At 41.6% G+C, this 121,896-nt stretch overlaps 5 protein-coding genes and 1 pseudogene across 9 annotated transcripts; 1 reads left to right on the forward strand and 5 right to left on the reverse strand.

Annotated features, from left to right (window-relative positions):
• Nucleotides 1–23,856: 23,856 nt before the first annotated feature.
• Nucleotides 23,857–26,894, reverse strand: LOC120027294. 2 transcript variants are annotated; one of them, XR_005473278.1, is made up of 5 exons: nucleotides 26,523–26,894; nucleotides 26,154–26,219; nucleotides 25,213–25,335; nucleotides 24,882–25,071; nucleotides 23,857–24,723 (listed from the first exon to the last, which is right to left on the reverse strand). XR_005473278.1 is itself a non-coding variant. In XM_038972213.1 (5 exons), the coding sequence occupies exons 1-5, from the start codon at nucleotides 26,785–26,787 to the stop codon at nucleotides 24,671–24,673; spliced, it is 681 nt and encodes a 226-aa protein (XP_038828141.1). In that variant the 5' UTR covers nucleotides 26,788–26,894; the 3' UTR covers nucleotides 23,857–24,670. The 2 variants fall into 2 exon arrangements, 1 of the variants encoding a protein (XP_038828141.1); XM_038972213.1 differs by having other exon boundaries at nucleotides 24,882–25,055.
• Nucleotides 26,895–29,167: 2,273 nt separating this feature from the next.
• On the reverse strand, nucleotides 29,168–39,305 carry LOC120026814 (annotated as a pseudogene).
• Nucleotides 39,306–42,803: 3,498 nt separating this feature from the next.
• Nucleotides 42,804–63,253, reverse strand: LOC120027441 (GA-binding protein subunit beta-2-like). 2 transcript variants are annotated; one of them, XM_038972376.1, is made up of 8 exons: nucleotides 63,100–63,253; nucleotides 49,431–49,538; nucleotides 49,054–49,221; nucleotides 48,593–48,787; nucleotides 47,918–48,071; nucleotides 47,112–47,285; nucleotides 44,821–44,939; nucleotides 42,804–44,534 (listed from the first exon to the last, which is right to left on the reverse strand). In XM_038972376.1, exons 2-8 carry the CDS (start codon nucleotides 49,536–49,538, stop codon nucleotides 44,253–44,255), a joined length of 1,200 nt encoding a protein of 399 aa, XP_038828304.1. In that variant the 5' UTR covers nucleotides 63,100–63,253; the 3' UTR covers nucleotides 42,804–44,252. The 2 variants fall into 2 exon arrangements, with proteins under 2 accessions (XP_038828304.1, XP_038828305.1); XM_038972377.1 differs by lacking the exon at nucleotides 63,100–63,253 and adding an exon at nucleotides 62,887–62,981.
• An 8,121-nt stretch (nucleotides 63,254–71,374) lies between these two features.
• Nucleotides 71,375–77,288, reverse strand: LOC120027305 (protein AF1q-like). Of its 2 annotated transcripts, XM_038972226.1 has the most exons (3): nucleotides 77,163–77,275; nucleotides 72,061–72,274; nucleotides 71,375–71,911 (listed from the first exon to the last, which is right to left on the reverse strand). In XM_038972226.1, exon 3 carries the CDS (start codon nucleotides 71,903–71,905, stop codon nucleotides 71,630–71,632), a length of 276 nt encoding a protein of 91 aa, XP_038828154.1. In that variant the 5' UTR covers nucleotides 71,906–71,911; nucleotides 72,061–72,274; nucleotides 77,163–77,275; the 3' UTR covers nucleotides 71,375–71,629. The 2 variants fall into 2 exon arrangements, with proteins under 2 accessions (XP_038828154.1, XP_038828153.1); XM_038972225.1 differs by lacking the exon at nucleotides 72,061–72,274 and having other exon boundaries at nucleotides 77,163–77,288.
• A 550-nt stretch (nucleotides 77,289–77,838) lies between these two features.
• On the forward strand, nucleotides 77,839–102,698 carry LOC120026866 (CDC42 small effector protein 1-like). 2 transcript variants are annotated; one of them, XM_038971583.1, is made up of 5 exons: nucleotides 77,839–78,021; nucleotides 91,461–91,771; nucleotides 95,734–95,838; nucleotides 98,389–98,460; nucleotides 98,845–102,698. In XM_038971583.1, exons 2-4 carry the CDS (start codon nucleotides 91,589–91,591, stop codon nucleotides 98,455–98,457), a joined length of 357 nt encoding a protein of 118 aa, XP_038827511.1. In that variant the 5' UTR covers nucleotides 77,839–78,021; nucleotides 91,461–91,588; the 3' UTR covers nucleotides 98,458–98,460; nucleotides 98,845–102,698. The 2 variants fall into 2 exon arrangements, with proteins under 2 accessions (XP_038827511.1, XP_038827512.1); XM_038971584.1 differs by lacking the exon at nucleotides 77,839–78,021 and adding an exon at nucleotides 88,883–88,996.
• Nucleotides 102,699–107,439: 4,741 nt separating this feature from the next.
• LOC120026815 (bcl-2/adenovirus E1B 19 kDa-interacting protein 2-like protein) lies at nucleotides 107,440–120,822 on the reverse strand. The gene is made up of 7 exons (XM_038971530.1): nucleotides 120,576–120,822; nucleotides 120,044–120,250; nucleotides 119,738–119,840; nucleotides 119,521–119,652; nucleotides 108,390–108,476; nucleotides 108,016–108,114; nucleotides 107,440–107,741 (listed from the first exon to the last, which is right to left on the reverse strand). The coding sequence occupies exons 1-7, from the start codon at nucleotides 120,820–120,822 to the stop codon at nucleotides 107,717–107,719; spliced, it is 900 nt and encodes a 299-aa protein (XP_038827458.1). The 3' UTR covers nucleotides 107,440–107,716.
• Nucleotides 120,823–121,896: the final 1,074 nt, after the last annotated feature.

Here is a 121,896-nt window from a genome sequence, read left to right on the forward strand (position 1 = left end):
TGTGGTTCCCAATTAGAGGCAGCTGTTTATCGTTGCCTCTGATTGGGGTTCATATTTAGGTAGCTATTTCCCCACCTGTGTTTTGTGGGATATTGATTGTTTGTTAGTGTGGTCTTTGTAAGTTTTGTTATTTTGTTTTGTTAATTTCACTTAAATACATATGTGGAACTATACTCACGCTGCGCCTTGGTCCGCTCATTTCCAAGATCGTGACACCATTTTAGCATCATTACGGAGTAGAAGTAGATTTTAGGACATTACGGAGTAGAAAATGGTGGCTGTCTGTATATTGACAAGATTGCAAACATGACAGTCTCAGCCACACAGGCATGAAGTTGAATGGCATTAGTAACATATGGTGTGGTCTGTTTGGTAGTGTTCATATTTTACAGTAATATATATCTTTCATATCTAAAAGTAGCTTTGAGATGAAGTATTTGCGTAGTTGATAAAGATCCCATGGGAATTGTGTTGTGATCTTTGTGGAGCCTACTGGCCTGCAAAACAGATATATGGGAATGTACAGGTGCTATCTAGAACCTTAAAGGGTTCTTCAGCTGTCCCCATAGGATAACCCTTTGAAGAACCCTTTTTGGTTGCAGGTAGAAGAGTTCTACATGGAACCAAAAATTGGTTATCTTATGGGGACAGCCAAAGAACCCTTTTGGAACCCTTTTTTCAAAGATGAAAAACCTCACACATATCAACCTCTTAGATGTAAAGTCCCCTGTTTAAGGGACCTGCGTGGTTCTGGTACCGGTTCCGACCAAAACATTTTTGGGTACTTTTTCCCCCTTTTTCTCCCCAATTTCGTGATATCCAATTGGTAGTTACAGTCTTGTCCCATCGCTGCAACTCCTGTAAGGACTCGGGAGAGGCGAAGGTCGAGAGCCATGCGTCCCCCGAAACACGACACTGCCAAGCTGCGCTGCTTCTTGACACACTGCTCGCTTAATTAGGAAGCCAGCCGTACCAATATTTGTACTGTGTACTTGAGCTTGTGTCCTCAAAAGTGACTACACCTCAGCAATTTTTACCAGAAAGGTGAGATTTGAACCTTTCTTGGAGTATGCAGCATTACTAGTTATTGTGTATGGCCCTGTCATAATAAATAATTACTTTTGAGGATAACATAGATTACATTATAATTTACATTTAGTTACATTTAACAGTGTTAAGGAGCAAAGGGTTCAAATATTGAGGCTGTCACTCTGTCACACCATGGGGTTTTGAGGCAGCATTGACAAAATATCATTTGGAGAAAGAACTTTGATGGATTACCTGACAAGGAGCCCATAAGTGGCCTCTGAAAGGCAGACAGAGGCGAGAATGGCGCTGCCTTGGGTGACAAAGTGACAGAGAAGTAGAGTTATGAATAAATAGGCTGGGAACACAGAAGGGTATATTGCATTGGGGTAAGAGGTTACCAGATGAATAGATAGCAACAAAGACTGACGAGGATGGGGAACGTGGGGTCTGATCAACTGTGGGGGAAAGGAAGTGGTTGAAATGGAAAGAGACAGACAGTAGAGGGGAAAACAAACAGATAGACGTAGGGACAGTTTCACAGGGAGACACACAAACAGACTGATTAATAGAAACAGACAAATGTAAACGTGAACAGAGAAAGCTAAACAGAAACAAAGAGAAATCTAAAATACAAAAAGAGAAAATAACATAAACAGTGATAGAAAAAGACAAACATAGACTTACAAACAGACAAAACAGAGACAAGACAAACAGAGAGAGAGCCAGACGTAAACATAAATCTGCACAGGGCTGTTGGCCGTTTTGGAACACGCCCAGGTGCCCTGTGGCGCCTGCTTACGTCTACGGCTCCCTGGCGACCCCCTTCAACTCCCATTTCCCCATCACCATGACGCCACGGAGCGTGACCATGGATCAGAGACTCACTGGCCTCAGTGGAGCACCCCAGACCGCTGGCACTGGGGCCCCAGCTTTATCGCCAGTAACGTCTGCATGACAAAGCAGCCACACACTGGGGAGCACGGGGCACACTGGGGACTATGGGAAAGCTAGTAATCATAGCACGATTTATACACCCACCTGCCTATGCAATACCACCTGCTCATGATCCTGTTGCTCCCAGACAGTGGAACATTATGAAGCATACAAAAGGTCAGACTTCTGTTGCCTACTATTACGTAAGAAGCTAGATCTCTTTGGCATTTTGGTGATTAAACACTTTTATGTCAGGCGTGCTGCTTAATAATCTCTTGATTCAATGGTTACAGGTGGAGGATTAATAGTAATATTTGTCCAAATTATAATTTTTGCTTAAAAGCTAGCTATAATTTCAAATTTCTGCAATGAAATAGTACTGGTCATATTCTGGGATATATATGGATATATCCCCACAAATAAGATGTATCGCTGACAAGTTAACATTTTTCCCAAGCTTTGAGGGTAAATGTCCAGAAATAAAATTCTCTGCAATTGAATATACAGATGTAGGATGTTAATTTGAGGCAGTTTGCCACAGCAGGAAAATAATCCTGCATCAACAAGAAATGTGCATTATTATTTGGATTATAATTCATGGATATTGTTGTAGGGGTTAATACTTTTTCATAAGGGAAAATCAAGTCTGAAATATCTAAATTGAAATTACTAACTTTTTCAAGCCTTTTTCAACCTCACATACACTACAATTAAAAAATGTCCTGCAACAGGGTGATCAAATTACATATGTGATACATATATTTTTGGGATCTCCATCCATACCAATATACTTACATATATCAGGCATAGCTCAACACCCCTGTGATTATGTAATCACGTTCACAAGAACAGCTCTGTTGTCACTCACACTTTCCTACTTGTTTTTCTCCGTATTACGATCACAAACACCACACTGCATCGTAACACTGCACCCTTCACACCATGCTCAGAGACACACGCAGTGAATTTACTTGGTCCAGCCCTCGAGCTGAGAGGATGGCAGCCTCTTTTCTTCGGTCTTCACAGTAGACTAATGAGGTCTTAGTGCTAACCTCATGCCACTGTACGTGCCCTCTCACACAGCAGGGCTAGGTTATTCTGAAAGAGGGAGGCAAGGGGAATTTTATTTTTCAATCAATAAAATCGAGCGTCTCATGGCGCAGTTCGGGAGGAATAGCCCTAGCAGGGAGGAAGGAGAGGAGGAAAAACTGTTGAATTTCTTATATTTTCTTGTCAGTTGGAGGTTAACACCTGAAGTTGGTAAGAATAGTGCTTTTAAAGAACGACAACAAATGTGCAGTTTGTTACCTGAAACTCTTTTTGAAAACATTAAAGCTGATCATGAAATCATTTCAACAGGTTTTGAAAACGTTTTTGTTTTTTTAATGTTTTTAATTTGTACCTTTATTTAAGAAGGGAGTCACCATTGAGACCAGGGTCTATTTCACAAGGGAGCCCTGCATATAAAATGTCATAAGACAAAAACAGAAAACATAGAAAAAAAGAGAATGTATTTTTTCCACTTTCACAAGACAATAACTCCTTTGGTTTTCCACAGCCGCCAGCAGCGTCACTATCCCTCTACCTACCACACTGAGTTGACCTCCTCAGTGCTTGTGTGACGGGTGGTGAGGGTGAAGAAGGAGGGAGAGTTTATCAGTGACCCAACTTCGCCCAAGATGGATGAGGATTTCCTGAGCAGTACCCTGACTGCCTCTGAATCAGACCTGTCCTCATCCTCTTTTTTGACATTGGAGGCGAAGGCAGCCTTCATCTTTGTCCTCATCCTTTTCCTCGTCTTGGGCCTCCTGATCATACGCTGCTTCCGTATCTTGCTCGACCCTTACCGCAGCATGCCCTCCTCTACCTGGACTGACTACATGGAGAAGGACACCTTTGATTATCGTATTGCCTGAGGGGTCCTTCCTTATCAAAGGCTGCTGTACTGCATTGCCTGAGGTGCTGGTGACCAGAGCTGCTGCATTGCCAAAGAAACATCAAAGATAACTATCTAAGAGAGTTTCCACGTGTCCGGATTCAGCACATTGAAACACATCTTCTGATTCCTGAGTGTTATCTTGAGATATGGACTGACTATAGAATTGCCTGAGGAGTCCTACTATGAGGCAGGAACAATGGCAGTGGGAGGTTCTTCACCTCGGCCACAAGGGGATCACAGTGTTTCCTGAGCCCTTAAACATTTCCTCTCAGCCCTTAAACATTTCCGAGATACTGCAATGCCAGAGGGGTCCTTCACTGGTGCTATGAGGGAAGCTGGTGTTTTGCCCAAGGGACAGGCTACAGTAACTGAAATAGAAAAGCTGTTTTTCTCTTGAAGGAACAGGGGGAGCCTGTCCTCTCCTGCAGCAAGTGATATAACTATTCCAGTGACTGAGCACAGCTTGATCACATCACCTCCTAAACCTGACCTGGCATACTAAGAAGACCACCTTTTTGTACACAGCCCTTTCTGATTTGTGTTCTAAAATGTTGGTTTTAGTAAAGAGAGAGATCTTTAAAGATGTACTCAATGGCCTAGGTTTTAGGTTACTGTACTTAGTCAGTCAGTAACACACACACACACACACACACACACACACACACACACACACACACACACACACACACACACACACACACACACACACACACACACACACACACAGTCATACAGGCCCCCTGTACAAACACACTACACAAACAATTCTCCTACACAAAAACACCCACACAGACTCACAACACTCATGCACTCCACACTCATACATCCTCAGAAACATGCAAAGACCTACAATGACCATCACACTTTGTCCAATATCACACCCCAGGAGCCTTCAGACAAACGTGGGTTTATTCTGGCCACGTCAGGGGAACGAATGCTGCACTTTCCTCTCTGTGACGAGGGGTGGGAGTGTGTGTCGTTATCTCTCAAATTAGCCTGCAGTTTTCCTTTTTCTGGGAGTGCATTTCAGTTTAGCCACTGACGATGAGTCTCATTACTCTGGCTGTCACTGACAGTGCAGTGACAAGCCTTAATAAAATGATTTCCATGTCATTTCAACAAAATAATTCAATGTGATGACGTTGAATCAGCATGGAAAACTGGTTGAATTTGCAAAAAGTAATCAATATAAGGGAATTTTAGCCTAAATCCAATGACGGTGATTTTTTTGTTGTTGATTTCATGTTGAATTCACATTAGATGACAACTCCACCAAATGTAAATCAAAACTAGACGTTGAACTGACGTCTGTGCCCAGTGGGGCAACAATTCACTGAAACATGGCTATTACTACTATACAGATGTAGGATCTTAATTTGATCAGTCTTTTGTTGCTGAGAATTTACATGCACAGCAGGAAATGCAACCATTTAGTGTATTTAAGGTTTAAGAAGGCTTCTAAAGTTTATTGTTTCCATTTAGACATTTCTAACTTGATTTGGGCTAAAAATGTGTTTTATCAACCCTTACGAAAATGTCCATTAATTATAATCCACATAATAATTCACAATGTCCTGTTGCTGGAGGATGATTTTCCTTGCTGTAGCAAACTGACTAAAATTAAGATCCTACATATGTAGCATAAGGCTCCTGAAAGTTCTGAATCCTAACTTGAAATAAATTTGCGTAACTCATAGTTTCTGAACTGTGGACCTATCTCAATCGACTAAGAGTCAAGTAACCAAGTGGTATTATTGGTGCTGTATACTGGCACAGATGTCCACCGAATGCAGACTTTCTCTGTTTCTAATCCCTTTAATGCTCTTAGTCTGTCTCCTCCTCTTTGTTAGCTCTTTGCCTTACATAAAGCTTGTTTACATTTGACAAACTGGTGGTGGAACAGCCTGGGAGCCTATAGAGTCATAAGACATGTATTACCCTTTAAGATAGTTGCCCTTTGAGGGAGTTCTGCATGTATATTCTCTGATGAAAGTTTCCTATTATGATGAGCTGCTGCTCTACCTGCAAAGAGACTCAGATGATCCGTGTTGTTGGGGAAATTGGAAATGTGTGTTACTGTATGTGATTAAATTGGGCATTTTTTTGCAGATCCCAAACCATAGAACATGTTTGCTCCTCCTTTGATGTTCTAGTCCAGGGATGGGCAACTTTGATGTGGGTGGGAGCCACCATAAATCTGAAGTCATTATGAGGGGCCGCAGTGGCTCACAGGTCTGCATACCAACATCCATAACCGCACATGCAGTCAGAGACAGGCCCTAGACTTTTGGGGGCCCTGAGCAGAATGTTTTTGTTTTTTTGGGGTGAAATTCATCCGCAGGTGTGCAAAAGGACCAGTTCCCCATCCCTGCTCTAGACTGGCCGTTAGGCATGTCTCTGGATAACAGCGTCTTCTAAATGACTAAAATGTAAATGTTAACCAAGGGGTGGTTTTATTATTGAATTAGATCATAAGTCATTTGACATAAATATCCACACATGCTTTATTAGACAGCGATACTATGATCTGACATATTGACCACATATCTGTTTCATTGGAATGTCAAGAGGAGAGACGCAACTCAGTTGACTGTATTTTCCAAAAGGTTGTGGCATTTTTTTTGTTTTTGGATATGTCTATTTACAAGTCCTTATTGTTGTACTCGCTCATCGGCTTACTGCATTGGTGACAACAATTCACATTGATCACAAACAGGGCAGTGCATAAAATCTTTTTTTGTTTTGGCATTCAGTTGAACATGGGTAACTTCAAAAACATGACTTAAGTGAGAATATTGTGTTTACATTAGAAGTTTATTCCACTGTAACTCTGTTACTACATACACCGTCTCAATGCAAATGCTTTGATACAGATTCGGGATGGTGATCAAATTACATTAGAAACAAGCCTATATTCCATTTTAGACTTTATGTACAGAGTTCAAATTACGACGTGTTGAATTACTTGACATGACTAGAAAAGAAAGTATCTTTACAGTATATTTTGTTGTTATTGAGAGTTATTCTAATTGGATAAACCTGCTGTTTACGTACAATGGTCCAGCCTACTGTTTAATCTGTGATCTCTTTTACAAGTGTTTTTTTTTCTTGTTTGGTAAATAAATAAAGCTTCTTCTTGAATTGAGTAAGATTTATGTTGTCGCTCTCTGTTGCTCACTTCAGCACGGCCTCTCATATTGCCTTTTGATGCCAAACCCGGAGTTCAGCAAAGCATGCAAGCTAGCTAAATCTGAGTGAATAAATGTATTAAAGTCTCTGTCACATGGCAGAACAAACAATGCTGACCTTTTGGACTGCGGAAAGGTTGTCTGAATTATCGATCTATGAATCAAGCAGTAGTAGTACAATTGTTTGTCACAAAATTCTACTTTGCCTATTTAATTAAATGTTCATAGATCACTATCAGGAAATTAAATATGTTGTAGTATTGGGCCACTACAATGGGCAGCTCATCTATAGACCATTATGTAATCAAATACATCTCCAAATACTATCAAAATACAAACAATTCTACAAACAGGTCATTTCCATTATAGGACCTATATAATTACGTTTCTGCATACATGGAGGAGTCTAACTCTTGGCTTTGGCGCTGGTCAGATGCATCTTGGGAGTGTTGACGGCCATGTTAATTAAGCCCCAACAGACGGTTTGTGCGGCCAAGCAAAGAAAAACCCTGTGGTGATCCCTCACGCCTCAGCGCACGGCAAAATCACAGGGCGTCACCGCAAGCCGGCATGCAAAATCTGTCACCACACTGCAGTGCCAGCCTTATCTGGGGGGTAGTGATAGTGCCAATTTGTTTTCAGTCAGTGGCACTTATTTTTCTTGACAGACACACAGCTTTTCATTTCTGCCGCGTAGAGAATCGGCTGTGGACCGATTCAGTGCTGAACAAATTCAGTCACCGTGGAATTTGGAAGGCTTTGGTGCCCTGGGCTAGCTGGAGCAACTCTGCCAGCTGAACCTCACTGTTCCATATGAGTCCAAACTGTACTGTAGGGCTTAGGCCTTTAGGTCTTCAGATAGGTGACATTCTTTTATCAATATGTAATATATGTATTTCTCTCAAAATAAAAATCCTTTGCCATTAGAGTGGAGGTTTTAAGGTTTTCAGCATTATTGATTTTCGTGCACAGAAACATAATGAGTTCCTTGAGGCAATATTACATACCTGTTTTAATATTATTAAACCTTATGCTATTTAATGCTTACTTTTTGATTATGTTCGATTCATAGACATGCAAACTAATAAAAAACATTAAAAAGATTAGTTAGGTGAGTTAGTATTCGTATAATATTGTTTGGGCACCACTGGAATTCACTCACTTCACTATTTTGAAAGAAACTGCATAGTCCTTCCATACTCTGACTACAATTTTAGAAACTACTGATCCCAAGGCATATTATAAGTTCTGTAGGACGTTCCTGTAGTGCACCCTCTGTATTTATTCACCTTGTCCTTGCTTCCTCTCTCTTCTGGTGGGTGAAGAACACTCTAGTGAGCCCCACAATGCAATTACACTAAAAGGTCCTTCATAGTGAGGGAACAGTCTGCAATCACTTTGAAACAGTGTTGCACACCTACCACTTGTAATGTGAGGGTAATGAGCCCACAGTTAATGAAACACTCATGTAATTACTTAATGGAGGAGGATCGTGGGGAGGCGCAATCTGATGTTTCCCCAAACCTTTCCGGTGCGGTAAGAATATCCAGCAGTTTAGTCAGGAACGAAAGCGCCCCTTATGCATAATGAATGTGTAAAAGGCATCCATCTTAGAATCAGAAGATTCAATCAAGACAGGGGGATGGATTTCAGGTTCAAAGTTAGTTTGTGGTTTCCTATGATGAGCGTGTTTTTGGTTTTCAAGTTAATTCAAGTTCAACCTTTTATAAGTACACTATGTAGGACAGGACACAGACCATGCCTATGTCCTCTCCTAATTTGAACGATAATGATAACAAACAAACAAAAAAATTATAACAAACCCTACAATTCAATTCAGAGTTTGTAGGCAAATATTGTTGTAGATATGCAGAGTATTTAAGTGGTAAGGTTTGGCTGAAGAGAATATATAAAATGGTGGCAGTGTTGTCTAACGATGAAAGTGAGGCCACGCGACAGATATATAGTGTTTGCCGGAGCTCTTTGATTGACAAGTCCACTTTGCCCCCTCCCACCCCCTACTTCCCATATCACCACAACCTGCCTTCTGTTCTACCAATCCAGCGGTTCCCATGGAAACCAGACCCAAAATAGGACCTAGTGGTAACACCGTCTCCCACTTGCAACCTCTACTATTTATCAGGCATACGGACCGGGGAAGGGAGAAAAGAAAAGACCATGACCAAAAAATAGGACGAGAGTAAATCCATGGGAAAACTGTTAGCATACCTGTAAACATATTTACGTACGCTGATTTTCTCCATTTCAGATATGTTGAGTTTTTGTTTGCTCGGAATAATTTTCCAGTAGCAAGTAGGGCAACGTGGGGTAACTATCCCCCCTAAGAACAATGTCCAATTGCAGACACAAAAAATCATTGCTCCATTGTAGGGGAGGGGGGCAGTTGCCCCCAACACACTCACCTTAACTTTTACTGCTTTATTAAAAACTGATTACAATTTTATCTCTAAACAAGTGGATTATTTGTCTTTAGGCTCACCTAATGGTATATATTCACTACCGGTGAAAAGTTTTTTAGAACACCTACTCATTCAAGGGTTTTTCTTTATTTTTACTATTTTCTACATTGTAGAATAATAGTGAAGACATCAAAACTATAAAATAACACATATGGAATCATGTAGTAACCAAAAAAGTGTTAAACAAATCAAAATATATTTTATATTTGAGATTCTTCAAATAACCACCCTTTGCCTTGATGACAGCTTTGCAGACTCTTGGCATTCTCTCAACCAGCTTCATGAGGAAGTCACCTGGAATGCATTTCAATTAACAGGTGTGCCTTCTTAAAAGGTAATTTGTGGAATTTATTTCCTTATTAATACGTTTGAGCCAATCAGTTGTGTTGTGACAAGTTAGGAGTGGTATACAGATGACAGCTCTATTTGGTAAAAGACCAAGTCCATATTATGGCAAGAACAGCTCAAATAAGCAAAGAGAACCGACAGTCGATCGTTACTTTAAGACATGAAGGTCAGTCAATACGGAAAATTTCAAGAACTTTGAAGGTTTCTTCAAGTGCAGTCGCAAAAACCAACAAGCGCTATGATGAACTGGCTCTCAGGAGGACCACCACAGGAATGGAAGACCCAGAGTTACCTCTGCTGCAGAGGATAAGTTCATTAGAGTTGCCAGCTTCTGAAATTGCAGCCCAAATAAATGCTTCAACAAAGTTCAAGAAACAGACACATCTCAACATCAACTGTTCAGAGGAGACTGTGTGAATCAGGACTTCATGGTCAAATTGCTGCAAAGAAACCACTGCTAAAGGACACCAATAAGAAGAGACTTGCTTGGGCCAAGAAACACGAGCAATGGACATTAGACCGGTGGAAATGTGTCCTTTGTCTGGAGTCCAAATTGGAGATTTTTGGTTCCAACCATGTCTTTGTGAGACGCGGTGTGGGTGAACGGATGATCTCCGCATGTGTGGTTCCCACCGTAGGAGGAGGTGTGGGGGTTCTTTGCTGGTGACACTGTCTGTGATTTATTTAGAATTCAAGGCACACTTAACCAGCATGGCTACCATAGCATTCTGCAGCGATACGCCATCCCATCTGGTTTGGGCTTAGTGGGACTATCATTTATTTTCCAACAGGACAATGACCCAACACACCTCCAGGCTGTGTAAGGGCTATTTGACCAATAAGGAGAGTGATGGAGTGCTGCATCAGATGACCTGGCCTCCACAATCCCCCAACCACAACCTAATTGAGATGGTTTGGGATGAGTCAGACCGCAGAGTGAAGGAAAAGCAGCCAACAAGTGCTCAGCATATGTGGGAACTCCTTCAAGACTGTTGGAAAAGCATTCCAGGTGAAGCTGGTTGAGAGAATGCCAAGAGTAAAATATATTTTGATTTGTTTAACACTTTTCTGGTTACTACATGATTCCATATGTGTTATTTCATAGTTTTGATGTCTTCGCTATTATTCTACAATGTAGAAAATAGTAAAAAATAAGTAGGTGTTCTAAAACTTTTGACCGATGGTGTATATATAAAGTTTATAGATCTAACTTAATTAGTTTATATAACTGTTTCTAAAATGCGAAATATTAGATCAATTTACCTCAGAGTTGTTTTGTTAGAGTGACTTCAAATGTTTAGATGATACAGACAAAATGTTTAGTTGAGCAAGAGTAGTGTTGAATTTTTTGTTGTTGGGGGGCAGTTATGTGGGATTATGACATTGTTTCAGTATCTTACTTTCAACAACCTGACTGGTTGAAACACATACTTGGTTGCACTGACATGAGAGATATGAAAGCATCTAACTGACAGACAACACATGAAGCTCTTTCAAAAATGTTTTTAATTTGTGTAATACAACCTTTTGCTGGTAAACAAGTCAATCATTGCGATATCTTTGTTTCATTAAAGTCAGCCCATTCAAAATCCTACTCTGTGCAATAGCTTAGGGAGTCTGAAAACATTATAATTTCCAATTCATTAAGCCATTGAGATAACGACAGCCAGGCTAATTCAAACAAACCTTCCCTGGACATTTCAACCTTAAAAGCCTTCCCCCAAGTGACCTGTCCTCGAGCCAAACTGGCCTCAAGGCTAATTCTGGCAGCAATCGCTTTAGCACAACATACAAGACTATGAGCTCTAGAATTTCTTCTGCCATTTTTCTCTCCCGTCATTTTTTCTCACATCACAGTTTTTCCAAATTACTGAACCGCCTGCCAGTGTGAACCCTGAATCTAGGTATTGAAAGCCTTTATTTGTCTCAATGATAATCTCTCAGCTACATGGGTCCAACAGGCCATGTAGGTAACATAGGATCTGTCTCAAATCTGCTCAGCCACTGAGAACCAGTCAACATGTATGTCGCAATACTAACACGATAGGTTTCAAGCACTTTTCTTGTCTGGATTCCCCTTTGTCATTGTGAAACATTAGACGAGAATGTTTCCTGGACACTGTTCAAAAATGTTTCTGTATAGTAAGCAATGTTATTGAATACATTTTCTAAAATGTTTGAATGAAAATGTTCAAATTGTCATTGAATCGTGCATAATAAAACCACATGGCCAATGGAGATTCCACCTCCTATGTTTATCAAAAACATTATACAAGTCAAGTGCAGTGCAAGGTTGGCAATCTGCTTTTTTATTTTCTTTATTCTGCATGTGTTTGAATCCCAGCTTCATAGTTTGACTTGGTTTGAAAGCTGATCAAAAGACTCATCCATCTTGTGTCTATGTAGCTTTGCTCTGAGTCTGGTCATGTCTAGCAACCTAAAGGTGACGAGTTCAAATTTCATCATGGACATCTTTAGCATTTTAGCCAATGAGCAACTTTTCAACTATTTACTACTTTTTTATCTACTTTGCAACTACTTAGCATGTTAGCTAACCCTAACCCTAACCTTGACCCTTTGAGCTAACCCTAACCCTAACCTTGACCCTTTGAGCTAACCCTAACCCTAACCCTAACCCTAACCTTAACCCTTTGAGCTATAATAAACTGGTTACCAACGTAATTAGAGCAGTAAAAATACATGTTTTGTCATACCCATGGTGTACGGTCTGATATACCACGGCTTTCAGCCAATCAGAATTCAGGGCTCGAACCACCCATTTTATCATTCGTAACATAGAATATGAAATGGTTGATAGAAATCCACAAATTAATACATACCATATGATTGTTCGGTTGTTCCACTAAGCAATCTGATCTATAGCCATCATACATACATCAACATCACAGAAATGACAGGGACTCAGGTGTCCAGCCTTCATAATTTTCTCCTTAAACCATCCCATTTCATTTTATAATGCATTGCTGGAAAACTGCTACACACCCACTCCTGGTAAAGAAAAAGTTTCATTCTATTTTTCAATAGCAGAAATGTAACAACTTGCACCTACTTTGTATTCTCATTTTCTTCTACTTAAGAAACTCAAGATTTCCCTTGGTGAGTTTTGCTCTTGACCTTCTTGGAGTTGGATTCAAATGAGAATGTGTCCTTATCGGACCGCAGTTCCCGTCTCGACTGTCCTGGCATTCCAGGTCTCCAGGGACACACAAAGGGCTAATTACTTTCTTCCCATCGCCAAAAAACACTACCCTGATGGATCAATGAACTGCTCAACGTATTGCAAGACAATGCCTGCAGTAAGAATTATTTAAAGGAAAACTGCACCCCAAAAATATATTTTGGTATTTGTTTCATTAGTCCATTGTTGATTTTCTGGCCCATCATATGATGCAAAACACAGCATCACGTGATGCAAAGATTTGGGGGTGTAGTTTTCCTTTAAGGGAGATTTGTAAAAAAATATATAAATATATATATACAGTACCAGTCAAAAGTTTGGACACACCTATTCATTCAATACTTTTTCTTTATTTTTGCTATTTTCTACATTGTCGAATAATAGTGAAGACATCAAAACTATGAAATAACACGTATGGAATCATGTAGTAACCAAAAAAGTGTTAAACAAATCAAAATATATTTTATATTTGAGATTCTTTGAAGTAGCCACCCTTTGCTCGATGACAGCTTCACACAGCTTCACACTTTTCCAACAGTCTTGAAGGAGCTCCCACATATGCTGAGCACTTGTTGGCTGCTTTTCCTTCACTCTGCGGTCCAACTCTACCCAAACCATCTCAATTGGGTTGAGGTCGGGTGATTGTGGAGGCCAGGTCATCTGATGCAGCACTCCATCACTCTCTTTCTTGGTCAAATAGCCCTTACACAGCCTGGAGGTGTGTTGGGTAATTGTCCTGATGAAAGACAAATGATAGTCCCACTAAGCACAAACCAGATGGGATGGCGTATCGCTGCAGAATGCTGTGGTAGCCATGCTGATTAAGTGTTCCGTGAATTCTAAATAAATCACAGACAGTGTGACCAGCAAAGCACCCCCACACCATCACACCTCCTCCATGTGTCATGGTGGGAACCACACATGCGGGGATCATCCGTAACTCTAATGAACTTATCCTCTGCAGCAGCGGTAACTTAGGGTCTTCTTTTCCTTTGGTGGTCCTCATGAGAGCCAGTTTCATCATAGCTCTTGATGGTTTGCGACTGCACTTGAAGAAACTTTCAAAGGTCTTGAAATTTTCCGGATTGACTGACCTTCATGTCTTATAGTAATGATGGACTGTCGTTTCTCTTTGCTTATTTCAGCTGTTCTTGCCATAATATGGGCTTGGTCTTTTATCAAATAGGGCTATCTTATTTATAGTCCCCTACCTTGCACAACACAACTGATTGGCTCAAACGCATTAAGAAGGAAAGAAATTCCACAAATTAACTTTTAACAAGGCACACCTGTTAATTGAAATCCATTCCAGGTGACTACCTCATGAAGCTGGTTGAGAGAATGCCAAGAGTGTGCAAACTGTCATCAAGGCAACGGGTGGCTACTTTGAAGAATCTCAAATATGAAATATATATTTAACACTTTTTTGGTAACTACATGATTCCATATGTGATATTTCATAGTTTTGATGTCTTCACTATTATTCTACAATGTAGAAAATAGTAAAAATAAAGAAAAACTCTGGAATCTGTGTCCAAACTTTTGACTGGTACTGTATATTTATATTTAGTATATTTCTGTTCTATTTCTGTTATTTCTATTCAGATTATCTTCTGCTGCTTATTCTAATCTATAATTATCATTGCCAATAGTTAGAAAGGAGGATACCAGTGATTAGGGCCGGGATGATACCAGTATCACTATACTTGTTAGTATCATGGCAAGGAATCAAAACACGAAGCGGATTTAAATTCTATAGGAAAACAGCCCTAATGTTGGAAACAAGCATCATTATGTTGTCATCCAGAGTCACATGTATTTATTTTCCAAGCTATAGCACACAGTATTTTACATACAGAAGGTTTTTAAAGGGCCAAAGAGTTTGGTCTGCTTCCTGTTTTCATTTTTGCCATGAAAAAAATATTGCGATATTGGTATCGTCATGACCCTACCAGTAATACAGAAATGCCAACTGTGTCATGCTTAGTCACAGATTTTTTTTTAAAGTAGCCAAGTCATTGGAGGAAGAGTCCAGAGAGGAGTTCATAAGATGGGTTGAGTGGTTGAAGGTGGCGTGGATGAAATCTAAGAATGCTGCTCATCTGTCTTCATCACCTGCTGTCACCGTGGGGACGAGAAATGCTCTCTCACTCCTTACAGTCTGGCTGACAGTTCGATTTGGTCCCCCTCTCTCCCAATGCCACAAACCATTGGGGAGCTTGCCTCAAGGTGCTCTCGGCTCAAGAGGCCCCAGACTGGATCAATAACCGTCATCACTTTACTGAGGCAGGGGACTGAAAAGAGGAACCAAGGGGAAGATGACTCCTGATCACATTACTACCCCCCCCCCCTCCTCCTCCCCTGAGAGGGTAAGGTATTGTTACTGTGGTTGAGTGTCAGCAAAAATACTGATTTCGCCTCAGTCTCTACTATCCAACTCCTCAGGGGAATAAATGGTGTGAAAGCATTCATGACAGTTGAACAAAAGGGCAGCATTTATGTAAAGGCTGGGAAGGGATGGAGAAAAACAAATCTACTCCCACTATCTTGGATAGGCTATATTGTTGGATTAGAGCATATTACAGAGGTGCTCACATGTTACCGACTGATGCTAAGCACCATTCTCTTTCTTGGTCTTAGCCTTGTAGCCAACATACAGAATAAATTATATACTGTATGTATGAGGGTTGGGGTCAATTCCATTTCAATTCAGTCATAGGGCTCTATTTCCAGCTGGTGCTAACATGCTGACCACACCAGTCGTGTCACGTGAGCGTTGCAAAATAAATGTACACATACATGTTATTCAATCATTGCACCCACACTGCTCGCGGCGCCAACGAGCGTCTGTGTTGCCAAGCGCTAAAATAGAAGTCAGTTCTATTTGTGATGCTGAACCCGGTGCCAGTCCTGCCTTTCCCATCTCCTCATTGGTTTATAGAAGCAGATACCCACGTGCCATCTCCCCATTGTTTAAACCCACGTGGTTGATTGAAAGATGAACTGAGGTCGGTAGGGTCGGTCGTGGTAATACTATGAAAGTTAGATGCCAATCACCATATAAAGTCCAAAGAAGAAAAAGCCTGGAAGGAGGAGAGATGACTAGAAACGATTCGGTTGACCGTTTTATGTGTGGATTAATTGTCGGAGTAGAGGACCTTGTCCATTTCAGATAAAATAACAACATTTATATCCCAGGACAAATTAGCTAGCAACAGCAAGTTGCTAAATAGGACAAATTAGCTAGCAACTGCAAGATAGTTAGCTAAATTGCCATAAATCTTTAATGGTTTTCAACCTGTCCCCAAATTAATGTAATTGGTTCAGAGTTTGTTTCGATATTTCAACCTGCGGTGTCCTGATCACGTTTGGTGTGGGGGGACAAAATCAATTTGCGCACGGTGGCGCGCGTCGGGTCTGGGCATGGTGTAAGGCGCTGCTCTTGTCAAACTACACAGCCTATCCATCAGTGCAGCCTATCCAGCAGTGATGCACAGTGCCAATTTGTGCCGATGAACCTCGTGTTTAGAAACATTTTTTAAAAACTAATGTTTTTTCCCCATTTCGTTTCATTTGATTAAAAACCATGCATAATTTCATCTCCCCTTAAAAGGAAGGCTCTTTTTTATCCTGCCCAATGCATTTGCCAAACAGCCAAGTCGATCAATAAAGGGTTTTGCTCGTGAGACTGCCTTGGAATAGGTCTAAATATTCATCACCAAAACTTTATTAAAAGGACACGTTTGGACATTCTTTTAGCCAGCTCCTGTTATTGTTTTTGGATGTGCGTATAGCCCCCATCCATGCACGTGACCATTATGCTCATGGAACGAGTGATGCGATGATGTTGGTGACCCAGTGGCAATTGCTTGTTTTCTGTTTAATTTGATAAAAAACCAAGCCCTCCGTAGCCTACAATAACGAAGGCTGGTTCAACAGCAATGAGTATGTGTGTCTTCCTTTTTTTTATTAGCCATTAGCTAAGTCAATAAAGGGTTTTTCAATTATCTACTCGTAAGAGTGCCTTATATATTTTGGAGGTTTTTGCCCGCATTATTCAAATGAATCACAATTCCCATACCTGCATAGGCTCCTTCATTTAGCTTGTTCAAGTATTCATCCCAATTTCCAAAGAGCGCCTCTCGTCCGATTAGCCAAATACGCGCTCCTCCAAACGTATTTAAATTATTCAGTCCTATCATGCCACATCGACGGTAGATTTATATTTCTTATTGAAAACGTGCCTCGCACATACAATGAGCCTGAGTTATTTGTATTTCTGTAGAAGTGTAAATGTTGGCTATGTGATGAGTAAAGACATTAGGCCTAGGCTACATAGCCAGTTAGAACAACGTGAACTGGAAACATGCCAAACATACTGTATTTCGCAAAACTGGATGTATTTTGCTGTTACTATTATTTGATGCAGTATGCTATTTAAACATCATCAATGGTCTAGCACAATAATATTTAATGCCCTCCAGCCGAATTGGAGTTGATGACAATGCAAAGACTCAACAGCATACATAACTTGAGACAACCGCATGCTGCATATACTATGACAGTGATGCGTCATTTTCCAGGAAGTAGCCTTGTCATTTTTTTTCTTTTGTCGGCTTTTTGAATGGTCTTCAATGGGAAAAAACATAACACAATGGTCTTCAGCGCAAAATCTTAAAAGGCATCTGGCAGAAGAAAAGTAATCTACAAACACAAAGGATGTATGGGAAGTTGGGAATCTTGCCCAAATGTTAGAGGGATGCCACAGACTAATCTAGTCAAAGCTTCGTCACTGCTGTTCACTGGTTCCACTTCCACAGACATAAAGGGCTGGACTATGTAAAATACCGTTCCCTGTGCGATCAGCATACTTCGCTCTACAGTCCTCTTAGTGCTTCTACACCTGCATTGCTTGCTGTTTGGGGTTTAAGGCTGGGTTTCTTTACAGCACTTTGAGATATCAGCTGATGTAAGAAGGGCTTTATAAATATATTTGATTTGGATTTGATTTGATTTAGTTCCTACCGGTCATAAACCAGGATTACAAAATGAAACAGAAAAATCTAATTTCCACTATGGTTCAGGATATAAATGCAGCGAAGGCAGTTCACATGTGGTGATGGAAGGAGCTACAGTCCTGGCTACTCTGCAAAATATACAACATACAGTGGCAAGAAAAAGTATGTGAACCCTTTGGAAATACCTGAATCTCTGCATAAATTGGTCATAACATTTAATCTGATCTACATCTAGGTCACAACAATAGACAAACACTGTCTGCTTAAACTAATAACACACAAACAATGATACGTTTGGATGTCTTTATTGAACACACCATGTAAACATTCACAGTGCAGGGTGGGAAAAGTATGTCAACCCTTGATTTAATAACTGGTTGACCATCCTTTGGCAGCAATAATCTCCACCAAACGTTTTCTGTAGTTACGGATCAGACCTGCACAACGGTCAGGAGGAATTTTGGACCATTTCTCTTTACAAAACTGTTTCAGTTCAGTTATATTATTGGGTTGTCTGGTGTGAACCGCTCTCTTGAGGTCATGCCACAGCATCTCAATCGGGTTGAGGTCAGGACTCTGACTTGGCCACTCCAGAAGGCGTATTTTCTTCTGTTGAAGCCATTCTGTTGATTTACTTCTGTGTTTTGGTTCATTGTCCTGTTGCATCACCCAACTTCTGTTGAGCTTCAATTTAGCGGCCAGATAGCCTAACATTGTCATGCAAAATGTCTTGATAAACTTGGGAATTCATTTTTACGCCGATGATAGCAAGCTGTCCAGACCCTGAGGCAGCAAAACAGCCTCAAACCATGATGCTCCCTCCACCATACTTTACAGTTGGGAGGATGTTTTGATGTTGGTGTAAGTTAAAGTTCATTAGAGTCACCAGCCTCAGAAATTGCAGCCCAAATAAATGCTTCGCAGAGTTCAAGTAAAAGACGCATCTCAACATCAACTGTTCAGAGGAGACTGCGTGAATCAGGCCTTCATGGTCGAATTGCTGCAAAGAAAACACTACTAAAGGACACCAATAATAATAAGAGATTTGCTTGGGCCAAGAAACACGAGCAATGGACATTAGACTGGTGGAAATCTGTCCTTTGGTCTGATGAGTCCAAATTTGAGATTTCTGGTTCCAACCGCCGTGTCTTTGTGAGACGCAGAATAGGTGAACGGATGATCTCTGCATGTGTGGTTCCCACCGTGAAGCATGGAGGAGGAGGTGTGATGGTGCTTTGCTGGCGACACTGTCTGTGATTTATTTAGAATTCAAGGCACACTTAATCAGCAAGACTACCACAGCATTCTGCAGCGATACACCATCCCATCTGGTTTGCGCTTAGCGGGACTATCATTTGTTTTTGACCCAACACACCTCCAGGCTGTGTAAGGGCTATTTTACCAAAAAGGAGAGTGATGGAGTGCTGCATCAGATGACCTAGCCTCCACAATCACCCAACCTCATCCCAATTGAGATGGCTTGGGATGAGTTGGACCACAGATTGAAGGAAAAGCAGCCAACAAGTGCTCGGCATATGTGGGACCTCCTACAAGACTTTTGGAAAAGCATTCCAGGTGAAGCTGATTGAAAGAATGCCAAGTGTACAAAGCTGTCATCAAGGCAAAGGGTGGCTACTTTGAAGAATCTGAAATATAAAACATATTTTGATTTGTTTAACACTTTTTTGGTTACTACATGATTCCATATGTGTTATTTCATAGTTTTGATGTCTTCACTATTATTCTACAATGCCGAAAATACTAAAAATAAAGAAAAGCCCTAGAATAAGTAGGTGTGTCCAAACTTTTGACTGATACTGTATACTATGCAAAACTCCTTTAAAAAGGACAGCTTATGATAATAATTACAATTACATATACAGTGGCGAGACAAAGTATGTGAGCCCTTTGGAATTACCTGGATTTATGCATAAATTGGTCATCAAACTTGATCTGATCTTCATCTAAGTCACAATAATAGACAGACATAGTGTGCTTAAACTAACAACACTCAAATTATTGTATTTTTCTTGTCTATATTGAATATGTCATTTAAACATTCACAGTGCATGTTGGAAAAAGTATGTGAACCCCAAGGCCAATGACTTCTCCAAAAGCTAATTGGAGTCAGGAGTCAGATAACCTGGAGTCTAATCAATGAGACGAGATTGGAGATGTTTAGAGTTGCCTTGCCTTATAAAAACCACTTACAAAATTTGAGTTTGCTATTCACAAGAAGCATTGCCTGATGTGAACCATGCCTCAAACAAAAGAGATCTCAGTAGACGTAAGATTAAGAATTGTTGAGTTGCATAAAGCTGGAAAGGGTTACAAAAGTATCTCTAAAAGCCTTGATGTGCATCAGTCCACAGAAAGACAAATTGTCTATAAATGGAGAGAGTTCAGCACTCTTGCTACTCTACCTAGGAGTGGCCGCCTTGCAAAGATGACTGCAAGAGCACAGCGCAGAATGCTCAATGAGGTTAAGAAGAATCCTAGAGTGTCAGCTAAAGACTTACAGAAATCTCTGGAACATGCTAACATCTCTGTTGACGAGTCTTCGATACGTAAAACACTAAACAAGAATGGTGTTCATGGGAGGACACCGCGGAAGAAGCCACTGCTGTTCAAAAAAAACATGCACGTCTGAAGTTCGCAAAAGTGCACCTGGATGTTCCACAGCGCTACTGGCAAAATATTCTGTGGACAGATGAAACTACAGTTGAGTTGTTTGGAAGGAACACACAACACTATGTGTGGAGAAAAAAAGGCACAGCACACCAACATCAAAACATCATCCCAACTGTAAAGTATGGTGGAGGGAGCATCATGGTTTGAGGCTGTTTTGCTGCCTCAGGGTCTGGACAGCTTGCTATCATCGGCGTAAAAATGAATTCCCAAGTTTATCAAGACATTTTGCATGACAATGTTAGGCTATCTGGCCGCTAAATTGAAGCTCAACAGAAGTTGGGTGATGCAACAGGACAATGAACCAAAACACAGAAGTAAATCAACAGAATGGCTTCAACAGAATAAAATACGCCTTCTGGAGTGGATTAAGTGCTGATTGCTGATTAAGTGTGCCTTGAATTCTAAATAAATCACAGACAGTGTCGCCAGCAAAGCACCATCACACCTCCTCCTCCATGCTTCACGGTGGGAACCACACATGCAGAGATCATCCGTTCACCTATTCTGCGTCTCACAAAGACACGGCGGTTAGAACCAGAAATCTCAAATTTGGACTCATCAGACCAAATGACAGATTTCCACCAGTCTAATGTCCATTGCTCGTGTTTCTTGGCCCAAGCAAATCTCTTATTATTATTGGTGTCCTTTAGTAGTGTTTTCTTTGCAGCAATTCGACCATGAAGGCCTGATTCACGCAGTCTCCTCTGAACAGTTGATGTTGAGATGCGTCTTTTACTTGAACTCTGCGAAGCATTTATTTGGGCTGCAATTTCTGAGGCTGGTGACTCTAATGAACTTTAACTTACACCAACATCAAAACATCCTCCCAACTGTAAAGTATGGTGGAGGGAGCATCATGGTTTGAGGCTGTTTTGCTGCCTCAGGGTCTGGACAGCTTGCTATCATCGGCGTAAAAATGAATTCCCAAGTTTATCAAGACATTTTGCATGACAATGTTAGGCTATCTGGCCGCTAAATTGAAGCTCAACAGAAGTTGGGTGATGCAACAGGACAATGAACCAAAACACAGAAGTAAATCAACAGAATGGCTTCAACAGAAGAAAATACGCCTTCTGGAGTGGCCCAGTCAGAGTCCTGACCTCAACCCGATTGAGATGCTGTGGCATGACCTCAAGAGAGCGGTTCACACCAGACAACCCAATAATATAACTGAACTGAAACAGTTTTGTAAAGAGAAATGGTCCAAAATTCCTCCTGACCGTTGTGCAGGTCTGATCCGTAACTACAGAAAACGTTTGGTGGAGATTATTGCTGCCAAAGGATGGTCAACCAGTTATTAAATCAAGGGTTGACATACTTTTCCCACCCTGCACTGTGAATGTTTACATGGTGTGTTCAATAAAGACATCCAAACGTATCATTGTTTGTGTGTTATTAGTTTAAGCAGACAGTGTTTGTCTATTGTTGTGACCTAGATGTTGATCAGATTAAATTTTATGACCAATTTATGCAGAGATTCAGGTATTTCCAAAGGGTTCACATACTTTTTCTTGCCACTGTATGTTGTATATTTTGCAGAGTAGCCAGGACTGTAGCTCCTTCCATCACCACATGTGGACTGCCTTCGCTGCACTCGGAGCCATAGTGAGCCTACTAGAATTTAAAAAGCGCTCACATTGCCCTTAGTGAACAGTATTGAAGGCTTCTGCTGTCATCCTGGGGACCTGGACAAACGTCTAATACTGCAGTGAATCTGGTGTGAGCTGGCTGGAACAGCATACTGACAGAGGGTGTACCTGTATCGGTTGTAACTACTGATCATTCGCTATCAATTAGAAAAACAATGTGAGAAGAGTAACCTACTGTCCACCATGAGCTGGATTGCTGGTGTGTTTCAAAGGGTAAGTTTGTAACTATTCCACTAAGGTTAGAGTTGTCATTCACTGTCATATGTTTTTGTTTTTTATGTTTAGGTACAATGTGGACACTTCCTTGACAAATAATATTCTGGCACAGTAAAAGAATGGCAAAAAAATGCAAAGACTGTGGATGAGAACTGTTAGCATTCACCTTTGGCACTCCCATGGTACATGTGGGGGAGACATGCAGCAGTGGAGGCTACTGACGGGAGGACAGCTCATAATAATGGCTGGAACAGAGCAAATGGAATGGCAACAAACACATGTTAAGCATGTGTTGGATTTATTTGATACCACTACACCGCTCCAGCCATTACCACGAGCCGTCCTTCCAATTAAGGTTCCACCAACCTCCTGTGACATACAGGTACATGGACTTGACCCCCCCCCCTTTTTGCCCTCAGAACAGCCTCAATTCATTGTGGCATGGACTCCACAAGGTGTCGAAATCATTCCACAGGAATGCTGGTCCATGTTGACTCCAATGCTTCCCACAGTTGGCTGGACTTCCTTTGGGTGGTCGACTATTCTTGATACACACAGGAAACTGTTGAGTGTGAAAAACCCAGCACCATTGCAGTTCTTGACACACTTCTTGGCACCTACTTCTATACCCCATTAAATCTTTTGTCTTGCCCATTCACCCTCTGAATGGCACACATACACATTCCATGTCTCAATTGTCTCAAGGCTTAAAAATCCTTCTTTAACCTGTCTCCTCCCCTTTATCTACAATGATTGAAGTGGATATATCAAGTGACATGAATAAGGGATCATATCTTTCTGCTGGATTCACCTGGTCAGTAGGTGAGAGTAGGTGTTCTTAATGTTTTGTATACTCAATATATATGAGATTTAGAACGTACTACTATTACTGTCATGCTGTTAAATTTAAAGTTGTATGTTGACATTTGTGTCTTGAAAGGTGGTTTGAAGTTTACACAACTGTCCTAACCTGGTGAGAGGTTAGCATGTTTTGGGGGCATGATCTTTGTGCCTCTTTAGCTTTCTCACCAATCATTATTCATGATAAATTCATGATTATTCGTAATCATGGTAGCATCCACATGAATGTAAAAGTGTTCAGAAACATATTATATTCTTAATTACAACAAAAGTTACTCCAAAATGACACAATACATTATTTACCATACATTTTTATTGAGCACAACACAATCCGAAACACACCCAAAGCAAACTGCAATGGCACCCAACAAATTAGTAGAGTCACAAGCTTGATGTAGTCATTGCATGCTAGGAAAATGGGACCAAACACAAAACTTTTTACTAAATTGAATACACTATAAGTAAATTTGTCCAAATACTTATAACACCTTCAAATGGGGGGGACTAGATACAGTACATAAAGTGCATTAATTTCTAAACGGATATGTATGAAAATACCCTAAAATAAAAGGCGACATTCTCTATTGTCACCTCATTTAAAAGACCCCTCACATTTGATCTCAAATTCAAAATACTGGCGTATAGAGCCAAATTAAAAGTTTTAGCTTAACTATCCAAATAAATACGTATTCATGGACATTTATGTAGGGGTTGATACATTTTTTGAGGGGGCAAATTAAGTCTGACATTTTATTTGGAGTTGTTGAGAAAACATGTGGTAGCTTCTACAGACAAATTAGCCTAGTATTCTCTTTTCAGAAATAGGCTCTTGCTTTCCAAACTGTACGTTTTTACCGCAATTGCATTTTCAACCCTAGAAATAGAATCCATAGATCGTCCGTACCCATTCAAGTCAGGAGTTGCAGCCATCTTGAGTGTACCATACGTTTACCAGTCAAATTGCCAGTGTTAGAGGTTCCAACACCCTTCTATGGATTCTATTTCTATGGCCGCAATGCATAAAACTGCTCAAATCGCGGCTTTCTCGACTATGCAAGACAGGAGTAATTATATATGTATTTACATTTATCAGAGGGTGCTGCAGCACCTTCAGCACCCCTACTTCCTGCGGATATGGTTGTACCTCTGCATAAAACCATTCATTGTTTTCACTGTAAATATAGAAAACACAAAACAAAACATTAGTGTGTACTTTTCCATTTGATAAGGGGAAAACAACCTTATTTCACTGTAGGATGGGATCAATTGCAAGGTAGTACAATTGGGTAGTTTGTGTAAACAACATTTTTAAACAAAACATATAACTTACTTCTTCTCTGCTCACCCTCAGAGCTGTGTCTTCTTCTTCTTCTTTGATGGATTTTCCTCTTCAGAGACAGAGGAAGATGATGAGGACGAGTCCCTGCTGCAGTCCCCTGGTTGATTGCCCCTCGCTGCTGGAGTCTCCGCCTGATTCGAGCATGTAGCCTACTGCTGGTCGGACCTTACACACAGACTAACTATTTAAAGCAGCAAATGAAATAAGTAATGTAGCGTTTGAAATCATGATACTCCTAACAATACAGTCCACCTTTTAATCTTAGGACAGACTAATTCTCAACCGTAATTTAAATGTAAAAGTTCATTAAAAGATTATGCACCTCTTGGGGAAGCCAGCTGGCTTTGGAGGAAGACCTTGTCTTCCTTCAAGCTGGTTATGGTGTACAGCAGCACTTTGTTCTTGTCTTTTTCTGCCTGGAGCTCAGCTCTCAGCTTTGGATCAGCTGTGATACACATACACATTTTAAGTCAGGACTCCCGCCCATCAGACTGCTTCTCTCTCTCAAATCAAATGGAAGTGAGGCTATTATAGGCTCCCCATGCATTGCATAATCACAACTTGTCCGCTGGGATGTTTTAATGACCATCCCCCACTTTAAAAAGGGTTTTGAATGAAAACGGCAAAATCCCAGTTATTTTTCATGTTTTGCCTACATTTTGACACACTAGCATCAATATAAACAGATTATATTTGTAAAATGTGCAATCAAAATAGTTTAAAAAAAAATATAAGATCCTTTCAAACGATGCTCATGTTTTAATTGCTCACTGCCGACAGACAACTTCTTCCAGGTCGGATCACAACTTCCAAGTTATTTCCCTCCATCAAATTGACCATGCTGAATACAGCAGTAACTATAAAGTACCATTGGCTAATAGGCAATGTAATTACTAATATTCTTTATATTCACTGCAGTAACTCACAAAAAAAAGAACATTCAAATAAATAAATCATACTCTTGTTAAAACATTGTTTTGTCACCTAGCTAAATTCTCCGGCCATCATAGTATCATCTTAAAATCAGTAATGAAATTAGTTCCCATCAGAGCCATCATTTATTGATAGAGTTGGGACATTGTGGCTTCTGCATTATGATACATTTACATGACACCACAACATTCTATTGCAGCCTAAATATATGGCTCTGGTTCTCATGATCTGGCTTACCCCCTTCTATTACTCATTAAACTGAAAATAAAGTTCTTTGATTTTGAACATATAGGCTTCAATTAATTCTACAGCAATTTACCTAAGACTTACCACTCGTGCTATCAACAGGCTTGTCATCTTTTTGGCGTTTTCCGCTGCCTCTGGTGTTCATCGTGTCTGAAAAAAGAAAAAATGACATTACATTATTACTGTTATTAATAGAGACATTATTTTGAACTAGATGTAATTCAGTCTGGTAGCTGTTACTTACCTTGCTTGTTGGTAAGTTGGTAATTTCTTGTTAATTTGTTAGTCAAAGATTATCTATACACCTCTCAGGTAATGTCTAATTTGCCTCATTTTGCCTCGATTCTATAATTTCAAGTTTTGACTTTGTTCAATCATAAGCATGCATGCTTTTGCAGAATATTTAATGCAATCCTCTCATTGGGCATCTCCCTCCCTCTCCCCCTCCCTCACCGTCTCCCTCTGTCACGGTCTCTGTGCTGTGTGGAACTTCTAGGTCGCTGCTGCTTCTTGGCTGGGGGAACGAAGAGGTTCTGGAGTCGGCTGTACTGGCCCTCCGTAAGAACCCCTGGGTCCCTACTTGGCTCTCTTCAACAGGGGCATCTTCACTGGACAGGGAGATTAGCTTGGGGCATTTGTTTGGCATGTTAAGCTTCACAACATCATAAAAACACAAACTATCATCATGGAATGACAAATATATAATTGAAAAAGACATCCACCATACTCTCTTAGAAAAAAGGGCTCCAAAAGTGTTCTTTGGCCTTCCACATATGATAACCTTTTTTGGTTCCAGATAGAACCCTTTTGGGTTCCATGTAGAACCCTCGGTGGAAAGGGTTTTACATAGAACCAAAAGAGTTCTACCTGGAACCAAAAAGGGTTTTTCAAAGGGTTCTCCTATGGGGACAGCCAAAGCAACCTTTTAGGTTCTAGATAGCACCTTTTTTTCTAAGTGTGTATGAATAAGAAGGGAGGGGTGAGATGACTTCTACTCTGGCTATGTTCCCATTCTCTTTCTTTTTCCTGAAGTGTGCACTCGTTCACTCCCCCTTATGCATTTAAAAGCTTTGGATTGGTGCAAGCATGACTGGAAGGAGTTTCCCACCATATTCCTCACACCAGTCCATTCCTTTTAAATACATGAGTGGGAGTACACACTTTATGAGAAGGGATGAAAATTGAAATACAGCCAGAGTGTAAAGCGTAACACCCTGACTACACCGCTCGTGTCACGTACACAGGCATTGCAAAATAAATTTTGAAATCTATATTATTCAATTATTGCACCCACACTGCTTGCGCTCGTCAACGAAGTCAGTTCTATTTGTGACGCAGATCGCGCTGCAAGTCCTCCCTCTCCCATCTCCTCATTGGTTTATAGAAGCAGATACTCACGGGGCCATCTCCTCATTGGTTATACCCACGTGGGTGATTGAAAGACGAACTGTGTTGTTAGCAACAGCAAGCTAGCAACAGCAAGCTAGCTAAATAGGACAAATTAGCTAGCAAGTGCAAGCTAGCTAGCTAAATTGCCATAAATGTTTAATGCTTTTCGACCTGTCGCCAAATTAATGTAATTGCTTCAGAGTTTGTTTTGATATTTTAATCTGCGTGTCGTGATCGCGTTTGGTGTGGGGGGACAAAATAAATGTATGCACGATGGCGCACACACGCAGCCGGTTTGGGTTCCGTGTAAAGCAAAAGGTTTCGTAGAGTAACACTCATGCATTTATGTGGATTCTTTTTAAAGACTGTATTGCAGATGAATAGCTGAAGGCGGTCTGAGGAGAAGCCTGGTCTGTGCACTAACACTGTATCCTGGGAGAAGAGAGAGGGTTTCAAGTCACACTAATGTACAGTAGTGCATACACTTATGTAGAATATACACTAATATTCACACTAACATGCTGGCCACACCGCTTGCGTCGCACGCACGAGCGTTGCAAAATCAATTTTAACCAAGGCACATTTCACTCTGCGGTCCAACTCATCCCAAACCATCTCAATTGGGTTGATGTCAGGTGATTGTGGAGGCCAGGTGATTTGATACAGCACTCCATCACTCTCCTTGGTCAAATAGCCCTTACACAGCCTGGAGGTGTGTTTTGGGTCATGATCCTGTTGAAAAACAAATGATAGTCCCACTAAGCGCAAACCAAATGGGATGGCGTATCGCTGCAGAATGCTGTGGTAGCCATGCTGGTTAAATGTGCCTTGAATTCCAGCAAAGCACCATCACACCTCCTCCTCCATGCTTCACGGTAGGAACCACACATGCAGAGATAATCTGTTCACCTACTCTGCGTCTCACAAAGACACAGCGATTTGAACCAAAAATCTCAAATTTGGACTCATCAGACCAAAGGACAGATTTCCACCGGTCTAATGTCCATTGCTCGTGTTTCTTGGCCCAAGCAAGTCTCTTCTTATTGGTGTCCTTTAGTAGTGTTTTCTTTGCAGCAATTCGACCATGAAGGCATTTATTTGTCCTGCAATTTCTGAGGCTGGTAACTTTAATGAACTTATCCCCTGCAGCAGAGGTAACTTTGGGTCTTCCTTTCCTGTGGCGGTTCTCATGAGAGCCAGTTTCATCATAGCGCTTGATGGTTTCTGCAGATTGACTGACCTTCATGTCTTAAAGTAATGATGGACTGTCGTTTCTCCTTGCTTATTTGAGATGTTCTTGCCATAATATGGACTTAGTCTTTTACCAAAAAGGGCTATCTTCTGTATACCACCCCTACCTTGTCACAACTCAACTGATTTGGCTCAAACACATTAAGGAGGAAAGAAAATTTACTTTTAACAAGGCACACCTGTTAATTGGAATGCATTCCAGGTGACTACCTCATGAAGCTGGTTGAGAGAATGCCAAGAGGCAAAGGGTGGCTACTTTGAAGAATCTCAAATAGAAAATATATTGAAGAATCTCAAATAGAAAATATTTTTGGATTTGTTGCACACTTTTGTGGTTACTACATGATTTCATATGTGTTATTATATAGTTGTGATGTCTTCACTATTATTCTACAATGTAGAAAATAGTAAAAATAAAGAAAAACCCTGGAATGAGTAGGTGTGTCCAAACTTTTGACTGGTACTGTATGTCCTTGAACCAATTTATTTTCAAATCGCACAAAGAATAAGTTATAAGGGTAATTAAGTTGCTAATGGCAGTACCCCAGTCAGCCTTCAACTTGAGATACTCAATGAAAGCTAGCACTGAGCTAGCCTGCAACATCACTTCCTGGACTTGCTCAAACTGCGCATGTTATGTCTCCATGAGGCACCATCTTAACTGACTTCCTTGGCTTCAAATGCGCTATTGAGTCTTCACATAGGAATGAATGGTGTCAGGTGATCGATGTCTTTGTCCATTCATATACAGTCATTGGAATAAGATTATATGGACAGGGGGATCTGAATCTAAATCTGCACTGTTCTTCTAAGACACATACGGCCCCTGGACTGAGACAAACAGACAAGTGGTGATGAAGTATCTCAGGGAAGATAAGAGAAATGCAGTAGGGTTAGTGTATAGCGCATGTACCAATGGTAGGGGACCAAGTTCAAGTCAACTCCACTACAGTTTTGACATACAAAATGATACGTGATGAAAATATGTTAACACAATCATCAAAGTAACTGTCAGGTGAAAATCAAAATTTTAAAAGTGCATATTCTGTAAACTCATACCCAAATAATGTTGTTGACACATACTATACTCATATTTGAGGCCAAAGCATAAGTTAGAGGAAAAAAACACCTTTAACTTGTATCTCAAACAGACCGTTTCAGAAATGCTTGCTATTCCTTCATAGAACATCAGATCATGTTGGCTCATTGGCTGAGCTGGCAAATGACAGGTATATGACCACACCATTCTGCTGTTGTGTTACGCCCACACCATTCCAAAACAGAAAAGCTGCATTTTAACATAATAAACCATTTTAGAAGGAAAACTATTGCACTTAATTGTAATTTATAGGTCATTTTTCATAGAAATCTGAAAACACTGTATTGTTACTTAAAAAATGTATGGCACTTCTCAGCGACATTTCCATCCCATAAAATATTATCTATAGGTCCTGGTCAAAAGTTGTGCAATATATAGGGAATAGGTGCCATTTGGAATGCAACCACTCTCCCTCACCCGGCAGTCTCTCTTGATGGTCTCCCTCATCAGGCAGCCTCTCTTCTTGGTCTCCCTCGCCCGGCAGTCTCTCTTGATGGTCTCCCTCGCCCGGCAGCCTCTCTTGATGGTCTCCCTCGCCCGGCAGCCTCTCTTGATGGTCTCCCTCACCAGGCAGCCTCTCTTCTTGGTCTCCCTCGCCCGGCAGTCTCTCTTGATGGACTTGCTCGGCAGGCACTCTCTCTTGATGGACTTGCTCGCCAGGCACTCTCTCTTGATGGACTTGCTCGCCAGGCAGCCTCTCTTCTTGGCCTCCCTCACTAGGCAGTCTCTCTTGATGGTCTTGCTCGCCAGGCAGTCTCTCTTGATGGTCTTGCTCAGGGCATTGTAGTTGTCTGACTCCAGCAGCAGTCCATCAGGCAGGTCCTGGATGAAGTCCAGGTCTTTGAAGGTGGGCACGGCCTTGTCCCGCTCCTTAGCTGAGGCCCGTCTCTTATAGGTAGAACCCTTCAGGTCGTACTTGAAGTGCATGCACGCAGAGGCACGTTGTTCATGAAAGTGATGTAGATGTTCTTGCCCCCCGCCTGGACGCAGTACAGGCCATAGAACTTAGACAAGGTTCTCTTGTTCTGGTGTAGGTTCTAGAGAGGAGGAGAGGTGAAACGAGAGAAGGTGTAAGTATATCAATCAAATCCACTTTAGAACTTGTCTATTAGTGTAGAACAAAACATAGAGAATAAACCAGGAAGACATTGAGGCCAAAGCTTGAATTGAGTAACGAGATTAAAGCTTGAATTGAGTAACGTGCTTCTACACCTGCATTGCTTGCTGTTTGGGGTTTTAGGCTGGGTTTCTGTACAGCACTTCGAGATATTAGCTGATGTACGAAGGGCTATATAAAATAAACTTGATTGATTGATTGATTAACTTGGTAACTCAAAACACAGGATCAAAAACATGCACACACTAGCCCACAAACTCTCACTCTCTTACCACGAAGTAGCCAGGCAGTAGTTATTGTAAGAACTCAGCCTCTTTGTGATGCACAGTCTTAATGAGGAACTGATCATTGCTGGAGACAGAACTGAGATCCACTGGGTTCAGAGTTGGACAGCTCAATCAGTTCCTCATCACACAGAGAGTACTGAAACCAAAACAGTGATTAATTACACAGTATTTAAATAGACCATTCCACCACCTGCATTCACATTCCCATCAATGATTTATCCGTTGATATAATTTATACTCCACTGTTTTACTGTATTTGGAAAAAGCCACAGGATGATTTTTCAATACCGTCAATACTATTTCTTTGATGTTTTTCAATACATTTTGAATATTGTAGCTACTTTAAGCTAATACCTGCAGTCAACTTGAGCAATACGTTAGGAGATCAAGCAGATTGCGTTCTTGTAACGATTGTCGTCGGGAGAAGGAGAAGAGGACCAAGGTGCAGCGTGATAAGTGTCCATATTAACTTTTAATAAATACTAACACTTGAACAAAAACAACAAAGTGACAAACGAAGAGTTCTGCAAGGTGCAACCAACACTAAACAGAAAATAACTACCCACAAACACAGGTAGGAACAGGCTACCTAAGTATGGTTCTCAATCAGAGACAACGATTGACAGCTGCCTCTGATTGGGAACCATACCAGGCCAAACACATAGAAATACAAAACATAGAACAAAACATAGAATGCCCACCCCAACTCACGCCCTCTTCATTTCAACTGTCACATTATTTGACATTATGAAGCTTACAGTAGTTCCCCAGAATAGCTGAGCCAGTCAGGTGTTTGTTTGTAAATGGCACAATGGGAGAAAGCGAGCTGGTGAGTCCATGGCGTTCTATATCTATCAGCGAGTCTCTGTTGTGCAGTGCACATGAGGTGATGAAATTTCGCAATTCACTACTAAATGTTTGCCATCAGATATCTTATAAAGGCTTTCTGCCAGAAGTCAAAAAGCTCTGGATGAGTAATCTGTACAGCTGCCATTTTTTCCCTGTGCCTCCTACTAGCGTTTTTTTTTTTTTTCCCATCTGCTCCATGTATACATTCCAGAAAAGAATCCATCAAAATGTTGTTCCTTTGCACAATTTCTGTCGTTCACTTCCGCTTGTAAATGTGCACACTCAGTGAAAATGACATTCGGTAGCTACTAGTTATGCTTGTATAACTTCATGAGCAGGATTGGCCTGTCATTGCTATTAGTTTATGTTCATTTTCGCTCATTAGCATTTAACTAACAGCGTCCATGTGATTTTGTTATTAGTTTGTGCTAATTTTGTTAGCATTCTGGTAATAGAGGCCCAATGGGCTTTTCTTGTATTTTTAGAGCCCCCTTATGCGGGTAGTACCGTAAATCCCGGAATGAGAGAAAGACAGTATGACATATGAAAATCTGGATACCGGCCAAGCCCACATTCTACACTTGTTCAGAATGCAATATTGACATAAAAACATAATAGAAACCCATACAAGTTTGCTTCTGAGAATATCTCCCACTCCCTCTATACCTCCCTCTCCATCAACGAACCAACCAACCACATACGCACGCACGCACGCACCTGGGGAAAGAGATGCTCTCCACATCTTCAAAGTCCTTGAATAGTACATCTCTCTTTTGCCTCTGGCACAGGCTGCCTAATGTGTGGATGATGCCCAACTGGATGGCACCTTTCAGGGCAGATGAGGTGGTCTGGAGGAGGGCAGAGCAGAGAACTAGAGCGAGATGGAGGAGGTGAATACAGAGTAAAGATAAATAAAGAGAAGGTATTCAGCAAGTGCAAAATATAGTAATACCCAATCTAAAAGATAAATAACAATGGATCAAAGGGTACAGAGAGTGTGCAAACAGGCAGTTAAAATAAATTAAATTAAACAAGGAGAATTTATATGTACATATGTGAGGGATAAAATGTTGAGTGCAAGAAGATGTACAGTGCATATTTCATTACAAAATCACATTTGGCCAACATTTGGCCTCCCACAATGAATACAAAATTGTTTGTCGTATTTGGCCCACTGTTGGTCCACACAGGACTGGCCGAGGACTGGCCGAGGCAAAGCCAGCAGTGCCAAACAGTTGCTGCAAGTGGCCCGGAATTGTCTGCTATCTGGGCAGGTTGAGCATATGTATATATTAAATGGATACTTCAGGAATTATCTACTTCCCCAGTCAGATAAACTTGGGGATACCATCTTTATGTCTCTGTGTCCAATATGAAGGAAGTTAGAGGTAGTTTTGCGAGCCAATGCTAACTAGTGTTAGCGAAATGACAAAGTCTATGGGTATCTACTAGAATACCAGCAGAATACCATAGACTTCTACTAGAATACCATAGACTTCCAGTCATCGGGCTGACGTTAGTTAGCATTGGCTCATTAAATGAAATGTAACTTCCTTCATACTGGACATAGAGACATAAAAATGGTATCCACAAGTTCATCTAACTCTGGAGAAGTAGATAAAAGGCCTCATTGTCAAAATCCTGAAGTATCCCTTTAAACTCAGAGGAGGAGTGCTCTGAGTATGAAGGGCATGTCTGGGGTGCACACCCTATCAAATCGTAGCAAAATGCAACAGAAAACAAATGTTTTAATTCAACAAATTCAGGTAGGTCTCTCCCTATTCCGTCCCACTTGGTTCCTAGTGAACCAAGATCAAATCACATAAACATTCCTGTCAGAATGCTCTTGTTTGTACAACAAGTCTCTCTTAGGTTTAGGTCACACATGCTAAGGAAAACCCAAAGACACGTGGGAGTTGAAATACAACACATTTTTGATTTGCAGGAAGGGGAACTGCATTGAATGAAATTATTATTTTGAATGATCTATACCCTCTAATAATGTGATTGGATATCTGTGAAAGGCTATCTGCAGGTGCTGACTATTCGTGAAGCACTAGTTTCCCTGCGTAAAGTGAAGGGTAGGCTACTCAATCACCAATTTTGAAGTCTGTGTAAAAAGAGGGAACAGGTTAAAGCCATCAAATTATACAAATTCTCCCTATAAGATCAGGTGAAATTTGGTTAATAATGTGATTGGTTACCTGCATGTTTAACAATGCCAGGTCTCTCACCAGAATCCTCCCAGTACGGATGAGGTAGTTGACTGGTTTAGGCTTGGAGAAGAAGGAATATATTTACAGACATTTTCATCATGTTGTTTTATAGAAAACTAGTGACTTGATGTTAATGTTTAATATCCTCTAAAGACTAAAGAGTATCAGAATGGATAGACTCATGGAGATAGGAACACACGAGGGTCCAGACCAAGGGATTAAAGCCAGACAGGTCCACTGCCCAACCTCCTCATCCACATCCTAAGGAACAAGACACGATCAAATTAAGAGTCAGTTTGAATGATAGATTGTTATTGAACCAATCCTGCTAATGAAGCAGTATTATTATAGCATTGGTGCCAGTCTGTTTCAGCTCTCTGCCATCTCCTTATAGGATTGCCATGCCAATATCATATTGCCACGATTAAATTGGCAAGAGCAGAACAGACCGGTACCCAGACTATTGATAGGCCCTTTCTTACCTGAACAAGGTGATGTCTTCCTGGTCCAGGGTGGGCTCATGATCTTTATGAATAATTCAAGGATTATTTTCTTTAAGTAAACAGGTTGGTTTCAAAGCGCATGTTTGTTTGTTGTTATTAATAGCATTTGGGCTACATTGAACAAAGTATCACATCTCCTCTGGGCTTGCTAGGAATCATATCTATTCTACGTCCCAAATGACACCCTATTCCATATGTAGTGCACAAAGCCTTGGTCAAAGTAGTGTACTAAATAGGGAATAGGGTGTCATTTGGGATGAACTAAGTGTCCGTCCAGACTTAATATGTAATACTGCTGTCTGGACATTGTAAACTCTATAAACTTACTGTCCTCAACCTTGACACGGGCCACACTCCAAATCAAATCAAATGTATTTGTCACATACACATGGTTAGCAGATGTTAATATCTAATAAGTAATATAACCTAACAATTTCACAACAACTACCTTATACACACAAGTGTAAAGGAATGAATACGAATATGTACATAAAAATATATGAATGAGTGATGCCCAAACGACATAGGCAAGATGCAGTAGATGGTATAGAGTACAGTATATACATATGAGATGAGTAATGTAGGGTATGAAAACATTATATAAAGTGGCATTGTTTAAAGTGGCTAGTGATAAATTGATTACATACATTTTTCCATTATTAAAGTGGCTGGAGTTGAGTCAGTATGTTGGCAGCAGCCACTCAATGTTAGTGATGGCTGTTTAACAGTCTGATGGCCTTGAGATAGAAGCTGTTTTTCAGTCTCTTGGTCCCCGCTTTGATGCACCTGTACTGGCCTCATCTTCTGGATGATAGCGGAGTGAACAGGCAGTGGCTCGGGTGGTTGTTGTCCTTGATGATCTTTTTGGCCTTCCTGTGACATCGGGTGGTGTAGGTGTCCTGGAGGGCAGGTAGTTTGCACCCGGTGATGCGTTGTGCAGACCTCACTACCCTCTGGAGAGCCTTACGGTTATGGGCGGAGCAGCTGCCGTACCAGGCGGTGATACAGCCCGACAGGATGCTCTCGATTGTGCATCTGTAGAAGTTTGTGAGTGTTTTTGGTGACAAGCCGAATTTCTTCAGCCTCCTGAGGTTGAAGAGGCGCTGCTGCACCTTCTTCACCACGCTGTCTGTGTGGGTGGACCATTTTAATTTGTCCGTGATGTGTACGCCGAGGAACTTAAAACTTTCCACCCTCTCCACTACTGTCCCATCAATGTAGATAGGGGGCTGCTCCCTCTGCTGTTTCCTGAAGTCCACAATCATCTCCTTTGTTTTGTTGACATTGAGTGTGAGGTTATTTTCCTGACAGCACACTCTGATGGCCCTCACCTCCTCCCTGTAGGCCGTCTCGTCGTTGTTGGTAATCAAGCCTACCACTGTAATGTCGTCTGCAAACTTGATGATTGAGTTGGAGGCGTGCATGGCCACGCAGTCGTGGGTGAACAGGGAGTACAGGAGAGGGCTGAGAACGCACCTTTGTGGGGACCCAGTGTTGAGGATCAGCAGGGTGGAGATGTTGTTACCTACACTCACCACCTGGGGGCGGCCCGTCAGGAAGTCCAGGACCCAGTTGCACAGGGCGAGGTCGAGACCCAGGGTCTCGAGCTTAATGATGAGTTTGGAGGGTACTATTGTGTTAAATGCTGAGCTGTAATCGATGAACATCATTCTTACATAGGTATTCCTCTTGTCCAGATGGGTTAGGGAAGTGTGCAATGTGATGGCGATTGCGTCGTCTGTGGACCTGTTGGGGCGGTAAGCAAATTGGAGTGGGTCTAGAGTGTCAGGTAGGGTGGAGGTGATATGGTCCTTGACTAGTCTCTCAAAGCACTTCATGATGACGGAAGTGAGTGCTACAGGGCGGTAGTCATTTAGCTCAGTTACCTTAGCTTTCTTGGGAACAGGAACAATGGTGGCCCTCTTGAAGCATGAACAAAATACTGCATAGTTTCCTAGGAACGCGAAGCGAGGCGGCCATCTCTGTCGGCGCCGGAAGATCAATCCCCAAGGTGGCCTGTGGATCCTCGCCAACGCCGTGATATTTCCAATACAAGTAGACAGCTGAACCATTCGCAAGCATCAGACAAGCTGCACACAGAAGCGTCCGCTTGCAGATCAATCTCAGCGGGCTCGCTGTCAAAAAACTACTGAGCATAGCCCTACTCATTATCGCCCCTAATACTGCAGTAATTTTGACACTTATTTCTTAGAATTACAGGATTTTATAGGGAACCAACGTTATGCCTAATTATTCCATACGTTGTGGTTTGCTGTCACAATGGGATGAAAATATTTACCAAACTGATTCAAAAACACTAAACAGTGACATCAATTAAATTGAATTTCGGGCGTGATAGTTTATACAATTGTGAACTATGAAGCATGGTTGAGAGAATGGTAGCCTAACAGCAGAGACCTAACTATTTGTGGAACAATCTTTAAAATTCTTAAATGTGACCTTTTGGTGCCTCTAGACCTAGGGCAATTCAGAAAGCTGATGGAGGACCTTAACCGATTGTTAAAAAAAAAAAATGATGACTGTCTGTGTTTTCTTTCTTCTTTCAATTTGTGTGTGCATTTCTGTAATTCAGGGCTCATCTGTAAAAGAGACATTGTGCTCAGTATGACTCCCTGATAAATATAAAGCTTAAATCTGGCTCAAATCAACAAAGATATTTTACCTTACCCAGAGGCCAAATCTTAAGGGACTGGTACAGAAAGCATACAGATTACATCACATACATAATTATATACGAACTGACTAAATCGATTTGTCAATAAATTCAGGAACCCGCTCATCTGAAGGTGCTTGATGTCTTCTGTATCATACTATCACGTTTCAGGTAAGACCCAGATGCAGACAGTCAAAGTAACAAAAGTAATCCAGATAGGGTGCAAACAGGAGACAAAGGGCTGTGAGACATGGGTTTAATTCTGGAAACATGAAAAGTGGGATGTATACGGAGGGTACGAGGCAACAGAAGACGAACAGCAGAGGGGCTAATGACCTTGGAGATGGGGAAAGGGACGATAAACCAGGGGAAGAGTTTGCGGGATTCCACCCGGAGGAGCAGATCCCAGGTGGACAGCCATACCTTCTGCCCGAGACGATACCGGGGAGTCGTGGTCCGGTGGCGATCCACTTGTCGTCGATACCTGGAGGTGGTATTGAGAAGGGCTGACCGGGCTCTCTTCCAGGTACGACGACAGCAGCGGACAAACATCTGGGCCAAAGGTATGCCGACCTCTTCCTCCTGCTCAGGGAAGAGCGGGGGCTGATACCCCAGGGAACACTCAAAGGGCAATAGACCCGTGGCAGAGCAAGGAAGGGTGTTGCGGGCGTATTCGACCCATACTAGGTACTGGCTCTAGGTGGTGGGGTTGGCGGAGACCAGGCAGCACAGAGTCGTCTCCAGGTCTTGGTTGGCTTGCTCCGACTGGCCGTTGGACTGGGGGTGGAACCTAGAGAACAGGCTGGCCGACGACCCAATGAGTGTGCAGAACGCCTTCCAGAACCGTGACGACAACTGAGGACCCCGGTTGGAGACTATGTCCACTGGCAGTCCATGGATCCGGAAGACGTGCTACACCGTGAGCTGGGCCGTCTCTTTGGCTGAGGGTAGCTTGGGGAGAGGAATGAAGTGGGAGGCTTTGGAAAATCGATCCACTACAGTCAGGATGGCGGTGTTGCAATCAGGCAAGGGGAGACCCGTGACAAAGTAGAGAGCAGAACCGGTGAGGGACAGGCAGAGGTTGAAGGAGACCAGCTGGAGCTTGCCGGGGAGTCTTGTTCTGTGCACAGATCGTGCATGCGGCGATGAACGCGGAGATGTCAGGAACCATGGTAGGCCACAAAAAGCGTTGTCGCACAAAGGCCAGGGTCCGCCGGGAGCCCGGGTGGCAGGCAAGACTGGAGGAGTGGGCCCACTCCAGGACCGAGAAGCGGACCGCGTCAGGAACGAACATCCAGTTATCTGGGCCCCCCGGGGTTTGGCTGGGATCGCATGCTTCCCTATACCTCAGGTGAGATATTCCAGGTTCTTGTGGTCGGTCCACACAACGAACGGATGTTCCGCCCCCTTCCAGCCAGTGCCTCCACTCCAACGCCATCTTCACCATGAGAAGCTCACGATTCCCCACGTCTTAGTTCCTCTCCGTGGCATTGGGGCGGTGGGAGAAGAAGGCGCAGGGATGTAACTTGAGGTCCAGGGCAGAACGCTGGGACAGGATAACCCTCACTCCGACACAAACTGGTGGAACGCGTCAGGATGAACCAAGATGGGAGCTGTGGTGAAGCGGTATTTGAGATCGCGGAACGCCCGGTCAGCAGCTGGGGACTACGTGAACAGAACCTTGGGAGAGGTGAGTGCAGACAGGGAGGAAGCCAGGGTGCTGTAACCCCGGTTAAAGCGCCAATAAAAGTTGCCGAATACCAGGAAACATTGCAGCTACACCCTGGACGTAGACTGGGACTAATCCACCACCGCTCTCACCTTTCCGGGATCCATCTTTTTGGATTCCATGTAGGACCCTTTGTGGAAAAGGTCCTACATGGAATCCAAAAAGTTTCTCCTTGGAACAAAAAAGGGTTCCCTCATATGCGGAGAGCCGAAAAACCATTTTGGAACCCTTTTTTCTAAGAGTGTAGGCTATCCATCTCTCATACACTCTTACTTATGGAGTACAAGAAAATAGATGTGAGAACACAACACACTGTGATCCAAGATTATTTACAGACTAGAAAAAGTTTTGATTATCTGGTGGTCACAAGAAAAAGTAGAACTTCTGGGAACCACCATAGTACAGCTGAACAGCACAACTACATTGGTAAACCACTGCATAATGTCTATGTAGATGAAGATTACTCTATTGTCCACTGTCACAGAGAAATACAGTGAGACCAAAAGTATTGGGACAAATTCACTTATTTGTGTATTATGATAGTCAAAAGTTTAGAATTTGGTCCCATATTCCTAGCAAGATATGACTACAACAAGCTTGTGACTCTACACACTTGTTGGATGCATTTGCTGTTTGTTTTGGTTGTGTTTCAGATTATTTTGTGCCAAATAAAAATGAATGGTAAATAACATATTGTGTCATTTTAAGAACAGATAATAATAAGAATAGAAGACGTTTCTGGTCGTCGAACATCTCATTCCAAAATCATGGGAATTCAAGGTGCTATTAGGAGCAACATGGAGTCACATTAAATCCCTCACGTAGTCTCTTTGGGCGCGATCCAAACATGTTCAAATCAATTTCAACTTAATGTGCGGATAATAGGAGAATGAGCGATGCACAAGAGGAACACAATTATTTACACCTCTTCATTATCCAACGATGCCATTTCTGTACTGTAGCCCCTTAGGGAGAACATTTACATGAAGCCCAAGAGCCACAGAGGGAAATAAGTCCAACTCCTTCACGCGGGAATCATTTCATTTAGAAGATTTTGAAGTGAGGGTGAGATAGGGGAAAAAAAAACATGTGGACTTCTATATAGTTATGAAGGAGCTCTGCAACAACGTTCAATGGAGGTCCTGGAGAAAGCATCCATTGGTAGGGTAATGGGTTACGGCATTATTCACCATCTAGCTGTGTGTATGCATACATTATGCAGATAGTGTTCTCATCCTTTTAAAGGTAAACTCCACTTTTGGTATTTGTTTCATTAGTTCATTGTTTATATAGTGCCAAAATGTTTTGCATGTTTAGAAGTTTAAGATATCCAACTTTCCAAATACAGCCGGTATGATGCATTTTGCATCATATGATTCAAAACGCATCACACCGACAGTATTTCTGTATTTTGAAATGTATATATCTTGACAACTTGATTGCTGACATGCAAAACATTTTTGGGACTATATCAACAATGGACTAATGAAACAAATACCAAAATATCATTTTTGGGTGGAATTTTCCTTTAACACAGATGTGAACAGGGGTTACAGCAGCAGGCAGGAATTACCTACTACAATAGAAGCATCTATTACACAGGTTATTGTAGAGTAACCCACATGGTGTTACAAAAAAAAGCAGTTCTCATAAAAGAGTTAGCATTTATTTGATGCTTAAAAATAGTCCATACACTTCTCTTGAAATAGAAAAACAATTATACAAAACCATCCTACATTAATCATTACACAACTCCATTCTTGTGGCAAGATCATCGTTCCTTATCTTCTCAAAATTGTCAAGAGGAAAGTCCCTAATAGTGTTCTGTTTATTTAAAAATGGGGTCTGCTGTGATGTCTGTTATCACAAAAACACTGCTATACTGTATCCCAATAGAGAGATCTAGTAAGAATTCTGGATCAGGTATATTCTATTATAATATGCTTTGGTGAGATGCTTTATGATAAAAGTCAATGATTAAACATTTTGAGGCTTCACAAGAGGTAACTTCACTGCAGTGCCATGAGCAGCAGTGTAACATTGCAAATACAAAACAGCCGTTAAAGTGTAGTGCCACCTGCTGGTCAACATATGGAACAATGCATAAAACAGGAAATTGTACTGAGCCACGAGTTCTCCATCTCTGAGAAGACTGAGGTTATCCAACACACACGGTAAAGCACGTGGCAGATACCGGTTCTAACATTTTAAAGACAGTTTTCATCGTTTTTTAATCGAAGCAATCAAAGTACACACAGTCATTCATGGCTCGGTCAAGTAGCCGCAACTGTGAGAGCAGTAGCAAAACGACAGGTAAAGCTACAACAGTCAAATCATGGTAAATATGATTATTTCATCAAATTGGTGCATACTAAACATGTTCAACTATACAATCTGGCAAAGAGATGCTAAACGAAAGATGCGCTTATATATTTCATATATAGGCAGTTTACATCCCATAGCATTCAGATACTTAAAAAAATACAATTTTATATGTACATAAGAAAAAGGCTTGCGGAGAGCTTATAAAATATAACTATTAGTCATGAAGAATATTGACTTCTGAACAAAGGAAGAGACAAGTCTTTGTTTACAATGGGTGAGTGGAGAGCGCCATAGGCCAGAGGAACGGTATTCCAGCAAAACAGCAGGCCTAAAACAGCAGGCCTCTTCCTCCAATAACTTCAAAAGGGGCAGTAGAGGTATTGGGGCTGGTAAGTAAAGGGGTTATCTGAAGGGATTGTATTTCATCCACCCAGTTAGCCATGGTGAGAAATCAATTATACAAGATGCACGCTCCTCTCAAAAACTGACCAAGGATCAGAGTACATAAACATTTTAATGCTAAAAATGTGTGTACACACACACTTCCAAAAGTATGTGGACACCTGCTCGTCAAACAGCTCATTCCAAAAATCATGGGCATTAATATGGAGTTGGTCCCCCCCCTTTGCTACAAAGTTGGAAACACAGAATCATCTAGAATGTCACTGTATGCTGTAGCGTTAAGATTTCCCTTCACTGGAAGTAAGGGGCCTAGCCCGTCCGAGACTATTATTCCTCCTCCACCAAATTTGACAGTTGACACTATGCAGTCGGGCAGGTAGCGTCCTCCTGGCATCCGCCAAACCCAGACTGCCAAATCGTGAAGCGTGACTCATCACTCCAAAGAACGCATTTCCACTGCTCCAGTCCAAAGGCGGCGAGCTTTACACCACTCCAGCCAACGCTTGGCGATCCTAGGCTTGCTTGTGCGTGGCTGCACAGCCATGGAAACCCATTTCATGAAGCTCCCGACGAACAGTTCTTGTGCTGACGTTGCTTTCAGAGGTAGTTTGGAACTTGGTAGTGAGTGCTGCAAGAGAGGATAGGCGATTTTTACGCGCTACAGCACTCCCGTTCTATGAGCTTGTGTGGCCTACCACTTCACGGCTGAGCCATTGTTGCTCCTAGACATTTTCACTTCACAATAACAGGACTTACAGTTGACCGGAGCAGCTCTAGCAGGGCAGAAATGATGAACTGACTTGTTAAGTTGGCATCCTATGACATTGAAACGTTGAAAGCCACTGAGCTCTTCAGTAAGGCCATTCTACTGCCAATTTTTGTCTATGGAGACCGCATGTCTGTGTGCTCAATGTTATATCCTGTCAGCAACGGGTGTGGCTGAAGTAGCCAAATCCACTCATTTGAAGTGGTGTGCACATACTTTTGTACATAGTGTATCAACATCGTTAATTTTATGAGTTTGTTGTTTCAATAAAGAAAAAAAACTTTAGTGGGTCTAATGAAAAACGTACACCTGGGAAAAAGTATCTGATACACTATGGACATATCAGAACTTGAGATCCACAAGCATATCCTTAATTTCCATGGAAATCCCCCCCATGTCATCAATGCCTAATTTAGGCACAATTTTAAAATCAGGGTTGGCATCTCAAGTTTACATTTGGCCCTTACTGAATAGCGTGCAGAGATTACGTTCCATTCACCTGAGTGATAAATGTTAACCCAGACGATGTCCAAGGTATGTCCATCACATTCTCATTCAGTTTGGGAGAATACTAAAAAGTGTCACGGAACAGTGACTGTGATAGAAACAAGTGTCGGGACATGAGAAGCAGTAATTGTCAGAAGGACACAGTCACCTAATCTGACACCCTTATTCCTGTCCGTCTCTGGGGAGTGGGGCTACTAGTGATTAAAGCCACAGGGGCATTAAAACGATGGGAAGTTCGTCTTTGTATCAACATCAGCGGGAGGAGAGTTGTGGCTTGTGCAACAGTAAACCTACAATCACTACCGCACTATGGAAGTGGCCCCGACGACAACTAGAGGACAAAGCTTAACGTGGTGCCATGAAAGTCAAAACACTGCCATTCACAACTTTGAAAAAATTCATTATTACACTGTGAATGATGAGCCCAATACATGCTGAGAATGACTGTTGCCAACTACATGCGTTGTCATTTCTCATGTAAGAGGATTCTTTTTGAAATAGGAAATGGGCATGCTTAAGTACCAATCCCATTGCCCGTGGTGGGTGGTTGGATGGAAGACTGAGGCAGAGGGAGACTTTTGAGACCTGAAGGAGTTGAACAAAACAGTGTTCTCTCCACAGACCTGTCCTCTGGTTCTATGGATGGACGTGTCTAATAAACTTTGGATTTGCATCTTGGTCACCTTAGGACATGCTGTTGGAACCATGAAAAATCTATTTCCCCACACACACACCATAGATATCTGAGACAGAGTGCCCGAGACCCCGTTTTTCCCAGGGAGCATAGACATTCTTCAGCTAGGCAAGCTTACTGAGTCACAGGCTGAGCAGGTCCCGTTCCTGCTCCTCAATCAATATATTCAGCTCCTCGCGTCGCTATTTGTAAAAAATATAAACACAAATAAACACAAATTGAGGAAAATAAAACGGCAGAAAAAGTAAATATAGTACAAAAACAAAACATAGCAGGAAAATAATTAACAAAAGAGCTATGAAAACACCAACAGGCTGGCCTGTCGCGCGAGTCCACGTGTCCATTTCTCCTTCAGTCAGTGACATCAGTCTGACATTATGAGATGACCTCGGTGTGGGAGGGCGCCGAGTCCACCAGCGTCACCAGCTCCTCCGTCTTGATGATGATGTCTCCCTCCTGGAGCATCAACTCTTCCTGCACCTCGTCCTCATCACCCCCAACCACCTCCTCCTGCTCCGAGGTGCCGTTGGTATGGCTGTGTGACATTGCCTCTAGCTTCATGCGGTACTGCTCTGCTTCCTGCTCCTTGCACATCAGCTGCTGCCGGTACTCCTGGGCCTTCCGGTTGGCCTCCTGCAGCTGCCTCTGTAACTGCTCCTGGATAGAGGGATGGATAGATAGAATTAAGGAGACCGAAATGTCAGACTGCAGGTCACACACACTTGCACCCCACTTGTGCCAACTCCACAGTATCAAAGTACCAAAATAATCTAAGGGTTTCATATAATCTATGCAAAAACATTTTCACAGCAGATTCTAGAATCTCTAGAGCAATATTAAATAAAACTGGTTAAATCAGTTAAAATGGCAGAAGCATATCAGTTCAATGTATTGCACAAGAGGGGAAAAAAATGATCTAAGTAAGATGTGGTCCGCCCCTGACCGTGTCGCCAGACTCCATGTGGTTGGCCGAGGCCTCCAGTTTCCTCTTGCGGGAGGGCGGGGGCTGGGGTGCCTCATCAACCACCTCCTCTATCACCTGATTGGCTGGCATCGCCAACACTGCAAATCAACAGACAACGGTTCAGAGCCTGGAGGATCATACATCTCAAAAGTGACTATAGGTCATTAAAAATAGTGCATACGGAAAGTGTTCGGACCCCTAGACCTTTTCCACATTTTGTTACATTACAGCCTTATTCTAAAATGTATGCAATCATTTCCCCCCTCAATCTACACACAATACCCCATAATGACAAAGCAAAAATAGGTTTTTACAAATGTATATAAAAAAAAATGAAATATCACATTTACACAAGTATTCAGACCCTTTACTCAGTACTTTGTTGAAGCACCTTTGGCAGCGATTACAGCCTGCAGTCTTCTTGGGTATGACGCTACAAGCTTGGCACACCTGAATTTGGGGTCTCTCTCCCATTCTTCTCTGCAGATCCTCTCAAGCTCTGTCAGGTTGGATTGGGAGCGTTGCTGCACAGCTATTTTCAGGTCTCTCCAGAGATGTTCAAATCGGGTTCAAGTCCGAGCTCTGGCTGGGCAACTCAAGGACATTCAGAGACTTGTCCCGAAGCCACTCTTGCGTTGTCTTGGCTGTGTGCTTAGGGTCGTTATCCTGTTGGAAGGGGAACAGTCTCCCCAGTCTGAGGTCCTGAGCGCTCTGGAGCAGGTTCTCTCCGTACTTTGCTCCGTTCATCTTTCTCCTCGATCCTGACTAGTCTCCCAGTCCCTGCTGCTGAAAAGCACCCCCACAGCATGATGCTGCCACCACCATGCTTCACCATTCAGGCCAAATAGTTCAATCTTGGTTTCAACAGACCAGATCTTTTTTTTTTTTTAAACATGGTCTGAGAGTCCTTTAGGTGCCTTTTGGCAAACTCCAAGTGGGCTGTCATGTGCCTTTTACTGAGGAGTGGCTTCCGTCTGACCACTAACATGGAGTCCCTGACCAAGGCCCGTCCCGATTGCTCAGTTTGGCCGGGCGGCCAGCTCTAGGAAGAGTCTTGGCGGTTCCAAACTTCTTCTATTTAAGAATGATGGAGGCCACTGTGTTCTGTTTTGGTACCCTTCCCCAGATCTGTGCCTCGACACAATCCTGTCTCGGGGCTCTACAGACAATTTCTTCAACCTCATGGCTTGGTTTTTGCTCTGACATGCACTGTCAACTGTGGGACCTTATATAGACAGGTGTGTGCCTTCCCAAATTATGTTCAATCAATTGAATTTAGCACAGGTGGACTCCAATCAAGTTGTAGAAACATCTCAACGATGATCAATGGAAACAAGATGCACCTGAGCGCAATTTCGAGTCTCATAGCAAAGGGTCTGCATAAGGTACGTTTTTTATTAATTTATTTTTGTCATTATGGGGTATTGTGTGTAGATTGAATAAATAAAACATTTTCCTCATCAATTTTAGAATCAGGCTGTAACGTAACAAAATGTGGAACAGGGAAGGGGTCTGAATACTTTCCAATTGCACTGTACATTAATGATGAAGTAGAACACAAAGTTCTACCAAGCAACTTGCACAAAACAATCTGCCAGAAAGCTAAAAACTGTTGTCTACAAATACAAGATCCACATTGTCACAACAATAAGGTTTCTTGTAGGTTAAGTGGACATTCCACCATAACTTACTGACTACTTTAATGTTGCGCTCATAACCAAGTGAGAAGGGGGTAATTACCAGTTGAGAAATCATAAATACCAGTTGAACTCGTTGAGAAACACAGATAGGCTAATGGCCAACAAGCTGTGTCAACCATATTAATAGACTGCTATTTATAAATAATGTTTTGTTGTATTTAACAGCCGAAAATGCTGTTATCGAGGTAATTTCCTTAGTAGGTGACCTCAGAGGTCAGCATATGGGAGAAGTCGGAGCTCAGGGATGATGGATGAGTTTCCCACTAGTAATAGTAGTACCAGTTGGAGGTGCGATGGCGGATTTTCCCAAGTCATATGTGGTAAATACCACCTTCCCACTTGGTTATGAACGCAGCATTAGAACACCAAGTGCAGGTTTCCTAGACCCAGAGAAAGCCTACCCTTAGACTAAAAAGAGCTTTCAATTGAGATTCTCCACTGAGTGTGCTTTTAGTCCAGGAGTAGGATCTGGGAAACTGTTCCCAAATGGATAGGGGCTATGGGAAGTGGCTAAAGGCTGAAATGGAACAGGGTCACTGTTAAGTGACCAAAAGGGAGACGTTCTCTTACTCTGTTGTCCGTGCTGCATGGTGACAAAGAATGGCTGACCAAGCCCTCCAGTCTGCAGGTTGCCGTGTTGGTCGGTCACTATGGTGATAACCCTTTGACCTTGCTCGTTCACCATGTGCTGGATGCTGCCGGGGTCCAAAGAATTGGCTGCTATGGCTTCCTCAGATTCACCTGCTGTCAGACAAGGGGTCAAAGAGGGAGAGAGGAGGGAAAAGTTCAAGTTAACTGTCGACTGCAGCTCTTGTATTAGGAACTAGTTCATAAGCCCATATACACTGTAGTTTGTGGCAGTTAACTCAATATTCTCATTTAAATAAGCATTACATACAGTAACATGCTAAAGCTCAAAGGAATTCAAGCTGTGAGGAAGTATTTACATCTGAACGCTGAGAATTAATGTTTATTTTCTGCATGACCTTTTACTCCCACATATCGCATATTGTGGTGGTAGCTACCCGTTCGTGTGGGTCCATACAGCATCAGCAGATTTGATCAGCTTATAAGATCAGAGTGATAAAGGCCAGGCACTAGATTAGAGAAAACAAAGGAGTTTGGGGCATATTGCGCTGAGGCAGGGGGACCCTTGAACTCTTATGCAGTTATTAACTGGAGACACCAGTTTCCATAACATAAAAGCAGTAAGATGGACACATTTCAGCCACAAACCCTTTTGAAATGACTGGTCTTCTGGCAATAGTATGAACCCTAGCCCAGTCTGTGTGTATAAACCCAGTAGCTACCAGAGTTGGCCTTGGCAGCGTTGTTGAGGAGGTCGGCCAGGTTGACCACGCCCCCCTGGAGCCTACCAGAGTTGGCCTTGGCAGCGTTGTTGAGGAGGTCCGCCAGGTTGACCACGCCCCCCTGGAGCCCTGGGATGCCCTGGATGATAAACTGAGGCTGGGCCGAGCTCCCCGTCATGCCAGCCTCTGCGTTCATGTTCACCTGGTTCTGCATTCCTTCCTATAGACCACAGGTGTCAAACTCATTCCACGGGGGGCCGAGTGTCTGCGGGTTTTCGCTCCTCCCTTGTACTTGATTGATGAATTAACATCACTAATTAGTTAGGAACTCCCCACACCTGGTTGTCTAGGGCTTTATTGAAAGGAAAAACCAAAAACCTGCAGACACTAGGCCCTCCGTGGAATGAGTTTGACACCCCTGCTATAGACAAACACATTGTCAACACTATCAGAGCATATATACAACACCGCCACAGACAGGGGAGACCGTCAGGATAGAAATCATGAGAGTTCCTACAAACAAAGGAGAGGCAGTTGTGCATTGAAATAAGAAGTAATGCAAAAACGTCTGTATCTGGATAGTTATGTAAATGCATTGTAATCCTAAAGGAGCATACTGTCAAATAAGTTTAAAATAATGTATTTTTGGGAGAAGTGCCTTTAGGCCCTTTTTTTTGGAGTCCATAATAATATTGCATGGAGACCTTTCAATTAGACTCCACATGCAACTTAAGGTCTCACCTGTAGTAGGAGCATAAGGTCTGCATTCTGGATGTCTCCTGCGATGTCGAATGGCGTCTTATCGAATTTACTGAGAGCGTGAACATCTGCGCCATGTTTGACGAGCGTCTCTGCTACCCTTTGGTGGCCGTTCTGGGCGGCCCAGTGGAGAGCAGTCATCTTCAGCATGTCTTTGGCATTAATGTCTGCTCCACTCTGTAGAGTGACCCAGGAGAAATAAGGAGAGGGTAAGGCACCTGGCAGATTTTGATGTTTTTCTGCTTTCTTCACACATGTATCCACGTTTTCTAGTGCACTTAGATGTAAGACATTTTGGTCAGAGAAAGACTAGGTCTGCATCTGAAATTGGCATCTGGTCAAAAGCAGTGCACTATATTAGTAATAGGGTGCCAGGTCAGACCCAACCTAGATATCAGGCCTAAACACAGAATAAACAGCTAAAACCTTAGAGACGTGTGTACCCTGACTAATAGATCCACGATGACGTTGTGGCCCTCTGAAGCGGCCATATGCAGAGGGGTCCTGTCGACTTTGGTTCGGGCGTCCCTGCTGACACCTGCTCTGAGCAGCACCTCGGCGGTGGAATAGTGTCCGTGTTGGGCGGCCAGGTGCAACGGAGATGTGCCCAGCTGCTCAGAGTGCCAAAGAGTAAGAGGGACAGAGTCAAAACACCATACAGGTGAATTGGACTGGCACGTTTTTTACTTATGAACTTGCATATCTTGTTTTGCATTTAGATCACACAAACCAGCCAAAACCCTGGGGTGGGTAAAAGTAGTTAAACTGAAGCAGGTAATAAAAATTGCCCAGATAGAGAAGTTAAGAGAGGAATCATTACCCAGTCTGTGGTGAAGGGAGCCCCGTTGGCCATGAGTGTCCTGACTTCATCGTCCTGGCCTTTCCGTGCGGCCTCAAGTAGCCGCTTCCCCAAATCCACCAGCGACATCTGAGACAACACAATTATAAAGGTTGCAGTATTTGTCCCCATGTGATTGTACACGTATGCAACTGTTGCAGTATATTTTCCCTGATCTGGATTTTAACCTTTATTTGATGCTTTTTCATCAAACTGTACCCTTTTCTTTTTATGTCAGAAGGTCCAGCACCATCCTCAGACAACTGATTTCAATTTTGGTCCAATTCTCATTTCTGGAAAAGGCTTAAAATAAAGTTTAAATCCAGGTCATGTGACATGATTAACCAAAACACAGGGCCCTACTTGATAAAGTATGTACTTTTATGCCTGCTTTTGAAACTCAATAATTGGTTAGGGTTCTCTAGCTTAATCAAATGAGAGGACTCTGCCCTAGCAGATATTTACAAATGAACATAGCTAGATGTGTTTCAAATCATACTTCAGATCTTACATACATAAAGTTAAGTTATTAGTTATGTTAGATACATTTTGTTTAACAACAGCAGTCATCATGGAAGTATTCTAGTAGTAATGGAACTTACAACTTTGACTCCTCACATACTGCTGTTACTGTTTATCCTGCTGCCTATTCACTTTACCCCTACCTATAGGCAGACACACACAAAAGTATGTGGACACCCCTTCAAATTAGTGGATACTGCTATTTCAGCCACACCCATTGCTGACAGGTAGGGCTGGAGGATAAATACAGTGTAACGATAGAAAAACGTCTATAATTTATTTCATTGTGTCGCAAATCCCTCTTTACGGCAATATTTTTTATCAATTGGATGACGCTTTGCGTGGAAATTTGCAACACAAACAAACATGGAGAGTGAACGTGACACATAGCACAGAGACCGTGCCTAAGAGGGGCTACTTCAGTAGCATGGATATGGTTTGGATATGAAAAGTCTGACACGGACCAGAAAACCGTCCTCTGCAAAATATGCCGCAGGCCGGTCCCGACAACAGGCACAAACACCACTAACTTCATTTACCACCTATGCAAGAATCATGTGAAAGTACAGAGAGTCTACGGATGAGACCCCAAAAAAGTAGTGGAGTGTTCAAAACAAACCCGACTCAGACGTTGCAAGAGGCTTTTGCTCGCGGCACACCATATGGCAAAGAATCACGAAGATGGAAGGACAAAACAGCTTCCGTTACAACTTACATCTGCAAAGACATGGTCCCAAGTAGGTAGGACGTAGGACGGCGGACGTAGGACGGCGGACGTAGGACGGCGGACGTAGGACGGCGGACGTAGGACGGCGGACGTAGGACCGGCGGACGTAGGACGGCGGACGTAGGACGGCGGACGTAAAGGTAACGTAAAGGTAACGTAAAGGTAATGGCGGACTGAACGAAGTTATGTAGAGCACCTCAAGATAAAACATAATATTCGAAATATCTGCTAAATTAGACTAAAATATTAGCACTAAATAATCTGGTGGGTGATAACCTTCAATCTGGATAATAACACAAAACAAATCCTAAGATTAGAGACATTTATCGACAAATATTACGAAAACAAGCAACACCCAAACATGACGGAGAGTAAGACAGGGGAACCGATTCAAAAACGAAAACGTGACTCCTCAACCGATACGGATGATTTAATATTCTCACCACCGGCAATGGTAAAGGTCGAAACCGATCTGTTAAAATCAATAAATGACAAACTGGGTATACTTGAATTAGTTAGTAAAGATATAAAAGAGTTGAAGGCAAGCCTAGAGATGAGTGATGAAAAAGCTGCGACATTGGAGAAGGAAACACACGCGCTAAAAGGGACAGTCAATAAAATTGAAACCGAAATGAATGAAATTAAAAAGGAGAACACCGTTCTGAAGGAATGCTTACTAGACATACAAACTAGATCCATGAGAGAGAATTTGGTACTTACAGGTATCCAAGAGAAAGAAGGAGAGGTTCCTGAATCTGTAGTTAGAGAGTTCCTTTTTGCAGCGCTTCAGATTCCACGCGAAGTTATCGATAAGATCCAACTTGAACGTGTACACCGCCTCGGACAGAGAGGGCAGAGGTACGAACGCCCAATCGTTGCCAAATTTGCTTCATTTAAAGATAAAATAATGGTTAAAAGCCTGGGTAAAAGACTTGCTGGGACCAAAATTGGCATGAATGATCAGTTTCCGAAAGAAATTGCAGAACGGCGCAAAGTTCTGTATCCAATTTTCAAAGAAAATAGATTAAAAGCGAAACGAGTAGCTCTCGTCGTTGATAAACTATATATTGATAACCAGTTGTTCAGAGACACAAAGACTACTCCATGGTTATTTTAAAAATTACAAAGTTCTCATAGATGAGGAAAATAAACACAATTCAAGCCCGGTTATTGATTGTAACAATACAATACAAAATATAGCTTTTCTATAAATCTTCATATATAACTAATTGAACACAAGCACTATTTCTACATAGTGAAGATAAAAACTAAGTAAACAGAAGGCACAGTATGTGTGGATGGTGTGGTGTGTGTTTATTTTTATTTGTTATGTTTGGAAAGTTGAGTGAGTGAGTAATGAAATAGTTGCATATCCCAGAGCCAGTGTATTGCTGTGGGCCGGGTATGAGAGGGCTTTCAATGTTGTTCAGATGATGGATATACTTTTATAATGAATTATACGTCTTATTTATTTATTGTCCTATCATGGGGAACTACATTTTTAAAATAAATTATATCTAATTATTTATTATCCTATTTTAATGGTACGGTCCATGGCCCTATACCCTAGACACCCACATGAATGGCCCAGATACTAAGGAGAAGTCCCTAACTGTTTTATGTGCATGCTGTAAGCGGTCTGTATGCAGCCAAAATGAGGTCAGGGACCAAGAGCAGCACTGCCCCCTCAAGATTCTGAGCCTGCTTGGCAGGGTTGGTCCTGCAAAGCCAAAGCCCCCTAAAGGGAGAGCATAATAAACAAGGAAATTCTCAAAGCTGCTAATGAGAACCTTGACGACCTTGTACCTAGCCGGTGGGGATTCCGGTGGGGTGCCCCCACTCAGGCAGTGGCAGTGCTGGCAACACTAGCTGCAGTAACCCATGGGGAGGGGGTCACACTCGGACATTCAGAGAGGGGGTATATTATTGTGGCCCTGGTGGCACGAAATCAAGTCGGACTGCATGGAGATGCTTGGGAACATGGTCAAAATGGATGACCGTATTGTGGGTGTTTCAGGAAGAAGGTGTACATTTGACCTCCATCATTTAGGATGTGACAATGGTAAATAAATCTCTACATTTATGCTCATTTTTTGCGCGGTCTTGCAGGCCTTCTCATGCAGCTGCAACTGCAAGTACATTTGTAAATCATGATCCATCTTGAGTTGGGCTCTGGGATGGTGCAATTGTTGAGAGGGTGAGCTTATGGTTGTGTGGGGGTAAGGGCTGAATGTGTGTGGGTGTATGTGTGTATCCCACAACTGTTGCGAAGGAAGAAGTAAAAGATGTTAGGGACTATAGAGGATGATTCACAGCAATATGTAATAAAAATAGAGGTGAGGGCGATGGAAATGCATTTGGCAATGGATCTGCTTCGGTTCGGTGGATGGCGCTGTGTGCACTTTTCGAAGGATGGATCCCAGTCGGTCCGGGGCTGTGCGATGCGGGGGGTCGGGGGTGGTCTGCCGGTCATTGGGATGACAACCCAACTCGAGATGGGGGCTTTTGGCGGGTGGAATAGTGGGGACCAATTGGAGGTTTGCTTAGTGGAGATGCAAATGTCATGGTACAACTATATAGACACTCAATCATTATGTTACTTTTTAATAGGACGTTTACAAACATATATTTTGATAAAAATAATTGAAAGGTGTGTCTCATTATGGTAAGTGGTGAAATAAGTATAGCCAGTTACAATTGTAATGGCTTAGCAGATAATAAGAAAAGACGATCAGTATTTACCTGGCTAAAAGAGAAGGATTATAATATCTACTGTTTACAGGAAACCCATTCGACAGTTTTAGATGAAGTTTTGTGGAAAAAGAACTGGGGGGGCGAAATATATTTCTCCCATGGGCAAAGAAATTCAAAAGGGGTGATGGTTTTAATTAATAATAACTTTGATCCAAATGTGCAACTTGTCCAAACAGATCCTCAAGGTAGATGGATTATTTTAAATATGTTATTGGACAATAAACATATATGGCTTATTAACCTATACGGTCCGAATAATGATGATCCAAGCTTCTTTGACAATATATATAAGAATGTATCAACTCTACAAGCAACACTAGACTCTATTATTATAGTGGGAGATTTTAATACGGTCTTAAATACCTCTATGGACCGGAAAGGAAATCACACTACAAACTATCACCCTCAGGCACTTAAGGAAATCAGGAATGTCATGGATATATTGGAATTAGTGGATATATGGAGACTTAAATACCCTGACCTAGTGAGATATACATGGCGGAGGCTTAATCAAGCTAGTCGCCTTGACTACTTTCTTATATCATTCTCTCTGGCACCAAAAGTTAAAAAGTGTTTGATAGGGGACAGAATGCGGTCGGACCATCACATAATTGGCATATATATTACTCTTACAGAATTTCCACGTGGGCGAGGATATTGGAAATTTAATCAAAGCCTACTAGATGATAAATTGTTTAGAACTAGGACAGAAGAATTTATAACTGACTTTTTTAGACATAACATAGGTACAGCAGATCCCCATATTGTATGGGACACTTTTAAGTGTGCCTTTAGAGGCCATGTAATTCAGTACTCATCTATAAAACAAAAGCAATTTCGATCAAAAGAGTCCATATTAACAAAGGAAATTGAAGGACTAACAGTACAGTTAGATAACAATAAAAACGGTACCATAGAGGCACAGAATAAGTTAGAGGAAAAACAAAAAGAAATGGAGGAACTTATTCAAGAAAGATCCAGTGTAATATATTACAAAAATAAAGCGAACTGGATGGAATATGGGGAAAAATGCACCAAATTCTTTTTCAATCTTCAATATAGAAATGCTACCAAAAAAAACGTATTAAAACTTGTTACAAATGATGGAGTCACGCATGATTCACCAAATGATATTTTGAAAGAGGAAGTAAAGTACTTTAAGAATATATTTTCGTTTCAGGCTCCTCCATCTCCACTAACTGAAACTAATTGTATGGATTTTTTCCCTAATAATAATGTAAAAGTAACAGCTGTACAGAAAGACTCATGTGAAGGCCTAATTACAGAGGAGGAACTACTTGATGCAATTGGGGCCTTTAAGGATGGGAAAACTCCAGGACTGGATGGCATACCAGTGGAAGTATACAAACATTTTTTTGATATACTCAAAGGACCATTATTAGCTTGTTTTAACCACTCCTATATAAATGATAGATTATCAGACACGCAACAAGAAGGTGTGATATCATTATTACTGAAACAGGACCCAAGTGGTATATATAAAGATCCAGTCCATTTAAAAAATTGGAGACCTCTTACACTTCAGTGTTGTGATGCAAAAATCCTAGCAAAATGCTTGGCGCATAGAATAAAAAAAGTTTTGTCAGATATTATTCATCCTAATCAGACAGGTTTTTTACATGGACGATACATTGGAGATAATATAAGGCAAGTACTGGAAACAATAGAACACTATGAAATATCGGGGACACCAGGCCTGGTTTTCATAGCTGATTTTGAAAAGGCTTTTGATAAAGTACGACTGGAGTTTATATATAAATGCCTAGAATATTTCAATTTTGGGGAATCTCTTATAAAATGGGTAAAAATTATGTATAGTAACCCTAGGTGTAAAATAGTAAATAATGGCTACATCTCAGAAAGTTTTAAACTATCTAGAGGAGTAAAACAAGGTTGTCCACTATCGGCATATCTATTTATTATTGCCATCGAAATGTTAGCTGTTAAAATTAGATCAAACATTAATATTAAGGGATTAGAAATCCAGGGCCTAAAAACTAAGGTGTCATTGTACGCTGATGATTCATGTTTTCTTTTAAAACCACAACTAGAATCTCTCCACGGCCTCTTAGAGGATCTAGATACATTTGCTATCCTCTCTGGATTAAAACCAAATTATGATAAATGTACCATATTACGTATTGGATCACTAAAAAATACACATTTTACATTGCCATGTAGTTTACCAATTAAATGGTCTGACGGTGATGTGGACATACTCGGTATACAAATCCCAAAAGAAAGAAATGATCTCACTCCAATAAATTTTTATAGAAAGTTAGCAAAAATAGATAAGATCTTGCTACCATGGAAAGGAAAATACCTGTCTATTTGTGGGAAAATCACCCTGATTAACTCTTTAATCATATCACAGTTTACCTATTTGCTTATGGTTTTGCCTACACCTAGTGACCTGCTTTTTAAATTATATGAACAAAAAATATTCAATTTTATTTGGAACGGCAAGCCAGATAAAATTAAAAGGGCCTATTTATATAACGAATATGAATTCGGAGGGCAGAAATTATTAAATATTAAAGCATTAGACCTCTCACTAAAGGCATCAGTCATACAAAAGTTATACTTAAATCCAAACTGGTTCTCTAGTAGATTGGTACGAATGTCTCATCCTATGTTCAAGAAGGGCCTTTTTCCCTTTATTCAGATTACACCTGCTCACTTTCGGTTGCTTGAAAAGGAAATAATCTCCAAAATATCTTTATTTTTTAAGCAAGCCTTAGAAAGTTGGTTGCAATTTCAGTTTAATCCACCTGAAAGGACGGAACAAATAGTACAACAAATCTTGTGGTTAAATTCAAATATAGTAATTGATAAAAAAACTGTATTTATCGAAGAAATGTTTAAAAAAGGTATAATTTTTGTGAATGATATCATAAATAGGACTGGTGGAGTAATGTCACACATGCAGCTAACACAGACATATGGAAATGTCTGCTCTACCCAAAATTACAACCAATTAATTGCAGCATTACCACAAAAATGGAAGAGGCAGGTGGAAGGGGATAAAAGTAAGGAACTTGTATGTCGGCCTTATATTAAAGAACATAAATGGTTAAAGAAAAGTGTGATAAATAAAAACATATACCAATTTCATTTAAGGATCAAAAAACTTACAGCTGTGCCATATAAATTGCAAAATAGTTGGGAAGAGATTTTCGATGTACCCATTCCATGGCACATGGTGTATGAATTGATACGCAAAACAACGCCGGATTCAAAACTTCGAATTTTTCAATTTAAATTATTGTACAAAATTCTTGCAACTAATAGAATGTTATATATATGGGGGATACAATCTTCCCAGCTCTGTAGATTCTGCTGTGAGGAGGCAGAGTCATTAGACCATTTATTTTGGTATTGTCCGCATGTAGCTCGTTTTTGGTCACAGGTCCAGGAATGGTTGAAGAATTGCAACATTTGCGTAGAACTAACGCTACAGATAGCAATACTGGGGGATTTGAAAAGCCATAGTCAATCAATCAATAATATAATAATTATTTTAGCAAAAATGTTTATTTTTAATTTACAATCCGTGGAAGCTATGAGAATAGGAAGATTCAAATCTTTTGTGAAGCATCACAGCACAGTTGAAAAATATATGGCAAATAAAAATCCGAAATGGATGATGTTGGAAGATAGATGGGAAAGGTTGAGTGGAGCTGAAGGGTGGGACTAATAACAAGATAAACAATGTAGGGCATACGGGATCTGTGAAATGTGTATAGGTGCGGAGCTATTGTGAAATAGCACAGTTACAAGTGGAAATCAAACTGGATGGACAACAGAAATAGAGGAAGGACTAAGAACAAACAAGAGAGAACTATTATAAAGTAGACTGTGTCTGTAAAATGTGTATAAGATGTATAAATTGAAGGTAAAAACAGAAATGTTTATCAGTTTACTCCAATTCGGGGATCGGTGGTAGGGTTTGCGGGGAATAATAATAAAGGTATACTCTTTAAAAAAGTATGTATGTCTATGTAGGTATGTGTATGTATATATGTGTATATGTATGCATACGTGAATGGATATATATATTTACCCAAAAAAATATGGGGGATTGGAAATGATGCAGACAATTACATTGGAAGCAACATTCTTTCCGCAATATTAAGCTGATCCACCCCCAAAAAAAAAAAAATAATAATAATAATAATAATAATAAAAAAAAAAAAGACATGGTCCCAATTTACACGGTTGAGAAACGGGGGGTTGAGTTGGTACCAACACTCGACCCAAACTGATATGAGACTTGTTTTAATGCCAAAATAACATGCAAAACAGGCAAACCCAAAAAAATAAATGTATGTTAGGCCTATATTTATTGTTTGCAACTATAGTTGAAGTGTTTCTATTTACCTTTTTAGATTTGATGCATACATTTTATATTTTGTTACCTGCTTAATAAAAAATGTGTACAAAGGTTCTAAATAAAAGGAGAAATAATCAAATATGAGTAAGTACCTTTTTGTTGAATATAATTCAAAATGTAATAAGAAATAGGCCTTTACATGTAATTTTATATAAACAATTAATTTAATTTACAGAAAATGTGCTATAATCGTGATATGTATCGTAATCGGGATATGAAATGACCTATATGGGGATATGAGATTTTGGCCATATCGCCCAGCCCTACTGACAGGTGTATAAATTCAAGCACACCGCCATGCAATTTCCATAGACAACATTGGCAGTAGAATGGCCTTACTGAAGAGCTCAGTGACTTTCAATGTGGCACCGTCATAGGATGCCACCTTTCCAACAAGTCAGTGTGTCAAATTCCTGCCCTGCTAGAGCTACCCTGGTCAACTGTAAGTGCTGTTATTGTGAAGTGGAAACGTCTAGGAGCAACAACAGCTCAGCTGCAAAGTGGTAGGCCACACAAGCTTACAGAGTGTTGTAGTGCGTAGAAATAGTCTGTCCTCAGTTACAACACTCAAAACCAAGTTCGAAACTATCTCTGGAAGCAACATCAGCACAAGAACTGTTCGTCTGGAGCTTCATGAAATGGGGTTCCGTGGCCGAGCACAAGCCTAAGATCACCATGCACAATGCCAAACATCGGCTGGAGTGGTGTAAAGCTCGCCGCCATTGGACTCTGAACGTGTTCTCTGGATTGATTAATCACGCTTCACCATATGGCAGTCCGAAGTACAAATTTGGGTTTGGCGGATGCCAGGTGAACGCTACCTGCCCCAATGTTTGTTTGTGTTGCAAAACTGTAAAGTTTGGTGGAGGAGGAATAATGATCTGGGCTGTTTTTCATGGTTCGGGCTAGGCCCCTCTTAACGCTATAGCATACAATGGCATTCTAGACGATTCTGTGCATCCAACTTTGTGTTAACAGTTTGGGGAAGGCCCCTTCCTGTTTCAGCATGACAATGCCCCAGTGCACAAAGGGAGGTCCATACAGAAATGGTTTGTCGAGATCGGTGTGGAAGAACTTGACTGGCCTGCACAGAGCCCTGACCTCAACCCCATCGAACACCTTTGGGATGAATTGGAACAATGCGAGCCAGGCCTAATCACCCAACATCAGTGTCTGACCTCACTAATGCTTGTGGCTGAATGGAAGCAAGTTCCTGCAGCAATGTTCCAACATCTAGTGGAAAGCCTTCCCAGAAGAGTGGAGGCTGGTATAGCAGCAAAGGGTGTACAAAGTCCATATTAATGCCCATGATTTTGGAATGAGATGTTCGACGAGCAGGTGTCCATATACTTTTGGTCATGTAGCGTTCATTTATCAACTGGGCGGTGTGAGCCCCAAATGGATTACAGGCAACAGTCGCACTGAGCTAAAGGGTAGAGCTGCCGCTTTCAAGGTGCGGGACTCTAACCCGGAAGCTTATAAGGAATCCTGCTATGCCCTCCGACGAACCATCAAACAGGCAAAGCGTCAATACAGGGCTAAGATTGAATCGTATTACACCGGCTCCGACACTCGACTTATGTGGCGGGGCTTGCAAACTATTACAGACTACAAAGGGAAGCACAGCCGCGAGCTGCCCAGTGACACGAGCCTACCAGGCGAGCTAAATCACTCCTATGCTCGCTTCGAGGCAAGCAACACTGAGGCATGCATGAGAGCATCAGCTGTTCTGGACGACTATGTGATCACGCTCTCCATGGCCGACGTGAGTAAGACCTTTAAACAGGTCAACATTCACAAGGCTGCGGGGCCAGACGGATTACCAGGACGTGTGCTCCGGGCATGTGCTAACCAACTGGAAGGTGCCTTGACTGACAATTTCAACATGTCCCTGATTGAGTCTGTATTACCAACATGTTTCAAGCAGACCACCAGTCCCTGTGCCCAAGAACACGAAGGCAACCTGCCTAAATGACTACAGACCCGTAGCACTCACGTCCATAGCCATGAAGATCTTTGAAAGGCTGGTAATGGCTCACAACACCATTATCCCAGAAACCCTAGACCCACTCCAATTTACATACCGCCCAAACAGATCTACAGATGATGCAATCTCTATTGCACTTCACAATGCCCTTTCCCACCTGGACAAAAGGAACACCTACGTGAGAATGCTATTCATTGACTACAGCTCAGCGTTCAACACCATAGTACCCTCAAAGCTCATCACTAAGCTAAGGATCCTGGGACTAAACACCTCCCTCTGCAACTGGATCCTGGACTTCCTGATGAGCCGCCCCCAGGTGGTGAGGGTAGGTAGCAACACATCTGCCACGCTGATCCTCAACACTGGAGCCCCTCAGGGGTGCATGCTCAGTCCCCTCCTGTACTCCCTGTTCACCCACAACTGCATGGTCAGGCACGACTCCAACACCATCATTAAGTTTCAGACAACACAACAGCCTGATCACCGACAATGACGAAACAGCCTATAGGGAGAAGGTCAGAGACCTGGCCGGGTGGTGCCAAATAACAACCTATCCCTCAACGTAACCAAGACTAAGGAGATGATTGTGGACTACAGGAAAAGGAGGACCGAGCACGGCCCCATTCTCATCGACGGGGCTGTAGTGGAGCAGGTTGAGAGCTTCAAGTTCCTTGGTGTCAACATTACCAACAAACTAGAATGGTACAAACACACCAAGACAGTCATGAAGAGGGCACGACAAAGCCAATTCCACTTTAGGAAACTAAAAAGATTTGGCATGGGTCCTCATATCCTCAAAAGGTTATACAGCTGCAACATCGAGCGCATCCTGACTGGTTGCATCATTGCCTGGTACGGCAATTGCTCGGCCTCCGACCGCAAGGCACTACAGAGGGTAGTGCATACGGCCTAGTACATCACTGGGGATAAGCTGCCTGCCATCCATGACCTCTACACCAGGCGGTGTCAGAGGAATGCCCTAAAAATTGTCAAAGACCCCAGTCATAGACTTCTGTTTACTACCACATGGCAAGCGGTACCGGAGTGCCAAGTCTGGGGCAAAAAGGCTTCTCAACAGTTTTTACCCCCAAGCCATAAGACTCCTGAAATGCTAATCAAATGGCTACCCGGAGTATTTGCATTGTGTTTCCCCCCAACCCCTCTTTTACGCTGCTGCTACTCTCTGTTTATCATATATGCATAGTCACTTTAACTATACATTCATGTACATACTACCTCAATTGGCCCGACCAACCAGTGCCGCCGCACATTGGCTAACCGTGCTATCTGCATTGTGTCCTGCCACCCACCACCCCCTCTTTTACGCTACTGCTACTCTCCGTTTATCTTATATGCATAGTCACTTTAACCATATCTACATGTACATACTACCTCAAATCAGCCCGACTAACCGGTGCCTGTATATAGCCTCGCTACTGTTTTTGTCACTCTTTTTTACTGTTGTTTTTATTTTTTTACTTACCTATTGTTCACCTAATACCTTTTTTGCACTGTTGGTTAGAGCCTGTAAGTAAGCATTTCACTGTAAGCTCTACACCTGTTGTATTCGGCACAAGTGACAAATAAACTTTGATTTGAATGCTGATTGTCTGAAAGCTGTGGTATGACCATTTATTTTTACTGTTCCAATTAAGTTTGTAAACAGTTTATAATAGCAATAAGGCACCTTGGGGGTTTGTGGTAAATTGTCAATATACCACGGCTAAGGGCTGTATCCAGGCACTCAGCGTTGCCTGGCTCGGGTATAAGAAAAGCCATATACCACACCCCCTTGTGCATTATTGCTTAAATCTACCTCAATTTACCTCGTACCCCTGACCATGTGCATTTCTCTCTCTGCATTGTTGGGAAGGCCCCATAAGCATTTCACTGTTAGCGTACACCTGTTGTTTACGAAGCATGTGACAAATACAAAATTTGATTTGATTTACAATTTAGCGTTTAATTAATGTAAGAAATCAATAGTGAAAGACGCCCTTTCGTTCTGTGGAGTGCTTGTGTGAAACGACTCCGGAGACAACACAGGTTTGTTTATATTACTACTGCATAGACTCGTGCAATACATGCGAATAAGTCTAGCCATTCCCGATACATGCTTATCAGACGTTCCATTTGAGCATAACACAATGAATGTTGTAAAGTACTGAAGTCAGTTATGCTACATATAACATACATCACTCAAAACCCTTTATCAGTCATTGCTGACATAAACGAAGGTAGTTATCCGTAACGTCCAACGGGTAATAGGCTAACTCTACATTTGAAAAACGTTATGATCTGTGGCATGCATGGGCCAACAATGACCCAGCACAAAGTAATATGTTAGTAAAATATGAATAGCAGATGTGCACTTTTTTTGTTGTCGTTACATAGTAGTTTGCTGATTGGTTATCGGTGACAAATTATTGTTACAATCATGAGAGCCCACTGACATGAGGCTCTCTTCATTGCAAAAGCGTGATGATGATGCCATCCTTGATGGAGAAGACGAGTAGCCATCTTATGCGCCTCGGTGGTGAAAACGAACAAGAGGCGGCCATGTGTCACATTATGCGTTAAATCTTTCACCCACATTATTTAACAACCACCAACAAAGACATTTAAATACATGACAGGAAACACTGATATTAAGTTGTTGTTTTTCCGGGGGAAGTCAGTAGAGAAATTCCTATTTTACACGAAGAGAAAAAACTACTTCCACATCCGGTTAACGGCATTCTTTCTCGTATGCCTCAAATGGTTTCGCGCAATCTCAAATTTGAACGTTCGATTTATTTATAATTGCTTGTTTGTCAAAGACGTGAGACGCAATCACCTTTATGTACGAGTATTTCTACCATCTATGAGCCTGATGGCGCCAGGTTTGTTATCTAACCAACCATGTTGCTAGCTAACTAAAGTTAGCAAGTAATAACTACATCTACATTAGCTACAGTAACGTTAGTTACCAACGTTAATGACACTTTAAAAAGTATGAACATGCACTTTTAAGAAATGGGAAAGTTCTACAAACTTTGTGCGCGTGATGGATGGATTTTCTCACAATGTGCCAACTTCGAAACTACCACGTTACTGAGGTACTCGGTCTCGTTGCCAGCCAGACTTAAGATGTGCTCCACATAGTTAGCTAATGCCTGGCTAACTTTAATAACAGCAAACGTTAGCTAGCTAGCTAGCTGCAGGCGGAATCCCGAATGGAAGCAAGTTAACGTTGTGTAGTTCTTACCTTGATAAGGCTTCAAATGAATGCTCTTAGGCTGCGGACATAAGTTCCTATACCAAATTATTTTCTCCTCACCTTAGTGAATGAAAATAAATATTATTTTTGTATTTGAACGGATACAAAGATGGCGGCTACTCGACACCGGAGGTGGAAACCAAGCCTTTTGAACCCTCTTGTGGGCGGGCGCATGACTTGGAAAAAGTAGCAAGCCCAGATGTGAAATCAGCCTTTCATCCTTCAATGCCCACATGAAGCTGGTTGAGAGAATGCCAAGCGTGTGCAAAGCTGTCATCAAGGCAAAGGGTGGCTACTTTGAAGAATCTCAAATAACAAATATATGTTGATTTGTTTAACACTTTTTTGGTTACTACATGATTCCATGTGTTATTTCATAGTTTTGATGTCTTTACTATTATTCTACAAAGTAGAAAAAAGTACAAATAAAGAAAAACCCTTGAATGAGTAGATTTATCCAAACCTTTGACTGGTACTGTATATATTCAGTGGCGATTTTATCATGTAAATATTGGTGGGGCAAAAAAAATATATATATTGGGGATGCAACAGCAGTCCCAACACCTTACCGCTTCTATCCCTGGCTATCAGTGGAGCCTTATTTGCAGCAAAACAATTAATTCAGCCTCATTTACTGCCTTTAAAAAAAACATAGCTGATATGGCAGACTTGTTAAAACCAATGTGGTTTCTACTGACAATTGAGATGTACTAACTATGGAATAAGGGGACGACAAGCGGATAAGAGGCAATCCATAATTTTGATTAAGACATTAATGAGCGAGCTAGGACGGATGTAGTCAATATAACTATTTGTTTAGCACTTTTGAAATGTACAGCAACAGAATTCAGAACATGGGCCGTTCTTACAGTGTTCTTCCTGTACACCAAGTCAGAATCGTAGGATAATTAAAGGGGGCATATAAGCAGACAATGAAAGCCCTTACAATATTCAATGATTACATTTCTCTAAAACAGGTTATTTTATTTAACTAGGCAAGTCAGTTAAGAACAAATTCTTATTTTCAATGACGGCCTAGGCACAGTGGGTGCCTTGTTCAGGGGCAGAATGACAGATTTTTACCTTGTCAGCTCGGGGATTCAATCTTGCAGGCTTTCGGTTATTAGTCCAAAGCTCTAACCACTAGGCTACCTGCCACCCCCCATTATAGGCTACATGTGCACCACCAAGTCAACAGTAGGTGAAATTAAGAGGGGAACGTAGACCAAATTATTGGGGGGAGGTACATGGGCTACTAACAGCTTACTACACAACATACACATAGAATTGCTTTCTTAGCTACAGTATACATATCTCCCTGGCATATTACATAATTTATGCAGCAGCATACAGGACATTTTTGGACTCACCTTGTTGTGCTCATTTGACAGAAAGGTGGCGCAACAGTCTTGTGGGCATATTTTGTCATCAAACTTTTATCAAAGTCTGGCATTCTCTGGATGTATGCATTCAAGACATCTGGGAACTCTGGGGGAAAAACAAGGTCGAATCATGATGACGTCAGTGATCTTCAGGTCGTAGTTCTAAAAAGGCCAGAGTTCCCCACTTACAATTCCGAGTTGGATGACCGTTAAAAATGTATTTACCCAGTCGGAGCTTGTTTCTTCCTGAGTTCCCAGTTGTCTTGAACTCACTGAAGTCAGATTTCCCAGTTCTGAGTTAACAGTTGTTTTGAGCGCGGCAGAAATCCTGTTGGATTGACAGCATGGCCAATGTTGAAAGTTTATCATTTTAAACTTGGAAAAGAGACCCTTAAACCCGAGAATTGGGACCACACTCCCACTCCACTGAATAGCAGGCAAGTGATTGCTTTGCCATGCTAGCAGATATCCACTAATTCCTTACAAACCACTCATTGTTGAATTTGTGATTTCCAAGTTGTGTAATGTTTATGTGGAATGGCAGATGAGCACCGATACGTTTTATCTCTAATTTCTCTTCATATGACAAAGATTAAAAAGAATTTGCCAGTAGATTGTTGACTTGATTCATGAGGAGGACTGCTATCTAAGATTTTGAAAGTATGATGTTGACATCCGTCCAATCAAAGCTACTGTAGATATAAAGGGATTTGACGTCATTTTATCTGTGGCCAATGACCTTGAGCCTTTTTGGATGGACACTTCTAATGTAACTCTATGGCAGCACCCAAGGGGCGTAATTTTTTTGTTGCTCTAACCTTAGATTTGGCAGTGACATAGTGTCCCCATGAGTGACAGAACACTTTGTTAATCACAATGCAAATGGAGAACATTACCAACCCCTCCATATTTTCCGCTGGCTGCCCCACCACCACAGAAAACACTAAGCTAGGCTAAAACACCTGCATTTTGGAACTGCCTTACACAAGAAAGCAAAAAAGAGACCATGTTTGTTTGGAGGCTTTATTGACTCAAAGATTATAATTTTTTACATTGTTTGCCCACTGACATGTGACATCAAAAATAACATCTAAACAGGCACCCCCCCCCCTCCAAAAAGAATTTGGCTAAAAATGTGGGGCTCAAAACACAGCGTTTCTAAAGTCAGAGGCACAACATTGCGAGACCTCTGAGAGCGCTTGCGAAACAGGCCGGGTTTGGGGTTAATGAAGTCATCAAGAGAAGTGAAAATGTCTTCCTTTTTAGTTGTTCATTTTCTCGAAATCAAAAGGCACAACCTAGATTCAAGAAAATCTCTTAAGTAGTTCTAGAGAAGCAGTTTAAGCCTATCTTCAATCTGTACTGTCTTTGGTTACAATTCTTTCTGTTTGGGAGTGTCCCCACGCTTCACTATACCATTTTTCCCTCCAGACAATTTATGATGTAGCACACTGTGTTCAGCCAAAGACACATGTCGCGTTCAGAACAACTAGGAACTTGGAAAAATACTAGGTCAAATCATGACGTCAGTAGTTTTCAGGCCGGAATGGAGTTGTATGACTGTTCAAATCGATTTTTCCCAGTCGGAGCTCATTTTTTCTCTAGATGTTTTGAAAGCTCGGAACTCGGACATTTCCGAGCTCCCTGAACAAGGCAACACTTGTAGGCATGACGTCACAGCGACGTTGGCTAGCTAAGCTCATATGGCTTGAAACACAACGTTGGGTCTAATGCCGCGTTCAAAACAACTGGGAACTCGGAACTGGAAAACTCTGAAATCTGACTTTCGACTTCAGTGCATTCAAAACAACTTGCAACTCGGGATAAAAATGACCTCGACTGGTAAAAATCAATTTGAATAGTCATCCAACGTGGAATTCCAACTCGGGAACTCTGACCTCTTTCCAGAGCTCTGACTTTACGACCTGAAGATCACTGATGTCATTATTTGACCTCATATTTTTCTGAGTTCCCAGTTGTTTTGAATTTGGCACAATGGTCGTCTTGCGCCGAACTGAGAATGTGCAGGCCGTCAACTCAAACGTTTCAGAAAATATATTTAAACGTGTCAGTTTGTCACTTTCACGAGGTTGGAGTAATAACATGTTCAAGTACTTAAGACATTGGCTTGAATCTAGGTTGTGCCTTTAGATTTCGAGAAAATGAACAACTAATGAATCATGTTTTACTATAATTTTTTAAATATCTCATTGACTTCTCAAACCTTGGCCTGGTCTGTTTGACAAGCATTCCCGGAAGTCTTGCGCCTCTGGGTTTAGAAACTGGTGTACTGACACTTGCCTAGGTAGGCCTGTCAAGCTCCACCAAAAGGGTTAACCTTTATTGGAGCGGTGGTTAGCAGGTCTTGCCTACCTACGCGCTAGGAGACTCGGGTTCGAGACCTGCAAGGAATGTTGCCATTCGCAATAATTGCTACAGTAAAAATGCTGTATTCATTTATTGTAGAAAGGCAGTAAACCATTGCAATTAACTAAATGCTGGTATTACTATATCTACGGTTATAGAGTAACTACTGTGGATTTGAACTATGTAAAATCAACTAATAAAAACGGTTTCAACATTTTACCTATGTCTGTCAGTGTAAGTGAACAGGCTACAATGAATACTAATGTACACTGCACCTAAAGTTGAAGTCAGAAGTTTACATACACTTAGGTTGGAGTCATTAAAACTCGTTTTTCAACCACTCCACAAATTTCTTGTTAACAAACTATAGTTTTGGCAAGTCGGTTAGGACATCTACTTTGTGCATGACACAACACATTTTTCCAACAATTGTTTACTGATAAATTATTTCACTTATAATTCACTGTATCACAATTCCAGTGGGTCAGAAGTTTACATACACTCAGTTGACTGTGCCGTTAAACAGCTTGGAGAATTCCAGAAAATGATGTCATGGCTTTAGAAGCTTCTGACAGGCTAATTGACATAATTTGAGTCAATTGGAGGTGTACCTGTGGATGTATTTCAAGGCCTACCTTCAAACTCAGTGCCTCTTTGCTTGACATCATAGGAAAATCAAAAGAAATCAGCCAAGATCTCAGAAAAAATATTGTAGACCTCCACAAGTATGGTTCCTCCTGACTCAGTTACACCAGCTCTGTCAGGAGGAATGGGCCAAAATTCACCCAAATTATTGTGGGAAGCTTGTGGAAGGCTACCCGAAACATTTGACCCAAGTTAAACAATTTGAAGGCAATGCTACCAAATACTAAGTGTTCTGACCCACTGGGAATGTGATGAAAGAAATAAAAGCTGAAATCATTCTCTCTACTATTATTCTGACATTTCACATTCTTAAAATAGTGGTTATCCTAACTGGCCTAAGACAAGGAATTTTTACTACGATTAAATATCAGCAATTGTGAAAAACTGAGTTTAAATATATTTGGCTAAGGTGTATGTAAACTTCCAACGTCAACTGTAGGTATTTTAATGAATGTGTAATGGTCCCATGTACTGTCATAGGCAGAGCTTTTAATTCACATAGTCTACTATTGTATGAAACCTGTAGCGTTGTTGTATACCAAATGCCGCAAAGGAAGTGGTTTCGTATTATTCCAATGAGAATCCTGAAAAAGCTAGTAGTTATCCAGTAAACCATATATTTTACTGGGTGTCTGAAGGACAAAACAGGAGTCCATAACCTACTCTGGCAGTTGGAGGTGTTCAAGAAGCCTCTAAAAGATTGACCTATTTAAGACCTTCTGTTTCCAAACGGTCAATTTTAGGCATTATAAGGTGCATGGTCGTTTTTACACTGAAGCCGGTTTGATGAGACAACCTCGCCTATGACATGTTTTTGTAAGTGTAATGTGAAATGAAACCTTAACTTCTCAATTTATTTCAAAAGGTGTAAATATTGTTTAATACTTATGTACGTACAGTGCATTCGGAAAGTATTCAGACCCCTTGACTTTATCCAAATTTTGTTACGTTACAGCCTTATTCTAAAATGGATTAAATCGTTTTTTCCCCCTCAATCTACACACAATACTCCATAATGACAAAGCAAAAACATGTTTGTAGAATTTTTTTCAAATGTATAAAAAAAAAAAATGGAAATATCACATTTACATAAGTACTTTGTTGAAGCACCTTTGGCAGAGATTACAGCCTCAAATCTTCTTGGGTATGACGATACAAACTTGGCACACCTGTATTTGTGGAGTTTATCCTATTCTTCTCTGCATATCCTCTCAACCTCTGTCAGGTTGGATGGGGAGCGTCGCTGTACAGCTATTTTCAGGTCTCTCCAGAGATGTTCGATCAGGTTCAAGTCCGGGCCACTCAAGGACATTCAGAGACTTGTCCCGAAACCACTCCTGCGTTGTTTTAGCTGTGTGCTTAGGGTTGATGTCCTGTTGGAAAGTGAACCTTCTCCCCAGTCTGAGGTCCTGAGCGTTCTGGAGCAGATTTTCATCAAGGATCTCTCTGTACTTTGCTTCGTTCATCTTTCCCTCGATCCTGACTAGTCTACCAGTCCCTGCCGCTGAAAAACATCCCCACAGCATGATGCTGACCCCATGCTTCACCGTAGGGATGGTGCCAGGTTTGCTCGAAAGGTGACACTTGGCATTCAGGCCGAAGAGTTCAATCTTGGTTTCATCAGACCAAAGAATCTTGTTTCTCATGGTCTGAGAGTCTTTAGGTGCCTTTTGGCAAACTCCAAGAGGGCTGTCATGTGCCTTTTACTGAGGGGTGGCTTATGTCTGGCCATTCTACCATAAAGGCCTAATTGGTGGAGTGCTGCAGAGATGGTTGTCCTTCTCCACAGAGGAACTCTGTCACAGTCACTATCGGGTTCTTTGTCACCTCCCTGACCAAGGCCCGTTTCCCCCGATTGCTCAGTTTGGCCAGAAGGCCAGCTCTAGGAAGAGTTTTGGTGATTCCATACTTCTTCCATTTAAGAATGGAGGCCACTGTGTTCTTGGGGACCTTCAATGCAGCAGACATTTTTTTGTACCCTTCCCCAGCTCTGTGCCTCGACACAATCCTGTCTCGGCGCTCTACGGACAATTCCTTCGACCTCATGGCTTGGTTTTTCCTCTGACATGCACTGTCAAGTGTGGGACCTCATTTAGACAGGTGTGTGCCTTTCCAAATCATGTCCAATCAATTGAATTTACCACAGGTGGACTCCAATCAAGTTGTAGAAACATCTGAAGCATGATCAATGGAAACAGGATGCACCTGATCTCAATTGAGAGTCTCATAGCAAAGTGTCTGAATACTTATGTAAATAAGCCTGTTTTCACTTTGTCATTATGGGGTATTGTGTGTAGAGGATTTTTATTTTATTTAATACATTTTAGAATAAGGCTGTATAACAAAATGTGGAAAAAGTCAAGGGGTCTGAATACTTTCCAAATGCACTGTATCTCCTCAAAACATGCTGCATGTTCTAGTCCTTTAGTTTGAGATTATTTCTCACAGTAAACAAAGTGGATTGTTATGCACAGGATATCTTAATCTCCATTTTTTTCAGAAAAGTCAGACCAAGTACGATGAGTCACATTTGGGAATTTACTGCTCATTGCACAAGTTAGCTTTATGATTAAAAGTATCCTAAATTAGAATGTGTACTACCTTACTTTCAAGACCATGTGCAACATCAGTCTGACACAATTAAAAACATTCCTTTCCCTTCTTTCATTAAACATTTCAATCCATTCTTTCCTTGACATTCAGACAGTACAGTGGTCTATGCAGAAAGTAAAGAAAACAGTTGACCAGCTCTGCATTGGAATCCCTAACATTTATCCTCAGTCATTGCACTCTGTTGAGGCCTACTTAGGGCAGACTAAAAGCAGCATACTTAATTAATTGGGTGGGTTTGAGCCAGTCAGTTCAGTGTCTGAAACAAATCAAGGCAATCAATACAAAGTGCAAAAGACAGTCATGCTTGTGGCTCCCTAAGAGCTTTTAAAATATCTGTTCTGTGTGGAGGTGCTTTACTTTCTACTACTTATAAATAACTACTTATAAATACAATATGCGGACACTCTCCAAGGCTCGGGTTGGCACTACCCTTCAAGCCTGTTTTAGGTGAGGCTAAAAATGAGACAGCACTTTGCATTTGTTAAAAAATGTGATGTAGCATACTCAAGTTCTCTCACAAATTATGAATGTGTAAGTCCTTAATGTGAGACAGGAGCCTTGCAGTCAGTGTGCAATTTAACTATTTATAATAATTTAAAGGCTCACCTTATTGCCATTTATACTTAGTTATGTTTGTTGAAATTAGTGATCAAGTCATGTAGAGAAAACCTAAGCAGAACTCCCTAGAATGTCATTCACAGTGCCAGTCACCTGCAAGTTAAAACATTTACCCCTCATCCTTTCAGTATTATTTGGAGGTTATCCTCTACGGGATCGGTGTCCCCTCCACAGGACGGTTGAGCTAAGTAGGCTAATGTGATTAGCATGAGGTTGTAAGTAACAAAAAAAATACCAGGACATAGACATATCTTATATGGGCAGAAAGCTTAAATTCTTGTTAATCTAACTGGCCTGTCCATTTTACAGTAGCTATTACAGTGAAAATACCATGCTATTGTTTGAGCAGAGTCCACAATTATAAACTTGATTAGGCACCAATTAGGCACATTTTGGCAGTCTTGATACAACATTTTGAACAGATATGCGATGGTTCATTGGATCAGTCTAAAACTTTGCACATACACCGCTGCCATCTAGTGGCCAAAATCTAAATTGTGCGTGCACTGGAATAATGCATTATGGCCTTTCCCTTGCATTTCAAAGATAATACAAGGGAAAAAAAAATTGTACCATCTTTTACCAGATCTAATGTGCTATATTCTCCTACATTAATTTCACATTTCCACAAACTTTAAAGTGTTTCCTTTCAAATGGCATCAAGAATATGCATATCCTTGCTTCAGGTCAGGCAGTTAGATTTGGGTATGTCATTTTAGGCAAAAATTGAAAAAAAGGGTCGGATCCTAAACAAAAATGCACAGTACAGACTAATACAGATTCAGTACTTCTTCTTGTGACCAGAAACTTAAAATCCATGGTTATCCAGATGGGGTCAGTGTGAGGAGAGGGATGGGGATGGGGTCAGTGGGAGGCTAAGATGGGGATGGTTCTCACAGAAGCAGTTTGAAGTCGAGGAGGTCGATGCTGGGGATAGGCTCTCTCCAGTAGTTGAAGGTGGTGTACTCTGACAATTCAGCCTCCTGTGCCTCTTGCTGCTTCCTTGGCTTGGCTAAGGCAGCATTCTGTTTCTTGGTGGCCTTCTTGCTCTTCTTGGTTGGCTTGCTGTTGGTCACACCCAGGTCTTCCAGCTCGGACAGGTCCGGGGCTGAGATGGGCTGTCTCCAGTAGAGGAAGGAGTCATACTCACTGTTTGATTTCACCAGCATTTTTACCTGAATGTAAAAGAGGAATGAGGGCAAATTAAAATGCGATTTGGGATCCTAGTTTAAAATAGATTAGACATACATACTGCTCTAATCTTACTGTATATGTGGTCACTATTTGATTCAAGTACTATGTCTCTATAATTTCAAATGGCTACCTGATATTTTTTTCTTTATTCCAAAGGGCCCCTGTACTGTAGATGTCATGGTTAGGAGAACGTTTTGTCTTGACTGGCTTTCTCCCATAGCAGAGTTCAGGTTAAGAGAAGTCTATGCCATTACATAAGAACAAATGGGCACAGGATCAAGTCGTTTTTTCTTGAGATACAGATTTAGGTCAATCCTTGTTGCTCATTTAAACCTGTTGGCAAACTGAAGCAAACCAGGTTACATAAGCTTTCTGGTGATAGTGTTCTGTGTTTTAAAACCTAACATTCAAGTTGTAGGCCTAGATTGCAATAATGTTGAGTCGCACATTTGTGAACATGACCTGATTTAGCATTCCTCGTAATCTGATCTAATCTTGAAATGTTTGTGTGATATACAGTATCAGTCAAAAGTTTGGACACACCTATTCATGCAAGGGTTTTTCTTTATTTTTTATACATTGTAGAATAATAGTGAAGACATCAAAACTATGAAATAACACATATGGAATCATGTAGTAACCAAAAAAAGTGTTAACCAAATCAAAATATATTTTGAGATCCTTCAAAGTAACCACCCTTTGCCTTGATGACAGCTTTGCAAACTCTTGGTATTCTCTCAACCAGCTTCACCTGGAATGCGTTTACAACAGTCTTGAAGGAGATCCCACATATGCTGAGCACTTGTTGGCTGCTTTTCCTTCACTCTGCGTTCCAACTCAAACGCAAACCAGATGGGATGGTGTATCGCTGCAGAATGCTGTGGTAGCCATGCTGGTTAAGTGTGCCTTGAATTTTAAATAAAAATCACAGACAGTGTCACCAGCAAAGCACCCCTTCACCATCACACCTCCTCATTCATGCTTCACGGTGGGAACCACACATGCGGATATCATCTGGTCACCTACTCTGCGTCTCACAAAGACACGGCGGTTGATACCAAAAATCTCACATTTCGACTATTCAGACCAAAGGACAAATTTCCACCAGTCTAATGTCCATTGCTCATGTTTCTTGCCCCAAGCAAGTCTCTTCTTCTTATTGGTGCCCTTTAGTAGTGGTTTATTTGCAGCAATTCGACCATGAAGGCCTAATTCGGTCCTACCCCGGTCAACAGCACTGCACCCCCCACAGCAACTCGCCCAAGCCTTCCCCATTTCTCCTTCTCCCAAATCCAGTCAGCTGATGTTCTGAAAGAGCTGCAAAATCTGGACCCCTACAAATCAGCCGGGCTAGACAATCTGGACCCTTTCTTTCTAAAATTATCTGTCGAAATTGTTGCAACCCCTATTACTAGCCTGTTCAACCTCTCGTGTCGTCTGAGATTCCCAAAGATTGGAAAGCAGCTGCGGTCATCCCCCTCTTCAAAGGGGGGGACACTCTTGACCCAAACTGCTACAGACCTATATCCATCCTACCCTGCCTTTCTAAAGGTCTTCGAAAGCCAAGTCAACAAACAGATTACCGAGCATTTAGAATCTCACCATACCTTCTCCGCTATGCAATCTGGTTTCAAAGCTGGTCATGGGTGCACCTCAGCCACCCTCAAGGTCCTAAACGATATCCTAACCGCCATCGATAAGAAACAACACTGTGCAGCCGTATTCATTGACCTGGCCAAGGCTTTCGTCTCTGTCAATCACCACATCCTCATCGGCAGACTCGATAGCCTTGGTTTCTCAAATGATTGCCTCGCCTGGTACACCAACTACTTCTCTGATAGAGTTCAGTGTGTCAAATCGGAGGGCCTGTTGTCCGGGCATCTGGCAGTCTCTATGGGGGTGCCACAGGGTTCAATTCTTGGACCGACTCTCTGTATACATCAATGATGTCGCTCTTGCTGCTGGTGAGTCTCTGATCCACCTCTACGCAGACGACACCATTCTGTATACTTCTGGCCCTTCTTTGGACACTGTTAACAACCCTCCAGACGAGCTTCAATGCCATACAACTCTCCTTCCGTGGCCTCCAATTTCTCTTAAATACAAGTAAAACTAAATGCATGCTCTTCAACCGATCGCTGCCTGCACCTGCCCAACATCACTACTCTGGACGGTTCTGACTTAGAATATGTGGACAACTACAAATACCTAGATGTCTGGTTAGACTGTAAACTCTCCTTCCAGACTCACATAAAACATCTCCAATCCAAAGTTAAATCTAGAATTGGCTTCCTATTTCGCAACAAAGCATCCTTCACTCATGCTGCCAAACATACCCTTGTAAAACTGACCATCCTACCGATCCTCGACTTTGGCGATGTCATTTACAAAATAGCCTCCAATACCCTACTCAATAAATTGGATGCAGTCTATCACAGTGCCATCCGTTTTGTCACCAAAGCCCCATATACTATATATACTATACCTGTACGCTCTCGTTGGCTGGCCCTCGCTTCATACTCGTCGCCAAACCCACTGGCTCCAGGTCATCTACAAGACCCTGCTAGGTAAAGTCCCCCCTTATCTCAGCTCGCTGGTCACCATAGCAGCACCCACCTGTAGCACGCGCTCCAGCAGGTATTTCTCTCTGGTCACCCCCAAAACCAATTCTTCCTTTGGCCGCCTCTCCTTCCAGTTCTCTGCTGCCAATGACCGGAATGAACTACAAAAATCTCTGAAACTGGAAACACTTATCTCCCTCACTAGCTTTAAGCGCCAGCTGTCAGAGCAGCTCACAGATTACTGCACCTGTACATAGCCCATCTATAATTTAGGCCAAACAACTACTTCCAGTATTTATTTATTTATTTTGCTTCTTTGCACCCCATTATTTCTACTTTGCACATTCTTCCACTGCAAATCTACCATTCCAGTGTTTTACTTGCTATTGTATTTACTTCGCCACCATGGCCTTTTTTTGCCTTTACCTCCCTTATCTCACCTCATTTATAGACTTATTTTTCTACTGTATTATTGACTGTATGTTTGTTATTTATTCCATGTGTAACTCTGTGTTGTTGTATGTGTCGAACTGCTTTGCTTTATCTTGGCCAGGTCACAATTGTAAATGAGAACTTGTTCTCAACTTGCCTACCTGGTTAAATAAAGGTGATTTTTTTTTTTTAATAAAAATTCATGCCCTCATCTCCTCTGAACAGTTGATGTTGAGAAGTGTCTGTTACTTGAACTCTGTCAAGCATTTATTTGGCCTGCAATTTCTGAGGCTGGTAACTCTAATGAACTTATCCTCTGCAGCAGAGGTAACTCTGGGTCTTCCGGTCCTGTGGCGGTCCTCATGAGAACCAGTTTTGTCAGTGCTTGGTGGTTTTTTGCGACTGCACTTGAAGAAACATTCAAAGTTCTTGAAATTATCCAGATTGACTGACCTTCATGTCTTTATGTAATGATGGACTGTCGTTTCTCTTTGCTTATTTTAGCTGTTGTTGCCGTAATATGGACTTGGTCTTTTACCAAATAGGGCTATCTTCTGTATACCACCCCTACCTTGTCTGATTGGCACAAACGCATTAAGGAAAGAAATTCCACAAAGTACCTTTTAACAAGGCACACCTGTTAATTGAAATGCATTCCAGGTGACTTCCTCATGAAGCTGGTTGAGAGAATGCCAAGAGTGTGCAAAGCTGTCATCAAGACAAAGGGTGGCTACTTTGAAGAATCTGAAATATATTTTGATTTGTTACTAAAATGATTCCATATGTGTTATTTCATAGTTTTGATTTCTTCACTATTATTCTACAATGTAGAAAATAATAAAAAAAATAATAATAAAATAAAAACGAATGCGTAGGTGTGTCCAAACTTTTGACTGGTACTGTATGCATAATACTTTTTGAACATTACTAAGTTAATTGTGACCCCATAAATATAGCTTCCCCAAGAGTAAGAGTGCAAACAAGGGCACATTTATGCTATTTTAAAACATCTTATTTTTAGGCTTTGGGGCACCATCAACATCATATTTCAGGGCTACCTGTTTACAACTGCAAAACAGATCTGAAAGAAAATGTGAATGGTGTGAATGTTAATTTCCCAAACCAAATGATAACACAATATACAATAACAAGGCTACACACTTCTGTGGTTAAACACACATTTAAACACTCAAAATGATACAGCAATTTAATGTAAAATGCACATAGTGAAAATGGACAACTGAGACAAGATCCTGTTGTTAAAATGCCATTACTGTAGCATGAAATCAATTGGTAAAATGCAAGTACTGTAGCATGAAATCAACATTTAGGGCACAAATGACCCCACCCTGTCAGTAGGTTATGCTATTTTAAATCGGTTAAGGATGACAGTCTATTGGTGGATAAAGGTCCCTGTATCAAGATACTCTATACATTTTTTTTGATCCTATTGAACAAATCGTTCTTATCCATTAGGACATCATTTTACTGACTAAGAGCGTCACCCGTCCTCAATACGACACCCATATATCATATCAAGAGATACAGTAGTACGGTACAGATAAAATTCACCATATTAAGTAGACATAAAAGCCTCAATGGAGTGGTTGACGCCTATGGGGCTTGAGAAATTACAAGCGATTTTGACATGAGTTATTCTTTAATCATGTAAATATAGATTCACACATGACATCTCCGTTTTTGACGGCATGTCATCTGTGCGAACGATGGAGACTATTCCAGAAACTGGGTCATGCAGTCCTAAAAATATCTGAGATAATGTGCCAAGCATAAAATAAAACACGGTAGAGCGTTATCCATCTATCTAACTATCTACCATTGATACTCAATTCGGAGCTTACCCGTTTTTAATTGTGTGCATTTATGATTCTTATTTAACAGGCTATCCGGCCTTGCCAGCCTAATAGGCAAAATTAGGTTATAGGCTATTGTATTTAGTTTATTTCTTATGCCTACTGGGAAAGATAAATAGTTAATTCTAACATTACTATTACACGCTATATATATATATATATATTATTATTTTTTAAATCAACATTCAGTATTTTTAGTTTAGTCTACATGTAATTTTGTATCCACTATCCAGCACAGGTGCACTAAATGCAACACCATATTACTAATGTAGGTCACCGACAAGCCGGCAAAATTATGAAAATGCAATTAAAAAACAAATCAATTTATATTTCAACAAGGCAATGAAAAGAAAATATTATCTTACGTCTTGAGAAATCTTGGCTGACAAGGCTCCTCTTTGTTTGTCGCTGGGTACGCTCCACTGGGGTATAATAAAACCCGTACGTGCGAGTGCTGTGGCGACGCTGTAAAATATTCGCGCACAATCTTGCTTTTTCAGAACCAGCCACGCCCACACTCTGTGACGACATCCTGCGCGTGCATTGGGTTTTTGTGACGTAAAATCAAATAGGCCTACTGTTTTATTAACTAATTATTGTGCATAAAACATTTTTGCAATTGTTGTACATAAAAAAATGATATGGGTTGCTATTCAATTATGGCAAAATACAGTCATTTTTGCGAAAATCGACCAATAATGATCAAGGCTATACCGATAATGTAATAATAATAATGTGATGTAATATAATGATAGGCTAATAAAGTTGGACAATTTACTGATAAACGTTGGGCTATGTCATCATCTGATATTATGAAAAGCATAAATAGGCACATCTTGGGTCCATGTTCAGTCCAATACATACGGCGTAGGTTTATTGAAAATGGGAATGGATTGAATAGTAAGAATAGGCCTATACATGCACTTGCCCTGTAGGTTGCAGTGTTGACCTTATGATGACACGAAGTAATTCATCTAATTTCAAAACGCAAAGTGCGTTTATGTCCATAAGGGGTGCTGTTTGACTTTACCGGCAAAAATAAGCTTTTGAACAAGTATTTTAAAACATCTGAATTTCCTGATTGAACAACTTGGAACCACACCTCAAAAACGGAGAGAAACAGCATACGTGCGGTCGGTGCTATACGTTGGTGTTTGAAAAGGCATCAAACGGATACTTTTGCTGCTGGCTATCCAAATTGTTTGGGCACATTTAAGAACGGAGGTAAGATAGCTCCAAACGTATGCCGCTATTTAGAGTTTCCTCTTCATGTTGGCTAGCCTACTAACTAATTCTGACAATGAAAGTGGGTACGTGGTCATTGTTACATTGTTTCTCTAACTGATTAGGGTTGTAGTTGGCCAAACCCAGAGATAATTTTGTTAATGTTGCCTAGAATCTAGATCTGCCTGTACTTTGACATTTTCAACATTGATTGATTCATTGTTTTAAAATACCTGATTCTATCAAACTCAAGTCGTTACTATTTGAAGATTAAATGATGCTTTCCATGGGGAAGGAAGTATTAGTAAAGTTCATCAGAAACTTCCTCCACCGTGGAGTTTAGTCGCCTAACCCAAGATGTACACTTAAAGAGCCTACCGTTTCTCGATAAGGTCAAAGGACATAATGTTATTTTCAGAGGCAGACTGGGTCTGGTAGGCAAAACAGCCAAATACTCAATCTCTAAACGTGATTCGATTCTCAATTGTGATACGGTTCTAGAAACATAAAGCCTTTACTTTTTATATCACTTCAAAATAATTTAACAAATTCAAAATATACACTTTCTGTACCCTGTTTAAACTGCCTTTATCACAGTTGCAACTGACAGTATTATTCAGTGACAACACGTTTCTGGCTGCCTTCTTCCATTACGCACACAGGTGTTAGGAGCATGCTAGATAGCTAATTAGCATAGGTGGTCTTCTTTAAAACGCACGGTAACATGGAGATTTAGCTGTGTGGGAACACTAACCCCCAAAAATGTAGACACTACCGGTCAAAAGTTAGAACACCTACTCATTCAAGGGTTTTTATTTTATTTTTACTATTTTCTACATTGTAGAGATTCTTCAAATAGCCACCCTTTGCCTTGATGACAGCTTTGCACACTCTTAGCATTCTCTCAACCAGCTTCATGAGGTAGTCACCTGGTATGTATTTCAATGAACAGGTGTGGCGGCATAAGTTAATTTGTGGAATTTCTTTCCTTAATGTATTAGAGCCAATCAGTTGTGTTGTGACAAGGTAGGGTTGGTATACAGATGATAGCCCTCTATTTGGTAAAAGACCAAGTCCATATTATGGCAAGAACAGCTGAAATAAGCAAAGAGAAATGACAGTCCATCACTACTTTAAGACATGAAGGTCAGTCAGTCTGGAAAATTTCAAGAACTTTGTAAGTTTCTTCAAATGCAGTCGTAAAAACCATCAAGCGCTATGATAAAACTGGCTCTCATGAGGACCGCCACAGGACCGGAAGACCCAGAGTTACCTCCGCTGCAGAGGATAAGTTCATTAGAGTTACCAGCCTCAGAAATTGCAGGCCAAATAAATGCTTGACAGAGTTCAAGTAACAGACACTTCTCAACATCAACTGTTCATAGGAGACTGCGTGAATCAGGCCTTCATGGTCAAATTGCTGCAAAGAAACCACTACTAAAGGACACCAATAAGAAGAAGAGACTTGCTTAGGCCAAGAAACATGAGCAATGGACATTAGACCGGTGGAAATTTGTCCTTTGGTCTGGAGTCCAAATTGGAGACTTTTGGTTCTGACCTCCGTGTCTTTGTGAGATGTGGTGTGGGTGAACAGATGATCTCTGAATATGTATTTTCCACCCTAAAGTATGGCGAAGAGGTGTTATGGTGTGGGGGTGCTTTACTGGTGACACTATCTGATTTATTTTGAATTCAAGGCACACTTAACCAACATGGCTACCACAGCATTCTGCAGCGCTACGCCATCCCATCTGGTTTGCGCTTAGTGGGACTATCATTTGTTTTTCAACAAGACAATGACCCAAAACACACCCCCAGGCTGTGTATGGGCTATTTGACCAAGAAGGAGAGCGATGGAGTGCTGCATCAATGACCTGGCCTCCACAATCCCGCAACCTCAAACAAATTAAGATGGTTTGGAATGAGTTGGACCATGGAGTGAAGGAAAAGCAGCCAACAAGTGCTTAGCATATGTTGGAACTCCTTCAAGACTGTTGGAAAAGCATTCCAGGTGAAGCTGGTTGAGAGAATGCGAAGAGTCTGCAAAGCTGTCATCAAGGCAAATGGTGGCTATTTGAAGAATCTCAAATATAAAATATATTTTGATTTAAAAAATTGCTTACTACATGACTCCATATGTTATTTAATAGTTTTGATGTCTTCACTATTATTCTACAATGTAGAAAATAAAGAAAAACCCTTGATGGAGTAGGTGTTCTAAAACTTTTGACCAGTAGTGTATTTTATTATTTGTCGATGATATGAAAGATCCTTTTATGCTTCCAAAACCGTACCACAAACGATGCGTGTTAATGTTCAGACCGAGTGTCAGGGCTCTTAACAAAACTCCCCCATACAGAAGACTCCTTCGTCCAATGACTCTTATGTGTAAAGGAACAGAGTAATGATCAAGGGCTAGAGTAATTCAAGCCCACTCTCAGCTTTCATTCAATGTTCTGTTTGTGTATTGTTCACTTACATTAATGTTTTAAACTAGACACTGAGTATTCATTCTTTGAAAAGAAGAGTGCTTGACAAATTGCATAGCCTGTGCATGACTAGACAAAACATTTTTGGGCAGTCCCAAATTAGCGGTCTAAGACTTAAGGAAGTCAGGCTGGCGACAGTGGCTCAGTCAGTTGAATGCATGGGGTAAAGTAAGTCATTGTGGTCTATTTTCAGGAGGGCATAGTTTTGGGATGAGACTGGAAATGGTCTCATACTCCTTCAGACTTGCTTCTCCATTATGGGAAAGACCGTTGGTCAGTGCTGGATTTGGCTCCCCTTCAGTACTCTGCTCCAATCTCAATGTTGAGTTCTTCAGCTTGCTAATATTGTAGCGAACGGCAGGAAAGCGAACCGGGGTCGCTGCCGTGAAAGACAAACACCCTGCGCATCGCGCCAATAGGGTTAATCCACTTGGTGGGAATTGTAACGTGGCTCATATAGCGAGGATTGCTAGACTGTGGATGATCGTAAAAATCTCTTAATCAACCCATGCATAATCCCGTTTTGTTTACTATTTCTCACATCTCTAGTTTACCTCACTTTACATCACCTCAAATTCCAACAACTGGATTTGGAGGTTGTCTCTACTGCCGGTCTTTGGTATAATAGGAAACTATAAATATGTGTAACATATGGTAGCAGTAAAGTATAAAGAGTATATAAACTTTATGCAAGGCCATGAGAATTCTGTCTGTCTTTGGTTTGTTAGGGTTTTCAGTTCATGTCTGAGGTGATCCGAACAGCCAACATGCACAGCTGAGCCTGGCACATGGGGAGTGTACTTTAGCCCTGCTAGTGTGGAACTCTGTGGTGTAACCTATGACCTGTCACACACTGGGTTGATCATTTCAACAAAGATGGCAGGAAATGTCAAACTAGCTGTATTGAGTCATGGAGGTCGAGGATCCCACTGGGACATTAACTGCATTCTTTCCTGTAAATTTTACTTTGTCCTTGTTGCAGATAGGAACGCTTAAAGTTTGAAGTTGCGCCTTTCTTTAGAAGGACACCCTAATGTACACTGTCACATTAGCGACATAAGTAGTGGGGGTGAAGAGAGAACATTTTAGCATTTTTCTGTATTATAATTGATTTGAAGCTCAATGTTAAATTCAAATCTCCCTACCATCATATCTAAGCCAGTTGAGCAGTAGCAATTTTTTAAATGTACACCATGAAATGTAGATATATAAGACATCGGTCTGATTCGCGCCTGTTTGAGTGTACTAATCCATTGTGGAGGCTGTGGGGATGGCACAGTCCATCACTCTAAGACGTGCTACTGAAATTGTATATGGTTATATTACACACAATGGTGCAACACTAATAAAAAATATAATTTTATAACAAATGCGCTTTCTCCCAAGTTGGATAGCGGTCGCTGTCCGCAGTTATGAAACATCAGTGCGCTGTTTAATTGGCACCTTTTCCTAGACCATGTTGCTATGTGCATAATAGCGAAGTTACTTAGCATATTGATGTTGAGAACAATGTGGTGGAGGCAGCAGTGGAGGCAGTTAGAGGAGAAAACAGCCGTTGCCTTAATTGTTTAAGAAAAGCGAGCAAGAGGAAACCCCAGCTTAATTAGGTCTATAATCAACATTCTAACTGTTAAATGTGCCTGGCTATCTATCCATCTATCTCTACAGAAATAAGACAGCTCCAGCTTGTGTTGCCTTTTTGAGTGTTCAATTAATGTCAGATAAACAATTTCACAAATTCGTCTGTTTTTGATATTTGCTCTGCTGTAATAGACTTTACACTTTTATTTCTCTAGTTAGAACAGCCTCTGGTATTACTTATAATTAATTTAGTGTTTACACTGTTCCAAATTGTCAAAATAATTATATTTATTATAATAACCCTCCTTTTTCTTCATCTCTTTTGTATTGTTATTATTATGGTCATTATAATAAGTAATGTCATTATCATTAGTAGGTTTAGTATAGCAGCCGTGTAAAACTACCATCGAGATGTAGGCCTAAGAGCCATCTTTTGTAGTCTTAATACCGTAACTTACTTAGGCCTATATTTCAATACTTTTATATAGGCTTACTGTAGCAATCCATCATTCTTTCGTTCATGTCATCATACAGCATACGAATTATTCGTGTTTAGATATGCAATCAAGCATTTTAGTTTTAAAATAAAATAACAGACCCTTGAATAATTATCGTAAACAATATATAAACGGTTCCATGTCGGCAATTGCGTTCACGAATGCATGTAACTGTTTTTAGTCTTTGCTGTAGTAAAGGCTTTCCCCCCAAAAAAACTTTTTAAATACACTTTCTGGTGCGCTTATAATTTATTTTGTTTACATTGTTCCAAACGATCAGAAAAATGATATTGTGCCAAACAGGTGCTGTTTAGATAACAAATAATATACACGCAGCGCTTGCTCCCTCTTTTTCTTGATCTCCAATGTTTTCCACAACCTACTACAGTAACTATGTTGGTCTGTTGTACTACAAACAATTTGTAGGCAGGTTTCTTAGGATTCAAACAGCCGAATTAATACTCTTCAGCAGGATAATTTACTTTAGTGTCCTGATTAAAATAATGTATATCTATCATTAGGCAGTAGGCATAGATCTACAAATACATATTGTAGTCCTAAATGTGTTTTATTGTAGTGTCACCATCTTTACTGCAAAAATAAGTACACATACAAACAACTTTAAGATGCATATTTGTTTGACAGAGGCAATGAACTGTCCATTGATCAGCAATTGATAAAACAGGACCATGTTTGTAAAACAAGTGGTTTTGAGCCTAAGTCAATATTACACCGATAAGCTAATGGTTACAGAAATCAGGAATGCAGATAGTCACTCATAGTTCTATTCGCCTCTATGTCCAACACACCACCACTTGTTATGTTGCACACCTTTTGACCGTAAATGTATGGGATTATGAAATATTTTTCTCAGTGACATGTATTGCTTAAAGTGGAACCCCTCGACAGCATCCGCTGAAATGGCAGAGCGCGAAATTGAAAAATATTTTTTTGAAATATTTAACTTTCATACATTCACAAGTGCAATACACCAAATTACAGCGAAACTTCTTGTTAATCTAGCCATTGTGTCCTATTTCAAAAAGGCTTTACAGCGAAAGCACACCATATGATTGTTAGGTCAGTGCCTAGTCACAAAAAAACATACAGCCATTTTCCAGCCAAAGAGAGGAGTCACAAAAAGCAGAAATGGAGATAAAATTAATCACTAACCTTTTGATCGTCATCAGATGGCACTCTTAGGACTTCATGTTACACAATACATGTATGTTTTGTTAGATAAAGTTAGTATTTATATCCAAAAATCTCAGTTTACATTGGCGCGTTATGTTCAGTAATGTTGTGCCTCAAACATCCGGCGAATTTGCAGAGCCACATCAATTTACAGAAATACTCATCATAAACTTTGAAAAAAGATACAAGTGTTATGCATAGAATTAAAGATATACTTCTCCTTAATGCAACCGCTGTGTCAGATTTCAAAAAAGCTTTACGGAAAAAGCACACCATGCAATAATCTGAGGACAGCGCTAAGCGACAAAAACAAGCCATACCATGTTGTGGAGTCAGTAAAAGTCAGAAATAGCGTTATAAATATTCACTTACCTTTGATGATCGTCATCAGAATGCACTCCCAGGAATCCCAGTTCCACAATAAATGTTTGTTTTGTTCAATAAAGTTAATCTTTATGTCCAAATACCTCCTTTTTGTTAGCGAGTTTAGTTCACCAATCGAAATTCACAAGGCGCGGGTAAGTCCAGACAAAGTCAAAAGTTCTATTACAGTTCGTAGAAACATGTCAAACGATGTATAGAATCAATCTTTAGGATGTTTTTATCATAAATCTTCAATAATGTCTCAACCGGACAATTTCTTTGTCTTTAGAAATGAAAAGGAACGCAGCTCGCTCTCACGGCCGCACGTGTGACTTAGCTCATGGCATTCTGCCAGACCCCTTAGTCAAACAGCTCTTATTCGCTCCCCCTTCATAGTAGAAGCCTGAAACAAGGTTCTAAAGACTGTTGACATCTAGTGGAAGTTTTAGGAAGTGCAATATAACCCCATTTACACTGTATACTGGATAGGCAAAGACTTGAAAACCTACAATCCTCAGATTTCCCACTTCCTGGTTGGATTTTTCTCAGGTTTTCGCCTGCCATATGAGTTCTGTTATACTCACAGACATCATTCAAACAGTTTTAGAAACTTCAGTGTTTTCTGTCCAAATCTACTAATAATATGCATATACTAGCTTCTGGACCTGAGTAGCAGGCAGTTTACTCTGGGCATGCTTTTCATCCGAACGTGAAAATACTGCCCCCTATCCCAAACAGGTTAAATAAATTACTGTTTAAATGGAAAATAACAGGCACGTAGCACATGCATTACTACAAGACAAAACGTCTCACTCAATCAAGCCAGATGGTCTTGTAAGTATAGAAGCAAAGCTTGCTTTCATATAATCAAATAAATAAAACTTAAAAGTAGAGGAAGAATCCAATACTTTATCTTGTATGCAGTACAAATCACATTATTGTGGGAGCACCTCTTAAGAGTATGAAGTAGGCTGTTTGAGAAGGTTTGAATCCTAAGCAACCTACCTACACATTGTTTGAAGTACAATAGACCAGCATATCTACTGTCGTAAGTAAAAGCTGTTTGCTGGACAACCTTGGTAGAGCATGGGTGAAATAGACAATGTAGTGCTCATGTGACTTACCTTTTTTGGCTTCAGACCAATACCTACTTCTTAATTTTTTGTTTTTAATTATACTGTAAGTGAAACTTTCATGTGTACATTGACCATACTTAACCTTTCATGAGGGGAGTGTCTTACTTTGGAGACCTATTTCTGGATGGCAGTGCACTGGATTCCATGAAAGAGCCATGTTGTTCTTAAGCCGTTGCTTGAAAACTGACGTCGGACAATTTTTAAAGGTTCCGTTAACCAGTTGAAAAGTTAACCAGACCCCATGAAAAGGCCTCACTGTAATTCCTCCGTCAAAGACCACTCCCCTCCTTTTCCACTTCTCTTGACAGTGAGCCACTGACTCACATCCAAGATTTGACCCAGTTGGTAGGTACGTAGCTGGCAGGACTATTTCATTTGCAAACGTTTATTTTATAGGGGTGTAGCTATTGAGCATGTCATCTGTTTGTGACCATTAAAGGGGAAATCTGGAGTTGCTACATACACTACCGTTCAAAAGTTTGGGGTCACTTAGAAATGTCCTTTTTTTTAAAAGAAAAGCACTTTTGTCCATTTTTAAAATAACATCAAATTGATCAGAAATACAGTGTAGACACTGTTAATGTTGTGAATGATTATTGTAGCTGGAAACGGCAGATTTTTTATGGAATATCTACATAGGCGTACAGAGGCCCATTTGCAGCAACCGTCACTCTTGTGTTACAATAGCACATTGGGTTAGCTAATCCAAGTTTATCATTTTAAAAGGCTAATTGATCATTAGAAAACCCTTTTGCAATTGTTAGCACAGCTGAAAACTGCTGTGATGATTAAAGAAGCAATAAAACTGGCCTTTAGACTAGTTGAGTATCTGGAGCATCAGCATTTGGGGGTTCAATTACAGGCTCAAAATGGCCAGAAACAAAACTTTCTTCTGAAACTCGTCAGTCTATTCTTGTTCTGAGAAATGATGGCTATTCCATGTGAGAAACTGAAGACCTCGTACAATGCTGTGTACTACTCCCTTCACAGAGCAGCGCAAACTGTCTCTAACCAGAATAGAAAGAGTGGTAGGCCCCGGTGCACAACTGAGCAAGAGGACAAGTAAATTAGTATCTAGTTTGAGAAACAGAGGCCTCACAAGTCCTCAACTGGCAGCTTTGTTAAATAGTACCCGCAAACCACCAGTCTCAACGGTGAAGAGGCGACTCCGGGATGCTGTCCTTCTAGTTCCTCTGTCCAGTGTCTGTGTTGTTTTGCCCATCTTCATCTTTTCTTTATATTGGCCAGTCTGAGATATGGCTTTTTCTTTGCAACTCTGCCTAGAAGGCCAGCATCCAAGAGTCGCCTCTTCACTGGGCTGCCATAATCTATATCCACGTCTTCGGCACCCGGGGAACAGTGGGTTACCTGCCTTGCTCATGGGCAGAACGACAGATTTTTACCTGTGGATATCATGGATGCTCTGTCTATGAAATTTGAGTGTTTACATTACTCCAGCCCCATCCTCCAGCTTTTTACTGAAAAAGTGGCAGGTAGTACGCTTTGTTTCAACTGCAGATTGCCACTTTAAAACAGAGAACCTGCTAACAAGGGTGTAATACTGAGCATTTTAGTCCCAATGTTGTTGTTGCTAATAAGCCTGGTTCACATTGGCAAACAAATTACAAACAAATTAGTGCATGTACTACAAAGCTAAACAGCTAGCTAGTTGTCTGCTGTGGTTAGCCAAAAAGGACTAGTTTTGAAAGTTAGATCTTATCCTTTTTGAGGTTTTAAAGTTGTTCTTACACAATGATTTTGAACATTCAAAGCAACTGGTAACCGTCCATGACAGGCATTGGTGTCACCTTAGCTTGCTACATAACTTCTGAATGATAGGAAGCACGTACCACCACCAATCAGCCTACACCACTGCGCACACACCTGTTGTTACTACACTGAACACATATAAACGCAACATGTAAAGTGTTGGTCCCATGTTTCATGAGCTGAAAGAAAAGATACCAGCAATTATTTCTCTTAAGTTGTGCACAAATTTGTTTACATCCCTGTTAGTGAGCATTTCTCATTTTCCAAGATAATCCATCCACCTGACATGTGTGGCATATCAAGTAACTGATTGATTAAACGGCATGATCATTACACAGGTGCACTTTGTGCTGGGGACATTAAAACGACACTCTAAAATGTGCAGTTTTGTCACAACACAATGCCACAGATGTCTTGAGGGAAGGTGCAATTGGCATGCTGACTGCAGGAATGTCCACCAGAGCTGTTACCAGAGAATGTAATGTTAATCTCTACCATAAACTGCCTCAATGTCATTTTCGAGAATTTGGCAGTATGCCCATCTGCCCTCACAACAGCAGACCATATGTAACCACGCCAGCCCAGGACCTCCACATCCGGCTTCTTCACCTGCGGGATCGTCTGAGACCAGCCACCTGGACAGCTGAAGAAATACTCCTAAATTTCAGTCTGTAATAAAGTCCTTTTGTGGGTAAAAACAAATTCTGATTGGCTGGGCCTGCCTCCCAAGTGCCGCCCTATGCTCTCTCAGGCCCACCCATGGCTGTGCCTCTGCCCAGTCATGTGACATTCATAGATTAGGGCCTAATGAATCTATTTCAATTGACTGATTTCCTCATATGAACTGTAACTCAGTAAAATCATGGAAATTGTTGCATGTTGCCTTTTTTTATATTTTTGTTCAGTATATGACAACTAGCATAGCCAAGTCAGCAAATGACTGCTGTTTGAACACACATCCGATTTGGTCACTTGTAACTTGCTGTTTTTATTTAACTGTTTGGACAGTAAGTATTCCAAAACCGATTTGAGCATTAAGGCCTGCAGTTTGAACAAGGCTTTAGATATCGTTGAACGAGTTGAGGTTCGAGGGTCACTACCAGTGTATGAAACCCTACAGTACCTTTGCCAGCTCACATGTAGCGCTATTAGAGCTGGATCTATTACTTGGTTATCGCATTGTTAGGTTACTCTCTACTAGCCTTGGTGTGTGTTGTGAGCTGGTCTTTAGTCAGGGTTCAACATCTTTTTCATCAGTATCTCTTGTCTGTTGTATCGTTTCTCAATTAACTAAATCCCAGCAAGTTATAACAGGATCTCTTTTGAATACAGACTGAGGGTAGCCGTTGATGTTTTTATATACATCTGCTGTTCATTCTGACTATTTGGAAGAGGGGGCTGTAATGAAATGTGTTTAGCCACATATATCTTACAGGAGGAGTATGTTGGCAGGTCTGAGGAATTTTTAGCCACGTCAGTGTTAGCAGGAAGTAGCATCACTGTCAGCCTACCCATGGGGAAATGAAATGAACAAACCCATACTGAGAATAGCGGTTATGCTAACTGCCTTAGAAAGGTCAAGTTGTTGACTTGTCTGAAAACGTATTTTCTTGAAGGCAATAATTGAATCAATTTCCCCTTTCACGAGAGAAACTGGGTTAGGTGAGAACTTTGAAAATGGGATTCATGATGCATCACATGCTACTGTAGCTATATTGTGGTGTTTGTCATGTCACGCTTAGTGTCATTTAATAAGGTTAAGTCTCACAGTGCTTCTTTTGTCATCCTTCTTATTTTGGCTTTTCTGCCTGTTCAGCACAGATAACAGGGAAGCCTCGGCTGCACTGAGGATCATGTTAATGTAGACTGACACGGAGTCCAGTGAGTAAGGGCAGGAGGATTCCATCGTGTGTTTTGTACAGAGTTGACTTTGAAATCCACTAAGGTAATACACTCTCAGACAACCTCAGTTTTCACTGTACTTTGTGAGTTCTCACTCTGTCAATACAAAGACATACTTGCGTTTGTAGAAGGTCGGCCGCTGGATGGTTTTGGCACAAAGAAGCATTGTCTCAAGGGATCCTGGCAGGGTTAAGAACTATTTTAAACTGTCAACCATTTGTACATTTTGTATGGCCTGAAAAACCACCTTGGCCATTTTTAATGATAAGACGACAAGAAGTTGGGTAGAGGGAAATAATCCCTTCTGGGGACCCAGAAGGATTCTTCCCAGTTCCCACATGGTTGCCAGTGGTAGTTGAACAAATAAACGGCTGTGGACTTAGAAGACATGTACAATTTGGCACCATCTTATCAAGGTCTCTCCAGCACTTTAACAGATGAGTCTCCAGTAGTACAGTACTGTAATTCAACAGAACTGGACTGGCACTCTTCTGAAGAGGTTAGGCTGCTCCTCGCTGCTCTTCGGGGGAAACCTCAAATTAGAACGAGATGGCCCCAGATCTCTGGAGAGCCGGTTTATTTATATAAGATGATGAGCATGCCGTCAGAGACCAGATGAGCCCAAAGCGGGAGTTTCCGTTAATCCTTACCTCACGGGACAAGTATTTCAACTGCACTGAGTTTGTCACCCCCTCTTCTGTGCTGTGAATCATGGGAAGCTTGGTCATGAGGTTACTCTCCTTTAAATAGTGTGCCACAGGAGATATTCTGAGCCCCAGTTCTGTCCTACAGACAGTTCACAGTTCAAGCCCTCCTTCCGAGTACGGTATTCTCACAATGTGTGTGTGTGTGTGTGTGTGTGTGTGTGTGTGTGTGTGTGTGTGTGTGTGTGTGTGTGTGTGTGTGTGTGTGTGTGTGTGTGTCCTCACTATAATCACTTTAAGTGCACCTGCCCCGGGGGAAAACGGTAAGCGGTCAACGCAGAGAGAAGTTCGACCCAGACTTTGCCTGTCAGAACCCCACAGAGCAAGGATGGCTCAACTAATGTCTACTCTACAGACGCCTGTGTCCTGTTTGACTGGTGCCTGCCTGAAGGGCCTTGGTGATATAATGATGGGCCAGTGTTTTTGGCACTGCCTGCCTTGCCATCCATTCACGCCCCTTATATTATCATAAGTGTGTGTGCAGACTTCCACCTCATCCCAAGGGGCCATGGGGGTTGAGAACCTCTCCACATCTTCTATAACCCCGATGCTTTTACTGTACACCAGGATACTAGCTTTCTGACTGCCCTGATGACTGTTAACCAAATAGACTTTTTAGTAAGTGAACTATACAGTGAGCGGCCAGTGGTGTCAGGCTAGTAGCTTACCTGTTAAAACCACGGCGGTGCCCATATGCCAGCTATGTGCTTGTGCTATCAAGCAACCCTCACTGTGTGGTGCTTTAGTTTTAATCTTACTCTGCCCCACCCAAATGTTTTCCAGAACAATGTGCTAATTTTAATGTCTGAAGGGGGTTATTTCTACAGTATTTTTGTATCGGGTTTGAGAGAGTATAGGCTTGAGCGTGTGTGTGTGTGTGTGTGTGTGTGAGAGCGAGAGACTCCACCACACACATTCCTTAACAGTTTCCTCCCTGTCTCACACAGCCTCTGGGCATGATAAAACAGAGCTGGAAGAGAGCCATGTCATTATGAAAAGTGTAATCAAACGATCGGCAGCGGGCCCAAAGGAAACTCAAGTCCAAACCCAGTGGTGGAAAACAACCTGTAGAAGCAGAATCGTCAGAGCAGGCGGTAACCAAGTCACCACTACTCTCAAAAAAAGCTGCCGCTCTAATTTGGCTTAACGGATCATCAGTGACAATCTTAAACACAGCAATAAACGACGACACTAAGTAGTATAACCAACTTTGAAGTGTAATGGTCTTGGCAGAACTTTCTTTCACACTGCAGAGGGTATATAAATGGCTTCAGAGATGGCCCTCCGGTGTGTTGTTTTGGCTTTTTCATGGGACGAGACAGGAACAACCTAGAGGCGAATGGAGGATGCTTAGGTTCTTACAAGGGCAATTGGTCCTTACTGTTTGCAGATGTCTTCCACCCTTGGAATGTCTTTCCCATGTCTAATGTGCTTGTCACTTGTTTGTGAAGCTATATGTTAGACATGTTATGCCTGTTTGTGTTCCCTTCGGTTAGAACCTGGAACAGAAGTTGCCCCCCCCTGTGTTCTGTGGTCAGACTACACACTTGAATCTTTGCCATCAGCACAATTCATCCCATTGAATAGGAAGAAGACTTACTCACAAAGAATTGCATTATTTTAAAATGGTGCAAGCAAAACACTGTTCAAGACAAGACGCTGGTTTGGGCAGAATCAAGTAAAATGTATACCGGTACGGTGCTACCTTAGTAGGTTTTCAGTGGTATGTTGCATCAAAATGAACTAGTAGGACTATATTCACATTACATTGGCTATTATTTTAATTAACTCCTGTCTCAACAGATTAAACCCTACGGACTTTAATCTGACTGGATACCCGGAGAAGGATTAAGACACCGGGAGGCTTGAGAGAATCAGGACCTGATATTTGCAGGTGCTGGGTTTGGGGATTGACCAACTTTGGCTATCTGATGCAAGGGATCTGGATGCACCAGGACTATCCCAAGATTGAGGGTCACAGGGGCTACCTGTCTTCACCAGCCTGCAAGGCGGCGACAGAGAGCAGGGCGCTGAACCGACAGAACCGACAGAGCCCAGGAATGAGCGAGTTCTGGCACAAGATGGGCTGCTGCGTGGTGGCCAAACCCCCACCGGTGAGTCTGGGCCAGCTGCCTCTTATTTACTCATGTAGAGTTATATAAAATGTTCTCTGTCAGGTTTCACAAAATTCCCCATCTAATAGTTGTATTAGACTAGAGACTAGTAATAGACTATGGACTATACTCCACAAGCATGCTCTATATTAGACTCTGACCACTTCTATTCAACCCTCTCATGCCACAATATGTTTCAGAGGTTGTGGAGGTCCCTGGCAAGTCTTGCAAGTATAGTACCCAAAGGCAAGGTTTGGGCATCCCAGGCAGCCAAGCAAGCTTACTCTGACCACACTAGAACTTGAAAACAAATATTTTTGGAGTCCTAAATGCATGCTTAGAACAGCCTAAAGTGAACCACTGCCCGAAAGACCTCTTTACCCATTAGATTTTACGCCAAGATGTTATGGGGGACCCTTTTTTTAAATGCATCAAAGTCCAATAAATCTGTTGGCAAAGGCTGATGTATTTATGGTGTTTCAGACTCCATCTGCAATCACTTACCGGCTGATGTCTTTAAACGGGCGACGTTTTATAGCGTTTTATAGCTTTATAGACCCCTTGACTTTTTCCACATTTTCTTACGTTATAGCCTTATTCTAAAATGGATTAAATAGTTCCCCCCTCAATCTACACACAATACCCAATAATGAAAAAGCAAATGTATATTAAAAAAATATTAAGTTTACATTTAAGTATTCAGATTCTTTACTCAGTACTTTGTTGAAGCAACTTTGGCAGCGACTACAGCCTCGAGTTTTCTCGAACACCTGTATTTGCGGAGTTTCTCTCCCTTTCACCTGTATTTCACCACAGCTATTTTCAGGTCTCTCCGGAGATGTTCAAGTCCGGGCTCTGGCTGGGCCACTCAAGGACAATCAGAGACTTGTCCCGAAGCCACTCCTGCGTTGTCTTGGCTGTATGCTTAGGGTTGTTGTCCTGTTGAAAGGTGAACCTTCGCCCCAGTCTGAGGTCCAGAGCGCTCTTCATCAAGGAACCCTCTTTCCCTTGATCTTGACTAGTCTCCCAGTCCCCCCGCTGACAAACATCCCCACATCATGATTCTGCCACCACCATGCTTCACCGTAGAGATGGTGCCAGGTTTCCTCCAGACGTGACGCTCTGCATTCTGGCCAAAAAGTTCAATCTTGGTTTCATCAGACCAGGAATTCTTGTTTCTCATGGTCTGAGAGTCCTTTAGGTGCGTTTTGCAAACTCCAAGTGGGCTGTCATGTGCCTTTTACTGAGGAGTAGCTTCTGTCTGGCCACTCTAGGTTCTTGGTCACCTCCCTGATCAAGGCCCTTCTCCCCCGATTGCTCAGTTTGGCCGGGCGGCCAGCTCTAAGAGGATTCTTGGTGGTTCCAAACTTCTTCCATTTAAGAATGATGGAGGCTGCTATATTCTTGGACCTTCAATGCTGCAGACATGTTTTGGTACCCTTCCCCAGATCTGTGCCTCGACACAATCCTGTCTCGGAGCTCTACGGACAATTCCTTTGACCTCATGGCTTGGTTTTTGCTCTGACATGCACTGTCAACTGTGGGACCTTATATAGACAGGTGTGTGCCTTTCCAAATCATGTCCAATCAATTGAATGTACAACAGGTGGACTCTGATCAAGTTGTAGAAACATCTCAAGGATGATCAATGAAAACAGGATGCACCTGAGCTCAATTTCGAGTCTCATAGTAAAGGGTTTGAATACTTATGTAAATAAGGTATTTCTGTTTTTTTGTTTTTGCCAACATTTCGAAAACCTGTTTCGCATCGTCATTATGGGGAATTGTGTGTAGGTTGATGAGGATTTGTTTTTTTAAATTGAATCCATTTTAGAATAAGGCTGTAATGTAACAAAATGTGGAAAAAGTCAAGGGGTCTGAATACTTTCCGAATGCACTGTATCTATTGAACATGCATAGTTCTGTGGCCATCAGTAATGTAGGCATCATATGGGGACGCACTGTATAGATAAGCATGTCCTTACTATCTTACATTCTTGTCTGATGTGGAGACCCTAACAATTGTATTGATCTGTCCAGGGAAGTATAATGCCTGGACCTATAGTAGCTTGATGTTGTTTCAAAGCAAAACATTTGATGGCATCCTAGCAAGCATTATAGGGGTGAATAGAGGTCCTATTGATGGAAGAACTTCCCTTTTGCTCTCCAGAAGCGACCGCTGACCCTTGACCTCCTCAGGGCGGTAGCCTTCCTGACCCCTCACTCTTTCCTGGCCCAGGTTTTGCAGGGAGAGTTGCGTAATGGCGGGTTGTGTCCGTCCGTTCCCACTCACCAACAATGAAAGCCGGCGGCTCAGGAGAGAGGATGCGGTCTGGGCCTCTGTCCCATGGGAGGGCATTTTCCCTCTCTCCTTCCTCTTTTATTTTTAGGGCCTGTTTGTTCTATTGTGGGGGGAGGACAATACAGAGACATCGCTTTCAATAAACACAGGCAAGGATTTAAATGTAACTGTCTCGAAAGCGTAGGGGCTTGTGTGGCGTGTCAATTTTGGAAGAAGACTGTATTGAGACCCTTTTTTACTGATGTTCTCATGAGATGTTGGGGTATGCCTAACTTCCTATATGTAAGTCATGTAATTGCTACCCACTTTTCTAGGCATAGCCTATGCCAAAGTGTTACTGACACCAAATGGTTGCTATACACAACATATACTGCAGGCATCCCCTAAAATAAGTTGCTAAGTGACTTTCTCTTTTGCGGCACACACAGCTGACCAATTAGCTAGACCTTCCATCAATCAGCCACGGGATGGCATTCCTCCCAATTAAGCGACATTTATAGTCCAGGGATTATTTCTGAGTTTGGTATGACTCATGGCCTGCATGGCTGCAACTTCAGAGTGGATGCCAACCAGCTGGGTATTTGCTTAGGTTGGGTATGCCTTTTTAATGTTGCCGTATTGATACTCAGAAGTCGATGTTCCTACTTGATTAACAAAGAATGTCAAAAGTGTAAAGATGTACCTTATGCGGCCTAGATTTGATCACATATGTTCATTGATTTCAATTCCTGGCATCTTACATTTCTGGGTGTTCACTGACTCAATTTGGTAGCAAAATATGCTTGCTAAAATGGTCATAAGGCTGTCTTTATGAGTCTGTGGGAATTACCTGATTTTCCTCTGCAATGACGATGTAGCAACAAGCATGGGTGGGTAAAATGCCTGATTTCATTGGCTATGTATGCATGCGCCAACAGATCCTCAGAATTCAAGATGACGTCAAGAAGAAAAGTCACCCACGTGCCACGCACACAGTGGTCTACCTTGTTTTACATCGCTAGCTCATAGAATACTGTATGACCGGGTTTAACCTTTGGTCAGCAGCATGTTTTTTTTTCTTTCTTTTGATGTAAACATCGGTCAAAGTTGCTTATGTAACACTTAAAATAGCCAAAGGTTGCTGGTCAATGGATATGGCATCTGCCAGTCTGCATCAGGAGACGATAAACTAATAATATAGTGGAAAATGTAAAAAGCCTTTATTTTTTATGGCTTATGCATCGCAAGAAGATTTATTTAATATATTATTCTTGTTATGCATAAGCCACTTTTTTTTTGTAATTAAAAAAAAATGCTTTTTAATTTTCCCACTAGATGATTACTTCTGGAAGTTTTTTGAGGCTTTTTCGACATGGTTTACTATCCAGCATAAACGTCTGTTTGTTCTATAGTATTTCATCCCATGATCAAAAACCACCTCATGGTATACATATATAACCAAATAAGCGTTCCTCTACTGTGTCTCTAATAGTACAAGCTGCTTATTTGGAGACAGAAAAATTGTAGATCATTGTTCGGTTAAGTGCATGTTTATGTAATTTCAGAGCATCTTCTGAATGAAAATCACATTTTGGTTGCACAGCCACTGTCCTATGCAGGTGTCTAGCCATATTTGAATTACTATAGGTCACTGGTCACTGACCTCCTGCATTTGTTTCAGAAGAAGAGGAGGAGGAAGATTGACCGCAGCATGATCGGAGAGCCCACAAACTTTATGCACCTCACACACATTGGCTCTGGGGAGATGGCAGAAGGTTTGCCGCCGGTATGTATAAGGTTTTGGCTACTTTAATGAAAATCATCCTTTTACACATTTCGTAATCATTGTTTAGAAGAACGATGCGTCAGTCAGTGATCATGACCGATCAATCTCTTAACAATTGCCGTTGGGCTGCCCATAGTGAATACTTCTGTTATTTGTTCTTTGCTTTACACTTAAATTACATGTCAAATTAGTTTAATTTGCACCACACCTGAACTGTTATTTCAACACTTGGATCAAGTCTTGTCTGCAGCAAAATTGTATCATCGAGTCAAATGGAGGATATTGCGTAAAACATATCATTGCAGCATGGTACAATCCAGGTAACTGGTATCGTCCAGAGGTTTTCTTTGGACAAAAATGAATACAAAATGAATACACTAATGAAGCTTTGATACATTAACTGCTACACTAGTCCCACCCCCATTCGTTGGCTAATAGACATTCAAATCAAATTGTATTTGTCACATACACATGGTTAGCAGGTGTTAACGCGAGTGTAGCGAAATGCTTGTGCTTCTAGTTCCGACAATGCAGTAATAACCAATGAGTAATCTAACCTAACAATTCCACAACTACTACCTTATACACACAAGTGTAAAGGGATAAAGAATATGTACATAAAGATATATGAATGAGTGATGGTACAGAACGGCATAGGCAAGATGCAGTAGATGGTATCGAGTACAGTATATACATATGAGATGAGTAATGTAGGGTATGTAAACATAAAAGTGGCTAGTGATACATGTATTACATAAAGATGGCAAGATGCAGTAGATGATATAGAGTACAGTATATACATTATATTAAGTGGCTAGTGATACATTTTTGATCAATTTCCATCAATTTCCATTATTAAAGTGAGCTGGAGTTGAGTCAGTATGTTGGCAGCAGCCACTCTGTTAGTGATGGCTGTTTAACAGTCTGATGGCCTTGAGATAGAAGCTGTTTTTCAGTCTCTCTGTCCCAGCTTTGCTGCACCTGTACTGACCTCGCCTTCTGGAGGATAGCGGGGTGAACAGGCAGTGGCTCGTGTGGTTGTTGTTATTGATCCAGTGTCACATGCAATGTTGACGCACAATGTTTACACATTTTACATGGTAGTCCTAAGCAACAATCATGCCACTGGCAGTAGTTCGGGTGGTTGTTGTCCTTGATGATCTTTATGGCCTTCCTGTGACATCGGGTGGTGTAGGTGTCCTGGAGGGCAGGTAGTTTGCCCCCAGTGATGCGTTGTGCAGACCTCACTACCCTCTGGAGAGCCTTACGGTTGTGGGCGGAGCAGTTGCCGTACCAGGCGGTGATACAGCCCGACAGGATGCTCTCGATTGTGCATCTGTAGAAGTTTGAGTGCTTTTGGTGACGAGCTGAATTTCTTCAGCCTCCTGAGGTTGAATAAGGATTGATTGAATATGTCCGTAAACACACCATCCAGCTGGTCTGCGCATGCTCAGTTAACTGGCCCATCGCCAGCCAGCCACCTGCAGCCCACTTTTGAACAAGGCTCAGCCTGTGCAAGAGGCAGAAGTGTTCCTACCACTTCATGCCATGATGTTCCCTAGGTTCTATTGCTCAGTCCCTCCTCCATCCCTGGGAGAGATTCCAGAGGGCACACAGAGAAGGGATAGTGACAGGGGACACAGCTGGAAGGCCTTGGCTGCTAAATGAAAGGCCCCCTCTGTGTCCCGCGACACTGGTAAATGATTCCCCCAATCGTCTAGCACACAAACCCGAAACGAGCTACTTCCTGTGCCTGGATGAAATGGAACTCTGACATCCCGCTGAAAATCAAGTCAACTCACTAGTGACCAAGTCTTGTTTGCTTAGCATTGACGACCTTTAAACGCATAAATGAGCTTTTAATGCCGAATGAGAGACGTGTATATGTTTTGTGTTTGCACTAAGCCGGCGGCTCCATTGCAAACAATGACAAAACCCAGATAATGATAGAAGGCCCTTTTTAATTGGAGTCAATGCTCTGGAACAGTGCAAACAGGCGTGGTAGACAAACACTGCTGCCTTTTGTTTAAGCTGGGCTAAAGTCCGTTTGGGTATATACCTTTTTTCCCCTGCTGCCTATATCTTATTGTGTAGAATGATTCCATAACGCCATTACGAAACATCTGTGTAATCTTGACACTGCCTCACCTTGTGTGCCGTCAGTGTTCCCACTACAGGTTTGTTTTAAGTTCTAATGTTTTAGTTTGTATTCACACATGCACACCTCTAGTTTATCCATCAACTATTTACTTCCGCTAGGAATTGTGGGGCTACAGTGTGTTCTCATTCGGGATATGAAATATCAACATATCACATCGTTGTGAGTGAGCAAAGGGCACTTACTTAGCAACCAGTGTTGTCACGGTATCATGCAGGTGCTGTCAACCAACTCTTTAATAGCACTTTTGTGACACGACTGACTACATGTCATATAATACCAGGAAGCAGGTCAGATTGTCAATATCCCCGATTCTTGCTGGCTGATACTCCACTGTAGTTTACATAATTCTACCAGGGAGTGATGTTTGTGACTTTTTGTCCCCTCTGCAGTCAGGGTCAGTCCAGGAACAGATGAGGTCCAAAGGACCCAGCACCAATGGCAGAAGCAGCCTCTTATAGCCAGTAAGTACAATCTGTATACTCCAGTACACACACTTGTGCACACACACTCACTCTGGATAATACTTAGGGGTTAAATAAATATGACGAAATTCTGGGGAAAGTTTGGAAAGTCCAGCTGAAAGTGTTTTTGTTTATTTTAGATGGGGGGCAATTGTTTGTCAAGCAATGTGAATGGATGTCTTTCACTATCTTTTGTACTTCCCCAAAAGTTGATAATGAACGTATCCTAAGTTGTAGGAAAACGTTTTTTAAACACTTAAGTACATACTCTGTGGATTTAAGATTTATTTTTATTTTTTGGTATCTGATATTATTCAACAAGGTTAGACTTTTTATTCATAAACTGCTGCTGTCCAATGACATGAGGTTTTGTTGCGGTTTCAGACATATGGACCAATTCAGAGACTCGATGTGAGTTCCTCATTTCCCCCTTCCTCGGACCCAGCCTCAAGCCAACCTGCATGGACCAACTCTGCATATTGCACTTAGGCCCACAATGACCACCGCAAATGGCAGAATAAAAAAACAAAGATCTAAAACAATGACTTTATTTCCCAGAATCCTTTTCAGCCCCCATCACCAGTTTCAAATGGGACATGACTCCTGCCATGAAGAGGGGAAAGTACCCTGGATTCTCACTCAGCACTGGGGACTGGACGGGATTATTTGTGGGCTTTTAGGTTGCTTTGATAAAACATAGGAGGTATCAGCTACTGGCGGATACGGATTTTCCCATTTTTGTCTCGGTCTCAAGCAAGGGATTGTCCGAACATTTCATATTTCTCGAACAAGACCGTCTCACAAGTGTGATACTGATCTTGCAATAACGCAAACAAACAGGTCTTTTTTATTCTTGACTCGGAAGTGGTGCGTTTGCCCTTTTTAAAGTGTTGTGCCTTTAAAGATTATAATGCCTTATAAGTAGTGCATGGTGGAAATTGAGCCCATCTGTTTCCTGACAAGCACGCATTTTTCATATGTATTGCTAAAGTGCAGTGGCCAAATTTTATATTTTTGGTTTTGGAAGTGAAGTTTCTCAATTGACAAGCAGGATGTGGCATCTACCTTGGCTCCACCCACTACTTGTCTGTAGTAGTTTGAGATCCAATCCTAGCAGCACTGTAGACATCCAGGGGTGGGAGTGGTCACTTGTAGGCCTACAGTGCTAATGTTTTGGCACTTTGCATGGTTCACGTGAACAGTTCTTAGACATCATCTCACACATTCCACCATTAGTCACTGTCTTTCTTACAAACACGCCAAGTTTCTCACAGACAACCCCTCGTGTACATACTTCTACCTTAAGTGTTATTGCCAAAGTTATGCCTTTATATATTAGGTGCTTTTTTACTACCATGCATGATTTAACACCAGCCAATCTGAACACTGGATAGCACTGGCAGGTAGCCTAGCCGTTAGGGAGTTGTGGCACTAACCGAAAGGTTGCTGGTTTGAATACCCGAGCCGACAAGGGGGGAAAATCTATCGATATGCCCTTGAGCAAGGCACTTAACCCGAATTTGTTCCAGGGATGCTGTACTACTATGGCTGACCCTGTAAAAACAACACATTTCTCTGCACCTATCCGGTATGTGACATAACATTTATTTATGTTTTTCATTACCTTCTGTAGTGTCCCATAGACTCGCTCTCTTGGTGTTTAAAGAAAATGTGTGTGATGTGCACAATTCCACACTGAATGCTTTTAGAATTGACCCATCCCGAATTCTACTTTTTATTAGGGGGGGGGGGGTAGTAGTCTTGTTGAGCAGTCCACTTCTAAGCATTTACAAGCTGAACGTAAGATGCAGTAACTAATCTCGATCTCAATTGACGTTATCTAAAAACTCTCAGCCAGTTGGACTGTCAGTTCAGCAGGGTTATGTCAACCACCTCAAATTGATCAAAAACCATGGCAACTTGGCTTTGGGTCTCCTGTTGCACAGTGTTAGTCTTAGAATTGGCCCCTGTCATTCTAAGCTGAGACATGCTCATTAGCTTTTTAGCTATTCTGAAAGGTGACCTTATGGGCTTTCTGTTTCAATGACAATCTACAATTCAGGTTAGAGGAAATGGCAGAGCCTATAATACTGCAGAGAGAAAGTGATGGCTGATTTTTGTTATACGATAAATAGAAAAATAACAGGTCACAAGTTGTCTTGCCTCATGACCGCTAAATGGACCAACTGTTGTCATTCTATTTAGATGCCTACTACAGTTCAAACGCTTGCAGTATGAGTGAGTTTGCATAGAAATTAGTGTAAGTATTTGTTTTTAATGTTTTACGACTGCCCTAATTTTATCAGCTTTGGAGCCAGATTTTTAAGTTCTTTGTTTACGTTTTGTTTCATATGCTTAAGATTTCTAATCTCAGACAGTAGAGATTCCAGGATGCAATGTACACCCTTTTCAGTCTCTCTGTTAATGTTGCAGTGTTTTCCTGGGTCTCCCTCTTTGCTCCGTTTTTAATTGGTCATGTGTTACACAGTCCTCCTATGAGGACGTTGGTGTACAGATGTGTGAAAGGAGAGTAAGCGTTTCGCAAACCTTTGAGTGTTTTCTCTGCTTCTGGCCTTTTTTCCCTCCTGAAAATACAGTCAATATTTTATGTATGTGTTTCTGGTGTTTTGTTTACTTGAAAGAGCCATTTACTTTTGAAGGTGCACATCCTCAAGAGCATATGAAAAAGTAATTTTGTGTCTGTCACTTAAGGAATCCTGCACAGACAAATTATACCCAGTTGAACAGTTTAGGGATAACTGTAGATATTTTCTGTGTTTAGGGAAATCAAACATTTTCAAGTTTGAATTAGTCTTCAGACTCAGATTGACAGCAAAAATCTCTAAAGAAATCACTGTTGATAACAATTTCTATTACATTTCCTGTGAGTAACTAGACTCAAATTTAAGTTCCCCTGTTTCAGTCTGAGGGAATGTCACTGTGCAGAGTTGCAGGAAGACACTTTTACTGTTACGAGAGGTTTCACCCAGCCTGTGCACATTTCATCCTCCATCTTGTGTTTTATTACAAGCAGCTGTTTCTGATACCACAGTAATCTCAACAACCTATAATAATGCTTTTAGTCTGTGAGCAGCCCAGAGTCTAACCATGGGGCAGAGCCCAGGATAACACATGCATTACCTACTTCACTAGGGAGGGAGGGTGGTGGTGGTGCCCATGGAACAACTGAAGATGTGGTAGATGTAGTAGTTTGGTGTAAACAACATGTGGGAAAAGTCTGAAGCTATTGTCTTTGCAATGACTAGCGTAAACTTGACACGGCAAGGATGACTGCATAAACAAACTACTGGCTGGCCATAGTTAGCTATTTGTAATTTATCACAACAGACTAGAAATATATTTCACTTGAAAGTAAATTCGTTTGGGAACCATAAAGTATCACTTACTATTTCCAGTTTGTCCAATAAAGACGGACAAAATAGATTTAAAAATCATCGTTAAAGGTTTTTGAATGTTGAGAGCATTCTAAGCTTCCAACTGAACCATCTGAGACTAAATGTAGACCGAATATACGTCACTACGTGGTCCTTTGTGCAGCATTACCCCTTTTACTATGGGCCCAATACATTGGAATCTATTTTGCACCCAAGAAATTGAAAATTCTATCTACCCTACAATAGTGTTTTTTGTTTTGCCCAGTGATTTCTCTCTCCTGTCCTCATGTGCTTTTCAGCTTCTCTCGCCCATCACTTCAAGGGGTTTGTAGAGGATATTTAAACCAACAACACTCCCTCTTTCACAATGGACTCTGTTGCCTATACCCAATGTTTTATATAGGAACTGTCTCAGGCCTTGGCTGCATGCATACCACTGTACACACACACACACACTCCGGGCCTGTCCTTGGCAGAGCTCAGCAAAAGCCCATCGCCTGAATGAAGGAAATCTATGGCCCATTGTGCTTCTTGATTACACTAAGGGCAGCCGGCAGATGGGATCGGGCCTGGAACAAGATAACAGCGCCTTTTTCAATGTTTTTCAGCATGAGAAGTTGGAGCTGTTGGTTAATATGTAACATGGGGCTGTTTTATATCGGGCCTCCAAATAATGACTTCTGTAATGAATCTTACACAATGACTGATGGTAGTCATCAGACTACTGAGCCACTGCGCCACTTACTGTACTGCAGGTCCCTGCAGGTCCTGTTTTAGAGCCCAAGTAATGGAACATGCTGTATTGGTGGATGAAGTTATCATAAAATTATAATGCAAAATGTATGTACATTCGTTTGACTCATGCAGAGACATTTATCATATAGAAAGAAGTGTGTGTTTGCAAATGTGTGTTTTGATATAATACCACATATGGTCATTGAAAACACAAGCCAAGGAGATACTATCTGAAACTAACCATCTACGCCGTATACAACCAAGAACAGTATTCCATGTTTTTCTAATCAAGGGCTTGAAAACAAATATTGATGCATGCTAAGTAAAGAAAGTGGCAACATCAGTAAATTCTCTCTAAATTCGAAACACTTTTAAAGGCTGAATCAATCAAACTTTGGACTTGTTTTTCCTAGATGGGATCTGTCAAGCCTGACATCCCTAAAAAAACGGCAATTCTCTGTCTCTTTTCGTACTCAAAACTCTGTAAACATCAGCCTCGTCCCAATCTCACACTACTTCATACACTGTTCTCTGTTCCTGTTTGAGTTTCCCCACAGCTACCTCACTTCCTTTTCACTGTCAGGTTCCATTTCCTGTGCGTCCAGTGAATTCGCACAGCCAGTCTCACCTTCTGCGCTTTGGGCCAAATCCCCCTTTCCCTCCCTCTTTCTCCCTCCCCCCCTGTGCTCCTTTATTAAGTTCTGTGTGGAAGGAGAGGAAGCGGGTGGAGGCCAAACACCCTCCCTCTGTACCCAACAGCGCTCCTAAAAACAACCCATTCACTCATGTACTGGAAAACAAGTCCCCATGTATAAGGAGTTCTATTGAGAGAATGATGTTGAACACAAGACAATCGGGTTTATTCATAAACGTGTCTATCACATGGACTAGTTTCCTATTTATAGGAAAATACAGCAGACTTTGGCCAAATACAATTTAGTAAACTTAGTATTTAAAGTGTTACAGTATAATCTATAGAAGTGCTGTAGTTGTACTTCCAATAGATTTGATGAGGTATTTACAAACATCTCTTTTTTTAACTAGGCAAGTCAGTTAAGAACAAATTCTTATTTACAATGACGGCCTAACCCTGACGACGTCCCTATGGGACTCCCGCTCACGGCCGGTTGTGATACAGCCTGGAATTGAACCGGGGTCTGTAGTGACGCCTCTAGCACTGATGCAGTGCCTTAGACGGCTGCGAAACTCGGGAGCCAAATTGTTTTCTCTTGGTAGATAAACATTTGAGAAAGTTATGCTATTAGGACAAAAATGAAAATAGAAAAGGATGAAATGAAAATCACATTTGAAAAGAAACATCCCAGCCAATGCTTCCATCATAACAAATTGTCAATGATGAGTCATATGACAGCTTGCTTATCTATCCATCCCTGATACACCAGCTTTGTAGACGATTTGTCTGATACACGCTTTCTCAGTTAATTTTGTATTATTGCAGATTAAGGAATCAATAAAGACAATTTAAACACACATCCTTATCAATGTTGACTTGGAGCATACATTTTTTATTTATTTTTATAATCCAATAACGTCATGAGTGGATCACAATTGATCTGATAAACTATTCACTGGTGTAAAGTGAGATGAAAGATCAATGTCGCCAGAGGAATTAAAGCCAGTGAAGTCATAGGTTTTACATTGTAGCTGAGCCAGAGCTTTGGCAGGAGGTCATTGTCAATCTGCCCAGTAACAGTAATGAGAGCCATACTGTATCTGATGCCAGTGTATTTAAACTACAGTATAAAATCCTTCCAATATTACCCAATAGTTGGGAGTGAATCTGTGATTCAGAACTGTGTTTAAAAAGGGTCCCTCCTTTATACATTGATGACAGTAAGAAAGGGGACCACAAGGAGTGATATCAATCTATAAAATGTATTTTGTGACAGAAAAAGATGTGAGAAGGAGGCCCAACTTTACAGTGTCCTAAAACTGATGTATTTACATGGTCAGTGGTGATTTTAGCACATCAATTTTGGTGGGGCAAAAAAAAGAAAGTGGGATGAATGCCAGCTAAGCCACTTCACAACACTAAACAATACATTAATTGCACTATAACAGTGATAAACGGTGCCCACAAACTGTTAGGGCCTACATGAAGCTGTCCCAACAGCAGAGTCCCAACACCTTACCACTGCTACGCCTGGCTATCAGAGGAGCCTTGTCTGGTAGCGAAACAGTTCATTCAGCCTCATTTACTGCCTTAGCTGATATGGCTGACTTACTTAAACAAATGTAATTTCTACTGACAATTGAGATGTACAAACTATGGCGTAAGGGGACGACAAGCAGATAAGAGGCAATCTGTAATTTTGATCAAGACATTAATGACCAAGCTAGGATGGACGTAGTCAATATAACTATTTGTTCAGCACTTTTGAAATGTAGCGCAACATAATTCAGAACATGTGCCATTCTTAGTGTTCTCCCTGTACACCAAGTCAGAACTGTAGGATAAACAAAGGGGGCATATAAGCAGAATGAAAGCTCTTACAATAATCGATGATTACATTTCTCAAAAACACTTTATAGGCTATATATGCACCACCAAATCAGAACAGTTGGCGAAATAAAAAGGTGAAAATAGACAATTAGGGTGAGGCACATGGGCTAATAACAGCTTACTACACAACACACACTTAGTATTACTTTCTTAGCTACAGTATACATATCTCCCTGGCATATTACATAAATTATGCAGCAGCATACAAGACATTTTTGGACTCACCTTGCTGTGCTGTGCTCACTTAAACAGGAAGGTGGTGTGGCGGTCCTTCGTCGGCAAATTTTGTCATCAAACTTTGTCATTAAAGTCTGGCATTCTCTGGATTTATGGTGCTTTCAAGACAACTGGGAACTCCAACAACAAAAATTTGAATCATGATGACGTCAGTGATCTTCAGGTCGTAGCTCTAGAAAGAGGCCTGAGTTCCGAATTTACAATTCCGAGTTGGATGAAAGTTCAAAACGTATTTTCCCAGTCATAGCTCGTTTTTCCCGAGTTCCCAGTTGTCTTTAACTCACTGAAGTCAGATTTTGCAGTTCTGAGTTAACAATTGGTGTGAGTGCGGCACAATGCTTCAGTGACAGCATGGCCAATTTTGAATGTTTATCATTTTAAACTAGGAAAAGAGACCCTTAATCTTAGACAACATAACCACTCCACTGAATAGCAGGCTAATGATTGCTTTGCAATGCTTGCAGTTAGCCACTGATTCCTTCCAAACCACTCATTGTTGAATTTACGATTTCCAACTCGTTGTGTAATGTTTATGTCCAATGGCCGATGAGCACCGGTACATTTTATTTATAATTTCTCTTCATATGAGAAGGATTTAAAATTATTTACCAGTAGATTGTCAACTTGATTCATGATGATGACTGCTAGCTAAGATTTTGAAAGTATGATAACAGTCCAATCAAAGCTACTGTAGATATAACGTGATTTGACATCATTTTATCTGTGGCCAATGACCTTGAACCTTCTTGGATGGGCACTTCTAATGTAACTCTATGGCAGCACCCAAAAGGCTTACATTTTCTATCTCTACCTTTAGACTTGGCGGTGACGTAGTGTCCCCATGAATGACAGCGCAACGCTCCGTATTTTCTGCTGGCTTGCCCCACCACCACAGAAAGCACTGAGCTAAGCTGAAACACCTGTATTTTGGAGCTGCCTTACTCAAGAAAACAAAAAGAGGCCATGTTTGTATTATTCACTTTACATTGTTTGCAAACTGATATGTGACAAGTATTAACGCCATAATAACATGCAAAACAGGAAAGCCCCAAAAATGTTGGGCTCAAAGCAGTGGGGTTGCCACTGTACAAGGGCAATTCAGGTTGCCCTGAATGACGGGTCGCCACTGTACATGGTAGATAGTAATGTAATAATTAGTGTATATACACATTGTTTTTTTTTAGTTTTTTTTTATATTCTTTTTTATTTTAAATTTTATCCCCTTTTCTCCCCAATTTTCGTGGTATCCAATCGCTAGTAATTACTATCTTGTCTCATCGCTACAACTCCCGTACGGGCTCGGGAGAGACGAAGGTCGAAAGCCATGCGTCCTCCGAAGCACAACCCAACCAAGCCGCACTGCTTCTTAACACAGCGCGCCTCCAACCCGGAAGCCAGCCGCACCAATGTGTCGGAGGAAACACCGTGCACCTGGCCCCCTCGGTTAGCGCGCACTGCGCCCGGCCCGCCACAGGAGTCGCTGGAGCGCGATGAGACAAGGATATCCCTACCGGCCAAACCCTCCCTAACCCGGACGACGCTAGGCCAATTGTGCGTCGCCCCACGGACCTCCCGGTCGCGGCCGGCTGCGACAGAGCCTGGGCGCGAACCCAGACTCTGGTGGCGCAGCTAGCACTGCGATGCAGTGCCCTAGACCACTGCGCCACCCGGGAGGCCCCTATATACACATTGTTACATTGTACTTACAACTGAGTGTACAAAACATTAAGAACACCATCCTAATATTGAGTTACACCCTCACTTTGCCCTCAGAACAGCCTCAATTCGTCGGGGCATGGACTCTACAAGGTGTCGAACGTTCCACAGGGATGCTGGCCCATGTTGACTCCAATGCTTCCCACAGTTGTGTCAAGTTGGCAGGATGTCCTTTGGGTGGTGGATCATTCTTGATACACACGGGACACAGTTGAGCATGAAAAACTCAGCAGCATTGCAGTTCTTGACACGAACTGGTGCACCTGGCACTTTAATCTTTTGTCTTGCCCAAATCCTTCTTTAACCTGTTTCTTCCCCTTCATCTACACTGATTCAAGTGTATTTAACAAGTGACATCAATAATGGATCATAGCTTTCACCTGGTCAGTGGACAGAATGTCATGGAAAGAGCAGGTGTTCATAAAGTTTTTGTACACTCAGTGCATCTACTTGTGGTCCTTCAGTAGATACTCTGCCAAGTGATGTAGGACTAAAGTTATCTCATTGGTAAACAGATATCAGATTGGGCAGCCAGGTTCATCCTCAGTATCAAAGTCATGGGTTGCCAGATTTTAGTCTTTTTCGGTCCACTTGTTTGGCTTCATGTACCTAACCTTACACTGTGTTCCAGATCCCCATTATGAGCGTGTCACCTGTCCATGTTCTCGTCAAACCTATGTGAATGGAAAGAGATTGGAAAAACAATAAATACATACACAAAGGCCATACATTTTCATAAACCGTCAAAATAGGTCTCAGTTTTCTCGCTGTAAAGCAGATATATATTTTTTTAAGTGAATACTTTTATTTACTCAATAGTAGTTAGAGTGATTAGGAATAACTCGATATTGGTCACACAATACATATATGAGGTGTTGGGCTTTTCTATTAATGGGTTCATTAACATGGCTCTTTGTGAATGTGTGAGTGTCTGATGAGGTCACTCACTGTCTGACGCAGTCGGGGATCTGCACACGCTCAATAGGGATGTGCTGGGACAGCTCCTGAAATCTGTCGATAAACTGAAGCTTGCGACTGAATTTGGAGCTGTGAGGATGAAGGGACCAGAAGACATTTGTTTTATGTGAGGACACAGAGCCAACATGTCATAAATAAAGATACAATAGTGAACAGCATGATTTAGATCAAATATATACACAAGAGTTGTACTCTTACAGCTACCAGATCAGGGCGGCTGCTCTAACAGTGCCCATTGTTCTATCGTTGTCCCTTTTTGCTTCATGGAGTAACAGGGAACATTGACTCAACAACAGCAACCCTGACAGACTGGACTTGGTGTCTCAGGGGATGGTGGTCCTCACCTGACGAAGGGCTTGATGATGGTGATCAGGGCCTTGATGTACCAGGTCGGGTGGACAATGTATAGAGCTTTCAGATTCTTCCTCAACCTATGAGAAAAACAGAATCAAGTGTAAGAGTAAAGGTAACAGTTGTTCTCTCAATCTGTCAGTATATCTACTGCAGATGTCCACCACCTCTCTCACACACACCTTTCACATCACCATGATTGACGGTTTAAACCCTTCCGTAAGACCTGTATCTTTACCAGAGGTTCTTTGGGGCCCAGTCTGTGACTCCCCAGACAGGCGCAAACTGCTGAGTAACGGGTCTACCTCTCACACTAACAGGGGCCAAGCCAAACAACAGGAAGTGAGAGGGGAAGTTGGATAGACACGGTCAGGTGTCAAAAGGCAGACCGCTAGCTCTATTGGTAGAGAGAACATCACAAAGGAACATGTCTGTAGACTCTAAGGGCCGCTTTGCCAGACACGGGTGAAACCTACTCCTGGACCGAAAAGCATGTTCTATGTAGAACTATTGAAAGTGTTTTTTTCATCCACAAACACTTCATCTTGTCTGGGAAACCAGCTCTTAAACACTGTGAACTTGGCATCCATGTAAAACATGATGATGTTAGTACTTCAGTGTCCCCTGTTTTCTCAGGGGCCGCTGTAAGTGGCGGTCATGTCAGCAGAGGTACCGTCGCCGAAAACAAAGACGGTTCTGCCGAGTTCCTCTGTGGCGTTAATCGAGGAAATATAGAGAGGCTCCACACCACTCTCTCACTTGAATATCTTTGTTATTTTCAGATTCTCATTTTGCTCTTTTGTAGCGTTGTCAACTATACAGAACCAAAATATAAACGCAACATGTAAAGTGTTGGTTCCATGTTTCATGAGCTGAAACACAAAATCTCAGAAAAGTTCCAAACGCACAAAAAGCTTACTTCTCTAAAATGTTGTGCACAAATTTGTTTACATCCCTGTTAGTGAGCATTTATAACCTTTGCCAAGATAATTCATCCATCTGACAGGTGTGGCATATCAAGAAGCTGATTAGACAGCATGATCATTACACAGGTGCACCTTGTGCTGGGGACAATAAAAGGCCACTATAAAATGCGAAGTTTTGTTACACAACACAATGCCACAGATTTGGATGGAGCGTGCAATTGGCATGCTGACTGCAGGACTGTCCACCAGAGCTGTTGCCAGAGAATTGAATGTTCATTTCTTTCCCATAAGCTGCCTCCAATGTTGTTTTAGAGAATTTGGCAGTATGTCCAACTGGCCTCACAACCGCAAACCATGTTTAACCACGCCAGCCCAGGACCTCTACATCCGGCTTCTTCACCTGCGGGATCATCTGAGGAGGTGCTGAGGAGTATTTCTGTCTGTAATAAAGTCCTTTGGTGGGGAAAAACTCATTGATTGGCTGTGCCTGGCTCCCCACTGGGTGGGCCTGGCTGCCAAGTGGATGGGCCTATGCCCTCCAAGGCCCACCTACTGTATGGCTGCACCCCTGCCCTGTCATGTGAAATCCATAGATTAGGGCCTAATGAATTTATTTAAATTGACTGATTTCCTTGCATGAACTGTAACTTAGTAAAATCTTTGAAATTGTTGCATGTTGCGTTTATATTTTTTGTTCAGTATATCGTTGTGTTTTCTATCCCAGTTCGCTCCTCTCCGTGTAGGCTTTAGACGCTCCCCAACCCTTGACTGCAACCCTTCTAATTTAGTGTACCCTCCATGCACAACCCATGTGGAATTCCTGGACTCCGCCAGTGTTTGGAACTGCCAATCTGTGGTCAAGAACACAGTTAATCTCAGCCTATGCTGCCCTTCAGTCCCTTGACTTTTTGGCCCTGACGGAGACATGTATCAGCCCAGACAACACTGCTACTCCAGCTGATCTCTATTCATCTGACTATGTGTTCTCTCATAGTCCGTGAGCATCTGGTCGTCGCAGTGGTGGCACATGGCTACTCATTTCTCCTCAGTGGAGATTTTCACTCACCTCTCCATCTCCTCATTTGAATTCCATGTGGTCACTGTCACTTGTCCTCTCGAGCTTAACTTCTTATGGCTGGGGGCAGTATTGAGTAGCTTGGATGAATAAGGTGCCCAGAGTAAACTGCCTGCTACTCAGTCCCAGAAACTAAGATATGCATATTATTAGTAGATTTGGATAGAAAACACTCTGAAGTTTCTAAAACTGTTTGAACGATGTCTGTGAGTAAAACAGAACTCATATGGCAGGCAAAAACCAGAGAAAAAATCCAACCAGGAAGTGGGAAATCTGAGGTTTGTAGGTTTGCCTATCCAATATACAGTGTCTATGGGGTCATATTGCACTTCCTACGGCTTTCACTAGATGTCAACAGTCTTTAGAACCTTGTTTGATGCTTCTACTGTGAAGTATGAGGGAATAAGAGCTGATTGAGTCATGGGTCTGCCAGAGTGCCACAAGCTCACTCAGGCGCGCCCCCGTGAGAGTTAGCTCGGTTCCATCGCATTTCTACAGACAAAGGAATTCTCCGGTTGAAACATTATTGAAGATTTATGTTAAAAACATCCTAAAGATTGATTCTAAACATCGTTTGACATGTTTCTACAAACTGTAATGGAATTTTTTTACTTTTCGTCTGGCCTGCGCGTCATCAATTTGGATTTTGGAACTAAACGCGAGAACAAAAAGGAGGTATTTGGACATAAATTATGGACGTTATCGAACAAAACAAACATTTATTGTGGAACTGGGATTCCTGGGAGTGCATTCTGATGAAGATCATCAAAGGTAAGTGAATATTTATAATGCTATTTCTGACTTCTGATGACTCCACAACATGGCGGATATCTGTATGGCTTGTTTTGGTCTCTGAGCGCTGTACTCAGATTATAGCATGGTGTGCTTTTTCCGTAAAGTTTTTTTGAAATCTGACACAGCGGTTGCATTAAGGAGAAGTTTATCTAAAGTTCCATGTATAATACTTGTATCTTTTATCAATGTTTATTATGAGTATTTCTGTAAATTGATGTGGCTCTCTGCAAAATCACCGGATGTTTTGGAGGCAAAACATTACTGAACATAACGCGCCAATGTAAACTGAGATTTTTGGATATAAATATGAACTTTATCGAACAAAACATACATGTATTGTGTAACATGAAGTCCTATGAGTGTCATCTGATGAAGATCATCAAAGGTTAGTGATTAATGTTATCTCTATTTCTGCTTTTTGTGACTCCTCTCTTTGGCTGGAAAAATGGCTGTGTTTTTCTGTGACTAGGTACTGACCTAACATAATCAGATGGTGTGCTTTCGTCGTAAAGCCTTTTGAAATCGGACACTGTGGTGAGATTAACAACAAGTTTATCTTTAAAATGGTGTAAAATGCTTGAATATTTGAGGAATTTTAATTATGAGATTTCTGTTGATTGAATTTGGCGCCCTGCACTTTCACTGGCTATTGTCAAGTCGATCCCGTTAACGGGATCTCAGCCGTAAGAAGTTAACATTGTTGTCATCTATCATTCACCAGGTACCCTTAGAGTTCCTCAATGAGCTTGACACCTTGATAAGCCATTTCCTGACCATGGCTCACTGCTCTTCATATTGGGCGACTTCAACCTCCCGACGTCTGCCTTCGATTCATCTACAAAAATCTCTGAAACCGGAAACACTTATCTCCCTCACTAGCTTTAAGCATCATCTGTCAGAGCAGCTCACAGATTACTGCACCTGTACATAGCCCAGCTATAATTTAGCCCAAACAACTACCTCTTCCCCTACTGTATTTATTTATTTATTTTGCTCCTTTGCACCCCATTATTTCTATCTCTACTTTGCACATTCTTCCACTGCAAATCTACCATTCCAGTGTTTTACTTGCTATATTGTATTTACTTCGCCACCATGGCCTTTTTTTTGCCTTTACCTCCCTTATCTCACCTAATTTGCTCACATTGTATATAGACTTATTTTTCTACTGTATTATTGACTGTATGTTTGTTTTACTCCATGTGTAACTCTGTGTTGTTGTATGTGTCAAACTGCCTTGCTTTATCTTGGCCAGGTCGCAATTGTAAATGAGAACTTGTTCTCAACTTGCCTACCTGGTTAAATAAAGGTGAAATAAATCAATTCTTTCCAACTCTTTCTTTCCCCACTTTTGACCCTTTCCCAATCCCCTCCCTCCCACTCACAAGGCAGGCAATACACTTGACCTCATCTTTACTAGAGACTGTTTGCTTATTAATCTCACGGCAACCTCTGATCTCTGATCAGGTCTCTGATCACAACTTTGTTTCCTTTTCGGTCTCCCTCTCCTCCAATCCTAGCCACTTAGCCCCTACTTAGGTGGTCATGCGCCATCACAATCTTCACTCCCACTACTATCTCCTCTTCTATCCTATCATCTCTCCCTTCTGCTAAATCCTTCTCCCTCCTGTCTCCTGATTCTGCCTCTTATACCCTACTATCCTCCCTTTCCGTATCATATAACTCACACTGCCCCCTTTTCTTCTGGCCGGCCCGGCCTCCCCTCCTGCTCTGTAGCCGAGTGACTCATTGCGAACTTACAGAACATTGCTGCAGGCAGCTGAGAGCAAACGACGCTTCCGGAGGACCTATCATCCCTTCACTCCCTCCTCTCCCTCTGTATCCACTGCTTAAGCCACTTTTTATCACTACATTTCAAGATCTGCCTTTAACCCTAGGAAACTCTTTTCCACCTTCTCCTCCCTCCTTAATCGTCCACCCCCTCCTTCCTCCCTCTCTGCGGACAACTTTATCAACCACTTTGAAAAGAAGGTTGATGACATCAGCTCATTCACTCAGCCTATCCACTGGTCCTACCCACACAGAACTACCGAAAACCTTGACCTCTTTCTCCCTTCTCTCTCCAGATTAAATCCTGCGGCTAGTGAGGTCCGGCCGCCCAACAACCTGCCCGCTCGACCCCATCCCCTCCTCCCTTCTCCAGACCATCCCGTGAGACCTTCTCCCACTCCTCACTTCCCTAATCAACTCACTGGCTGCGTCTCCTCTGAGTCTCTACCCTTCACAAGAAACCAATGCTCGGCCCCTCTGACATCAAAAACTACAGACAGGTATCTCTTCTTTCTTTTCTTTCCAAAAAACTTGAGTGTGCTGTCTCTTACCAACTCTCTCGCTATCTCTCTCAGAACGTCAGGCTTCAAGATTGGTCACTCAACTGAGACTGCTCTTCTTTGTGTCACAGAGGCTCTCCGCACTAGCAAAGCTGACTCTCTCCTCTGTTCTCATCCTCCTATATCTATTCGCTACCATTGACACAGTGAACCATCAGATCCTCCTCTCCTTCCTCTCAGGGCTGGGCGTTTCAGGGTCTGTAGGATTGCATCCTACCTGGCATGCTGCTCCTATCAGGTGAGGTGGAGAGGATCTGTGTCTGAACCACGTACTCTCACTACTGGTGTCCCCCAGGGTTCTTTTCTAGGCCCTCTCCTCTTCTCTCTACTGTATACACCAAGTCACTCGGCTCCGTCATATCCTCACATGGTCTCTCCTATCATTGCTATATGGATGACACTTTTCTCTTTCCCCCATTCTGATACCCAGGTGGTGACACACATCTCTGCGTGTCTGGCAGATATCTCAGCTTGGATGTCGGCCCACCACTTCAAGCTCAACCTAGACAACACGGAGCTGCTCTTTCACCGGGGGAAAGCCTGCCCGCTCCAAGCCCTCTCCAACACGGTTGACAATTCCACGGTGTCCCCCTCCCAGAGTGCAAAGAACCTTGGCGTGACCCTGGACAACATCCTGTCGTTCTTTGCAAACATCAAAGCAGTGACTTGCTCCTGCAGGTTCATGCTCTACAACATCCGTAGAGTACGACCCTACCTCACACAGAAAGTGGCGCAAGTCCTAATCCAGGCACTTGTCATCTCTCGTCTGGACTACTGCAACTCACTGTTGGCTGGGCTCCCCGCTTGTGCATTAAACCCCTGCAACTTATCCAGAACGCTGCAGCCCGCCTATTGTTCAACCTTACCAAATTCTCCTATGTCACCCCGCTCCTCCACACACTCCACTGGCTTCCAGTTGTAGCTCGCATCCACTACAAGGCAATGATACTTGCCTACGGAGCAGCAAGAGGAACTGGCCTTCCCTACCTTCAGGCTATGCTCAAACCCTGCACCGCAACCTGAGTACTCCGCCACCCCTGGTCTCTTGGGTCCAAAACCATATCACAAATACAGTTGAAGTCGGAAGTTTACATGCACCTTAGCCAAATACATTTAAACTCAGTTTTTCACAATTTAATGACATTTAATCCTAGTAAACATTCCCTGTCTGAGGTCAGCTAGGATCACCGCTTTATTTTAAGAATGTGAAATGTCAGAATAATACTAGAGAGAATGATTTATTTCAGCTTTTATTTCTTTCATCACATTCCTATTGGGTCAGAAGTTTACATACACTCAATTAGTATTCGGTAGCATTGCCTTTAAATTGTTTAACTTGGGTCAAACGTTTTGGGTAGCCTTCCACAAGCTTCCCACAATAATTTGGGTTAATTTTGGCCCATTCCTGACAGAGCTGGTGTAACTGAGTCAGGTTTGCAGGTCAACTTGCTCGCACATACTTTTTCAGTTCTGCCCACACATTTTCTATAGGCTTGAGGTCAGGGCTTTGGATGGCCACTCCAAAACCTTGACTTTGTTGTCCTTAGGCCATTTTGCCACAACTTTGGAAGTATGCTTGGGGTCATTGTCCATTTGGAAGACCCATTTGCGACCAAGCTTTAACTTCCTGACTGATGTCTTGAGTTGCTTCAATATATCCACATCATTTTCCTTCCTCATGATGTCAACTATTTTGTGAAGTGCACCAGTCCCTCCTGCAGCAAAGCACCCCCACAACATGATGCTGCCACCCCCGTGCTTCACGATTGGGATGGTGTTCTTCAGCTTGCAAGCCTCTCCCTTTTTCCTCCAAACATAACGATGGTTATTATGGCCAAACAGTTCTATTTTTGTTTCATCAGACCAGAGGACATTTCTCCAAAAAGTACGATCTTTGTCCCCATGTGCAGTTGCAAACCGTAGTCTGGCTTTTTTTATGGCGGTTTTGGAGCAGTGGCTTCTACCTTACTGAGCGGCCTTTCAGGTTATGTCGATATAGGACTCGTTTTTACTGTGGATATAGATACTTTTGTACCTGTTTCCTCCAGCATCTTCACAAGGTCCTTTGCTGTTGTTCTGGGATTGATTTGCACTTTCGCACCAAAGTACATTCATCTCAAGGAGACAGAACGCGTCTCCTTCCTGAGCGGTATGACAGCTGCGTGGTCCCATGGTGTTTATACTTGCGTACTATTATTTGTACAGATGAACGTGGTACCTTCAAGCGTTTGGAAATTGCTCCCAAGGATGAACCAGACTTGTGGGGGTCTACAATTTTTTTCCTGAGGTCTTGGCTGATTTCTTTTGATTTTCCCATGATGTCAAGCAAAGAGGCACTGAGTTTGAAGGTAGGCCTTGAAATACATCCACAGGTACACCTCCAATTGACTCAAATTATGTCAATTAGCCTATCAGAAGCTTCTAAAGCCATGACATAATTTTCTGGAATTTTCCAAGCTGTTTAAAGGCACAGTCAACTTAGTGTATGTACACTTCTGACCCACTGGAATTGTGATACAGTGAAATATAAGTGAAATAATCTGTCTGTAAACAATTGTTGGAAAAATTACTTGTGTCATGCACAAAGTAGATGTCCTAACCGACTTGTCAAAACTATAGTTTGTTAACAAGAAATTTGTGGAGTGGTTGAAAAACGAGTTTTAATGACTCCAACCTAAGTGTATGTAAACTTCCGACTTCAACTGTATATGAGTGTCTGAACTATAGGCAACCTCTAGAAATCTTTACACATATTTGATATGTGACTAAGTATAGTCAGATAATATAAAGGGACATGAATAGTCAAGTTTAGACCTTCATTTCAACAAGATACTAGGTTAGTGTGATGGTCTTAGCAGCTTTTTTCCTCCAGTAGTTCACTTGCTACCTTTACTGGGTCCAGACATTTAGTCACATTATTAGGATTAAGGAGACCCAGGTCGAGGTTTAGAACATCAAAGCTTTCTAGAAATGATGTTAGTGGCCATACTGTACACAAGCCTTTGGACACTGTTGTAACCATCCTGAAAAATATAACACTCATTACAAGGTTGTGTTCATTAGGGCATACAATGTCAAACGTTTTAAAAGTCCATGTAGTCCGTACCTGTTTCAGTCCATTTTCTTCCATTTGGTGCCTAATGAACACGACCCTGGAATCTACTTCCTCCTAGCCTGAGAACTGTAGGTCGGCTGTGAGGGAAGTCAGGAGGAAACTCATAACTACACTTTGGCTTTGACGCCATCCTCTGGCTGAAGAAGGAGGAGTGACAAAGCAGGCTCTCGTGAACTTGTTGGATGCTAAGGCCCAATGTGACACTCTTATGGCCAGCTACTTGCTGTGGGTTGCTTCCTATACTGTACATACAGTATGGTTGCGACACTGCACATTCAAACTCTCATACACAATTTGTTTAAGTATACAGTACATGGCATTACCTGGGAATATTTACTGAGGGTTTAACTGCAGGTTTACGCTTTAAGTAGTTAAAAAAAAAAAAAAAAGTACTGATAGTGGTATAAAAGTAGCCTACTGGTATTACTTTGTGATAATATGGTTAAATAGTCATTACATAGTAATTACCTAATGAGGTGCAGACTTGAGTTAGATCACGATGAGTCAGAAATTCGATGACTTGAGACTCGACATGGTAGCTGATATTCTGTTTCACTAAAGGAGAGCGCAGCAGTCAGGATGGTGGTTCAGGCTACTAACCTGGATGACACAGCCCACGTGACTCACAGCACACGGAGAGCTTTGACCACACTGGTCTGATTGGTTCTCTCAAATGTAGTTTTTTTCCTCGGGTTGAGACCTCTTGTTGTTTGGATTTGAAAATCAAAACATGTAATGAAAGGGGCGGTGCTCTGGGGCTGTATGTGGCTGTGCCTGTGGGTGTTAAAGTGACAGACACAGAGTAGAGCCAACCAGTAAAAGCACAGCCCCCATCATTGACACATTGTGACGACAACATCAAAGAGCCATTCCAGACTCTGGAGGACTTTGAGTGTTAGGTGTTAGCCAGACTAATCAACTACTAGGCTTACTTGCCTTTGAGTAGGGACACAACTATATCATTCATACAACAAATTGCCCAGCTGAATAAAATATGATGTCATATAATGATATAATTTATTTGAATGGGCCATAGAATACTACAAGTTAACAGGTTTTGGGTGGAGTGTTTTGCCCTGATTTGCATACAGCCAGATCATATCAGAACAAGTTGGACTTTAAGGACTACACCCTGGATCATTCACATTCGATACAATAATTCTGCTTCTACACAAACTCCTAACACAAACAACACGTTCCAACTAGCCGAGTCCTACATTTATTTCACCAGATGCCAAGTTGGGGAAATTACAAGGTTGGGCAATAAAGAATATACATATACAATTTGGGCAGTGCTGCTACAGCAAGACTTTCAAATCAGCAACAAGCTTTATGTAATGATCGCATGCGTCCATTTTAGTGGAATTGCGTAAACATTTGTTTCAGAAGTTTCATTCTAAATTATCGTTCTACCTGCTTTACTCTCGCTGTGGGGAAGGGAAGAGGAACATATAGCTTCCGCTTTGACGGAACTGCATTGTTTTGAATGTCAGAATTCTGGGCTACTTGTGAAAATCGATTGATTCTGGAGAATAGCGCAAAAATTCAGTGTGTCTCCACAGTAAGACATCGTGGGAATCTCGATTTGAAAACACATTGCCTATATTTAGATTCATTTCTGAACTTTTACATCTACATTATGCTTGATGACTTCATTGCGGATTCACAGTGAAAACATTCTAGGAATCAAGCTTCTGAGAGGGGCAGAGGATGCGTTCTGTCGTCCCACTTCGTTGCCAGACACAGAGTGCCATTTTAGGGGAGGAAGGGGTCTGATGTAACACTTTGCCATTTTCTTAATTTCTCAGACTGAAGAAGACTTATTTTATATATATATATTAAATGTACACTTATCAACTAATTAGGCATGCCGAATAAACAGAAGTAGTCTTAACAGATACTGTCAAGGCCTTAATCCACAGGTTGTATTTTAATTATAACTACCGTTAGGAGCTGGTGAGTCTGGGAAAAGCACGATAGTAAATCAGATGCAATATTTACATGTGGAACTCAGTGCAGAGGAGAAGATGCATTCCATACAAAACAACAGTAAAAAGGCTTCAGGATGTGAGATGTTTTCAAGGTTTAATGTATCTAATGTTAGAGGTCAGAGGTACAAAAGCAGAAAGTGGATGCAATGTTTTGCTGATGTGTGGGATGTTATTTTTTGTGGTGGACAGCAGCAGCTATGACATGGTGACGCAGGAGCACAGTCAGACCAACCGACTGCAGGAGGCACTAAACCTCTTCAAGATCATCTGGAACAACAGGTGGCTAAGGACCGTTCCTGTCTGGGTCTTACTGAACAAACAGAACCTGCTAGCAGAGGGTTTTGGCGGGAAAATCTAAAATTGCACACTTGAATATGTAACACACTAGGCACTACTGTCATCTAGTTTTCACCTGTACAGTTGACACGGAAAACATCCTGCTCTTCTTCGAAGTCTTGAGAACGTTAGTTGATTAGTTGATCAGCTTAGTTGATTTTCCACTCTGATACATATTTTTCACCGACTGAGACAAATTTCAACGATTTTGATTACTTGAGACTTAATTACTTGGCATAAAATAACTTGAGACTTGACTTACGCTGCATTCCATGCCAACTACATTGCAGTTGCCAGATCTCACAATGCCTGGATAGCTGTTAAACATATCCACTAACCACATCCTGAGCATTCTGACTGCACAGTTGATGACTGCAATGTATACGGCTTGGAACGTGGCCTACAACTTGGAGACTTGACTGACATGAGAGACTGATGAGTTGAATGATTTTTGTACTGTTTTGTTACTCACTGTGGAATATAGTTTTCTGAAATAGGATCACAAACTAAGCCTAATTGAGTAAACAGAACTAACCTTCTGTCAATGGTGGTGTAACACTCTCTGAGCCAGCCAATGCCGGGGAGCTTGTTGCGCTGGGCCATGGCACACAGGTACACAATGACGTAGTTCTCCGCCACCATCAGGTCCAACGTTCCCACAATGTACCTGCAATGTTTAGTGGTGCTGGCGTTAGTTATGTTGACCTGAAGAGGGGCCAATTCAGATAGTGTTTTACTATTAGCTCTCACACCTGAATAGGTTGTCCATGACATGCTGGTAGTTCTCCATGGTGTTTTCAGGGAGATAGCAGGAAGAGAACACAATGATGTCATTAGACCCATCTCCATAGTAACCTGGATGGAAAACAACATTTGGATGAGGGAAAAATAAAGATGCAAAAAAGAAAGTGAAGATGCTCTTTGTGTCATCCAAGTTAATATCACAACAAACCCTCACATTAGCCGAATTCCGTTGGCCTGAAAAAAACTCACATTCTCGCATAATGTCCGATAAGCAAGTGCAACAGGTTAAGTGAGTGCTGGGATTCTGGACTCACCCCCATGGGACAAGACTCGAAGGTAAGGCTCCAGTACACTCATGTTGACCAGACTCTCCTGAGGAGGGTCTCCCATGCAGAACCTGCGCCACCTAGTGCCCTGGCTGTCCACCTGGTCTTGGTCAAGAGAACCCACTCCCATCTGCTCTGGTACTGACCCAAAGGCCTCATGGCAACGTGATGCCACTCCCAGATGAAGCAGGTCATCTGTGAATGGGAATAATGTTTCAATGGTAAATTTCCCATAATGTCCGGTAGGTAACACAATGCATAGACAGAGAGTGGTTGTGTACTATCTATAATATATTATATCTATGGGGTCAAGATCACCTAATACAAAGCATATATACAGATAATAGCTGTATTATGTATTGTCCAACATTTGTGTCTATCTAATGTGAAAAATGTCAAATATAATCAAAGTGAAAGTGGTTCAATAAGTTCATGGGTTGATCTTGGACCTGTGAGAGTGAAGAAACAGACCAAAGATAAAGGCTGTTAGTCTGTCCTGTCCACTGCACCCTGTCCTCACCCTCCAAATCCATGTCGTGCACTGGAAAGTGGAGGGACTCGCTGTCCGAGGGCGTTTCCATGGCATCCAAGTCGATGTCCAGTCCCAGGTCGTCGTCATCGGGGGAGGGAATGAGGGCAGCTGTGGCATAGTCGTCGGACACCGCCGAGTCACTGCGATCCAGTGTCAGACTTAGTGCAGGGGCCATCAGACGCTTCTTCCTGGGTCGGGGCTCCATCAGAGCCAGGCTGCTGGGCGGGGCTATCATGACATTTAATTATTAGGATTTGTATTTATATGTAGCTTTATAACAGTGACTGTTCTGTTACAACATTGCCATTTTGAATTGAAGTGTTACCTGGTCTGTCATCAGCAGCTAATGTGGGGTTCCCCAAGACTTCATTTGTGCCATGAGCATTCCTGGGAGGTGACCTACAATATTAAGAAAGGTCAACAATTATATTTCTATGGAATTGTAATTAGATATAGATGTTTCATTGTAAAAAAAGCAGATGTTTGGATATTTAGTATGTTGATAATATAACTAATGTATTGAATTTAGTCCAACCAAAACAATTCAGTCTGATGACCATAACCGCTGACCTGTGAATGTAAATGTCCTTCTCCTCCTCTTGCGCCTCCTCTCTTTGCTCCATGTTGTTGCTGTGTAGGTTCACAGTGCCAAGTTTCCTGATAGTAGCTGTGAACACAGTTGATGTCAGAGTATCAGCAAACCAAGTCCAAACAGCTATTACAACTGAGGAGAAACTTTTGCTGTACCTTCATATTTTAATTTGAGAAGAATAAAGAGTGTGAAAAGAAATGACGATATAAAACAAATGTAACACCAACAAGTTCATGTCTGATCAGTTCTGCCAAATTATTGGATACTGAGGGATTTTTTCCTATGCTGGCCTCTAGTGGAAAACCTAGAGACGTACACTGTTCAGTTTTAAGGATCGCAATAAATGTACTATAGTACGGTATCTAAGGCAAGGCTATCAACACCCACTGTCTTTCACCGCTTTGTACTTTATTTTTCAAAGCTTGTATTATAATGGAAATGTAAAATTCCTTTTGTAAGACCCTTACACCAGTAAGAACACATTTAAATTGCCCCAATATCACCACGTTTGTCTTGCTTAGATTCATGCGATGAAGTGGTAAAGACAACTTGAGACAGGAATGCATGTGCGTAGATACAATACGAAGCAACAAATGTGTAACATTACCTTGTTGATGGTATTTGGTTCACGGGCCGACAAACTTTTCAATGTCTTTGTAAAAGTACAGTAACTTTTCAGTGAAAGAGGTAAACGTTATGGCTTTGCTGAACTTTAAT

This window comes from Salvelinus namaycush, chromosome 32 (genome assembly GCF_016432855.1).
Source record: "Salvelinus namaycush isolate Seneca chromosome 32, SaNama_1.0, whole genome shotgun sequence".
NCBI lineage: Eukaryota > Metazoa > Chordata > Actinopteri > Salmoniformes > Salmonidae > Salvelinus > Salvelinus namaycush.

Excerpts from the sequence above, each read along its gene's own strand:
- LOC120026815 (XM_038971530.1), bottom strand. The coding sequence starts at position 120,822 with ATGATAGCCCCGCCCAGCAGCCTGGCTCTGATGGAGCCCCGACCCAGG. Across the intron at positions 119,653-119,737 it reads GTCATGGACAACCTATTCAG|GTACATTGTGGGAACGTTGG; the intron begins GTGTGAGAGCTA and ends TAAACATTGCAG. Across the intron at positions 108,115-108,389 it reads ATCATCAAGCCCTTCGTCAG|CTCCAAATTCAGTCGCAAGC; the intron begins GTGAGGACCACC and ends TCATCCTCACAG.
- LOC120027441 (XM_038972376.1), bottom strand. The coding sequence starts at position 49,538 with ATGTCGCTGGTGGATTTGGGGAAGCGGCTACTTGAGGCCGCACGGAAA. Across the intron at positions 49,222-49,430 it reads CTCCCTTCACCACAGACTGG|CTGGGCACATCTCCGTTGCA; the intron begins GTAATGATTCCT and ends CACTCTGAGCAG. Across the intron at positions 48,788-49,053 it reads TCGTGGATCTATTAGTCAGG|AGTGGAGCAGACATTAATGC; the intron begins GTACACACGTCT and ends GTCACTCTACAG.
- LOC120026866 (XM_038971583.1), top strand. The coding sequence starts at position 91,589 with ATGCAAGGGATCTGGATGCACCAGGACTATCCCAAGATTGAGGGTCAC. Across the intron at positions 91,772-95,733 it reads TGGTGGCCAAACCCCCACCG|AAGAAGAGGAGGAGGAAGAT; the intron begins GTGAGTCTGGGC and ends CATTTGTTTCAG. Across the intron at positions 95,839-98,388 it reads TGGCAGAAGGTTTGCCGCCG|TCAGGGTCAGTCCAGGAACA; the intron begins GTATGTATAAGG and ends TCCCCTCTGCAG.
- LOC120027294 (XM_038972213.1), bottom strand. The coding sequence starts at position 26,787 with ATGTCTTTTTCAATTATATATTTGTCATTCCATGATGATAGTTTGTGT. Across the intron at positions 25,056-25,212 it reads CCAGCTGGCTTCCCCAAGAG|GTCCGACCAGCAGTAGGCTA; the intron begins GTGCATAATCTT and ends TCTGTGTGTAAG. Across the intron at positions 24,724-24,881 it reads TGAGGGTGAGCAGAGAAGAA|TGAAAACAATGAATGGTTTT; the intron begins GTAAGTTATATG and ends CTATATTTACAG.
- LOC120027305 (XM_038972225.1), bottom strand. The coding sequence starts at position 71,905 with ATGCTGGTGAAATCAAACAGTGAGTATGACTCCTTCCTCTACTGGAGA.